This window comes from Ranitomeya imitator, chromosome 2, assembly GCF_032444005.1.
Source record: "Ranitomeya imitator isolate aRanImi1 chromosome 2, aRanImi1.pri, whole genome shotgun sequence".
Lineage (NCBI taxonomy): Eukaryota > Metazoa > Chordata > Amphibia > Anura > Dendrobatidae > Ranitomeya > Ranitomeya imitator.
In genome coordinates, this window is record NC_091283.1 from 513240574 (window position 1) to 513384752 (window position 144179).

General features: G+C 44.4%; 3 protein-coding genes across 3 annotated transcripts in view; 2 read left to right on the top strand and 1 right to left on the bottom strand.

Moving 5' to 3' along the window:
• Nucleotides 1-32675: 32675 nt before the first annotated feature.
• GPR179 (G protein-coupled receptor 179) lies at nt 32676-57634 on the top strand. Its single transcript, XM_069751707.1, has 11 exons — nt 32676-34223; nt 41975-42083; nt 43757-43841; nt 45610-45803; nt 48877-48945; nt 49033-49142; nt 49227-49465; nt 54007-54145; nt 54414-54519; nt 54602-54745; nt 54952-57634. The coding sequence occupies exons 1-11, from the start codon at nt 33253-33255 to the stop codon at nt 57337-57339; spliced, it is 4554 nt and encodes a 1517-aa protein (XP_069607808.1). The 5' UTR covers nt 32676-33252; the 3' UTR covers nt 57340-57634.
• Nucleotides 57635-71684: 14050 nt separating this feature from the next.
• Nucleotides 71685-112881, bottom strand: MRPL45 (mitochondrial ribosomal protein L45). Its single transcript, XM_069751708.1, has 8 exons — nt 112777-112881; nt 111721-111919; nt 109580-109697; nt 96278-96376; nt 75394-75442; nt 75162-75311; nt 72070-72240; nt 71685-71983 (listed from the first exon to the last, which is right to left on the bottom strand). The coding sequence occupies exons 1-8, from the start codon at nt 112816-112818 to the stop codon at nt 71885-71887; spliced, it is 927 nt and encodes a 308-aa protein (XP_069607809.1). The 5' UTR covers nt 112819-112881; the 3' UTR covers nt 71685-71884.
• Nucleotides 112882-131725: 18844 nt separating this feature from the next.
• The window catches only part of LOC138667884 (G-protein coupled receptor 39-like), a 12681-nt gene continuing 227 nt past the window's right edge, over nt 131726-144179 (top strand). The window contains exons 1-4 of the mRNA XM_069755966.1: nt 131726-131923; nt 132016-132237; nt 141769-142654; nt 144078-144179. The exon at nt 144078-144179 is cut by the window's right edge and continues 227 nt beyond it. Coding sequence (XP_069612067.1) covers nt 131726-131923; nt 132016-132237; nt 141769-142654; nt 144078-144179 — 1408 coding nt within the window. The remainder of the gene's footprint in view (nt 131924-132015; nt 132238-141768; nt 142655-144077) is intronic.

The window sequence follows — 144179 nt, forward strand, 5'->3', positions numbered from 1 at the left end:
AGACATTGGCTCACGGTTAATTGTGCCCCAACAGACCTTTTTGCAAACACAAAAGAAAGGTACCTTCCCTTGCTTACAATATGCACAGTGTGCGAATGTACTAAAAGGCCCCAAAATTTCGCATCCCCAAACAGGGGCTGATATTCCGATACGGGGTTTTTTCACATGTAATTCCAAACAAGTAATATATGCGATAAAATGCCCTTGCGGTAAAATTTATGTTGGCGAAACTACTCAGGCCATAAAAGACCGCATTTCTCATCATAAGTCGGATATACGTTGTGGAAAATACCATCTACCCATTCCGTACCACTTTCATGAAGCAGGACATTCGGTTACACAATTGAGGTTTTTGGTTCTTGAGCAAGTTTTTCTGAGTAGGAGAAGAGGTGATATAAATAAACAGCTTTTACTTAGGGAGGCTTATTGGATACTTTTTTTTGCAGAGTCTAGAACCCAAAGGGTTAAATAGGGATTATAACCTTACAGGTCTCTTCCATTAAGTACATAGATATACTTTGGTGAGAAAATGTTATAGACGGATTGTTCTCTCTATACTGAGTCCTGTAGTTTAGGATTATTATTATATGATGCATAATTAAAATGGTATATAAACATCATGTATAACTATCATTATTAGGATTATTATCATATGTATAAACATTACATGTCAATTATGATTTTGTGGGTAGCCTTTTACCTGAGGGTATCCCTTATATTTCTTCTATGGGAGATAGATTAGTTAATGCGGTTGGTTCTCTATAGAATATTGTAATGAAATATGACTCCATTTTTTTTCATTTTTTATCAGCGAACTGATTGCTCCACTTCTCCTTTTACACCATACTTCACCTGATCCGCACGCTCCAGCACTGAATATCTTCACTGCATAGATTCGGACGGACATCGCATTTCCGCGTTCCACCGCTGCGTTCCACCGAGGTGCATTTACCTCGGTCACATTGGGGTGACGTACTTCCGGTTGCACCGGCTTCTCTTGCGTCTCACTGAAGCGTTTCAGGCACTCTTTTTTTTCCTTTTTTTTTTTTTAGGTCACTTCCGGGCAGGCAACCATAAATGGGAGCGTGGTTTTTCCAGTAAATATGCAGGTGATTTCCCAGTGCTCTGCATGCGCCTAGCTGTGTCACATACCACCGGACTTCATAGCGGTAAGCTCACTTTATGTACAGCGGATATTTTTCTCAGTAGCGCCACCCGCTTGTCAGCGCTTATCTTATTTTTGTTCTTATTTCTGTCCTTGTTTCAGCACTCCCATAGGAGTCATTTACCTGATAGATGGGTCTACTCCAGCCACAGCTGAGTTACTTATTACCAAATTTTTAGCGGTAAGCTCACTTCATGTGTAGCGGGGAGTTTTCTTGGTAATGCTATTTGTTTGTCAGTGTTATATCTTTATTTTGGTCCTTTGTTACAGTACTCCTATGGAGTCATTCACCTGATAGGCGGGTCTACCCCAGCCACAGCATTGTTCACAGTTCTCATATTTATCTGGTAAGCGAGTTTATTTTCATCTTCCTTCACAATTTACTTATAGCATTTCTAGATATGTTTCTTTTTTATATATAGTAATGGACGATCTCTCAGGTTTTTGGTTCTAGGTCCATTATTTTTTCTGTTATTTTTTCCGTGTTTTACGGATGGACGTTTAGACGTACATATGATAAACTAGGTGAATGTGATGTTTTCCCCCCAAAAAAAAATCAGATTTTTTTTTTCTGACTTTTTCTATTTTTTTCTGATTTTTTTTTCTATGAAGGTGAATAGTCATGGAAAACCTCTTATGTGATATATAAATGAATATAAATACACAGATTTAATTATAATAGATAATAGAAATGTCTTTGATCCGGAGAGATAGATGTAATAAATTTTCTTTGTTTATGTTGAGACAAAGAGTATGTATACGTATATTAACATGTGTATAATGGATTGTATATGGCTGTTACGATACTGTTTTTTCTTTGTTTGTACCCTAGTCGTTTGTACGCCGATTACAATCATGAATATGCGACTCCGCCTCCCAAAGGGGCGGAGCCGCATATTCAGTACTGTAAATGAGCGGCCCCACGTGACCACATACAGGAGAAGCAGCGGCCAGAAGAGGACGCTGCGGTGAGGGATCCGGAAGCTAGGTGAGTATTTTAATCACAGCGGGGGGGGGGTTTGGGGGGGTACGCAGGGTGTGGGAGGGGGGGGACCTGGATCTACATTTTAAACACTAATATTCATATCTTCCCTGCAGCAAACGCTGCTGCAGGGAAGATATGAATCGCGGCTTCAGCACGATGCCGGGGACAGCGCTAAACTTTAGCGCTGTCTCCGACACGGTGCGTGTGGTACCCAGTGGGCACATGGGCGGCACACGTGTGCCGCACGTGTGCCACACTGATGTACCACAGAAACGCGCCGGCACACGGACACGGATAATTCCGGTACCGTTTTTGTACGGTACTGGAATTATCTGGACGTGTGAAACCGGCCTAAGTGGGTAGCACCTAGAAGAGTTACTAGAGTAACATGGAAGTGTGATCTAAAGGCCATGAGTCAGGAGATGCTCTGCTATTCTGTAATGTCTGTATTTCTATGATCTTATTAAATTTATGTGTGGGCTGCTGTCATTTAAGCATAACCTAAAAGCCTCCTATTATAATCTCTATCTCTAAACCAGACGTGAGCAATCAAATTTCCAAAGAGGCCTCATGATAGACCATGATTGTTGTGGAGGGTTGAACCAACATGCCAAGCTTAATTCTGCTCAATATTATTATTACTATTATTATTATTATTATTATTAATATTTTTTATATAATATTTAGCAGAATTAAAGGGAACCTGTCTCCAGAAAAAAAAACACTTTTAACCTGCAGATATCGGGTTAATCTGCAGGGTTTAATAGCGTTGTGAACCTGCCCGACGCCCGCACTTACCTGAACGCTGCAGGGGAAAAGTGAACTTTATTCCAACTGGCAGCGTTCCGATTTCAGTCACGGGAGCAAACACGGGTTCAGTCATCACTCTGAGTATACAGAGTAGTGGCAGTAACCATTCCCCCGGGCCTGACTGACACTGGCTCCTCATTGGGGCTGGCTGTCAGTCAGAGCCAAGGGAGTGGTGACTGCGCCGACTCTGTGACTGAAGCCGAAACGCTACCAGAGGGAATAAAGTTCTCCCTGCAACAGGCAGATTCACAACGCTATTAACCTGCAGATTATCCCCATATCTGGAGGTTAATAACATTTTTCCTGGTGACGGGTTCCCTTTGAGCATGTTGACTAACCAATAATACATGTTATAATAGGGCCTATTGTAACCTATATTCTTACCTGAAACATCTAGTCAAAACCATATAATTTACTTCTTTTTATAAAGTTAATAAATCAAACTGCTCCTGTTATTCAGCCTCGGTTATATATAATAATGATGTACCTTGATCAAAAGCTCCTCCCACAAACAATATGATGACCCCAGTCACCCACACACAGTATGATACCCCCCAGCCTCCACTCCACAAACACTGTATGATGGCTCGCAACACAGAATGATGGTGTCACGGCGACACCACAACAGAGAGGAGCCAGGAGACCGCAGTGTCTGGTTTCACAAATTCCTGCACTGGTTAGAAGTAATTTGCCATCATATTAAACAGTGCAGGTTTTTTTCTTGCTAGCCATGCAAAGGTTAGTCTGATCAGTTGAAGCTCTTAGAGCTTTCCTACCTGGTTTGTTTCTGCTGATAAGTGTTGGCCACTCCCCTTTGCTATATATGCTCGCTTCTGGCACTTAGGGATTCCCAGTAAGGCCGGCGTCACACTAGCGTATTGCATCCGATGCGAGAACATCGGATGCGATATGCTAATGACACTTGGCTCCTGCTCGCAGCAGAGCAGGAGCCGAGTGTCATGCGTCTGTGCTCCGATTCTCTCGCACAAGGAGGATCGGAGCACAGCTGCGGAGGAGGTGGAGAAATGAATTTCTCCATCTCCTCCATTGCTGGGGTCCGCTTATAACGCACAGCACTCGGTTGATATCTGAGTGGTGTGTGTTGTCTCACTCGCACCCATAGGCTTATATGGGTGCGAGTGAGCCGAGAGTTTTCCTCGGTCCGAGACAATCGCAGCATGCTGCGATTGTCTCAGACCGAGAAAAACGGTTGACAAAAAGTCGGCTGCTGGGAGCTGCCCCATATGGTAACATTGGTCCGAGTGCAATGCGATTTTTTTATCGCATTGTACTCGGTCGTTTTAAACGCCAGTGTGACGCCGGCCTAATAGTTCTTACTGCTTCATTCTGGAGTTGGATGTGCAGTTTGTGGTTGAATTTGGCGATTGGAGTTTTGTCTATGTGCACCTGTGTGATAGGCAGACAAATGAAATCACTTGTATTAAGCTAGACAGGCTGGAGCCAGAATAGCAGAACCCAAAAATCCAGAGAAAATGTGTGTCTCCTGTGGCTCGGTGGAAAGAGAAGCCAATCACAGAACACAATTTCAAGGGATCGAATAAAGGAGCATGACAGCAAATCACTCTACCCTGTACAATGGAATAAGGGTCAGGGTCTGGTCACATTAGAGTCATGTTTTCTTTTCACAACACAGTTGTAACAACTGGGAAAAATAATCCTGATGGATCCCAGTTACTCAGGGTTCAGTTACCTTTGATTTCAAGGTTGTCCCCAAGACTGAAAGGTTTTTTCAAACATGATATTCTGAACAACTGGATAGCTAAGGCTACTTTCACACTTCTGTTGTTTTGGAGAAAAAACGCATCCTGCAAAGTTGCCCGCAGGATGCGTTTTTTCTCCATAGACTTGCATTAGCGACGCATTGCGACGTATGGCCACACGTCGCATCCATCGTGCGACGGATGCGTCGTGTTTTGGCAGACCGTTGGCACAAAAAATGTTCCATGTAACATTTTTTTGTGCGTCGCGTCCACCATTTTCGACCGCGCATGCGCGGCTGAAACTCCGCCCCCCTCCTCCCCGGACTGCAGAATGGGGAGCGGATGCATTGAAAAACTGCATCCGCTGCCAACGTCGTGCAGTTATTTGCACAACGTCCATCAGTACGTCGGCCCGACGCATTGCGACGGGCCCGTACCGACGGAAGTGTGAAAGTAGCCTTATTTGTTGCTTGTGAGCCACATATGGCCCTTGATTGCTTTTATGTTGTTGTTTTTTGGCAGTTCTACAAACTTTAGTGAACTAATGGCATTGTGGATATCATACTTTTATCAGAACTTGGTACCAAAGTCAAAATCATATCAAGGTTGGTTATCACAGAATAAAATTCACTGGTCTGTACATTTGAGAGGATTGTTTACTTTCACTATGCAGTGAACACAACTCCATCTGTCATATCTGAAAGTGTCTCACTACCTACGAATAGTTGATGCCGATTGCAGTTGAGGCATGTCTAGTCCTGATCACCACATGCCACGCTCCCAGGTTTCAACCTCTTAATTAAAGAATAAGTATTAAATAAAGAATTCATTAAATAAAGAATAATATTAATTTAGAGACTATCACTAATATCAGCAATATGAGAACTGAATATGATGATAACTATCTATTGCTCCTGCCACTCATTTTCCAATGCTGTCTGGTCCACCGCTAGTCCCTTTACTCCCTGGTTGGTCTGGTTGGGCATGAGACTGCTGTGACCAATCAATGACTGCAGCGCTGACCAACGCAACAGTGATTGGTTGCAGTGGTCAAATGTCTGTATGGACCATGCAGGTAGACTTTGTGCAGCCAGTTCCGAATGGACCTGTGACTGCTACACCCAATTACATGACAGTGCTTTTTACCACTGTGGTCAGTCTTTGACTGTGGTGGGGACATGCCCTTCTAGACTAAACACAAAGCACAGAGAACAATAGTGGCCAAAGTTGCATTGAAAAAGTAGCAGCGGGTCTAGTATTAGTGTTGATCGAAAATATATGCAGGACCATAGTCTAGTATCCACTCCAATCCTCCTATTACCTGCGCCAATCCTGGTACCTCTTCTGATTGCTAGGATAAAGAAATGTCATTATGTTGCAGCATGACGCATACATGACGTTATGGAAGCCTTTCAACCAAAAGATGTTATGTGGCAAGTTATAGGGGGTTTGCAGTGCTTTGTCAAGACTCTGTTGTTTGATTCTCTGGGCTCCTTCCCTATCCCTAACACTGGGGCCACTTTAGCTATCCCTGCCCTCTAAATTACTTCTGATGGTGAAGACGCTGGGACCACGTACCTTGCTAAACTCCTGAAGCAGCCCTATATCTGTCTCCCTCCCCCACCTAGTGAAGTAGGTAGTAATGGTGTATGAATATGCACAAACCAGACAAAAAAGGAAAGAGGTACAGGGATAAAGGAACAATACTCCCACAACTCTACCAACAACCAACTCCTCCACTCCACACCAAAGCAGTACAAGACTTAACACTGGCAATCCAGATTGCACTGCTGACAGAAACCTGCACCATTTAATATTAAGGAGACATGCTTCTAATCAGTGCACAAGTACTGAAATCAGACTTTTCGGTCTTCTGGCCCCTCTGTGTCATGGTAAACCCGTAAAAGCTTTAAATGCTTTTTCATAGTTTTGTGAATAAAAAAATGCCATTAGTGAGCAAACCCTTCAATAAAGTGTAACTTTGGGGAACAAATGGATATCCATTTCTTGGTTACCATGGAGTTCTCCTTTTCCTCAAAGTTTCTCTTAGATGAACAGCCCTATCCCAAATAACTTCTGTTTTCCTCTATGTCACGGATCCCTTCTCCGTGGTGTCACTTATTCGTCACGTGCCTGCTCTCACACGTGACTTGGGGTTGTGCCTGCAAGGGTTAATCTATCTCCCCACTCTCAGTCCAGCATTCAACCTCTGTCCTATGCTGTAATGGGAGCGAAAATCACACACCGACCCAGGCCACACACCCGCTCATACACGCTGCCACCACTCATCGAATACACGGGCGATGAGTCCCAGAAATAACTAATAAAAATATGTTTATCACTCATAAGGCTCGCATACCTCTAGGCTATGGATTCTTTAGAACATTCAAGATTCAACTTATTAAAGTTTTATACTTTAGTAGCAAAAGGTTCAATGCTTACAATAAGAAAAAGGTATAAAAATATGATAAAAAGACATACAACTTATGCAAACAATGTCAAAATAAACAGGATAAACTTACAGAAATCATCTAACTGGTAGTCTGCTTCTGCTCCCTGAGGAGGGGGTGAATATAGATTGGATCACACCAGCTTCTCAGGCTGCCCTCACATGTGAACACAATTCTCTGTCTGCAGCCTAAATTTATAACTTTGGTGTGAGGTCAGGTTTCTAGACCGGCCCCTCAGGCCAATATCATAACTGCTGCCTGTTTGATTGGGCCACGGCCGCGCTACTAATGAATATATATTATTTTCCTCTGGATACACTTGTGAGATGGTTCCCAGGAATAGCTAACCCTCAAGCAATTAACATCTCCCCTCCAAGCACTAGGAGGTGTCAAGTGTTCCTTTGTTCTTGGCTCTAGCTAGGCCTCTGTTGTGAATTCTGTTGTCAGGCTCCCTCCTGTGGTCATGAATGGTACTTCGGCTGGTTCTGTCCATGGACTTTCTCTGGTGCCTGTGGGTGTTTCTGAGTTTCCTTCCACAGGTGACGAGGCTAATTCGTTAGTGGGCTGCTCTATTTAACTCCACTTAGATCTTTGCCCCATTCCAGCTTGCTTTTGTCAATATTGCCTTGCTTGCTGGAAGCTCTGGGACGCAGAGGGGCGCCTCCCGCACCGTGAGTCGGTGCGGAACGTATTTTTCCCTGCACTCTCTGCGTGGTCTTTTGTAGGTTTTTGTGCTGACCGCAAAGTAACCTTTTCTATCCCCGGTCTGTTCAGTAAGTCGGGCCTCACTTTGCTTAATCTATTTCATCTCTGTGTTTGTATTTTCATCTTTACTCACAGTCATTATATGTGGGGGCTGCCTTTTCCTTTGGGGAATTTCACTGAGGCAAGGTAGGCTTTGTTTTTCTATATTCAGGGCTAGCTAGTTTCTTAGGCTGTGCCGAGTTGCATAGGGAGCGTTAGGCGCAATCCACGGCTATTTCTAGTGTGTTTTGATAGGTTTAGGGATTGCGGTCAGCAGAGTTCCCACGTCCCAGAGCTCGTCCTTATTATCTGTAACTATCTGGTCCATTATTTGTCCAAACCACCGGATCATAACAGGCCTCCTGGTGAGATCTGGAGACAGAGGTCTTACTTGTCCCAAGGAAGTACCTATTAACACCTAGGTGCGACTTGCCTTCAGAACAGATGCTACATTATCACTAGTCACACATATAACCCTAGACAGATGTCCCCACACACACACACATATATATATATACACATATTTCACCACACTCTACATAGCCTATTCTGAAATCTTTGCTTGCCACAGCTTCAAATATTTAAATTAGAAATATATGGGTCCCAATGCTTTAAGGATAATGCTAGAATTGTGGAGTAAACCAAATATGGGTGTTGTAAGGGCGGAGCATGGGGGGGCAGGTGCATCTGCCTATTAAAGTCATGAAAAGTTACACCTCTTTAGTGGTGTAACACACTCCCGAAATTTCCTATCTATGTGTTGCAGTTTGCAGCTTGCACGTGTTCACATTGGGAGTGCTGATTTGTTTTTTTTTCCTCTACACACACATATATATATATATATTTATATATATAAATATATACACACATATTTCACCACACCTCCCTCCTTATGAACGTGCATGGGGGTTGACTTACAGGTCAGCTCCCGAGCACGTATCTGGTTCTGTCGTTTTAAGGTTTTGCAATACCTGCGAAAGATGTACAAGGTGTTCCTCCCAAGAATCACTGAAGATGGCTATATCCTCAAGATAAGCGATGGCAAAACCATCACACCCTTCCAATAAGTGATTAACCAACCTCTGGAAGGTGGCAGGGCATTCTTCATACCAAAGGGCATCACCAGAAACGCAAACAGCCCGAATGGCGTTATAAAGGCAGACCTCTCCTGAGCTCCTCTGGTCAGGGGTATCTGCCAGTATCCCCTACTCAGGTCCATGATGGTAAGGTACAATGCTTTAGCTAGCTGCTCTAACAGCTCATCTATCCTCGGCATGGGGTAGACCTCACATGTAGTCAGTACATTTAATTTCCCGTAGTCTACACAGAACCGGGTAGTACGGTCCTTTTTGGGACAAGAACCACAGGCGAGACCCAGGCACTCTGGGATTTTTGTATCACCTTGAGTTTCAGCATCTCCTCTACCTGTTCCCTCATGTGTGCCTTCACCTCTGCTGACACACGGTATGCAGACTGCCGTACTGGGGGATTAGTACCTGTGTCCACATGGTGAACTGCTAAGTGTGTCCTCCCAGGCTCCCCTGTGAAGACTTCAGTGAACTCGCTGAGCGCCCCCATCAGCTCAGACCTCTGACTGTGGGATAGCTCAGGGTTAAACTCTGCTGACTCCAGGGACTCCATGTACTGAGTCCTGGCCCCCACATCTAGTAACAGATCAGCCTCCCCCTCTTCAGGCAGGCTACAGACAGGTAAGACACAGGCCTCCCTGGCATGATGTGCCTTCAACACATTTACATGAAACACTTTCTGACGCTTTGCATGCTCATCTAGTGTCACCACATAATTAACATCATTCAGCCGCTTATATACAGTATATGGTCCCTCCCATGCGGCCTGCAATTTATTCTGTAACATAGGGATCAACACCCAAACCTTCTGCCCTTCCTCATAGGCCCTTAGTCTGGCATTACGGTCGTACCAGACCTTCTGGTTGAGTTGGGCCTGGGCCACGTTCTCATGGGCCAGGTTGCTCAGTTTCTGCATTCTCTCTCTGAGCCGCAGTACATATTCGACCACTGAGACTCCAGTAGTTCTGGGGTCGTCCTCCCAACAGTCCTTAAACAAATCAAGTGGCCCCCTGACCCTCCTCCCATAAACCAGTTCAAAGGGGGAGAATCCAGTGGACGCCTGGGGTAACTCTCTGTAGGCAAACAGCAGATGGGGGAGGTACCGCTCCCAGTCTCTCCCTTCAGTCTCCACCAACATTTTGAGCATTTGCTTTAATGTTCCATTTAAAGGCTCGCAGAGTCCGTTGGTTTGGGGATGATACGTGCTGGCCACAAAATGCTGTACTTGTATTCTTTCACAGAGGCTTTCCATCAGATCAGACATGAACTGGGTTCCCTGATCGGTCAACATTTCCCTGGGGAAACCCACATGAGAGAACAGAGTCAGTAAAGCATCCACCACTTTGTCTGCTCAGATGGAGGATAGTGCCACAGCTTCCGGGTATCGTGTAGCATAGTCCACCACTGTGAGGATGTACTTTTTGCCAGAGCTGCTAGGGATTGCAAGTGGCCCTATGATATCCACAGCCACTCGCTGGAAAGGTTCATCGATCACAGGCAGTGGTATCAATGGAGCTTTCTGTATATTCCCAGACTTCCCAACTCTCTGACAAACTACACATGATCGGCAGTAATTGGCAATATCTGTCCCCATCTTGGGCCAATAGAAGTTGTGTCAGGCGAGCTTTAGTCTTTTGTATTCCAAGGTGTCCGGCCAAAGGAATTTCATGGGCAATTCTCAATAATTGTTCCCTAAATGGATAAGGGACGATCAGCCGCCGTTCATAGTCCCAAGATTCTGTAGTATCCGTGGGGATAGTCTCTGTATACAGTCTGCCTTGGCCCAGTATACTTTCTCTTTGCCAGAAGCAGCAGGGGGTTGGTCTGCAAGATATCTCAGCTCCTCTAGACTGACATCTGTCTGCAGGGCCTCCTAGAAGCTCTGACGGTCAGCCTGCAGGCCCCGGCCTAGTGTGACTGCCAGGCCTTGGTCTGAAGCTGAGTTTTCAGTGTCTGTTATCAGGGAACTTGGTGGGTCTGCCATGTATGGAGGCCCCGGGGGTCACAGTATGGGCCTCCTGTCCTGGCAGTTCTGTCTGAGACTCATCCTCTAATCTCTGTGCCTGAGTCTGAGCCGCAGCCTGACTCCGGGTCACAGCTGCCACATAATTGCAGTCCTGTGCATTGGGACATTTTTCCTCCTCGCACGGGATCTCAGGTGGGTCTCTTTCTTCCACCTTCTCTGCATCATTTACTTGCAAGGGAGGAACATAGTGGGACACCATCCTCCCCAGGTCCGTGCCTAGCAACACATTGGTGGGAATAGCCTCTGATACTCCCACTTCTCTCAGTCCTTTCCCTGCTCCCCAGTCCAGGTACAGACGGGCCATAGGCACGGCAGGGCTGACCCCTCCAATCCCGGTTATACACATAGTCTTTCCTGGTATGATATCGGCAGGGGTTATCATGGCTGGACGCACCAGGGTCACCTCTGCCCCAGTGTCTCTGAGACCAATGGTGACTTTATTGCCAACAGTGACAGATTGACAGTTCTCATTTGCCCTCGCATCAGAGCCGGCTACAAAGAGGACAGACGGTGGGGGCACAGTCGGCTTTGTGGTGGTAGTTGGGCGTTTCTCCCTATCAGGGCAGACAGCGCTAACATGTCACACTTTGTTGCAGGAGAAGCACTGGCGTGCACCGCCTAGAGAATGTCTATTTCCCGGGGACCAATAGAAGGTGGGCTTGGACAGCACTGGTGATCGGCCGGCAGAGGGAGAAGGGTCCCCGTTTGGCTTACCTCCCCTCCAGCTGAATCCTGATGGCTTTCGCACCTCAGGCATCCTGATAGCCACATAGCAGTCCGCAATCCTTGCAGCCTGATCCGTAGTTTGTGGCTCCCGATCACACACAAATTGTCGTACATTCGTGGGGCACATGTGAAGAAATTGACCCTTGACCATAAGATCCATTAAGTTGTCAAAACTGTTGACAGAAAGTCCCCTAATCCATTGGTGGAACGTGGTCCTCAAGGTGCTCACAACATCCGCATAGCTGTCCGTTGATCCACGTTGTAGGTTCCGGAACTTTCTACGATACACTTCTGGTGTCAGGTTGTATTTCCTGATCAGGGCCTCTTTTATGGCCTCATAGTTCGCATCTAGCTCGGGTGAGAGGCCATCAAAAACTTCCTAGGCTTTTGCCTCTCAACCCTGGAGTTAGATACTGGGCCTGTTGTGAATTCTGCTCTTGGGTTCCCTCCGGTAGTTGAAGGTGGGAGTGCAGTTGTCTCTGAGTCACAGTCCTGGCCAGGTGTATTTCATAATTACAATTCGGACTGGGATATTTAGGTGTGCAGGATCCTTTAGCCCTTTCCAGTTGTCAATGTTACTTGTGAAGTGATGGATCACTTTCTGGCTTCTCCTGCCTGCTGCCAAATTCAGCAAAGATAAGTGTTTGGTTCTTTCTATTTGTTGCACACTGCTGTGTGCTTGTTTCAGTTTTTATTCCCGCTCTGATTGTAGGATTCACTGGAGTTGCAGATTTATGCTCCTACATCTATTAGTTAGATGTAGGAAGTTTTTGTAATTTCTGCCGTGGATGTTTTTGAAGGGTTTAATACTGACCGCACAGAACTCTGTCCTATCCTGTTCTATTTAGCTAGAGTGGCCACCTGTGCTAAAATCTGTTTTCTGCCTGTGTATGTTTTTTCCTCTCCGACTCACCGCCAATATTTGTGGGGGGCTGTCTATCCTTTTGGGATTTTTTCTGAAGCAAGATAGTATTCCTATTTCCATCTTTAGGGGTAATTAGTACTCCGGCTGTGACGAGGTGTCTAGGTGTGTTAGGTACACTCCACGGCTACTTCTAGTTGCGATGTTAAGTTCAGGATTGCGGTCAGTACAGTGGCCACCATCTCCAGTGAGAGTTCTCATGCAGCTCCAAAGTCACCGGATCATAACAGTACAACTGGCCCACAATGAGTTAAATGCATCTCAGAAGAAGGGAAGGAAGCTCTTGAGCCATTTTTTTTTTCTCCAGTTTGTTTTGTGTTCTTCTCCCTCTTAATATCTGGGTGGCTGAGGAGCCTGGTGCAAGCATGAATGTTCAGGATTTAGCTTCTCGTGTAGACCAGATTGCTGCTAGGGTGCAAGGTATTTCTGATTATATTTTTCAGACTCCTGCTTTAGAACCAAAGATTCCTACTCCTGATTTATTTTCTGGTGACAGGTTTAAATTTTTGAGTTTCAAAAACAACTGTAAACTTTTTTTTTCCCTGAGACCTCGATCCTCTGGTGATTCCATTCAGCAGTTAAAGATCGTTATCTCACTGCTGCGTGGCGACCCGCAGGATTGGGCATTTTCCCTGGAATCTGGGAATCAGGCTTTGTTTAATATTGATTCCTTTTTTCAGGCTTTAGGATTATTGTATGATGAACCTAATTCTGTGGATCAAGCTGAGAAGACCTTGTTGGCCCTGTCTCAGGGTCAAGAGGCGGCAGAATTGTATTGTCAGAAATTCAGAAAATGGTCGGTGTTGACTAAATGGAATAATGACGCTTTAGCGGCAATTTTCAGAAGGGGGCTTTCTGAATCTGTTAAAGATGTTATGGTGGGGTTTCCCACGCCCTCCGGTCTGAGTGAATCTATGTCTCTGGCCATTCAGATTGACCGACGCCTGCGGGAGCGCAGAACTGTGCACGCTGTGGCGTTATCTGCAAAGCAAATTCCTGAGCCTATGCAGTGTGATAGGATTCTGTCTAGAACGGAACGACAAGTTTTCAGACGTCAAAATAGGTTGTATTATTGTGGCGACGCTTCTCATGTCATTTCTGTCTGCCCTAAGCAGACAAAGAGGATCGCCAGTTCAATTACCATCAGTACTGTACAACCTAAATTTTTGTTATCTGTGTCCTTGATCTGCTCATTGTCATCATTCTCTGTCATGGCGTTTGTGGATTCAGGCGCCGCCTTGAATTTAATGGATTTTGAATTTGCCAGGCGTTGTGTTTTTTCCTTGCAGCCTTTGCAGAACCCTATTCCTTTAAGGGGCATTGATGCTACACCCTTGGCTAAAAATAAGCCCCAGTTTTGGACACAGGTGACCATGCGCATGGCGCCAGTCCATCAGGAAGATTGTCGATTTCTGGTGTTGCATAACTTGCATGATGTTGTCGTGCTGGGTTTTCCGTGGTTGCAGGTACATAATCCTGTGTTGGACTGGAAGTCCATGTCTGTGACTAGTTGGGGTTGTCAGGGGGTTCATAATGATGTTCCTTTGATGTCAATCTCCTCTTCTTCACCTTCTGAGATTCCAGAGTTTTTGTCTGATTTTCAGGATGTATTCGATGAGCCCAAGTCCAGTTTCCTTCCACCGCACAGGGACTGTGATTGTGCTATTGACTTGATTCCAGGCTGTAAGTTTCCTAAGGGTCAACTTTTCAACCTATCTGTGCCTGAACATACCGCCATGCGGAGCTATATTAAGGAGTCTTTGGAGAAAGGGCATATTCGACCATCTTCTTCACTGTTGGGAGCGGGGTTCTTTTTTGTTGCTAAAAAAGATGGTTCCTTGAGACCCTGTATAGATTATCGCCTCTTTGCTTTCCGATTTGTTTGCTAGGATTAACGGAGCTAGTTGGTTTACGAAGATTGACCTTCGAGGGGCATATAATCTTGTTCGTATTAAGCAGGGTGATGAATGGAAAACTGCGTTTAATATGCCCGAAGGCCATTTTGAATACCTTGTGATGCCATTCGGACTCTCTAATGCTCCATCTGTTTTTCAGTCCTTTATGCATGATATTTTCCGGACTTATCTTGATAAATTCTTGATTGTATATTTGGACGATATTTTGATTTTTTCCAATGATTGGGAGTCTCATGTGCAACAGGTCAGGATGGTTTTTCAGATCCTTCATGACAATGCCCTGTTTGTGAAAGGGTCTAAGTGTCTCTTTGGGGTGCAGAAAGTCTCTTTTTTGGGCTTCATTTTTTCTCCCTCGTCTATAGAGATGGATCCGGTTAAGGTTCAGGCCATTCATGATTGGATTCAGCCCACATCCGTGAAGAGCCTTCAGAAATTTTGGGGTTTTGCAAATTTTTATCGCCGTTTCATTGCTAATTTTTCTAGCGTGGTTAAACCCTTGACCGATTTGACGAAGAAGGGCGCTGATGTGGCGAATTGGTCCTCTGCGGCTGTCTCTGCCTTTCAGGAGCTTAAACTTCGATTTACTTCTGCTCCAGTGTTGCGCCAACCGGATGTTTCTCTTCCGTTTCAGGTTGAGGTTGACGCTTCTAAGATTGGGGCAGGGGCCGTTTTGTCTCAGAGGGATCCTGTTGGTTCCTTAATGAAACCGTGTGCCTTCTTTTCCCGTAAATTTTCGCCTGCTTAACGCAATTATGATGTCGGCAATCGGGAGTTGTTGGCTATGAAGTGGGCGTTTGAGGAGTGGCGACATTGGCTGGAGGGAGCTAAGCACCGTATTGTGGTCTTGACCGATCATAAGAATTTGATTTACCTCGAGTCTCCTAGACGGCTGAATCCTAGACAGGCTCGATGGTCCTTGTTTTTTTCCCGTTTTGATTTCGTGGTCTCGTACCTTCCGGGTTCTAAGAATATTAAGGCTGATGCCCTCTCTAGGAGTTTTTTGCCTGATTCTCCTGAGGTCTTGGAGCCGGTCGGTATTCTGAAAGAAGGGGTGGTCCTTTCTGCCATTTCCCCTGATTTACGACGGGCTCTTCAGGAATTTCAGGCTGACATACCTGACCGTTGTCCTGTGGGGAAATTGTTTGTTCCTGACAGATGGACTAGTAGAGTGATTTCTGAGGTTCACTGTTCCGTGTTGGCTGGTCATCCTGGCATTTTTGGTACCAGAGATTTGGTTTGTAGGTCCTTTTGGTGGCCTTCATTGTCACGTGATGTGCGTTCTTTTGTGCAGTCCTGTGGGACTTGTGCGCGGGCTAAGCCTTGTTGTTCCCGTGCTAGTGGGTTGCTTTTGCCATTGCCAATCCCTGAGAGGCCCTGGACGCATATTTCGATGGATTTTATTTCTGATGTTCCGGTCTCCCAGAAGATGTCTGTTATCTGGGTTGTTTGTGACCGTTTCTCTAAGATGGTTCATTTGGTGCCTTTGCCTAAATTGCCTTCCTCTTCAGACTTGGTTCCGTAGTTTTTTCAGCATGTGGTTCGTTTGCATGGTATTCCAGAGAATATTGTGTCCGACAGAGGTTCCCAGTTTGTTTCTAGGTTTTGGCGGACCTTTTGTGCTAGGCTGGGCATTGATTTGTCTTTTTCTTCTGCATTTCATCCTCAGACAAATGGCCAGACCGAGCACACTAATCAGACCTTGGAGACTTATTTGAGATGCTTGGTGTCTGCTGATCGGGATGATTGGGTGGCTTTTTTACCATTGGCCGAGTTTGCCCTTAATAATCGGGCTAGTTCTGCTACCTTGGTTTCGCCTTTCTTTTGTAATTTTGGTTTTCATACTCGTTTTTCTTCTGGGCAGGTTGAGCCTTCTGACTGTCCTGGTGTGGATTCTGTGGTGGACAGGTTGCAGCAGATTTGGGCTCATGTGGTGGACAAGTTGGTGTTGTCTCAAGAGGAGGCTCAACGTTTTGCTAATCGTCGTCGATGTGTTGGCTCCCGGCTTCGGGTTGGGGATCTGGTTTGGTTGTCCTCCCGTCATGTTCCTATGAAGGTTTCGTCTCCTAAGTTTAAGCCTCGGTTTATTGGTCCTTACAGGATTTCTGAGATTATTAATCTGGTGTCATTTCGACTGGAGCTTCCGGCCTCTTTTGCTATCCATAATGTCTTCCATAGATCTTTGCTGCGGAAATATGTGGAGCCTGTTGTTCTCTCTGTTGATCCTCTGGCCCCTGTGTTGGTTGATGGGGAGTTGGAATATGTTGTTGAGAAGATTTTGGATTCCTGTTTTTCGAGGCGGAAGCTTCAGTATCTGGTCAAATGGAAGGGTTATGGCCAGGAGGATAATTATTGGGTTTCTGCCTCTGATGTCCATGCTGCTGATTTGGTCCGTGCCTTTCATCTGGCTCGTCCTGATCGTCCTGGGGGCCCTGGTGAGGGTTCGGTGACCCCTCCTCAAGGGGGGGGGTACTGTTGTGAATTCTGCTCTTGAGTTCCCTCCGGTGGTTGAAGGTGGGAATGCAGTTGTCTCTGAGTCACAGTCCTGGCCACGTGTATTTGATAATTACAATTCGGACTGGGATATTTAGGTGTGCAGGATCCTTTAGCCCTTGCCAGTTGTCAATGTTACTTGTGAAGTGATGGCTCACTTTCTGGCTTCTCCAGCCTGCTGCCAAATTCAGCAAAGATAAGTGTTTGGTTCTTTTTATTTGTTGCACACTGCTGTGTGCTTGTTTCAGTTTTTATTCCTGCTCTGATTGTAGGATTCACTGGAGTTGCAGATTTACGCTCCTACATCTATTAGTTAGATGTAGGAAGTTTTTGTAATTTCTGCCGTGGATGTTTTTGAAGGGTTTAATACTGACCGCACAGAACTCTGTCCTATCCTGTTCTATTTAGCTAGAGTGGCCACCTGTGCTAAAATCTGTTTTCTGCCTGTGTATGTTTTTTCCTCTCCGACTCACCGCCAATATTTGTGGGGGGCTGTCTATCCTTTGGGGATTTTCTCTGAGACAAGATAGTATTCCTATTTCCATCTTTAGGGGTAATTAGTCATCCGGCTGTGACGAGGTGTCTAGGTGTGTTAGGTACACTCCACGGCTACTTCTAGTTGCGGTGTTAAGTTCAGGATTGCGGTCAGTACAGTGGCCACCATCTCCAGTGAAAGTTCTCATGCAGCTCCAAAGTCACCGGATCATAATATGGGCCCACTGCTCACGGGGTAGATGGTATTGCCTGCTGGTTTTTTCAAATCCCCGCAGGAAAGTATCTAAGTCCATATCCTTCTCCATCACAGGGAAGTTTTCTAGACGTGGTCTCCTTGGATTTATGTCCTGGGAGGGGGTTATCTGAGGACTGATACCCCGCTCTAGTTGAGCCATCTGAAGCTGGAAAGCTCTCTCCTCACGGCGTTCTGCAGCAACAGCCTGTCGGTACTGTAGAATCAGCTGCATGCGCAGATTGGGATCACTTGTTCCCAGCCGTTTTAAGTCCATTTGCAAAGTACAGTCCATAGGCTCCTCAGCACTGGCATTGCTGACATTTCCATTAGGCATCTCCTGTGCAATAACTGGCATTGCTGGGTCTCTCTGAGGTGGGCTCTCTCCTTGCTCAGATGTTCCAGCACTTTGCTTTATGTCCTGCTCAACCAAGGCGCATATCAGCAGCTCCTTGGATCTGTCGGCTGTCTCTATTCCTCTCTGCTGACAGAGGTCAGTCAGAGCTTCCTTGCTCTGCTTCTTGTACTGGGCTGCCATATCCATGAACAGCCTTTGCCAAATAAAAGATAGAAAAGAAAAACGGGGAGGGGAAACTGTTTGCAAGTATGTCTAAGTAAGCACTGAGTTGAATCTTGAAGAACTGGTGCACTCCTCGCAAGGATACCAATTCTTTAGTACAGGGAATAATTGCTTAAACCATGCACTAATGCTCTAATAGAAATAATTCTATCCCACCGCTCGCCACCAATTGTCACGGATCCCTTCTCCGTGGTGTCACTTATTTGTCACGTGCCTGCTCTCACACGTGACTTGGGGTTGTGCCTGCAAGGGTCAATCTATCTCCCCACTCTCAGTCCAGCATTCAACCTCTGTACTATACTGTAATGGGAGCATAAATCACACATCGACCCAGGCCACACACCCGCTCATACACGCTGCCACCACTCATCGAATACACGGGCGATGAGTCCCAGAAATAACTAATAAAAATATGTTTATCACTCATAAGGCTCGCACACCTCTATGCTATGGGTTCTTTAGAACATTCAAGGTTCAACTTATTAAAGTTTTATACTTTAATAGCAAAAGGTTAAATGCTTATAATAAAAAAAAGGTATAAAAATATGATAATAAAAAGACATACAACTTATGCAAACAATGTCAAAATAAACAGGATAAACTTAAAGAAATCATCTAACTGGTAGTCTGCTTCTGCTCCCTGAGGAGGGGGTGAATATAGATTGGATCACACCAGCTTCTCAGGCTGCCCTCACATGTGAACACAATTCTCTGTCTGCAGCCTAAATTTATAACTTTGGTGTGAGGTCAGGTTTCTAGACCGGCCCCTCAGGCCAATATCATAACTGCTGCCTGTTTGATTGGGCCACGGCCGCGCTACTAATGAATATATATTATTTTCCTCTGGATACACTTGTGAGATGGTTCCCAGGAATAGCTAACCCTCAAGCAATTAACATCTCCCCTCCAAGCACTAGGAGGTGTCAAGTGTTCCTTTGTTCTTGGCTCTAGCTAGGCCTCCTGGTGAGATCTGGAGACAGAGGTCTTACTTGTCCCAAGGAAGTACCTATTAACACCTAGGTGCGACTTGCCTTCAGGACAGATGCTACATTATCACTAGTCACACATATAACCCTATACAGATGTCCCTACACACATATATATATATATATATATATATACACATATTTCACCACACTCTACATAGCCTACTCTGAAATCTTTGCTTGCCACAGCTTCAAATATTTAAATTAGAAATATATGGGTCCCAATGCTTTAAGGATAATGCTAGAATTGTGGAGTAAACCAAATATGGGTGTTGTAAGGGCGGAGCATGGGGGGGGGCAGGTGCATCTGCCTATTAAAGTCATGAAAAGTTACACCTCTTTAGTGGTGTAACACACTCCTGAAATTTCCAGAAAGTACATTTCGGGTTGCAGTGTATGAGTCGCTCGCCTGGGACATGTGTACGTGGTACCGGGTCCGGTACTTAAGGGGATGCGTCACGGTGGCGGCGACCCAGTCCGTGGCCCTGGGCACCCATGTAAAAGGTGTTACAACCGGTCCGGTTCCTGTACCTTCGCAGGGTCCCTGTCGGGACTCCCACTCTCTGCCGGCTCCACGCTGTCCTGACTCAGCCTCCGCTTCCCTTTCCTCCTCTGCTTCCTGGCACACAGCCAGCAGGTTCTCGGGCTGTGTGCTTAGGTCGCGTGTGCGCTCGCTCCCGGTCTCTTAAATAGTCAAGCTGTCCTGCCAGTTTCTGCTGTGCCTCCTAGAGTCCGACACAACCTCGGTCTTCTGGCTACCAGAATCTGCGCTCTGCCAGGGAAGTAGCCCAGTCGCAGCTGTCCTCCCCTGTTGTCACTCTCCTGCACGTTCACTATACACTGTTCTTCCTTCTCTGTTTCTCTGCATGGCCCCTTCAGTCCTTCAAACTGCTCTCTTCTTTCCTCCCTCTTTCCACCAGGAGCTGCAGACCCCCACATCTGCTCAGCTATTCTACTTTCGTACCAGCTCCGCCTCAGCTGATGTTCTGTGACAAGCTCTTCTCTTGCTTTCCTCCAACTCTCCTCTCAGCCTCAGACTGCTCCAGTCTGCTGTCTGGCCTTCTCTATCTGCTCTGTCCTTCTGACAGACTGACTACTTTCCCTTCAAGCCAGAATATATATATATAGGGGAGCAACCCACAAGCTGGATCAGGGCTCCCCCTTCTGGCCTGGAGTGTGAACATGTTGTGTGCTTTGTGGTTACCTGATAGAAGAGATCTTCCCTTGCTTCCAAGCATGACATCAGTCCCCCGTGAGGAAAGCAATGCCATTGTGACAATCAGGTCCCTGGGGTGTCACATGTATGTCAGTTAAGAGAAGCTCTCACTCCAATTTCTAAGTGACCGTCATATACCAACTTAATTGACCAGCAACTGCCTTTATTGACCAATTTTCTACCTGCCTTCATCACTTTCTCTTCGCTGACATTCCCATCATCATCATGAGAGACTTCAAAATCCCTACTAACACCCTCCAGTCAGCAGCCTCCAAACTCCTCTTGATTACTTCATCTTTTGGACTTACTCAGTCGTCCTCCTTAGCAACCCACACAGTCGGACATACATTAGACCTTATCTTCACCTGTATCTGCTCATTATCTAACCTCACAACCTCACCTCACCTCTGTCTGACCACCATCTACTCACTTTCTGTCTCCTCACCTGTCACAGTCAGATCTAGCTCTCCGGCCTAGACCTCTCTGCTATCCAGAATCCCAGAGTGTCTATCAACCATATCCTACTTCTTCTGTTCTTGCTTCCTCAAGTTCAAGGTAGACAAATCTGAATTCATTATCTTTCATCTCACGCATCTTCCCTACCTGATTTTTCTATCACTATAAATGACACCTTGCTTTTAGTGATGAGCGAGTGTGACCTCTGAGGATTTATGACTGCTCGGAGATTTAGTTTTCATCCCGGCAGCTGAATGATTTACAGCTATTAGCCTGCTTGATTACATGTGGGGATTTCCTAGCAACCAGGCAACCCCCAGATGTACTTAGGCTGGCTCCTAGCTGTAAATCATTCAGCTGCCACGATGAACACTAAATCTCTGAGCAGTGACAGAAAAGAGACTGGCACATCCAAACTAGTGTGATTAGGTGCATACCAGGAGCAGCTACCTCCATATATAATATACAAAAAATGATGGTTGATGGGCTCACACTATTTGGCCAAATTCTGTGCTAAGCGTCTCAAAAAATTTTTTTCCTAATGTTCAAAAAGCAATTTTGCTATTCATATTTCATGTATTTCATATTTGACGTGTTTTGGCACGATAGAGTGTAACCTTTTTTTGTATATTATATATGGAGGTAGCTGCTCCTGGTATGCACCTATTCACACTAGTTTGGATGTGCCAGTCTTTTTTCTGTCATTTCTATGTTAGCTTATTGACTGAGCACTCCTCCCTTCACCATCTGGTTTTTAACTACATCTATTCACACTTGGTTCCGGCCAACCCATATGTAGGCTTTGCTGAGAGAGATGTCCATATTCACCCAAGCATGCAGACATTAGCCTTCGGTAAGTGTTCACATTAAGGACAGGGAGGTCAGGTACCCATCAGTGTTTTAATGAGACCACCTTGATGATGGTTGATGGGCTCACACTATTTGGCCAAATTCTGTGCTAAGCGTCTCAAAAAAATTTTTTCCTAATGTTTAAAAAGCAATTTTGCTATCCATATTTCATGTATTTCATATTTGACGTGTTTTGGCACGATAGAGTGCAACCTTTTTTTGTATAAAATAAATCTCTGAGCAGTCATAAATACTCGGAGGTCACCCGAGCATGCTAGGGCAAACCCGAGCAACGAGTACACTCGCTCATCTCTACTTGCTTTCCCTTTTACCAGAAATCCACTGCCTCAGAGTAACCCATGACTCTGCCATATCATTCAAACCGCATATCCAAGCTCTCGCCACCTCCTGTCACCTTCAACTGAAAAATATTTGTAGAATCCGTCCTTTCCTCGATCCACAATCTACTAAAATTCTTGTGCATACCCTCATCATCTCCCACCTTGACTACGGCAACATCCTTCTCTGTGGCCTACCTGCTAACACTCTCACACCTCTCCAGTCCGTCCCTAACATTGATGCCCGACTAATTCATCTCTCTCCTCAATACTTCTACGCTTCTCCCCTCTGCAAATTCCTTAATTGGCTGCCAATTGCCTAGCGTATCCAGTTCAAACTAACACTGACCTACAAAGTCTTCCATAACCTGTCTCCCTGTATATTTCCAACTAATTTCCCAATATCTTCCCTCACGTAATCTCCGGTCCTCCCAAGATCTCCTTCTTTCCTCCACACTTATTCCTTCCTCATGCAATCGCCCCCAAGACTTTTCCCGCATATCCTCCATCCTTTGAAATTCTGTGCCCCAACACGTCCGATTATCCACCACATTCGGATCTTTCAGACACAACTTGACAACCCATCTCTTCAAGAAAGCTTACAACCAGCTGAGATCACGCTGCCAACTCAACACCATCAGAGCTACTGCAACCCCCAACATAGCCAGTTACAAGGGGAATAGTAACACTAAGGCTGGGTTCAGAGATGCATATGCAAAGTTGTCCATTTCTCACCCGGAAAAAAAAGATTTTTTACAATCCGTATGCCCGTTTTGTACATTCGCTTTTTCCATTAATTTAATAAATGTTGGAAGGTGAAATAAAGTTTCTAATGTTAAGAATTTTTAATGGATCCTTGAAAGACCAATAATAAGTTACTTCTATTGGGTTAGGCAGTTCCAAAATATTAATCAAAGTAGAGCATGCTGCGTTCATGTGAGCGAACACATTAACTTGCATTGATCAGTGTGCTGTTTGAATGCTACCAATTTTGCGTAAGGACATACGTATTATACGCTCATCTGAATGAACCCTTACTTTTGAAAACCCCACCATTTTGGACTACAATTCATCATCGTAAAATATCCTTGTAAGGTTGTGATGTCATCAACCAATGTATATAATCTGCTCATTATACATTATATTATGAGATGAACCGAGTACAGGGAAAGGTTAGTGCACTTGACACTTTCTCAACACATCTGTGACACATCCGCAACTCCCCCAGCTCACTACAGCCATCTGTCCTTTTGCTCTCTTCATTCATACAACACTAATTGGAAGCGACACAGTCTGAGAATACATTATACATAGAGCCTGTGGGAGGGGGGGGGGTGAGACAATTATCGCTAGGTGTCACCCTGTCAACTATATATGCTGCATGCCAGAGGAGAACCGAGGTAGGCTGTTACTATTGTTTCATTCTTGTCCTTAGCGTCATGTGCCACGCTTCATCACTCTGTAACTACACTATTCTTCTTATACTTTCTGCCATGAATGATGACTTTGGAGATTGTATGCCCCTGGAGATAAATTAATGTTGACATTGTGCCTAATTGTCTGTATATGTACATATGACTGTGTAGCTCTTTGAGTATACAACAGCTGCAGACTTATTCTTGAGGGACTGTGTTGAGCATGCAGCAGATGGCGCCATGTTAATTGTTAGCATTAACACTATAGTGTGTGACCTCTTTGCTTTGTTTGCCTCAGTGTTCTCCTCAGGGGCAGGCATAGGTGCAACATGTGCATTCTTAGAGAATGCGATTTATTTATCCTCACTGCAAATGTGGCCATACACATTAGCCTAAAGTAGATCAAAAAGCCGATTTCAATCAAATTGATTGTTTGTCTGATAGACTTTAGGAAAAAATGGAAAATAGTTCCTCCTTTGCTCTAAACCATTAAACATGTATGTTATTAAATAACTGTAAAAGTCAAAATGGAGTAAAATGTACAGTATATGGCTGCATCAGTGTAATTCAAGAATGTGATTCAAGGATTGCCCAAGCGTAAACCTACTTTTTTTGTAATGTATATGGCCACTTTTTTTTTACACAATTGTAAAATAAAAAGCAGATTAAAATAAAAAAACACTCATTTTGCAATGTTAGAATAGTCTCCTGATAGTATATATATATATATATATAGAGAGAGAGAGAGAGAGAGAGAGAGAGTTAGGTCCATATATATTTGGACAGAGACAACATTTTTCTAATTTTGGTTATAGACATTACCACAATGTATTTTAAACAAAACAATTCAGATGCAGTTGAAGTTCAGACTTTCAGCTTTTATTTGAGGGTATCCACATTAAAATTGGATGAAGGGTTTAGGAGTTTCAGCTCCTTAACATGTGCCACCCTGTTTTTAAAGGGACCAAAAGTAATTGGACAGATTCAATAATTTTAAATTAACCCCTTTACCCCCAAGGGTGGTTTGCACGTTAATGACCAGGCCAATTTTTACAATTCTGACCACTGTCCCTTTATGAGGTTATAACTCCGAAACGCTTCAACGGATCCTGGTGATTCTGACATTGTTTTCTCGTGACATATTGTACTTCATGATAGTGGTAAAATTTCTTTGATAGTACCTGCGTTTATTTGTGAAAAAAAACGGAAATTTGGCGAAAATTTTGAAAATTTCGCAATTTTCAAACTTTGAATTTTTATGCAATTAAATCACAGAGATATGTCACACAAAATACTTAATAAGTAACATTTCCCACATGTCTCCTTTACATCAGCATAATTTTGGAACCAATTTTTTTTTTTGTTAGGGAGTTATAAGGGTTAAAAGTTGACCAGCAATTTCTCATTTTTACAACACCATTTTTTTTTAGGGACCACGTCTCATTTGAAGTCATTTTGAGGGGTCTATATGATAGAAAATGCCCAAGTGTGACACCATTCTAAAAACTGCACCCCTCAAGGTGCTCAAAACCACATTCAAGAAGTTTATTAACCCTTCAGGTGTTTAATAGGAATTTTTGGAATGTTTAAATAAAAATGAACATTTAACTTTTTTACACAAAAAATTTACTTCAGCTCCAATTTGTTTTATTTTACCAAGGGTAAGAGAAGAAATTGGACCTCAAAAGTTGTTGTCCAATTTGTCCTGAGTACGCTGATACCCCATATGTGGCAGTAAACCACTGTTTGGGCGCATGGGAGAGCTCGGAAGGGAAGGAGCGCAGTTTGACTTTTCAATGCAAAATTTAAAGAAATTGAGATGGGACGCCATGTTGCGTTTGGAGAGCCACTGATGTGCCTAAACATTGAAACCCCCCACAAGTGACACCATTTTGGAAAGTAGACCCCCTAAGGAACTTATCTAGAGGTGTGGTGAGCACTTTGACCCACCAAGTGCTTCACAGAAGTTTATAATGCAGAACCGTAAAAATAAAAAATCATATTTTTTCACAAAAATTATATTTTTGCCCCCAATTTTTTATTTTTCCAAGGGTAAGAGAAGAAATTGGACCTCAAAAGTTGTTGTCCAATTTGTCCCGAGTACGCTGATACCCCATATGTGGCAGTAAACCACTGTTTGGGCGCATGGGAGAGCTCGGAAGGGAAGGAGCGCCGTTTGACTTTTCAATGCAAAATTGACAGGAATTGAGATGGGATGCCATGTTGCGTTTGGAGAGCCACTGATGTGCCTAAACATTGAAACCCCCCACAAGTGACACCATTTTGGAAAGTAGACCCCCTAAGGAACTTATCTGGATGTGTGGTGAGCACTTTGACCCACCAAGGGCTTCACAGAAGTTTATAATGCAGAGCCATAAAAATAAAACAAAATTTTTTTCCCACAAAAATTATTTTTTAGCCCCCAGTTTTGTATTTTCCCTAGGGTAACAGGAGAAATTGGACCCCAAAAGTTGTTGTCCAGTTTGTCCTGAGTACGCTGATACCCCATATGTGGGGGGGAACCACCGTTTGGGCGCATGGGAGGGTTCGGAAGGGAAGGAGCGCCATTTGGAATGCAGACTTAGATGGAATGGTCTGCAGGCGTCACATTGCGTTTGCAGAGCCCCTAATGTACCTAAACAGTAGAAACCCCCCACAAGTGACACCATTTTGGAAAGTAGACCCCCTAAGGAACTCATCTTGATGTGTTGTGAGAGCTTTGAACCCCCAAGTATTTCACTACAGTTTATAACGCAGAGCCATGCAAATAAGAAATATTTTTTTTTCCACAAAAATTATATTTTAGCCCCCAGTTTTGTATTTTTCCAAGGTTAGCAGGAGAAATTGGACCCTAAATGTTGTTGTCCAATTTGTCCTGAGTACGCTGATACCCGATATGTGGGGGGGAACCACCGTTTGGGCGCATGGGAGGGCTCGGAAGGGAAGGAGCATCATTTGGAATGCAGACTTAGATGGATTGGTCTGCAGGCGTCACATTGCGTTTGCAGAGCCCCTAATGTACCTAAACAGTAGAAACCCCCCACAAGTGACCCCATATTGGAAACTAGACCCCTCAATGAACTTATCTAGATGTGTTGTGAGAACTTTGAACCCCCAAGTGTTTCACTACAGTTTATAACGCAGAGCCGTGAAAATAAAAAATCTTTTTGTTTTCCCACAAAAATTATTTTTTAGCCCCCAGTTTTGTATTTTCCCAAGGGTAACAGGAGAAATTGGTCCACAAAAGTTGTTGTCCAATTTGTCCTGAGTACGCTGATACCCCATATGTTGGGGTAAACCCCTGTTTGGGCACACAGGAGAGTTCGGAAGGGAAGGAGCACTGTTTTACTTTTTCAACGCAGAATTGGCTGGAATTGAGATCGGACGCCATGTCGTGTTTGGAGAGCCCCTGATGTGCCGAAACAGTGGAAACCCCCCAATTATAACTGAAACCCTAATCTAAACACACCCCTAACCCTAATTCCAACGGTAACCCTAACCACACCTCTAACCCTGACACACCCCTAACCCTAATCCCAACCCTATTCCCAACTGTAAATGTAATCTAAACCCTAACCCTAACTTTAGCCCCAACCCTAACTGTAGCCCCAACCCTAACCCTAGCCCTAACCCTAGCCCTAACCCTAGCCCTAACCCTAACCCTAACCCTAGCCCTAACCCTAGCCCTAACCCTAGCCCTAACCCTAACCCTAACCCTAGCCCTAACCCTAACCCTAGCCCTAGCCCTAACCCTAGCCCTAACCCTAGCCCTAACCCTAGCCCTAACCCTAGCCCTAACCCTAGCCCTAACCCTAGCCCTAACCCTAACCCTAACCCTAATCCTAGCCCTAACCCTAGCCCTAATAGGAAAATGGAAATAAATACATTTTTTTTTATTTTTCCCTAACTAAGGGGGTGATGAAGGGGGGTTTGATTTACTTTTATAGCGAGTTTTTTAGCGGATTTTTATGATTGGCAGCCGTCACACACTGAAAGACCCTTTTTATTGCAAAAAATATTTTTTGCAATACCACATTTTGAGAGCTATAATTTTTCCATATTTTGGTCCACAGAGTCATGTGAGGTCTTGTTTTTTGCGGGACGAGTTGACGTTTTTATTGAAAACATTTTTGGGCACGTGACATTTTTTTATCGCTTTTTATTCCGATTTTTGTGAGGAAGAATGACCAAAAGCCAGCTATTCATGAATTTCTATTGGGGGAGGCGTTTATACCGTTCCGCGTTTGGTAAAATTGATAAATCAGTTTTATTCTTCGGGTCAGTACGATTACAGCGATACCTCATTTATATCATTTTTTTATGGTTTGGTGCTTTTATACGATAAAAACTATTTTACAGAAAAAATAATTATTTTTGCATCGCTTTATTCTCAGGACTATAACTTTTTTATTTTTTTGCTGATGATGCTGTATGGCGGCTCTTTTTTTGCGGGACAATATGACGCTTTCAGCGGTACCATGGTTATTTATATCTGTCCTTTTGATCGCGTGTTATTCCACTTTTTGTTCGGCGGTATGATAATAAAGCGTTGTTTTTTGCCTCGTTTTTTTTTTTTTTTCTTACGGTGTTTACTGAAGGGGTTAACTAGTGGGACAGTTTTATAGGTCGGGTCGTTACGGACGCGGCGATACTAAATATGTGTACTTTTATTGGTTTTTTTTTTATTTAGATGAAGAAATGTATTTATGGGAATAATATATTTTTTTTTTTTTCATTATTTTGGAATATTTTTTTTTATTTTTTTTACACATTTGGAAAATTTTTTTTTAACTTTTTTACTTTGTCCCAGGGGGGGACATCACAGATCAGTGATCTGACAGTTTGCACAGCACTCTGTCAGATCACTGATCTGACATGCAGCGCTGCAGCCTTCACAGTGCCTGCTCTAAGCAGGCTCTGTGAAGCCACCTCCCTCCCTGCAGGACCCGGATCCGCGGCCATCTTGGATCCGGGGCTCGAGCAGGGAGGGAGGTGAGGAGACCCTCGCAGCAACGCGATCACATCGCGTTGCTGCGGGGGGCTCAGGGAAGCCCGCAGGGAGCCCCCTCCCTGCGCGGTGCTTCCCTGCACCGCCGGCACATCGCGATCATCTTTGATCGCGGTGTGCCGGGGGTTAATGTGCCGGGGGCGGTCCGTGACCGCTCCTGGCACATAGTGCCGGATGTCAGCTGCGATAAGCAGCTGACACCCGGCCGCGATCGGCCGCGCTCCCCCCGTGAGCGCGGCCGATCGGCTATGACGTACTATCCCGTCCAGGGTCAGATAAGCCCAGGGCACCTCGACGGGATAGTACGTCTAAGGTCACAGAGGGGTTAAATGTTCATTTTTAGTACTTGGGTTAAAAACCCTTTGTTGGCAATGACTGCCTGAAGTCTTAAACTCATGGACATCACCAGGCGCTGTGTTTCCTCCTTTATGATGCTCTGCCAGGCCTTCACTGCGGTGGTTTTCAGTTGCTGTTTGTTCGTGGGCCTTTCTGTCTGAAGTTTAGTTTTTAACAAGTGAAATGCATGCTCAATTGGGTTGAGATCAGGTGACTGACTTGGCCATTCAAGAATATTCCACTTCTTTGCTTTAATAAACTCCTGGGTTGCTTTGGCTTTGTTTTGGGTCATTGTCCATCTGTAGTATGAAATGACGACCAATCAGTTTTGCTTCATTTGGCTGGATCTGAGCACACAGTAGGGCTCTGAATACCTTAGAATTCATTTGGCTGCTTCTGTCCTGTGTCACATCATCAATAAACACAAGTGACCCAGTGCCACTGGCAGCCATGCATGCCCAAGCCATCACACTGCCTCCGCCGTGTTTTACAGATGATGTGCTATGCTTTGGATCATGAGCTGTACCATGCCTTCGCCATACTTTTCTCTTTCCATCATTCTGGTAGAGGTTGATCTTGGTTTCATCTGTCCAAAGAATGTTCTTCCAGAACTGTGCTGGCTTTTTTAGATGTTTTTTAGCAAAGTCCAGTCTAGCCTTTTTATTCTTGATGCTTATGAGTGGCTTGCACCGTGCAGTGAACCCTCTGTATTTACTTTCATGCAGTTTTCTCTTTATGGTAGATTTGGATATTGATACGCTGACCTCCTGGAGAGTGTTGTTCACTTGGTTGGCTGTTGTGAAGGGGTTTCTTTTCACCATGGAGATTATTCTGCGATCATCCACCACTGTTGTCTTCCGTGGGCACCCAGGTCTTTTTGCATTGATGAGTTCACCAGAGCTTTCTTTCTTTCTCAGGATGTACCAAACTGTAGATTTTGCCACTCCTAATATTGCAGCAATTTCTCGGATGGGTTTTTTCTGTTTTTGCAGCTTAAGGATGGCTTGTTTCACCTGCATGGAGAGCTCCTTTGACCACATGTTTACTTCACAGCAAAACCTTCCAAATGCAAGCACCACACCTCAAATCAACTCCAGGCCTTTTATCTGCTTAATTGATAATTACATAATGAAGGGATTGCCCACACCTGTCCATGAAATAGCCTTGGAGTCAATTGTCCAATTACTTTTGGTCCCTTTAAAAACAGGGTGACACATGTTAAGGAGCTGAAACTCCTAAACCCTTCATCCAATTTTAATGTGGATACCCTCAAATGAAAGCTGAAAGTCTGAACTTCAACTTCAACTGCATCTGAATTGTTTTGTTTAAAATTCATTGTGGTAATGTCTATAACCAAAATTAGAAAAATGTTGTCTCTGTCCAAATATATATGGACCTAACTGTGTATATATATATATATATATATATATATATATATAAAATTCATGGACGTCTCATGTAGGCACATGTCGGATGCAGCCAATCACAGGCTGTGGTGGCCACAAGCGACCACGTCATCACTGGAGTCCGGGATAGAGAGACCGGCGGGGGACCAGGCTACCGTTACAACTAAAGGTGAGTACTTTTTCATCATGATTTATTTATCAGCTCAGCACTGTGAATCTAATGTGGAGAATCTGCAACTCAGAACAGTTTGGAGTGGAATTCAGATTCTGAGCTCTACTGGATCCAGGTATATTCCATTTAATTATTTGGACACTATTATACACTACAGGGCTACGTTCTCACAATGATTATTTGGTGAGTTTTTCCACTCTTTTAACTCTTGTGCATAAACGTCAGCATCATTCAGCTCCAGCAAAGTGTATGAGATTTATATAAATCTCATTCACATTGAGATTTTTTTAATGCCACAAAAGCTGACTTGTAGTGTGATTTTAGAATTCACAACCTGTCAAATTCTCTTGTGATAAGTGTGTGTCGAATTTGCAGATTTTCCCCATAGACTAGAATGAGTTGAGGAAAATCTGCAGGTGACAAATGCATGCATGTTTTCAGCATGAAATTTTATCCCAATCTAAGTGATAAAAAGTTTCCAAAACTAAGTAGTTTTATTTAAAAACATGACATACCAAAACAAGACTAAAATTGCAGCTGAAAAAAACAACGATAAAAACGCATAAAAAAAAAACACATTAAAAATGCAATGAAAAAAACGGAAGTAACCTAATTTAGCTAATTGGTGCAGAAATTCTGCATAAAATCTGTAACGTCACAAACTCATCATGGAAACATTGACTTAGGGCTAGGGCAGTATTGGAGGCTTCTGTGCAGGACATTATCAAGCCTAATGCATATTGGATTGCTGTCACTATGGCTCTATCACTGTTATTATTATGCATTGCTTATAAAACACCATCATATTCCGCAGCGCTTTACAGACATTGTAATCACTTTCCCCATTGGGGTTCACAGTCTAAATTCCCTATCAGTATGTCTTTGGGAGGAAAACAAAGTACCCAGAGGAAACCCACATAAACAGGGGGAGAACATACAAACTTCTTGCAGATGTCGTCATTGGTGAGATTTGGACCCAGGACCCCAACCCTGCAAAGCAACAGTGCTAACACTGAGCCGCCATGCTGACACTGAGCTGCTGTGCTGAGACTGAGCTGCCGTGCTGACACTGAGCCGCCGTGCTGACACTGAGCTGCCATGCTGACACTGAGCCGCTGTGCTAACACTGAGCTACCATGCTGCCCCTCAATGCCATAAATGCCTGATTCACAATTCTGTGACTTATTTTGCTCTTGTTAAAATACCCTTGAGTGATGTCACCCATGACACCTGGTGCCAGCTATCTTTGCCACCCCAAGTGAGTTTTCAGCCCTCGCCATATCGCTTATGTCATTTATCCTTATGGATGTAAGGATTGTACTACCACAAGATGCAGAAAAAGAAATGGAAATGATAGACGCTTGAAACCACACTCATGTGACAGCTGTTTACCATCAAAGAATTACATGGAGCTGCCTGCCTATTAATCTATCTCCCCATCAATCTGTTCAGTAATATCATTATCCCGTCACTTTGTATGTATCATATAAATATGTGTCTCTCCATGTTATCTGCTCGTCTCTTCTGTTCACCTGTCTCAATTACATCTCTTACTCAATCTCTCTCCTATCAGAAGGAAGCACCATGTTCCTGTACCAGCTCCTTTTTCACAGCAGACTGTCTGATGGAGGGGGCAGAACTCAGCCTCAGTTGCCATGGAGTTTTAGCCAGGGTGTGACGACACATCTAGCGTCTCCTAGCATATCGAAAAAAATCCTGAACAACCCCCCTTTTCCCACAAGACTGTCACCACATAACTTTCCGCATCTTACACTACCCCTTCTACCATCTCAGTTGTCTAGTCGTGCCATCTCTGTATTTGACCTTTTAGTGGTAACGCCTTACCTCATACTCACCACTGGGCAACTGCAGTTGGCATTGCCTAGTACACTTCTGATCTAAACATCAGTCCTTACCAGCAAGTCTGCTTCCTAAATATAATGTCATGAACTAATTAGCAATGCTGATAGCTTCCCAAGGATCATTGCCTGAAATGTGTCTCTTCAATAAGTACCGGTGCCCCCCTGCGCTACGTATTCAGCATCTTGCCTAGAGGAGGCACAGTAGCCATCATAATCTGCCAGCTTTTCCCTAACATCTGCATCCTGCAGACACTCCTCCCTCACATTTGAGCCTTTTGATCATTGCCCAGCAGTCCTTGCTCTCACACCTCGATCTATTAGCAAGCACAAGGATTAGGTAGCCCTGTCATGGGAAGCGGGCACAGGGTAGGGGGGCAGTGCCATGCAGAGATTGGGGAATGAAGTGACGTACATATAAACGGAGCAAGTCAGAGAGGGAGGGGGTTCCATGAGAGAGGGATAGAGGAATACAGAGAAGAAGAGAGATTCACAGGGAATAGATAATATAACAAGGAAGACAGATAAATGAGAGAGAAAAAGGAGTCTGAGAGAAAGTGATGAGGAGATGTAACTGGAAAGAGCTACAGAGGGAGGAGTGATACAAGAAGGAGTGGGAAGGAAGCATGGGAATCTTATAGAGAAGACTAGCTACGTCCACATTGCACGTGAGACCGTAGCAGATATCTGTTGCTTAGAGGTTCCTCTATAGATGGCATCAGACTACCAGCATTTCATGGCCTGACTGGCATTTGGTCCTTCTGTGCGATGGGGTGTCCGTGTTCAGAAGAGAACTGGCCAAGACTCATCCAACGATTAGCAGGGATGAGATCCCTGGCATGATTTTTTCTTCACGGAGAGATGGCGGTGCTATGGTGGGCGCTGTTATGGTGCCATCATGCCCAGCATTTTCTCCATGCCAACGAGGATTTTCAGAGCCCTTCTTGGAAATATGCCATTGACGAGTGGACACCAACTCCATCCCCCACTCCATCACCAACATCTTTGTCTCCTCTACCAACTCCCTCAGTTCCTGTGCCTGTTCTTATTTTTCCAGACTCTTCTCCCACTACGCCGGTTTCATATTCCTTTCCATATTCACCCTCTCCTACAACATCAACCCAAACAACCCCATTTGAGCCCTCCACACCTAACCCAGACCAGCCTGATGAAGAGGGCAGAAAAGCAGCTATACAGTTCTTACACTCAGGTGACCTTCTTTCTCTATCAGAAGCCAATTGTTCAAGAAGATTTGAGCTAAAGGACCTGCAGGGGTCTCCACCTGACACACTTCTTCATCATGTCAGAAGGCCACTGGACTACTTGTTGCATGCTACCAACTTCCTTAACATGATATTCCAGGCTAGTGACATGCGAGAATCCAGCATAAGAGAAGATATGGAATGGTATCATGCTTTGGTTCGAAGTCTGGCTGGTGGGGAACCACATATACACAGGGCCATGCTCTCCTTCACTGCACATCCCATGTCCTCTAATCCCCAGCTGCTTCTTCAGGCCACCAAGGTGGGTCATGAAATTTTGCTTCAAGACCTGTCTTTGTCACTTCATCGTGTGAGACACAAGATAGACCTTGGTAATTGGACCACCTTTCAAGCCAACCCATCTCTTACCAAAGCAATTCTACTAAATGACCTCCAGAGTCTAGAAACTCCCAAATGGAGCAGAGGTGACAGTTACATTTTGGACCCAAGCCATGTTCAGTGGTCTAAACCCTTTCTGGAGTGCGAAGGAGGTCGATTTGTACAAGGGTGGATGGTCTCATTGTCCACTGCATTTTATGGGCTGAAGCCTGATCTGAGTCCAGAATTTAAGTAAGTGAACCTCCATATTATTATGTGGGCAGAGGACAGATGGGATCTTTGAAGAGCTTGGAACATGGAGGAGGGAGAGAAACAGGATGGGAGGGGGATAAGAGTCTGACTGAAAATGTATCGGTAATGTTTTCGTTGATGATACTGTATGATTAATACTCTCATGGAAATGATACTAACTGGGTCATACTATAATATGCTGGTTATTATGCACAGTTAATATCATTATGACATTTTTTTTACTTTGCTTGCTATTTGTCCATTCTGTCTCTCACCTGTCCTTCTATTTTCCCTCCCCCCACAGATTAGACTCTCACACACGCTGATTTCTGTATCACTCACATCCGCCCTCAAACTGAGCAGCTGTTAAGCTGCAAATCTCCCATCCGCCAGCTCTCAGAGAGCAGATGGCGCTAGTATTCCAGGTCCTAACTGTCTGTGTACCCCCCTGCCTCTCCATCTCGGTGTTCCCTTATTTATTAGTAAATCCATAGAGAACTGCCATATAATAGATGCTTTACCCATAGAATGATGGATCTAAGGGCTTAATACCAATATTCCACCCTCACAGCCATGCTAAAGACATTTTTTTACATAGTTGCATAGTTACGGTAATACATTTGAAAAAAGATAAATGTTCATCATGTTCAACCGATGGATAGAGAAGGACAAGGGCAGGGGTACGTGTACAACCACAATGTATGATACAGTCTATCTTTCCCATATTTATTATTTATTTTAATTTTTTTTTCTTTTGTTTTGCTGATGCTGTACCTTCATATTACTTATATGACTTATGTAATTTTTCACTCCAGTTATTAATATTAAACGAGGCATTGGAAATGTCTCTCCAAGCTGTGGCATCTCTGCTGATGAAAATATGTTAAACTGTGGTGCCCCAAATGTGTCTAGTTCAATCTACCATCCTAAAGGGGTCTTCTTTTTGGTTTCAGCCAAACACATTATTGAAAAGTTATAAAATATTCCAACATACTTTTTATATTGATTTCTTGTGTTTTTGAGATTCCTTCATTGTTAAATTCCAGTGGATAAAATTTGGCCCTGGCCATGTGATGGAAACTGAGGTCCATGGGTTTTTGGAATATGTATTTCTGATACCCTCTTCTATAACTAATTAACTACTTGTATGACATCACGTGACTATGACAGATTTACTTCTACTGAAGATGAGACTTATAGTTCCAATTCTTTGGAGGCAAGCAGAGATCAGGAAAATCGAGTGGAATTAATGGAGAATTGTAGAACTTTCCAAGTTTTATTAACTGAATCTGAAATTCCAAATCACACATTTTGATGGCATGTACAAGAGAAAATCAATAATTTGCACTGGAAATATAGTATTTACTTAAACTGGCTAGAAAGGTAAAATCATGGTCATCTGGACATATGTACAGACTCCCCTGTATGGACTTCCCAATAAACATGCATGTTCAGCACAGCCTAGTGTGCATGTTTACATGGGAGTTGGGCGAGATAGAGGACAGAGGAATAAGCTGCTGTGAGTCCTCTCTGGGGGGCTTATCTCCTGCTGGAATAAAGGATCAGATATGTTAAAATCCAACACACTGATCATTCTTGCCCCAATAGTCTGCCAACAGGCCTCATGCACATACCATTGGTCCATACTGGCAGATGTACAGTGGGGAAAGTTATCCCAATTGTGCAAGTTATCCCACTTAAAAAGACGAGGGAGGCCTGTAATTGACATCATAGGTAGACCACAACTATGAGAGTCAAAATGAGAAAACAAATCCAGAAAATCACCTTGACTGATTTGGCAAGATTTATTTTGCAAACTATGTTGGAAAATAAGTATTTGGTAATTAACAAAACAATAGGAATCAGTGTCATGAAATCCAAGGAACACACCATTCAGGTCAGGGATAAAGTTGTGGAGAAGATTAAAAAGGGTTAGGTTATAAAAAAAATACCATAAGCTCTGAACGTCTCACAGAGCACTGTTCAATCCATCACACAGAAATGGAAGCAGTATGGCACAACTGCAAACATACCAAGACATGGCTGTCCAACTAAACTGACATTACAAGCAACAAAGGGAACCTATCACCTCTTTTTGCTGCTATAAGCTGATGCTACTGCCTTTTGGGGCTTATCTACTGCACTATATAATGCTGTAGATAAGCCCCTGGTCCGATCCGCCAGTAAAGAAAAATAAGTTATATTACAGTGCCTACAAGTAGTATTCAACCCCCTGCAGATTTAGCAGGTTTAATAAGATGGAAATAAGTTAGAGCCTTCAAACTTCAAACAAGAGCAGGATTTATTAACAGATGCATAAATCTTACAAACCAAAAAGTTTTGTTGCTCAGTTAAATTTTTATAAATTTTAAACATAAAAGTGTGCGTCAATTATTATTCAACCCCTAGGTTTAATATTTTGTGGAATAACCTTTGTTTGCAATTACAGCTAATAATCGTCTTTTATAAGACCTGATCAGGCCGGCACAGGTCTCTGGAGTTATCTTGGCCCACTCCTCCATGCAGATCTTCTCCAAGTTATCTAGGTTCTTTGGGTGTCTCATGTGGACTTTAATCTTGAGCTCCTTCCACAAGTTTTCAATTGGGTTAAGGTCAGGAGACTGACTAGGCCACTGCAACACCTTGATTTTTTGCCTCTTGAACCAGGCCTTGGTTTTCTTGGCTGTGTGCTTTGGGTCGTTGTCTTGTTGGAAGATGAAATGACGACCCATCTTAAGATCCTTGATGGAGGAGCAGAGGTTTTTGGACAAAATCTCCAGGTAGGCCGTGCCATCCATCTTCCCATGGATGCGGACCAGATGGCCAGGCCCCTTGGCTGAGAAACAGCCCCACAGCATGATGCTGCCACCACCATGCTTGACTGTAGGGATGGTATTCTTGGGGTCGTATGCAGTGCCATCCAGTCTCCAAACGTCACGTGTGTGGTTGGCACCAAAGATCTCGATCTTGGTCTCATCAGACCAGAGAACCTTGAACCAGTCAGTCTCAGAGTCCTCCAAGTGATCATGAGCAAACTGTAGACGAGCCTTGACATGACGCTTTGAAAGTAAAGGTACCTTACGGGCTCGTCTGGAACGGAGACCATTGCGGTGGAGTACGTTACTTATGGTATTGACTGAAACCAATGTCCCTACTGCCATGAGATCTTCCCGGAGCTCCTTCCTTGTTGTCCTTGGGTTAGCCTTGACTCTTCGGACAAGCCTGGCCTCGGCACGGGAGGAAACTTTCAAAGGCTGTCCAGGCCGTGGAAGGCTAACAGTAGTTCCATAAGCCTTCCACTTCCGGATGATGCTCCCAACAGTGGAGACAGGTAGGCCCAACTCCTTGGAAAGGGTTTTGTACCCCTTGCCAGCCTTGTGACCCTCCACAATCTTCTCTGATGGCCTTGGAATGCTCCTTTGTCTTTCCCATGTTGACCATGTATGAGTGCTGTTCACAAGTTTGGGGAGGGTCTTAAATAGTCAGAAAAGGTTGGAAAAGAGATAATTAATCCAAACATGTGAAGCTCATTGTTCTTTGTGCCTGAACTACTTCTTAATACTTTAGGGGAACCAAACAGAATTCTGGTGGGTTGAGGGGTTGAATAATAAATGACCCTCTGAAAAGACTTTTCACAATTTAAAAAAAAAAATAAACAAAGAAATAACATTCTTTTTTGCTGCAGTGCATTTCACACTTCCAGGCTGATCTACAGTTCAAATGTCACAATGCCAAGTTAATTCCAAATGTGTAAACCTGCTAAATCTGCAGGGGGTTGAATACTACTTGTAGGCACTATATACTCACCCGAGGGGTGGTCCGATCCGATGGGTGTCGCAGGTCCGGGTCCAGTGCTTCCCATCTTCATTTGATGTCGTCATCCTTCTTGCTTCGTGTCGCGCTCCTGTGCAGGCATACTGATCTGCCCTGTTAAGGGCAGAGCAAAGTACTGCAGTGCGCAGGATCTCTCTGACCTTTCCCGGCGTCTGCGCACTGCAGTATTTTGCTCTGCTCTCAGTAGGGCAGATCAGTATGCCTTTGCAGGAGCGCGACACGAAGCAAGGAGGATCACAACATCGCATGAAGATGGGAGGTGCCGGACCCAGACCTGCGACACCCTCCGGACCGGACCACCCCTCGGGTGAGTATAATAAAACTTGTTTTTCTTGTCTTTCAGGTTAGATCGGGGGCTTATCTACAGCATTATAGAATGCTGTAGATAAGCCCCAAAAGGCAGTGACCGCAGATTATAGATGAAAAACGAGATGACAGGTTCCCATTAAAACACTAATTAGAGAAGCAGCCAAGAGGTCCATTGTAACTCTTGAGGAGCATCAGAGATACCAGTACATATTTCAGGTGGGAGAATCTGTCCACAGGACAACTATTAGTCCTTTGCTTCACAAATCTGGCCTTTATTGAATAGTTTCAAGAAAAAAACACTTTTTGAAAGCAAGTCATAAGAAATCCCATTTGAAGTTTGCAAAAATTTGTTGACACAGCTAGCATGTGGAAGAAGGTGCTCTGTTCAGATAAGACCAAAGTAAAACTTTTTAGGCTAAATGCAAAATGCTATGTGTGGCTGAAAAATAACACTGCAGATCACCCTGAAAACACAATCACCACTGTCAAACATGGTGGGCGCAGCATCATGCTATAGGGATGCTTTTTTTCCAGCAGGCACAGGTATGCTGGACAGAGCTGATGGGAAGATGTATGCAGCTAAATACATGGCAATCCTGCAGGAAAACCTGTTAGAGGCTGCAAAAACTTGAGACTAGGGGGTGGCGAAGGTTCACCTTCCGGCAGGACAACAAACCTAAACATACTGCCAGAGCTACAATGAAATGGTTTAGATCAAAGCATATTCATGTGTGTTTTTAACCAAGACACAGAGTGAACAATGGACGGCACTAGAGAAGCACAAATCAGTATAGACCTTGACTCATTGAAGGACATCCGAAAAACACAGGTGGCACGACCGCTCTGGGTATGCGGTGCTCTGCACTGATAAGCGATCCACAGAAAATTCAATAAAACAAGAAAAGAACACAGTGCGGCACTCACCCTTTTGAAGCTGTGAAATCGTGCTCTTTATTGGAGAAAAATATTTAAAACATCCGTTAGGACATCAGGTCTGCAGGAGGGTGCGGAGGTGGAGTGTGGACGACAGCCGTTTCGCACGGTTATTTTCTCCAATAAAGAATCTGTGGTAAGATTTGATACAGGAAAGATATATATCTTGGTACCGCATTAGCCAGTAGATAGAAAAATATTTAGAATTGAGAGTCCACAGTGGTTGATACCTTTTAATGGCTAACTGAAAAGATGGTAACAAATTGCAAGCTTTCGAGACTACTCAGGCCTCTTCATCAGGCATAGACTAATACAAAATCTGGAGAATCACATATTTATACACAACACAGCACAGAACTGTCATTATGGGAGAGTGATAAGTGATAAACAGTTGTGTCCATAAATATTGGAACAGTTCCTAGATTAGGAGTGAATATTTTGTTGTCCTCTGATTGGGGTCTGGTTCTGTTATGATGACCCCACATGGTCTGAAGTGCAAATTCTTTAATTGATGTAAAAAGACATAAATCCATGCGACACATTCATTCCTGCACTAAGTGTGTCAAAGGTTATCATGAATTTATACTCCCAGATTCTCCTGTCTCTCTGAGATTTGAAGTTACCTTTCAATACAAGTAATTTCAGGTCCATGGTGCTATGATCAGGCATACAAAAATGTTTGGCCACAGGTAGATCCATTCTTTTTTCTCTTATTGTATGGCGGTGATTATTCATCCTTGTTCTCAGTTTCTGCCCTGTCTCCCCCACATACAGACCCCCAGTTGGACATTTAGTACAAAAAATTAGGTACACCACATTAGATGTGATACAGCAGACCGTACCTGGTATCTTGTAGTCCTGATGTGAATTGGGGATCGTTATCTTGTGTGTGGTCATTATAAATGGATAGGTTTTACATTTTTTCTGGTTGCAAGGAAAGGTACCTGCAGCTGTTGGAGAGGACAGGGAGCTTCTGACAATGATGCTTCTTAGGCTGCCTAAAACATAATAGTGGGGGTCTGGAAAAATGGATCGCAAGCGGGCATCTTTTTGTAGTAAAGGTCGTAGTTTCCGTGCATCTCCCCTTAGCACCTCCAGATTTGGATTGTAGGTGACTACTAGAGGCACCTGGTTATTTTCTTCTTTAGCTTTGTAATGTAGCAGGTGACTCCTTGATATTCTGGTGGCTCTTATAATTTTGGTTTTGAATTGTTCTTGGATGGTAGCCCTGATTCAAAAAGGTCTTTCTGAGGCGACCAAGGTGTTCATCCCTATCCATGGGGTGGGAACATATACGATTGTATCTGATGGCTTGGCGGTCAAGGGAGCGACAACAGTCACAGTTTACAACACTGCTCACTATACTTTGAATAGCTGTTGTAAGCACGTTCCAGCACTTTGATTGACAGCAAGATGTGTAGCGCATCTGTGCAGAGTGAGCTGTCAAAAAAGTGTGCCAGTGCATGCTAACAGCTGCCACTTACAATATAGTGAGTGGTGTTGTGAGCGGTGACTGTAGCCGTTCTGTGCACTACCAATATGACTGAAAGATGGCAGTTTCCCAGAGGAATAAAGATCGTTTTCACATGGTAGCCACACTTTCATTATGGCGACCAAGTATCTTTGTAATGCTATATACCTACATATTAACCCTATATGCAGGTAAATAGCATACCCCAAGGTGACAAATTCCCTTTAGCATAAAGCAATAGAACAAGAGAAACTTTTAAATATATTTTATTACTGAAATCTGTATCATTCTCACATAGGAGCCACTTGATCAAAACAAGACTGAATGTTAGCACTAACACTGACCATTTTAGTCTATATAGTGAGTGGGGGGATTCGGAGCACTCAGCACAGTGAAAGACCAGGCAGATAAAGGCAGATCAAGCTGTAGCTTTCAGCAAATGTATTTCACTCCAGTGCTGGATTCACAGCCACAAAGCTCAGTGCTGTTGTATAATATATTCCCGGCTAGTGCTGCTTTTGTTTGTGTGATATACAGAAAGAGAATCAAGGGCTCTCTCTCTGTGTTCTGTGTATAGGAGACATTATAGCAGCTGGTGTCTACTCACTAGTTCAGAGACGACTGAAATTTGAGATAGAGCCTATATAGGTGAAAATTGGTGAAAAATGCAGAATGCAATTGAACTAATGTTCAGAGATAGTGCTATCCCTCACGTACACACATTGCAGTTTATTCTGAAAACATACCTTAAATAACAGGTGTGCTTTAAAGGGGTTGTCCAGGCAAAAGGTGCTCATTAGCTGGGGGATGGATTCTGAAAAAGTAACAAAATAAATCCAACTCTCTGCTGCCACCCCCCTGAATCCATTGCAGGCCGCTCCATAATTTGCGCCAACACCAGACTGTGTGGTTCAACCAGTCACGAGACCACCGTGGCTTGTAGTAGGATTCAGCGGTCAGGTTACTTGAGTCATTGGATCTTTTCTCCTGAGCTATTCATGTTTAGTAACCGCTGCAGCCCATTACAAGTCACAGTGGTCCTGTGACTGGAAGAACGCTGACATAAATATCTCCAGGTCCCGCACAGCTGAATATTTCAAGTACTCCATTTTTTATTTAAAATGTAGCTACGGTATATATAATCAGTAACTTTGTGACTAAAACGATTCATGTACATAAACATTTCTCCCTTTGTTCCTTTCAGGGGAACATTACATGTAGATGTGCGATTGCTAAGTCTGGGGATAGACCAGTGCTCCCAAGGCTCAGGCTGGTTTGCCAACACTCACAGTTGTGATGAGAACAGTACACAGGTAATAATGTCTACTGCCATGGAGATATAAATTACTTGGCGACAGGTGGAAATGTTGAGTCAGAGTTTTACAGGATAAAAATCCTCTTTTTCCCACATTTGTCCAAAGGCTGAATGTAGCATTTCAGATTTGTTTTTTTTGTTTTCTTTCCAGAAAGCAGCCTTGGGTTTGTATTTCTGTACAATGACTTCAATAAATGTGCCCCTTACACTTTGTGTTATATCAAAATTTGTAGAGAAAGTTCACTAGGCCTTTTCTTGATATTTTAGTACAGCATTTAAGTTAACATTTCTTTAATTAGTTTGGGAAATCTATGTTATCGACTTTGCTATTGCATTGTTATCGGGATTGAACAGGATTAGACATTATTACTGCTTTGTTATATAATGTGTGAGTCCTGTCAGAGGTGTACATAGAAATCATGAGGCCCCATAGTAGAAGTTCTACTTTGGACCCTCTACAAAAAAAAAATCATAATAATAATATTTGTCCGGTTTGCAGACGAGCATAGCATATCTCTTAACTTTGCAGCCCTTACAAAGTAATTTTCCTCCTATTGGAGCCCTTAGATTCCCCTTTCAATTACCCCATAATGTATAATTTCAACAAAAGTGGCCTCCAAACACAGTATGATACCCCCACAGTGATTTACTCCACAGTACCTTCCATAGTACCTTCCATTGACCTTACTGTAGCCCTCACTCCCTCCCTGGCAAAATATGGTGACACCAACACAATATGATGCCCCAACTACTGTGAGCCAAGCACAGTCCTCCACACAATATGATGGCCCCCTCACAATGCTCCAAACACAGTATAGTGGCCCCCACAAAGCCCTCCAAACAGCATAAAGGCCAAACTGCCCACAAAGTATGATGGACACCACATGAACCTTCACACTGTATAATCGCTCGCATATAGTGCAATGGCCCCCCACATAACCCTCCAAACAGTATAATGTCTCTGTATGTAGCACTCCACACAGTATAATAGCCCCCACAATGCCCTCCAAACAGCATAATGGCCAAACTCTCCACAAAGTATGATGGACACCACACAAACCTCCACATTGTATAATTGCTCACATATAGTATAATGCCCCCCACATAACCCTCCAAACAGTATAATGTCCCCCTATGTAGCACTCCACACAGTATAATGGCCCCCACAAAGCTCTCCAAACAGCATAATGACCCAACTCTCCACAAAGTATGATGAACACCACTCAAACCTCCACACTGTACAATTGCTCACATATAGTACAATGGCCCCCCATATAACCCTCCAAACAGTATAATGGCCACCCATGTTGCACTCCAAACAGTATAATGGCTCCCACATAGCCCTCCAAGCAGTATAATCGCCACCATATAGCCCTTCAAAAAATATAATGGCTCACACATAGCCCTCCAAACAATATCATGGCCCCCCACATAGCCCTCCAAACAGTATAATAACCGCGCATACAGCCAACCATACAGTATAAGGATCCCCATATAATGCTCCAAACAGTATAGCGGCCCCCACATAGACTTGTATATAGTATAATAGGTCCCACATAGCAAGATATGATTTCTTCATGGCTGTTAATGAATTGATTACTAATATTGCTAGTATGGGATGAATAATCTTATATAGCTTGCTTGTTCTGAGATGTGTATCTCCTCCCTTAGTGCGTTTCGGACGAAAGAGACGGCTCCATCTTGGGCAGGTATCGATGCGTGTGTCAGCCTGGCTATTACAGGAGGCAGCCTGAGGGTAACGTAAAACTGTGTGCAAATATCTATGGATGTGCAGTCGTCAGTATAGAATTATAGCTATCTCCTAATATAGTGTTTGTGTTTTTTGTGATATATATACAGGTCCTTCTCAAAAAATTAGCATATAGTGTTAAATTTCATTATTTACCATAATGTAATGATTACAATTAAACTTTCATATATTATAGATTCATTATCCACCAACTGAAATTTGTCAGGTCTTTTATTGTTTTAATACTGATGATTTTGGCATACAACTCCTGATAACCCAAAAAACCTGTCTCAATAAATTAGCATATCAAGAAAAGGTTCTCTAAATGACCTATTACCCTAATCTTCTGAATCAACTAATTAACTCTAAACACATGCAAAAGATACCTGAGGCTTTTATAAACTCCCTGCCTGGTTCATTACTCAAAACCCCCATCATGGGTAAGACTAGCGACCTGACAGATGTCAAGAAGGCCATCATTGACACCCTCAAGCAAGAGGGTAAGACCCAGAAAGAAATTTCTCAACAAATAGGCTGTTCCCAGAGTGCTGTATCAAGGCACCTCAATGGTAAGTCTGTTGGAAGGAAACAATGTGGCAGAAAACGCTGTACAACGAGAAGAGGAGACCGGACCCTGAGGAAGATTGTGGAGAAGGACCGATTCCAGACCTTGGGGAACCTGAGGAAGCAGTGGACTGAGTCTGGTGTGGAAACATCCAGAGCCACCGTGCACAGGCGTGTGCAGGAAATGGGCTACAGGTGCCGCATTCCCCAGGTAAAGCCACTTTTGAACCATAAACAGCAGCAGAGGCGCCTGACCTGGGCTACAGAGAAGCAGCACTGGACTGTTGCTAAGTGGTCCCAAGTACTTTTTTCTGATGAAAGCAAATTTTGCATGTCATTCGGAAATCAAGGTGCCAGAGTCTGGAGGAAGACTGGGGAGAAGGAAATGCCAAAATGCCTGAAGTCCAGTGTCAAGTACCCACAGTCAGTGATGGTGTGGGGTGCCATGTCAGCTGCTGGTGTTGGTCCACTGTGTTTCATCAAGGGCAGGGTCAATGCAGCTAGCTATCAGGAGATTTTGGAGCACTTCATGCTTCCATCGGCTGAAATGCTTTATGGAGATGAAGATTTCATTTTTCAGCACGACCTGGCACCTGCTCACAGTGCCAAAACCACTGGTAAATGGTTTACTGACCATGGTATTACTGTGCTCAATTGGCCTGCCAACTCTCCTGACCTGAACCCCATAGAGAATCTGTGGGATATTGTGAAGAGAAAGTTGAGAGACGCAAGACCCAACACTCTGGATGAGCTTAAGGCTGCTATTGAAGCATCCTGGGCCTCCATAACATCTCAGCAGTGTCACAGGCTGATTGCCTCCATGCCACGCCGCATTGAAGCAGTCATTTCTGCCAAAGGATTCCCGACCAAGTATTGAGTGCATAACTGAACATTATTATTTGTTGGTTTTTTTGTTTGTTATTAAAAAACACTTTTATTTGATTGGATGGGTGAAATATGCTAATTTATTGAGACAGGTTTTTTGGGTTATCAGGAGTTGTATGCCAAAATCATCAGTATTAAAACAATAAAAGACCTGACAAATTTCAGTTGGTGGATAATGAATCTATAATATATGAAAGTTTAATTGTAATCATTACATTATGGTAAATAATGAAATTTAACACTATATGCTAATTTTTTGAGAAGGACCTGTATATATAATATTTAATTATTTATGTATTTAAAAAAACATGTATCTACCCTGCAGGTCCAGACAACTCTTACTTCGGGGCCACATCCTGCCTACCGTGTAGTAAAGGCTGCGCCACTTGTGTAGATAGCACACCTTGCAGAGTGAAAGAAGATTGGGCTTTGCGTGTTACCGTGTTGTCATTGCAAGGTGCTGGGATGTTGGGGGTCTTCTTTAGTATGCTGGTGTCCTACAATTTCCGAGAGAGCAAAGTGAGTCTAAGCACTAAGTTTTGCTATTTTAAAGGGAAACTGATAGCTGATTGATCCTACCCGAACCACAGGCTGCATGAACCAGAGACTAGCTTGCTGCGTTGTTTCAGAGTTGAAACTGTGGCTTCACACATAGGGAGAGATCTGTCAGTCGAGTCTAGGGACCTAGACAGCCCTCGGGACACAGTATATCTCTTCATACGTCATTGATGAAGGTCCCGGATTGGGACCGAAACGTCTGTCATACATTGGGATAAATAAATCCTCTCATTTTTTTCACCGCTAAGTTGAGTGCCGGGTTATGCTTTACTTGTCACATTTTGTTTTACACTCACGTCCGTGGCTCCGTCGGATTTACGTCTGGCACCCTGGAACACAGCATTGTTTCATATGCACTGATGAAGCTATTGTCTGTAACGGTGCAGACGGAGTCACTGTGTGCTCTGTTGGACATTATTTTTGGCCGTATCCGCCTATATGAGGCAGGCTCCAAGACGTAGTTGACTGAGTCTTGGAGCCGCCTCAAATAGGCAGTGATGGACGGAAATGATGGTGACAGAGAACACAGTGATTCTGTCAGCATCAATAAAGTCAGTGGCTCCATCAACGCATTCACCAGAATCCCATTTTCCAGGGTGCCAGACATAAGTCAAATGGAGCGACGGATGGGAGGGTAAAACACAATGTGAACATAGCCTTAAAGGGAGTGTGCCAGGACCCCTCATGATCTCCTACTGCTACTATAGTGGGATCGGTGCAGATTGCTTTATCCCAATAAGATATTTCAGAGAGCATACTAGCGCTGCAATATTGGTGGAATTTTTATTCTCCAGCTTTGAATATGCAGATGAGTCAGGACTAGTGTGGCAGGGCAGCAACTCTTCCCACTGACTAGTCCTGCCATGGAGTTCTAATCACACTTCCCTGGGCATGACTTAAAGCCTGTATTCAATATTTGTTATGGTTGGACCATTATTCAGGCCCTGCCTTATTTGCATATGTAAAACAGCATTAAAAGTCAATTGGATAATTGTTCAAAGATTGCAGCGCCTTATTGGAGTAAAGAACTTCCCCAGTACTGCTATAGTAGTGGTTGGGAACAGTCAGGGAACCTGGTTAATTTTGCAGCCCAGTTTAATACTTAATGACACAGACATTTTTTCCTTTAATGTAGCAGTCTGAAAACTTAGATGTCATGGTCAGAATTGAGCACATTATGTAAAGGGTTAAAAAGCTAGAATTGGAGCTATCCGCGATCCCTACCATTTGAGTAGGCTGTAAGTTGTATAATACAGCTGGCACCCACAAGTAAAGCACAGGTGCAATTACTCTGCCCACTGTCACTGCAATAGTATGGAGGCCTGTGCTAACTGCAATATACTGTTATGTCACAGGGCAAGAACGGGTTGAAGCAGGTCTTGTCTGAAGCCTCAGAAACCAGCCCCAATCCAATTCGGAACGTGAATCTAGCTTCCTAATAGTGTCCCCAATACCTGACCTGAGACAATAGCTATTGGAAGAATAAACTTTTAATACAATCCTCAGAATTTACAAAGAAACCTTTTCAGTCTGGCTATACACATTGTAATCACACCCTGGGTGTGATTGGCCTCCTCCTGACGCATCGGGCCCTGTTTTATCAAACCTGCCATGCCAGAAATCTGGAGAAAAATCTTTGAAAAGTTATAAAATTTAGGGGCAACTCAGAGTTTCTCTTAGCTCTGACAAAAGGGGCCGATCTGGGTCAGGACAGGGGCTTGTCTAATTCATGATGAGCTGTGGCGTTCCTTACACGAAAAATCTCACTCCAGTACCTGACTAGAGTAAGATTTCTGGTGCATGCCACTTGCCAGATGCTCCAGATTCTTAAAGAGGTGTGCACATCTTCATGAATTCGGAGCGTCTGGCTCCACCATTTCCCATTATCAAGACTAGCATGAAAAACGTCAGTCTCTTCTATCTTCTCTTTTGAGCTGGTACATGCTCAATGGGCCTAAGTCATCAATACTGGCGTTATTCACAAAAATCTTGATGACAAGACGTGCTGTAGTTAGATGCTACTGATTCATGAAGAAATGCATGCCTCTTCATTAATCTAGAGAGTCTGACAAGTGGTGTGCACCTCCGTGCACCATTTAATTACTTCCACTCGAGTCACGGACTGGAGTGAGATTTCTGGTGTACAGAAAACCACCAATTGTCATAAATTAGATGAGCTATGGCATCCTGTGCCAGCTCTGCACATTTTGGTAGAGCTGGGAAAAACTGGCGTGAAAACTCAGAAAGTCACAAAATGTAGGTTCAACTCTGATGAATCGGGCTCAATGTCTCCGCTTCCTAAGTATAGAAGAGAAGAAGTAGCGAGTCAGGAACATGTCTTATCTTCCTGCTCTATGCAAGAGAATCCAAGGAAAGAGCTGCCCACAGGCCACACCAGAGCGCAAGCAGGTTCCTCACCATAGAGACAGACTGTGCTTCAGGGTGGCCTAAGGGCAGGTCTTTCTGGCTTAGAGCAGGAAGATAAGACTTTGCCAACAGTCCTGCACCAGAGCGCGGGCATATCATTAACTGAAAACGTCTAACACTGATTACACAAGAACCACAAGACAGATTTCTTCACCACAGGTATCATTTTAATCATAACAGCGGCAACATGACAATGTCTGTAGTTTACAGGGCAAAATCCTGCTGAGATGTTTAAGGTAAAAATTGCTGTTTTTTGTGTGGCTTTTCCTGTGTTACATTAAATACAAACATTAGACTGCTGACTGGTCCTCCATGATCTCTAGTGGTTGCTTAGCATGCTTAGTCCTTATCATGTTGATAGATATTACAATGCTGTTTAAGTATTAAACATGGATGAAAGATTTTCATTGCATACCCTTCCCATAGGCAGTGTGGACATCCACATTTTGATTATAATTAATACTGAAAATGTTTTGATTTTGGTGTATGGACCATCATATGTAGAATACTGTTAGGAACATCTGGATTGCCAAAAGGTTGATCATGCATGTCCTAAGACATCATCTTCCTGAGTTATAACACCTGCACCTTGTCTCTTCCCATATAGAGAATTCGAGCCTCAGGTCTTCTCCTCTTAGAGACGATACTTTTTGGGTCACTGCTGCTCTACTTTCCAGTGAGTTACAAAATGTATTCAACCCAAATAATAAGACGAGGCAGTGCTCTTGTTTTTTTTTTTACTAAAACCACTTTTGGATTGCAGGTATTTATTGTGTATTTTAAACCTGGTGTGTTCCGTTGCATGGCTCTTCGCTGGGTACGTCTGCTTGGTTTCTGTATTGTCTATGGGACGATTGTTCTTAAATTGTACAGGTAAGACTGTAGATGTTATTGGTCTAGTTAGACATGCACGGTTTCATGAGCTAATATTTTGTAATGTATAATACCTTACACTAGGGTTATGAAAGTTTTCTTATCGAGGACTGCCCAGCGTGTGCCGTACATGACTAGTGTGCGATTATTACGTATGTTATGTATCATCTTGGCGGTTTGTGTCTGGTTCCTCGTGGGATGGACTGTAGGGACGCTGGAGAATTTACAAAGAGGAGTTCCAGTGGTCATCCGAACACAAACACAAGAAGGGCTAATCTTTTACACATGTGATTACGATCGCTGGGACTACATGATGTCTTTGGGTAAGTCCTCTATGTTGTATCAGATTTTAATTTTACATTGCAATAAGAGAGACATCAACTTTTAACAGATTACACAATGTGGCCAAGAGATACAGTGGCATGTAAAAGTTTGGGTACCCCTGGTCATGATTACTGTTATGTGAACAGTTAAGTAAGTTGAAGATGAAATGATCTCTAAAAGGGCTAAAGTTAAAGATAACACATTTCCTTTGTATTGTAGGCAAAAAAAGTTATATTTTCATCTTTTACATTTTAAATTTACAAAAAGGAAAATGGGCCTATGGAAATGTTTGGGCACCCCACATGGATAGTACCTAGTAAAACTCCTTTTGAAAGTATCACAGCTTGTAAACGCTTTTTGTAGCCAGCCAAGAGTCTTACAATTCTTGATTGAGGGATTTCATCCATTCTTCCTTGGAAAAATTCTTTCAGTTCTGTGAGATTGCTGAGTTGTTTTACATGCACTGCTATTTTGGGGTCTACTCACAGATTTTCAATGATGTTACTATCAGGCAACTGTCAGGGCCATTGTAAGGCTATGTTCACACGTTGCATTTTTGCTACGTTTCTTTCTGCAGTCAAAACCTGCTCTCTTGGCAGTAACAAAACTGCTTACAAAAAAGCAGGTTTTGCTGCGTTTTTCAGGATCCTAGAGGTCAGCTTTTCTTCTATCACAGAAGCATGAACACAGGTCACCAATGCAAGACATATGTGAAACCATAAAACACTGTTTAGTTCCCACTTTGGCCGGCCACATGCATTGTTCAATTTTACACTTTTGTCGGCCAATGTTTAAATTGCACACATCACTAATTAATTAAACTGTACTAATCCCAACTGCCATGCTAACGTGAGGAGACCAAGACATTATGGTTTAACCCATTCAAGACGCAGCCCTTTTTCGTTTTTGCGTCTTAGCGTTTCGCTCCCCTCCTTCCCAGAGCCATAACTTTTTTATTTTTCCATCACTATGGCCATGGCTTGTTTTTTGTGGGACGAATTGTACTTTTGTACGACACCATTAGTTTTACCATGTCTTGTACTAGAAAACGGGAAAAAAATTCCAAGTCCGGTGAAATTGCAAAAAAAGTGCCATCCCACACTTGTTTTTTGTTTGGCTTTTTTGCTAGGTTCACTAAATGCTAAATCTGACCTGCCATTGTGATTCTCCATGTCATTACGAGTTCATAAACACCAAACATGTCTAGGTTATTTTTTATCTAAGTGGTGAAAAAAAATTCCAAACTTTGCTTAAAAAAAAAAAATAGTGCAATTTTCTGATACCCGTAACGTCTCCATTTTTCATGATCTCAGGTCGGGTGAGGGGTTATTTTTTGCATGCCGAGCTGACGTTTTTAATGATATCACTTTTGTGCAGATACTTTCTTTTGATTGCCCGTTATTGCATTTTAATGCAATGCCGCAACTAACAAAAAAATGTAATTCTGGTGTTTTGAATTTTTTTCTCGCTACAACATTTAGCGATCAGGTTAATCCTTTTTTTTTAATTGATAGATCGAGCGATTCTGAACACGGCGATACCAAATATGTCTATGTTTGATTTTTTTTAAATTATTTTATTTTGAATAGGGTGAAAGGGGGGTGATTTAAACTTTTATATATATTTTTTTTTAATATTTTTTAAAACATGGCCGGAAGCGCTAGTTTAATGCCGCTGTCAGCGTTTGATGTGGGCTCACCACCGGAGCCTACATCAAGAGGGGAGACACGACATGCATGTCGTGAAGAGGTTAAACTTGGGAAAATGACAAAAATAAGTGGGTTTCACATACTGCTGTACATGCTTTTTTCACTAAAAACACAGCAAAATCCGATTCCTGTGATTGTACTGCATTTTGCCGTTACTCATTGCTTTCTATGCATGAAAATACAGCAAAAACACTTAAAGTGATGCTGCAGTTTTCAAAAATGCAGTTTTCAAAATTAGTCAGGAAAAAAACAATGTGTGCATGAGATGTCTGAAATCTCAAACTTTGCTGGTACTGTAAAATGCAGCTTAAAATTTGCATAAACAATGCAGCAAAAGTGCAACTTGTCAACACATAGCCTAAAAACCTTCAGCTCGCTCTTTTTGAGATAGCTTATTCTGGATTTTGACCTGTGTCTAGGATCATTATCAATTTGTAGAAGCCATGGTCTGTTCAACTTCAGATTTTTTTTTCCAGAAGAGTTATGTTTGCATCAAGAGTTTGTTGAAATTTCATTCAATCCATTCCTTACTCAACTCACGAAATGTTCCCCATGCCCTTGGCTGCAACACAACCCCAAAGCATGATTGACAGACAGAAATGAAAACTGGAAGTTTTTAGGCACCAGTCTTTCCAACGCTTCAATTTTTATCCCTGTCACCAATATTAAACAACATCTGCAGGATTTGTTGTGGTTGTGCATATGCCAAGACTTAAGTTAATAGTGCAGTAGTAGAAAAGAACGAAAGGCAGCACTCACCAAATTCTTGAAATGAAAGCTCTTTAATGCATGCTCCAGGACATTTTCTACGGCATACAGGTAAATGGTGGATGTGTGCGGGGGGAAAGGAGAGTGGACGACAGCTGTTTCGCAACTGGGTTGTGATTCTACGGGTCAATGCTAAAAGTCACTTGGTTGGCAAGATGTTCTTTTCCTGAAATTGTGCCTTTTTTTCTTCACACATACCTTTGATAATTGTGGCCAAATAGTTCTATTTTAACCTCATCAGTCCACATGACTTGTTTCCAAAATGCATCAAGGTTGCTTAGATGTTATTTTTGTATACTTATAATGCACAATTTTATGGTGAGGATACAGGAGAGGTTTTCTTCTGATGACTCTTCCTTGAAAGTCATATTTGTGCAGGTGTTCCGGAACAGTAGAACAATGTACCTCAACTCCAGAGTCTACTAAATCATTCTGAAGTTATTTTGCACTCAAGCAGGGGTTCCGATTTGCTCTATAGCAATCCTATGAGCAGATCTCACAGAAATTTTGCTTGGTCTTCCAGACCTTATCTTGACCACAACTGTTCCTTTTAACTGCCAATTCTTAATTGCATTTCGAACAGAGTAAAGGGCAAGTTGAAAATGTTTTGCTATCTTATAGCCTTCTGCTTTGTGGGCCTCCACCGTTTATATTTTCAGAGTGATAAGGTAGCTGCTTAGAATAACCCAAAATAACCCAAGGCTGCTGTTTTTTGGCACAAGGTTAGAGGAGGCTGGGTTTTACTAAAGCTGGGAAATTTGCATCGCCTGGCCTTTCTTAAAGATGATAGTGAACAAGCCATAATTCTAGGCTAAATAAGGTCTTAAATCTTGGTCAAAGTTATCTGAGCACACAAATCTCCAAAGGTAGCCAAACTTTTGCATGGGACCATTTTCCTTTTTGTAATTTTTACAGTGTAAAAGATGAAAATATTTTTTTATTTTGCCTAAAATACAAAGGAAATGTGTCATCTTTAACTTTAGCCCTATTAGAGATCATTTAATCTTCAATTTGCTTAACTGTTCACAATAACAGTAATTCTGACCAGGGGTGTTCAGTAGTGATGAGTGAGGATGCTAGTGTGCTAACCGAGTGTCTTCGGCATGCTCGAAAAATATGTTCGAGTCCCCGCGCCTGCATGTTTCGTGGCTATTCGACAACCACAACACATGCAGAGATTGCCTAACCAACAGGCAATCCCTGCATGTGTTGCGGCCATCGAACAGCTGCGAGACATGCAGCTGCGGGGACTCGAACATATTTTTTGAGCACGCCGAAGTCACTCGGTTAGCACACAAGCATGCTCGTATAACACCTTATCCAAGCACATTCGTTCATCACTAATGCCCAAACTTTTACATGCTACTGCTACTGGATTTAGACGCCTAACAATCATACCCTTTAATGAAAATGAAAGGCACAGACCAAACTATCAAAATCGCCCCATACTATAATATCTCCACCACCAAACTTTACAGTAGGCAGTAAGCATTATGGTAGGAAACCTTCTGTTGGCATCCACCAAACCCCTATTCATACTCTAGAGTGCCACGTATTAACGTGATTTACCACTACAGACAACACATTTCTAATGCTTTAAAGACTGATTGAGTCAATGGCCAAGGTGATCTTAGGTTTACTTGCAGCTGCTTCACAATGGACACTCGTTCCATGAAGATCTTGAGACACAGATCTTGTGCCGATAGCACTTGCAGGTTGAATTACTCAGTGACATCTCATGACTGAGATGTTTTACTCCTAGAGTCTTCCATTTCACAATAGCAGCATTTACTTCCACCCAGGCAGATGTAGCACATCAGAAGTCCCAATTGTGACATGTTGAAAGTCGCTCAGTTTCTCTATATGACTGAAATGATACCAATGTCCATGGAAATTACATATATGTGTGCTTGATTTTGTGCACCTCTTTGCAATTGATGTGACTGACCACCTTTATACAATAATTAGGGGGATGTTACTTTTGTCCATATAGTGTATGATTGACAAAAAAAAAGTGTGAAGTGATATAAAGTGCTCCGTATAACACTGATCTCTCTCCACAGCTGAGTTGCTCTTCCTCTTTTGGGGCAGTTACTTGTGTTACGGAGCTCGTACAGTGCCCTCTGCTTTTCATGAACCACGTTATATGGGATTGGCGATACACAATGAGATGCTTATATCAACTGCATTCCATATTCTCAGGTAAGGTAAAAAGTACCAAGGTATGATGAAATGCACCATGTTGTTTTCCAACTTTCACTTCTTGGTTCGCACATCAGTTTTGGAACATTACTCTAGGCCTCAGTTAGTTTTGAGTGTAGATCCAGGAAGCATGGTTTCTTGGCAAAACAAACTGATATTATCATGCACTCAGTGATTAACGCCATCCAACTCAAATTATTTCTTGTTGCATGATATGCAATGCAAACTTCACAGTCACTTGACAGTCTGCTACACTTCTTTACTCTAGGTTTGTTATGGTCCCATCACTTCATCCGGATTGGACACTACTTCTCTTCTTCATTCACACACATGGAACAGTCACAATGACACTCACCTTGATGTTTGTACCCAAGGTAATTTATAATATTTGTGTTCATCCATTTATATAAAAGATAGATATTCTTTCACCAGATCCCAATGTAAGCGGCTTGTTAGTTCTTACATGCAGGAGGGCCTCCAAGAGAAGAGATTGCTGAGGTGTATGAAGATGAATTGGACTTGAGACGATCTAGATCCAACCTGAATAGTAGCATCACATCAGCATGGAGTGAGCACAGCCTGGACCCTGATGACATCAGAGTGAGTCTTGAATATCTGTGAATGTCAGGAGCTAGAATACAAATTTGGATCTATAGGTATGTGCATAATATTCTAATATGGGACTCGGGATTATGCAATGATATCTCATAAAGCACACCTGAAATGCACAAAAAAATAAAACAAGTGTATTTCTCAAGAACAGCTCCATGCTAATAGTTTGTTACCTTTTATATTCCTGTCTGCAGGATGAACTGAAAAAACTTTATGCTCAGTTGGAAGTCCATAAAACAAAAAAAATGACTCTAAACAATCCGCACCTGCAAAAGAAACGCAGCTCTCGAAGGGGTCTTGGTCGATCCATTATTCGTCGCATCACTGAAATCCCAGATTCTGTTTCAAAGCAAAGTGGACGTGACGAACGTGAAGGATCTCCAGGTTCGACTAGTGGACAAAGGCGGAGGCAACAGGACAGTAGTAGTGTTAAACTGCGTGAGGAGTCTTTGAGGCAGAGAGTTCTTTCCTTAAGAAAGTCACATAGCACATACGACCACATGCAAGAATCCAAGGATACAGGAGCTACTTCTCCACGACTGGAGAGCTCATCTAGAGATGCCTCCTTACGAGACTCTGTCATGAGACGAAATCTTGCTCGAAATGTATCGTTACGTTCACGTGGTGATTCTCTTCGTCAAGCACCATTGGTTTGTAAATCTCTTAGCGCCCACAATCTACTAGCTGATAAAAAGCCATTGAGTGTACAACCTGGGACTCTACAGAAATCCCATAGCATGATGGGTAGTGCTAGAGGAAAGGGACCACTAACAGATATCCCCTCAGAGAGAGCAATGGAAGGAAGCCGAAACCCGTTATTGGGTGGCAGCTTTGACAAAGCAGAAGTATGTCCATGGGAAGTTCAAGAGCTCCCAATGCAGTCTGAAAATCGGTCGCAGAAGCATGTCACTTATGCACCAGGAAAATGCAGCAGTTTGGACAGCTCTCCTTTATCAGGAAACCAACATGTTTCACTTGTAAATAAGGGTGAGGTGGGGGGGAAGCACCATAGTTTGGGTAGTAATGAAGAATCAAAAAGCCTAGAAGAGAGTAATCGATGTTGGAAGCAAAATGAGAATGGATGCTCGTCTGTAACCATTAGACCTGGAACAGTTCAACATGAAGGGAAGGGGTTAGAGACAACAGGTACGGTGGTGAAGAAGCCTGAATTAGTTGATAACACAAAACCACAGTACAAAAGTACCCTAAAAAGTTTGGTTCTGGCTGTCAGAGCATTTAAAGGAACAGCTGTGGTAAAAGAAAACAAGGAAAGGATGAAGCAACCTGTGGAGGGAGCTGTAGAAACAAATAAACAGGTGCTTGAAGAGGTTTGTCCTTGGGAAACAGAATCCAGTTATACAGTAGACAAGAAACCAAACCCACCAGTATTCAACATGGCAGAAAATAAAAAGCCGGTATTATCCTCTTCACAGCCAGATAAAAATAGTCATGATAAGATGGAACAAGATGGAAAATACTCTACCACAAAAGCCTCCAAACATACCCTAACAGCAAGCAGGTTAGAAAGAATGAGCCAGTTGAGAGAGGCAGTTTGCCCATGGGAAAGTATGGAGGGTCCTAGAGATGCGCCACGAAAATCCAATAGTGTGGAAAGTAGAAGAAGTGAAATATGTCCTTGGGAGAGCACAGACAGTGAAGGTGCAGGAGGTCCACTTAGTCAGTCAGGTAGCAACCTATCTTTCCACAGCCCTTCAACAGAAGGAAAAACGAGTCATAATGAAAATATATGGGAAAATGAAGAGAAAACCAAGAGAATGAGAAACAGTCCTTGTGAAGGTAAGCAGTCAAGTCAAGAAAGAAAAGACATATGTCCATGGGAAGCAAATGATGATGTACTGGAAATGGGAGGGTTGAGTAGTAGCAGACTGGCTATGAAGCTTGAGGTACTTGGCAAGCAAAGAGATGCAGTCTGTCCTTGGGAGAGTGAAGAATCAGGAGGTTCTCCTGGTGTACTTAGTCAATCACAGAGCAAGACATTTGATGGGTGCCCTGTTCCATCAAAAACCTCAGATAGTTTAGACCTGGAAGCTAGAAGAGGTGAGATATGTCCTTGGGAAAGCCTAGATTCTGAGGAAACTCCTGCAACTATGAGTCAATCCCAAAGTCACAGTTGGGAACCCTCTTCAAAGGGAATGGATGAAATATCTACATGGGAGTCAGCCCAGACTAGCAGACCTTCTAAAAGTCAGCTAGTGAAAGCACAAAGTAAACAGGATTCCTTGAGCAGCTTGTCCAGTGAAGATCCTCGACCACTGACCAAAATCATAAGCAAAAGTGAAAGCCGTATTGGTGATCTGTATGCCTCTGAAAGTAGTGTAAAGCATGATAGGCACTATCATTACTCTCTGATGGAAAAAAGTATCAGGTGTTCTGATGAGAATAAGAGCCGTGGAAACAATACATTAGATACAAATATACCAAATGCCAAGGCTGGAGACATTGAAAAGTCAAACAAGCTGGTAAACATCTGTCCCTGGGAGGTGCAAGAGGAACCCAATGAAGTCAATGAAACAGATATCCCAGACAGGAAAGCTGATGTATGTCCATGGGACTTTCAGTAAAAATTAAGAGAAGGTGCACTATTCCTGCTCTGATATACACCTGCAAAGCTACAATAGGAACAAATTGTGTGAGTGGTAGATTTTACAGACAAGAGAGATTAAGCAGAATTCAGTATGTCAGATTTCCTCAGAAGTGTATGTGTGAGTATCGAAACAATGGAGAATTTTAATATAAACTTTTCATTTCAAGATACATTAAAAAATAATTCAGCAAATTTGAAATTGACAAAGTTATGGTGTAATTGGATCCTTTGTCTGTGCCCAAATATACAAATAAAAATGATTTCTTTTCTTCTCTGGCCTCCTAGATTGTACGTATAGTATTTGAAGGACAAAAATTAGTAAAAAAAAGTCACACGTTAATTGTAGTTATTACTGCTACGCATATGCCCCAGTCCATTTGATTTTCAGGTGCTCCGCGTTGGGCTTTGAAAGTAGCCCAGCGTGATCAATGCATTTTATATTTCCAAAGCCTATTTAAAGGCTCCCTAGAGACACACCTGTGTCTTGGTATTGTTTTAAGACTTGTAGTAACTCTCTTAGTTTTCAGTGTACAAGTCAAGTCCACAGTCATCAGGACGTCTCCTGCTTGGCTGAGGTTTCCAGTACCTGAGTTACTTGTCTGCTGTCTCCAGTAACCTTGCTACCCACCTGCCTGCGGTTTCCAGTATCGCTACCTATTTGTCTGTCATTTCCAGTTCCCTTCTTACCTGTCTTCTTTGAAGCAACTTTCCCAGTGAACCCCTTATACTTCTCTTAACAATTATTTTGTCTACAGAACACTTCATTAGGGAGAATATCAGTTTTACTTTGAGCAAAGCCTCATAGATCTGGTCATAATAGAAAGCAGTCATAAACCCCCCAATATACTGTAGGTTAGATTTAAGTAAGTGAAACTCACGAGTAATAGCCAAACCCCTAATATTTATTGGGCTTCCCAACTCTATCCATATATGTCACAGAAGGAAAGGATCAGGCAGATAGAATACAAAATCCCGATCCTTATTTTCTTTGTGAAATAGGGTGTCTGGAAGCAGATTTCTCCTCCCTCTCATAACATAGTAATACTAGGAAGAGGAAAACGTTCACATTTATGGGGGAGTCAAGATGAATAGTTTAGCTAACAGCTATATAAGATGTATGGTGGTCAGCTTTATCTTCAATCAATGTTTATTAGTTTTTAATATCTTTGTTATGCAAATTAGCTCTCACAGTACAAAAGAAACTACATTATATCCCAAGTACCATCGAGGAGAGATATCTACCCTATAAGTCAATGTCTGACCCTTTATCGATCCTTTCAACTGGCCAGTGATAAACGCTAACACAAAAATTTCTGTGCAGAAAGCCTGCTTCAGGGTGTGTTCCCTTCATCAGTGCAGAGCAGTGCCTGTCTGGCTGAGTGTGATATCCATGACACAATGTTGGGGAGGGATTGATTACTGCATCATTTTGTCCCTTAGACTCCATACCCAGCTGGCTCTTTAAAGAAAACCAGTACATTCCACATGTTGCCTCAAGGGCGTCACACTCAGCTAAACAGACTGTTGTACACTGATGAGGGGCAATAGCTATTGTGACTGAAAAACAGAGCTATGACCCAAATATCTGGATGGAAAGAGAGATGTGGCCAAGCACAGCAATAGAAAGATTATGTCAATACATAAGGTGGAGGGGTGTCAGAGTATACCTACTGGCACGTATTACGACAAAGCCAAGGAGTGCTGTAAAAGGTCATGGGGGAGTGCAGGAAGGATCCCACACGTATCGCTGAGACACGCACTTCATCAAGGGAATGTGGTCTAATGATTACACATCAAACCTATATATGCATAATTTAATGAGCAAAGTACATACCTGTGGTTGTTCCAGGTGGCCCGGAAGGAATCATGACGTGTAACTCTTATCAGAGCAGCATTCACGTTTCAACAATGGATGGCCTGCATGAGCACTACATGGTAGGCACGGAGAAGCAGGCCGCCAAAGGCAGAAGTTACCTGTAGTGTAGGGCAAAGCGAAATTGCCTTGCCCAAACTTAACAGTGCGCATACGCAGCACAGAAAGAGGACAGAGCCTCCCAGTGTAATCATTGCTTAACTGTGCATCCGTGCTCGGCATTGGTGATACCACACTGACATTTAGTAAGAGGGCATTATAATTAGCGTAATAAATTGTTGCAGTATAGAGTGTCTAGAGACGTTATTGTAGACACTACAAAGGGGGTCATATCGAAGAAATTTTATCACTATCATGAAGTACAATATGTTGCGAAAAAATAATCTCAGAAACCATGGGATTCGTTGAAGTGTTCCAGAGTTATTGCCACATAAAGTGACACTGGTCAGATTTGTAAAATTTGGCTAGGTGAAAACAGGTTTGGGGGAAAGGAGTTCACAACCCCATGCAATAATATCCCTATTATATGCACCGCAGTACACACAAACAGATGTTAGGAAATAATTCCTCTGATAAGATAAACAACAATAGTATCTAGAGAAACCAATAATAATACATAATCATACCTATAATACATATAAATGAACATAAACCCATGTGTTATATGTGTTATTCAAAACTCGTGGTGTACACAAGGGGAAGTAGCGAGATAAATTATTCCCAAAATGAAATCACCAATTGGTATATCGATATATGGTGCCCAAAATAAAGTTGCAGATATCATGTATATGCACCTATTGCATTAGATACTGAGGAGATATACAGTGGGTACGGAAAGTATTCAGACCCCTTTAAATTTTTCACTCTTTGGTTCATTGCAACCATTTGGTAAACTGAGCCCCCCGTTTGAGGGGTAAGTCCCTGGATATCCTTGGGACTTACCTGCTGGAGAGGAGCAGCACTACGACAGCATCAAACGGGCCCTGATCCAGCAGTTCAACCTCACCCCAGAGTCTTACCGCAGGAAGTTCTGGAGCCTGCTGAGTGGCCCAAAGGACACCTGGGCCGACCACATGCGGGCCCTTATGAGAGCTGCCGAGCACTGGACCAAGGGTCTGGAGCTCACCACCCACCAGGAGATTCAGGAGCTGTTTGTCACAGAACAATTCCTGCCCTGAGGACCGCCAGCAGTTCCTCAGTGACCGAAAAACAAAGGGGGCCTCTGCTACAGCCACCCTGGCGGATGAATACTACTACTAATAATAATCTTTATTTTTATATAGCGCTTACATTTTCCGCAGAGTTTTACAGATTGCACACATTATCATCACTGTCCCTGATGGGGCTCACAATCTAAGTTCCCTATCAATATGTCTTTGGAATGTGGGAGGAAACTGGAGTACCTGGAGGAAACCCACGCAAACACGGGGAGAACATACAAACTCCATGCAGATGTTGTCCTTGGTGGGATTTGAACCCAGGACTCCAGCGCTGCAAAGCAAGTGCTAACCACTGAGCCACCGTGTTGCCCTACGCCAGTAATAGGGCAACTGAAGCCAAGAGGGCTGCCAGCAGCACCTGGAGAGGGTGTAAGACCAATCCTGCCCGATTTCCCCTGCCCTGAGAATGCAGGGGGCGCACCCCTCTGCTCCCCTCTCCAGGTCAGGGGTGGAACCCTGCCGATGTCAATGCAACCAACCAGGGCACTTCAAGGCCATGTGTCCCCAGCGCCATAAGGCCCTTTGCCCGTTCCAGTGTTTTGTGTGTGGGACTGGGTGGCGGTAGGTCCCTTGACAATTACCAACCCATCACCATCGGCCACGCAGCGGTCATGGGACTGCGGGACACCAGCGCTGAGTTGACCCTTATACTGCCTGAGGTGGTGTCACCCTGGGATTTCGTACCCAGAAAACCCCTTCTCTGGGATTGGAGGCGTTGAACTGGCACTGCCCATTTCCAAGGTGTATTTGGACTGGGGCGCCAGGAAGGGAATGTGGGAGGTGTGGGTATCAGCAAATATTCCCGCCAATGTTTTGCTTGGGAACGATTTGGGGTGGCTAGTGTCCCAGTATGTGGGCACTGAACCCCCAAGTTTGGCTTCCATAGACTCTCTGTCCACTGCTAATGCCGTTGATATATTGAATGTGCCTCCTACTGTGGAGGGGAATGCGAAATCTGAAACTTTCCCATACACTGACACTATATGCACAGGGAAGGCAGCTGTGACAGGGATAGGTGTGAAGATGCCCTCAGGTGTGATCAGCCAGTGTGCTGGGATCTATTGTACTCCAGTGGGAAGAGACAGGGGGCATGGAGCTGCTGGAGGCGGCTCAGAGTTGCAGGGGGGCTGCCACGGGTACTGCAGGGCCCCTAGGGATCGCTAAAACCAAGGCCAAGCTAGCCCAGCATTTCTTCTGGTCTAAAATGGGGGCCGATGTGGCTGCCTACTGCCGTTCGTGTGACACCTGTCAGAGGCTGGGGAATGCGGGGCCGCACCCCAAAGCCCCAATGGTACTCTGCCCATCATTGAAGAGCCTTTCAAGAGGGTAGCTGTGGATTTCGTTGGACTGCTGTCCATTTCCAGCTGCTCTGGAAAATACTTCATACTGACGGTAGTAGATTATGCAACTCGGTACCCGGAAGTGGTAGCTTTGTCTTCCATTCAGGCCAACAAGGTAGCTACAGCCTTACTGGAGATTTTCTTCCTGGTGGGGTTACCCCAGGAAATGCTTACTGACCGAGGGACCTAGTTATTGTCGCAGCTGATGGAGTCCCTCTGTAAGCAAATACATGTGCAACATCTGGAGACCAGCCTGTACCACGCACAGAGTAATGGCCTGTGCGAGTGGTTCAATGGCACCTTAAAGCAGATATTTAAGATGTTGGTCGACTGCCATGGGATAATTGGGAGCGATACCTCCCACACCTGTTATTTGCCTACCAGGAGGTTCCACAGGCCTCAACGGGATTCTCCCCCTTTGAGCTCCTGTATGGGCGATGTGTTCGGGGGCCCCTGGCTCTAGTGAAAGAGGCATGGGAAAGGGACTTGGCCACCTCTGGAGTGTCGGTCATAGAGTATGTTGTGCGCTTCTGGGACAAGATGATTGGCTTGATGCGGATGGTGCATGACAATATATCCCAAGCCCAGACTGATCAGAATGATTGCGAGAGGACCTACCAGAAACTGTGGGTACTGGTCACCCTGGACCACGCCTGTGGAAGGAGGAAGGCCTTCCACGTGAACACGATGAAGGCCCATCATGAAAGTGAGGCCTGCGGCCTCCCCGTGTGCAACCTTCCTGAGGAAGGAGAGGCAGAAACCCTCCTGGATCTGCTCACCAAGGCGGGTGGCTCCATTGAGGATGTGAAGGTTGGCAACCAGCTCTCGGAGGACCAATGGTCCCAGCTGGGAGTCACCCTACACCCCTTCCGGGGGCTGTTCAGCAGCCTGCCCGGAAGGACTGAGACAGCCGTCCATGATGTGAACACCGGGAATCACCCCCCTAACTGGCGTTCAGCATATCGGGTCTCACTCGAGGTGCAGCAGCACATGCGCTAAGAGATTGATGAAATGCTGTAGCTGGGGATGATCCAAGCTTCCAGCAGCGCGTGGGCTTTGCCCATTGTCCTCGTCCCCAAAAAAGGGCCGAACAACCTGGTTCTGCGTGGACTACAGGGGGCTCAACGCTGTGATGGTCACTGATGCGTTCCTCATGCCACGCATCGATGACGTGCTCGACCAGTTGGGCAGGGCCAAGTACCTGACCATCATGGATCTGAGCCGGGGATATTGGCAGATTCCCCTGATCCGTGAGGCATGGGAACGCTCTGCCTTTATTACCCCTTTTGGACTGTACGAGTCCACTGTAATGCCCTTCGGCATGAAGAATGCCCCTGCCACTTTTCAGCAGATTGTCAACACACTGCTCAAGGGACTTAAAGGGTACGCGGCTGGCAACCTAGATGATATTGCGATCTTCAGTCCCAACTGGGAGGATCACCTGGAGCATCTGGCGCAGGTGCTTGGGCGGAACCAATGGGCAGGTTTGGCCATCAAGCCGAAAAAATGCTAGCTAGGCATGAGCGAGTTCCTCTACCTGTGTCGCCGGGTAGGTGGGGAAGGGTTCTGAAGCCAGAGCCTGGGAAAGTGGATGCTATTGCATCCTGGCCCACCCCCAGGACCAAGAAGCAGGTGATGTCCTTCTTGGGGACCGCCGGGTACTACGGAAGATAAGTCCCACACTATAGTACCCTGGCAAAGCCCCTGATGGATCTCACCAAGAAGCAGCTGCTCGTTGCAGTTGACTGGACAGTCCCCTGTGAGACAGCTTTCCAGGCGCTCAAAAACGCTCTCTCTAGCTTTCCAGTACTACAAGCTGCTGACTTTGAACGGCCGTTTGTAGTATAGACTGACGCCAGTGACTTTGGCCTCGGTGCTGTGCTCAGTCAGGTTAACTCAGCGGGCCAGGAACATCCCGTCTTGTACCTGAGCAGGCAGCCATTGCCGAGGGAGGTGACCTACTCCACAATGGAAAAGGAATGCCTGGCAATTGTATGGGCCCTGCAGCGTCTGCAGCCCTACTTATACGGGCGCCACTTCACCGTGGAGACGGACCACAACCCCCTCAGCTGGTTACACACGGTCTCCGGGACGAATGGGAGGTTGCTACACTAAGCCTCGCACTCCAGCAGTACCTCTTCACCATTCTCCACAAAAGGGGGCGTGACCATGGGAATGCTGATGGGCTGACCCAGCAAGGGGAGGTTGCGGAAAGTTGCACGGGGGAACATAGGAATGCGATACCCCCTAGCGCCCTCTAAAGCGGGGAAGTATGAGGGACGAGGGAGACTCCATTTTGGATTTATTAATTCAGGCTCAATATATTGTCCAGAGATCTTCCTCCACTCCTGAAGTGGCCCCCCATCAAATTGTTTTCCCACCTTTATCAAAAGGGTTGGAATAGGGCAGTGAGAGACAGCCCACGTTGAGTGGGGGTGCCAAAATCATTTCTAGGGTGCCAACCTCCACAGCTAGGCAAGTGTAAACTAGGCCTAGTGTAGGTACCTACAGGTAAGTATATCCTAGGTCACGTAATTTTTGGTATATACCTTTTTTTCCTACCGGGCTGGTGTTTTTTTATTAGGTTATTAAAAGTTAAATTTTAATGGAAATATATGTACATATACTTTATTAGATTTCCTTCTAGATTTTAAATTTTTTTGACTAAATGAAGGGGCCCTCCACCCTTGGGATAAGTGTTGTGAATTCCGCTCTTGGGCTCCCTCCGGTGGTTGTAAGTGGCACTTTTGTGAGTTCTGCTCTTGGGCTCCCTCTTGTGGTTTCAAGTGGTATGGCTGCTCCTTGGACTTAGCTGTCTTCAGCTGCTTCCACTGATCGTCTTTTCTGCTCGGCTATTTATGCCTGGTTCTGTCCTTCAGCCAGTGCCACTTGTAAATGTTCCTGGTTGGATTCACATCTCTTTGGAGTTCCCTGTTATCCTGACCAGTTCTGCAAAGCTAAGTTTTTGCTTGCTCTTTTCTGTTCACAGTTTGTGGACTTATCCGTTCTGTGCTTCTATGTTTGTCCAGCGTTATCAGTATGAATTCTGTCTTGCTGGAAGCTCTGGGAAGCAGATTTACCCTCCACACCTTTAGTCAGGTGTGGAGATTTTTAGTAAACTCTGCGTGGATTTTTGTAGTGTTTTATACTGACCGCACAGTATTCCATCCTGTCCTATCTATCAAGCTAGACTGGCCTCCTGTGCTCATCCTGGTTTCATTCTGTGTATGTCTTTTCCCTCTCCACTCACAGTCATTATTTGTGGGGGCTAATCTATCCTTTGGGAATTTTCTCTGAGGCAAGATAGCTTTCCTGCTTCTATCTTTAGGGGTAGTTAGCTCTTAGGAGCATGCCACGGCTACTTCTAGTGTTGTGTTGAGCTTAGGGACTGGGGTCAGTACAGTTACCACTTCCTTCAGAGCTCGTTCCATGTTGCTCCTAAACCACCGTATCATAACAGATAAGTACACAATTCCCAAAAGGACAGAACTTTACCATATGGGCAGAGAATTAAGGTACCTTCACACTGAACAACATTACAACGATAACGATAGCGATCCGTGACGTTGCAGCATCCTGGATAGCAATATCGTTGTGTTTGACACGCAGCAGCGATCTGGATCCTGCTGTGACATCGCTGATCGGAGCTGAAAGTCTGGAACTTTATTTCGTCGCTGGATCACCCGCTGACATCGCTGAATCGGCGTGTGTGACGCCGATCCAGCGATGTGTTCACTGGTAACCAGGGTAAATATCGGGTTACTAAGCGCAGGGCCGCGCTTAGCAACCCGATGTTTACCATGGTTACCATTGTAAATGTAAAAAAAAAAACAAACACATACTCACATTCCGGTGCCTGTCACGTCCCCGGCGTCCGCTTCCCTGCACTCCTCCTGAATCCTGTGTCAGCGCCGGCCGGCCGTAAAGCAGAGCACAGCGGTGACGTCACCGCTCTGCTTTATGGTCAGCGCTTACACAGGATGCAGGAGGAGTGCAGGGAAGCGGACGCCGGGGACGTGACAGGCACCGGAATGTAAGTATGTGTTTTTTTTTTCTTCACATTTACAATGGTAACCAGAGTAAACATCGGGTTACTAAGCGCGGCCCAATGTTTACCCTGGTTACCCAATGTTTACCCTGGTTACCCGGTGACTTCGGCATCGTTGGTCGCTGGAGAGCTGTCTGTGTGACAGCTCTCCAGCGACCACACAAGGACTTTCCAACGATCACGGCCAGGTCGTATCGCTGGTCGTGATCGTTGGAAAGTTGCTGAGTGTGACGGTACCCTTAGAGGCCACATGTTAATGAAGGCAAGGAGGAGCAGAGCTGGGACCCCCTGCTGTCTTTTGTGCAAGGTGGCCCACATCAAGGGAAAGCTCTAGACAGAGCATCACCGACATCTAGAGATGAATTATGAGTACCATGCATCTCAGGGTGAGGTCCAACATACCATCAGAACCCTGGGAGCCCTCCGAACACACCCCTGCATCTCATATTTCTCTAGCTGTCAGAGATACCGAGCTATTGAGACTGGCTCTCCAGAACCATTTAGCTGACCAAAGCTTGTACTCTCCATATCTATCCAGCCCCAAAGAACCCGTTGAGACGTCAGTCGTCCCGTTTGGACCACCTCCTAGGAAGTTATTATTATTATTTATTGTTATGAAAGTTATGACCCATCCTAGTTATTGGGAAGTATTTCAGCTAGGAGATCATGAGAGGAGAATTTAGTCCAACCCAGAGGGGTGGTGGCGAGTATGGGAGGGGGCGAGCTAGGAGATAAAAAGCTAGCGACACAACTTTAGCCGTTGTCTTTGTTCTGCCATGGAAGCCACGTCATGTCACGTGTGGAGATGGACCAGAAACTAAGAAGGTGCCTGTGGATACGAGAGCTTCCCTTCATCCACAAGTGATAAGAAATGGTAACGTGACACATACAGCTAACTGCTATCCCCAACCTGTACCCTACTTTTATCTGTACTTAAGGCTGTAATATCTGTATATTACTCTGTATATATTTGTAGTATCTAGTTTGGCAATTAAAATATCAATTAATTTTGGGTTGCTCTTTTAACTTGAAACCTGATTTCCCACGTCCGTGAGTTCGGCTAGTACTTATATGCTACCTGGAGTTGGTTTCTGACCGAATATAAGCTTGTTTAAGGATCGGGCTTATATCTAACGAGCATACCGTTTTGGTGTTAATTGGGGGATCCTGGCAGTGATGGATCGAAGGTTTATATATATATTCTCGGCCTGGCACTGGTGATATATATACTGCCCTCACTGCAGAGTGCCCCAGTTCGTGACAGGGCAGCCTCTCCGGCGACTACTTATTCTAGGTGCAGTTCCCTGACTGACCTGAGGGTAAAGGGGCGCAATAGAGCTGTCTTTATAAGCTCTTCACAGATTGGTGACGGCGGAGGAATATCCGTATACCCCGGCTCTCCTCTCTTATGTGTTTTCCTAACATTTATCATTGGGCCTTCTGTCTGAATACTCTAGCACCACAATGCACACTGATGTTTATTAAGAAAAAAAATGGACATTTTAAACGTTTAATTTTTATGCACTTCAAATTCTAAAGATGTTCTTGAGGTGAAGGTGACATGAGCGAACAAGTGATGAGATGTAGGGACTGAAAGAAAGACTTAAGTCAAATATGACCCCAAGGCAGCGGGTGTGCTGCTGAGGAGTAATGGTAGAACCAACACGGATATGGCAATACTTGGTTTGGGAAGGTTAGTAGAGAGAGGAAACACAAGGAGTTCAGTTTTTGACACATTCAGTTTTAGAGAGGGAGGACATGATGTTAACGACAGCAGAAAGACAATCATAAGTATTATGTAGTAATGCAGGGGTGAAGTCAGGAGACGGTGTGTATAATTGGGTGTCATCAGCCTCAAGATTTTACTGCAAACCGAATCTAATGATGGTTTGTCCAGTAGTGGCAGTATATTGGGAGAAGAGGAGACCTAGGACTGAATCCTGAGGAACCCCAACTGTAAGGGGAAGAGAAGAGGAAAAGGAGCCAGCAAAAGATACAGTGATTAGACAGGAATGGACCAAGCGTTCCAGTTTAGAGATGAAGGGGAGATTAGAGACTGGTCTATAGTTAGCAGCACATTTCTGGTTGAGGGATTTTTTTTAAAGTAATGGGTGTATACTTGCATGTTTAAAAGAGGAAAGAAAGATACCATATAAGAGAGAGAAATTAAATATTTTAGTTAGGTGAGTGGTGACAGCCAGGAAAGGGACTGAAGTAGATGTGAGGGAATAGGGTAACTGGTGCAGGTATTATGTCGAGAAGATTCGAAGAGCCTAATAGCTTCTCTTCCGTGACCAGTTCAAAGACAGAAGTGAGCTAGATGAAGTGCAGGAGGGAAGAGAATAAATGATATTTAGGGATTGGGAGAAAATTTCCTGTCAGACATGGTCAATTTTTTTCTTTCAAATTATTGGCCATATCGTCAGCACTGAGGTTGGTGGTCTAGGCCTGCACTCTTGAAATGAGGAGGAAATGAAAAGAGTCTTTTAGGATTGTTGAATAGGGAGGTGATGAAGGTGTTGAAGTAGGCTTGTTTGGAGAGGGGAAGGGCAGTTGTATGTTTTAAGCATAAACTTATAATGGATTAAATATTCGGCCAGATAGGATTTTCTCCACAGACGTTCAGCGCACCTAGAGCACCGATGGAGAAAATGTGTTTTCAGCGTGTGCTGGGAATGCCGCCGTCTGTGCCAAGTTGTTCTATGTGTAGGAGGTAAAGATTCAAACAGGGCACTTTGCAGTGTTTCGTTATATAGATGGGCACATAGCTAGCACCTGACAGCTATCTGTTGTGCATCGTTAAAATAAACTCCAGACATGTTTTTGAGCCTAAAGTAAGTCCTTGGTATTTCTTAAATGGGTTATTCCACAACAAACGTTGCTTACCTATCAAAAGGATAGAAGATAAATGTGTGATTGGCACTAATTATTAGTAAAGGGGTCCTATGGTTCCAATTAAACTCCTCTGAAATAGTGTTGTGGACTTTGTGATTATATATAATTGTTGTGAAATAACACCTTTAACCCCTTAACGGCAAATGACGGACAGAGCACGACATGAGCAGGTGTCAGTTCCCACACCATGACATGCTATGTTCGTTATGCATTTATCTGCCACTGCGTGTAAACACTGAGGATATGTGCACACATTGCGGATTTTGCTGCGGATTTTGCTGCGGATCTGCAGCTGCGGGTCCGCAGCAGCTTTCCATGCGTTTACAGTACCATGTAAACCTATGAAAACTGCAATTCGCAGTGCACATGCTGCGGAAAAAAAAGCGCGGAAACGCTGCGGGTTACATTCCGCAGCATGTCAATTCTTTGTGCGGATTCCGCTGTGGCTTACACCTGCTCCACAATAGGAATCCGCAGGTGTAAAACCGCAGGTTGAATCCGCACAAAATCCGCATAAAAAACGCGGTAAATCCGCAGGTAAAACGCAGTGCCTTTCACCTGCGAATTTGTGAAATCCGCTGCGGAAAAATCCGCAGCCCTCAAAAATACGTGTGCACATACCCTGACAGTTCCATGCCGACAGTTGAACGGCACAGGAAGAGGTGCAAGGTGTGAGGCAGTGACAGGTGTTATATGCGAGGGTCGCTATGTGTCCTCTAGGATGGGCCCATGATCAAAGAGTCATTTTAAAAAACCCTGCAGCAAAGGGTTGGGTGTGTCAGTCTTGGTTTGTAAACTTGCAGAGCCGGTGGCTCTGCAAAGCTCAGCCTGTGTGAACTAACACTGAGTCAAGCAAAGCCAAAAGGCCTGGCACTCCTCAGCGTAGCACAGTTAAAAACCAATTCCCGACTTGCTGGTTTTTGTTCATTCTACCTCCCAAAAATTGGAATAGAAAGTGATCAAAAAATGTCATCTGCCTGAAAATGGTACCAATAAAAATGTCAACCCAACCAACAAAAAACAAACCCTCTCATGACTGTCAGCAGAAATATGGAAGCTACAGCTCACAAAATATATGGTATCGGTGTTTCAGCACAAATTGCACAACAAGTTGTATGGTGCATTTTATCCTGTTACCCTTGTAAAAATAAAAAAAATTGGGAGCTAAAAACATTTTTGTGGGAAAAATGTGATTTTTTTTTTGATTTTCACGACTGCGTTATAAATTTTTTTGAATCACCTAAGGGCTCAAGGTGCTCACCATACATCTAGGTACATTCCTTGAGGGGTCTATTTTCCAAAATAGTGTAACTTCTGAAGGGTTTCCATTGTTTATGTTCATCAAGAGCTCTCCAAACCCAACATGGTGTCCGCTCTCGATTCCAGCCATTTTTGTTTTTAAACAGTCAAATGATGCCCCCTTAACAGCCCTGCCGTGCACCTAAACAGTGATTTTCCCCCCACATATGGGGTATCTGCCTACTCAGGAGAAATTGCACATCAACATTTAGGGTCCATTTGCTTCTGTTACCCTTGTGAGGTCACCTCAGTTCAGCCCGGCTGGGAATGCAGCCTCAGTGACTGGAGGTAATCTCGATGACGTCACCACTTGTCACTGAGGCTGCGCTCGCAGCAGCTCGTTCACCAGTGGTTCTCAGCCTGGACGGTCTCATCTTGGCACAGTCCACGTTGAAAACTGTTTATCCCCCAGACATGGATTACGGCGTGGGACAGAACGATGGATAGGTGATGGATATTGTTGTTTCTTTATTTTTGGCTTATTACAGAAGACGAGGGATTCGGTGAATTTAGGCATTAGGTGAGAATAATTGTTGGTTATTTTTAACTAAAAAAGTAAAAGTGTGTTTGATTTTATTTCTAATAAAGGACTTTATTCTGGCTGTGTCGATATTTACCATGTAACTATAGAATTAGTAATAGACGAGTGTCTTATAGACGCCTCTCCATTAGTAATCCGTGGGCTTGATGTCACTGGACAATACAAAGGTGACATCAACCCCACAAATATGAATCCCACTTGCCACCGCTACAGGGCAAGTGGAAAGAGCCAGGCAAAGCGCCAGAATTGGCGCATCTAATAGCGCCTTTTCTGAGTGGCTGCGGGCTGCTGTTTTTAGGCTGAGGGGGGGCCAACATCCAACACTCCCTAACAGCCTGAGAATACCAGACCCCAGCTGTCTGCTTTGGCAAGGCTGGTTGTCAAAAATGGGAAGACCCCCATGCCATTTTGTTAAATTGTTTATTTAAATAATTAAAAAATACTGCGTAGGGACCCCTCTAATCTTGATAACCAGCCTTGGTGAAGCTGGCAGCTGAGGGTTGCAGCCCCCAGATGTGAGTTTTGCCTGGCTGGTTATCAAAAATATGGGGGATTCCACGCTGCCTTTTTTAAAAAATATTTTTTATTATTTATTGACAGCGCAAGAGCCGGCTGATGAATACTCCCATCAGCCGATCCTGCTCTCACTTTTATTAGCGGCAGCAGGCGTTGACTGATGGGAGCTGTAGTCCCATCAGCTGACACCAATGACCAGAGGTAAACTTTGAATCTCTGATCACAGCTGCTGGCTCATGCTGTATTTTGACAGCGTGGGAACCGCAGCTCTCTGACTGGCAGGGATGATTTCACCGCCGATCAGAAGCGGTGTTTGCAGTGCTGTCATTCACATGGATGTTCAAATGAATGGGGTCGGGGTTAGGGTCAGGGTACTGTTCTGATACCTTAACTTTTTGTAAATGTTCGGCGTAACTCTGACATCCAGGTGTCCGCCCATCTTTAGTTGTAGTAGCTGTATACAATAATATATCATTCAAATTAACTGCTCTCATTAAATCATTTTCTGCAATACATCTTGATCTATTATAACCCAGTGACTTTCAGATTTTATATAAGACACATATATGCCAAGAATCTGGACAACAATCTCAAAATAGCTCAAAACGTTACTTTATTACAAATGTTGCAGATACCAGGGCTTATATAATTATTGTACATAGTATGGGTGTTACAAACAGAATATTTTATACAAGCTAAGGTGCTGCTGTATTATTGTCCTTTGTAGATGTCAAAAGTGCTTACATCTATGTGACGGCTTCAATGCTTAAATTAGGAAGGTACAGTTGTCTTATTTATACCACTGTTTTGGTACGAGTTCCTGTTTTTCCACAGCTACATCTTCCAGCTCCTGCCAGGGTTGTAAAACCGGACCTGGTAACATTACCGTCTATGAAGACAGAAATGGGCAAAAGTTTAAATGTGATATAAACAATGGTTTGAAGAACATGAGCTTAATGGCCGGACTCTACTGACCTTTACAATGGGTTCTTTAGATGGTGCCCAGGAAGGAACTATCTTGCCATGCAACCTCCATGACCCATATGGATTCACCAAGTGACGCTCAAATACCAAATACTCAAGAACATCCCGAGGCTCTTCACTGCCACATTCCACCCGACCAAAGCGATCATAGATGACCAAGGTCTGTAGATAATTCAGACACACAGTAATTGCAAGGAACAAAAAGAATGACCTAATGTATCTCTTTAATGGAGTATTCACACGTTAGTTTTCTTGGCTGAGATTGGAGTAACCATCTACATGGAGGATTAAAGAAAGAACCAAGCAGACAGCGGAATACTATTCCATAGAAGTGAAAAGAAGCTAATAAATCTGTAGAGCACAGCTAGCTGGGATGTTTTCATAATCCTGACCACGTACAGCTATTCTCATTTCAGTCATGAATAACTGATTTAGGAGTACCCCTGTAATAAAGTAATGGTGACAACATAATTTTCTACGCGCAGAACACCATATTATTGTTTACAAGAAACAACACAATTCTCTTGCCCATGGGCCGGGTGTGATATAGCAGTTTGTCTCTATTGTAGTTCTGTACACCATGTACACATGATGAGAGCATTATACTGCCTCTGTACAAATCCCTAGTTAGACCGCACATGGAGTACTGTGTCCAGTTTTGGGCACCGGTGCTCAGGAAGGATATAATGGAACTAGAGAGAGTACAAAGGAGGGCAACAAAATTAATAAAGGGGATGGGAGAACTACAATACCTAGATAGATTAGCTAAATTAGGATTATTTAGTCTAGAAAAAAGACGACTGAGGGGCGATCTAATAACCATGTATAAGTATATAAGGGGACAATACAAATATCTCGCTGAGGATTTGTTTACAGTGGGGCAAAAAAGTATTTAGTCAGTCAGCAATAGTGCAAGTTCCACCACTTAAAAAGATGAGAGGCGTCTGTAATTTACATCATAGGTAGACCTCAACTATGGGAGACAAACTGAGAAAAAAAAATCCAGAAAATCACATTGTCTGTTTTTTTAACATTTTATTTGCATATTATGGTGGAAAATAAGTATTTGGTCAGAAACAAACAATCAAGATTTCTGGCTCTCACAGACCTGTAACTTCTTCTTTAAGAGTCTCCTCTTTCCTCCACTCATTACCTGTAGTAATGGCACCTGTTTAAACTTGTTATCAGTATAAAAAGACACCTGTGCACACCCTCAAACAGTCTGACTCCAAACTCCACTATGGTGAAGACCAAAGAGCTGTCAAAGGACACCAGAAACAAAATTGTAGCCCTGCACCAGGCTGGGAAGACTGAATCTGCAATAGCCAACCAGCTTGGAGTGAAGAAATCAACAGTGGGAGCAATAATTAGAAAATGGAAGACATACAAGACCACTGATAATCTCCCTCGATCTGGGGCTCCACGCAAAATCCCACCCCGTGGGGTCAGAATGATCACAAGAACGGTGAGCAAAAATCCCAGAACCACGCGGGGGGACCTAGTGAATGAACTTCAGAGAGCTGGGACCAATGTAACAAGGCCTACCATAAGTAACACACTACGCCACCATGGACTCAGATCCTGCAGTGCCAGACGTGTCCCACTGCTTAAGCCAGTACATGTCCGGGCCCGTCTGAAGTTTGCTAGAGAGCATTTGGATGATCCAGAGGAGTTTTGGGAGAATGTCCAATGGTCTGATGAAACCAAACTGGAACTGTTTGGTAGAAATACAACTTGTTGTGTTTGGAGGAAAAAGAATACTGAGTTGCATCCATCAAACACCATACCTACTGTAAAGCATGGTGGTGGAAACATCATGCTTTGGGGCTGTTTCTCTGCAAAGGGGCCAGGACGACTGATCCGGGTACATGAAAGAATGAATGGGGCCATGTATCGTGAGATTTTGAGTGCAAACCTCTTTCCATCAGCAAGGGCATTGAAGATGAAACGTGGCTGGGTCTTTCAACATGACAATGATCCAAAGCACACCGCCAGGGCAACGAAGGAGTGGCTTCGTAAGAAGCATTTCAAGGTCCTGGAGTGGCCTAGCCAGTCTCCAGATCTCAACCCTATAGAAAACCTTTGGAGGGAGTTGAAAGTCCGTGTTGCCAAGCGAAAAGCCAAAAACATCACTGCTCTAGAGGAGATCTGCATGGAGGAATGGGCCAACATACCAACAACAGTGTGTGGCAACCTTGTGAAGACTTACAGAAAACGTTTGACCTCTGTCATTGCCAACAAAGGATATATTACAAAGTATTGAGATGAAATTTTGTTTCTGACCAAATACTTATTTTCCACCATAATATGCAAATAAAATGTTAAAAAAACAGACAATGTGATTTTCTGGATTTTTTTTCTCAGTTTGTCTCCCATAGTTGAGGTCTACCTATGATGTAAATTACAGACGCCTCTCATCTTTTTAAGTGGTGGAACTTGCACTATTGCTGACTGACTAAATACTTTTTTGCCCCACTGTATACCAAGGAAGGTGACGGGCACAAGGGGGCATTCTTTGCGTCTGGAGGAGAAAAGGTTTTTCCACCAACATAGAAGAGGATTCTTTACTGTTAGGGCAGTGAGAATCTGGAATTGCTTGCCTGAGGAGGTGGTGATGGCGAACTCAGTATCATTGTATCATACAATTATTAGGTTCTGTAGAAGGACGTAAATCTGGGGATTTATTATGATGGAATATAGGCTGAACTGGATGGACATATGTCTTTTTTCGGCCTTACTAACTATGTTACTATGTTACATTCAGTCTTAGCAGAAGTTGCAAACAGTTGATCGATGGGAATGCCAGACCCTCACCAATCTGATATTAATGATCTATCCTAAGGATTGATCATCAATAAGTATGTCCTAAACAGCCCCTTTAATCAACAATAGATCGAGCCACCTCTTACTCGGAAAGTTGAGGACATCCGATCATTTTGTGCAAGTCCAGCTGTAATCTAGAGATCTCTATAATAAACGTATGGCAGTTATCAAGAAGGAGGAAAGTTTGTGATAATGTGACTATGTACTCTGGATTAACAGGAGTAACAGTTCATCTATGGATGGCTATTTTCTGTCCTCACCTGTTTGCTGTGCATACGGACGGTTACTTGGCCATACAGGTTCCCTTTTGTAACCATTTCTGGACACCGAACCTGCACAACTCTGGGTGGCTCTAAGGACTCCACAAAAGACCAGCGTATTGTACGGTACCTGTTACCACGCACCATCTCCTAGAATACAAAAATGAGAAAATAAGAAAACCCTGGCAAAAATGTCATACATAAAAGCCACACACAAGAATTAATTACTTACCGGATAGCAGCGTTCGGTCACCAGTAAGTGTAACTTATGGCGATTAAACCTGAAAGAGACGAAAGATTTCATGAGGAGGTGATTTTACAAACTGAATAGGATTCTTGTGTGGTTCTCAGGAGCTTCAAAAGGTGAAGATTATTTTGTAAAAATTGGGAGACACTATCTTCTGGAGCGCCCTTGGGAAGCCTAGTCTTATAATCCCTTAACGGCATCCGCCATACATGTATGGCGTAAGTCAGGAGCAGGTGTATGGAACAGGCTCATGGGTTGAGCCCGCCTGATACTCGGCAGATAATGGCTGTGACACACAGCCAGGACCTTAGAAATAATAGGAACAGCATCCAGTCCAGGTGATGAAAAATTTCAATAGTTTTATTCTGCCATAATGCAACGTTTCGACCCAAGAAGGTCTTTGTCCAGCATACATAGTACACATAATGGCAGCCTTATATAGTGTGGTGGCACATGCACACCAATCACTATCAAGGTACCGCCCATTATGAAATACATATAAAATACATAAAAAAAAAAACAAATAACACCAATGATATATGCATCTTAAATCACCGATTTCAAATCAACAAAAGAAACAAACACATACAGTTTATACAACAAACACTTGTTTATATTAACCCTCTGTGTATAAACCTGGCCAATCACAGCCAGGCATTGCAGTTGTCACAGAATCCTAAAGCCTATCGGGCTCAGCTATCTAATATAAACAAAGCCAGAACCTATCATAGTCAAAACATTTCTGGCGCTCAAATCACCTAATGCTAGACCAATCATGAATACTCATTCAATCCAGTGTCACATAAGAGCAACTCCTATTCGTCGCTCTAACCTCCATATCACGAACGCGCAAAGTGTGTGCGGCCGCCGGCGCCAGCACGTCACGTGACCAAGTCACATGACCACACTACCATTCACGGCCGAATAGCTGACAAATCAAAGGAGCGTCATGTTGTCTCCCCAGCAACCCGGGTTCTGCATCTCAGTAGTTTAACACCTTCGTGACTTATTGCATTGTAGAAATAGAAAAGCACCAAGGTAAATTATATCCTCTGGCAGTTATATATTCTAGATAGCCGAGAACTAACCCCATAAATCCTATCCATTATTTATTAGTTTGTCTATATCAACCAGAGACGGGGTTCTTCAGGCACAATAAACCAAAACTAAAATAAATATCAACTCGAGCATCAAATGTCAAAACATGGGACAGAGAGAAGGCATGGGGAAAATTACTTATACAAAAAAACTTCTTTATGCAAAAAACTTCTTTATCGTATCACTGTCATCTTCTGAAGCTCATTCCCCATGTCCTCAATCCACTCCCCTTTGACATCAGCGCCATCTACAAAAGAAACCATATTAATTATCACACACTAAAAATGCATAAAAACATCAAATAACTTAACAAAAATGCCGTCTAAGAGGAAAAGAAGAGGGAATTAGGATATACAAACTTGTAAATTATAATCTACATGAGTCCCCTAGGTTGTAAAGTCCCCAGGGTTGAAATCCATTTCATCTCCTTCAATAATTTGAATCTATCCCCTCCCCTCCTCTATACAGGGACACCATCCATCACCCTGAACCTAAGCTGGTTCACCGAATGTCTGAAATCACTAAAATGTTTGGATACCGGTAAATCCAACAATCTGGTCCTGATCGTGCTTTTGTGCTTGCTTATCCTTGATTTAATCTCCATGATAGTTTCACCAACGTACATAAGCCCACAAGGGCATATCAATAAATATATAACAAAACTCGAAGTGCACGTATATCTATCTCTTATAAAGAATTTCTTACCAGTATGTGGGTGATTGAAACAGTCACCCTTCAACATATTTCCACAGCATGCACACCCTAAACACGGAAAATTACCCCGTTTAGTTGGGCACAAAGTCCTTTGCACAGAACCCTTAAAGGATCCCACATCAGATTTAACAAGTTTATCCTTAAAGGGACACTGTCACCTGAATTTGGAGGGAACAATCTTCAGCCATGGAGGCGGGGTTTTGGGGTTTTTGATTCACCCTTTCCTTACCCGCTGGCTGCATGCTGGCTGCAATATTGGATTGAAGTTCATTCTCTGTCCTCCATAGTACATGCCTGCACAAGGGAAGATTCCCTTCTACGAGGGACCTCCGGAACCTCAGGACCAGGTTTCTCAGGATGAGCTGAATAAAATGCCCGGACTAACCTAACCGCATGGACATCGGCTGCAGGTACCCACATCCTCTCCTCAGGACCGTACCCTTTCCAATGTATTAGATACCGTAGAGACCGGCGAACAAATCAAGAACCCATGACGCTGGCTATCTGGAACTCGAGATTTCCATCAACAAGGACCGGAGAGGGAGGTAAAGGTGATGGATTAGGTGACGCCACAAACCTCTTGAGTAAGGAGCGATGAAAAACATTATGGATCCTAAACGACTGAGGTAAAGCCAGCCGAAATGCAACAGGATTGACGACGGCCACAATCCTATAAGGGCCAATAAACCTAGAGCTCCAATTTCCACGAAGGAACTCTCAGAAACTAAAAGAGCCACCTTGTGCAGCAGTAATACTGCATTCTGACAAGGTGGCTCTTTTAGCTATTGGTGCAGTCAAAGCAGAAATAAAGCGTTTTATAATTTCACAAAAATACCTGTCTTTAGCCCTGGAGGCAGGTCTTAACCCCCCTGCTTCTTTGAGGACAACCAAACCCAATCACCCACACATAGGTCCGGACCTTTCATACTTGTCCGATCAGCCACATTCTTATATCTGTAACTCATCCTCTTTAACTTATCAAGAACCCCTTGCCATACAGACGTGATGGACGAAGATAACCTCTCCTCTTCAGGCACCCCCGAGGAATCATTCCTATTAAAGGAACTGAATTGAGGATGAAAACCATATGCCCCGAAAAACGGGGACTTACCAATGGACTCATGAGTATGGTTGTTTATTGCAAACTCTGCCAACGGTAAGTACTTAACCAAGTCCTCCTGATTTTCTGAAATGAAACACCTGAGATAAGTTTCAAGATTTTGATTTACACGTTCTGTTTGACCATTGGATTGAGGGTGAAAAGCTGAAGAAAACGACAAATCAATCCCCAGCCGGCTGCAAAAAGCCCTCCAAAACTTAGAAATAAACTGCACCCCACGGTCTGACACAATATCTGAAGGAACACCATGTAATCTCACAACCTCCTTGATAAAGATCTGTGCCAGAGTCTTGGCATTAGGTAACGCGGGAAGGGCAATAAAATGTGACATCTTGCTAAATCTGTCAACTACGACTAAAATAACTGTATTACCCTCAGAAACTGGTAAGTCGGTGATGAAGTCTATTGACAAATGGGTCCAAGGTCTATTGGGAATCTCCAGAGGTTGGAGAGACCCAGACGGGCGAGTACGAGGGGTCTTGGAACGCGCACACACACAGCAGCGACATATTCCTGTACATCATGATTTACACCAGACCACGAAAAATGCCGAGTGAGAAGGTCCGTGGTAACTTTACTTCCAAGGTGTCCGGCCAGAACCGAATAATGATGTTCATTAATTACCCTAAGATGAAGATTAGCAGGAACATGAAGTTTACTTAAAGGACAGGCTGCTGGGGCGTCCCCCTGCGCCTCTAGCAACTCTCTCTCAAGATCCGAATTAATTGCGGCGACAATTACACCCTTCTGAAGTATAGGACCTGGCTCACAATTATCCCCACCCCCTGGAAAACAATGGGATAACGCATCAGCCTTGACATTCTTGCTTCCTGGCCTATACGTAATGTAGAAATTGAACCTGGCGAAAAACAGAGACCACCTAGCTTGCCTAGGTGTGAGACGCTTCGCAGATTCTAAATACAACAGATTTTTGTGATCTGTGATCACCATGACTGGGTGAAGTGCTCCCTCCAAAAAATGGCACCATTCTTCAAATGCCCATTTAATTGCCAACAGCTCCCTGTTACCAATATCATAATTCCTCTCAGTAGGAGATTTTTTCGAGAAAAAAGCACATGGACGCCACTTATTCGGAGAAATCCCCTGTGACAATACAGCTCCCACCCCCACCTCAGAGGCATCCACCTCTACCACAAATGGCTGCGTGATGTCAGGCTGTATTAGTATGGGTGCAGTGAAAAAACACTTCTTCAAAGTCTCGAAAGCCTGGCAGGCCGTACTGGACCAGACAGAGAAGTCCCTGCCTCTCTAGGTCATGTCTGTTAAAGGTTTGGCTACTACTAAAAAGTCTTTAATAAATTTGCGATAGTAGTTTGCAAAACCTAAAAACCTCTGTAAGGCCTTAAGGTCCTTAGGACGCTCCCACTCCAAGACCGCCTTGACCTTAGCCGGATCCATACGAAATCCTGTGGAGGATAAGAAATAACCCAAAAACGGAATCTCTTTGACCGCGAACATTCATTTCTCAAGTTTGGCAAATAGTTTATTGTCCCTGAGTACCTGAAGGACCTGCCGTACATGAACATGATGGGACTCGAGGTCTGGGGAATAAATTACGATGTCATCGAGATATAACACCACAAACCTACCTATTAGGTGACTAAGCATATCATTGACAAAGTGTTGAAACAGAGCAGGAGCATTACATAACCCAAAAGGCATGACCAGGTTCTCGTAATGTCCCTCTGGAGTATTAAACGCCGTCTTCCATTCATCCCCCTCCTTCATCCGAATGAGATTATATGCCCCCCCCCCCCCCCCCCCGAGGTCTAATTTAAAGAACCACTTAGCCCCCACAATTTGATTAAAGAGGTCCGGAATAAGAGGGAGCGGGAAAGAATCCCGGACCGTAATTTGGTTTACTTCACGGAAGTCTAAGCATGGGAGTAAACCCAGGTCCTTCTTTACAAAGAAGAACCCAGCAGCAATGGGTGATGACGAGGGTCTGATATGACCCTTGGCCAGACTCTCCGTGATATAGTCCTTCATGGCCTGTCTCTCTGGGGCAGAGATGTTGTATAGCCTACTCTTAGGCAGTTTAGCACCAGGAATGAAACGTATGGTGCAATCATAAGGACGGTGTGGAGGTAGCTCTTGACTCCCCTCCTCAGAGAATACATCCTCAAAATCTGAGATGAACTCTGGCAGAACCTGAGAACTCAACCCGGCCAGCCGAGTGCCCAGGCAATGTTCCTGACAAAACTCACTCCATCTAGTAACCTCCCGAGTCTGCCAGTCTAACACCGGGTTGTGTAACGTGAGCCATGGTAAACCAAGAACTACAGGCGACGGCAAACGCCCCAACACATAACAATCTATTGACTCGGAGTGCAACGCCCCTATTTGTAGGCTCACCCCACGGACGATCTGAGTGAAAGTCCCCTGGCTCAAAGGTGCAGAATCAATAGCTATTATAGGTATGGGTCTAGACAACTCTTGAGTTTTAAACCCCTGTACCTGAACAAATCCAGCATCAATTAAATTAAGCCCTGCCCCAGAGTCCAGGAAGGGAGAGATATTGAGACTACTTTCACCAAGACGAATCTCGGCTGGTAAGAAAAATTGTGGTTTACCTATGGAGGAAACTAGTATACCCGAGTTGCCAACCTCCCCGCAACCCGGGCTCAATAATTTTCCGGCGGTTGTCTTCTAGAAGGACACACATTCACAAAACTACCCCTTCTGCCACAAAAAAAACATGCACCTCCCTTACGCCGTACTACTGCAGCCCCCTTAGAACAAGAAGCGCCACCCAACTGCATAGGTTCTCCTAGAGACTCAGGTTCTGGTGAGTCCAAATCTGAGTTACCCTTGAATAGCGGCGATTCATGAAGTCTCTGGCGCAGGCGGTGGTCCACACAGATCGCAAGAGACATAGCTGCCTCCAGTGTGGTTGGTGTCTCCTGTAGGGCGAAGGCATCTTTTATCTTATCAGATAGTCTCTGATAAAATTGACTGTGGAGTGCAGGGTCATTCCACATTGTGTCAATAGCCCATCTACGAAACTCAGAGCAGTACTCCTCTACTGGCCGGTCTCCCTGTATAAGGTGGCGTATTGTGGACTCAGCGAGGGAGACGCGGTCAGGATCATCATACACTTGACCTAAGGCTCGAAAAAACTCTTCCACAGTCCGTAACGGCAAAGCGTCAGCGGGAAGTGAAAAAGCCCAGGCCTGGGGATCACCTTGTAGGAGCGCTACTACAATTCCAACCCTCTGCTCCTCTGAACCTGAAGTGTGAGGACGCAACCTTAAGTATAATTTACAGGCCTCCCTGAATGTAACAAATTTGTCACGCCCCCCAGAGAATCTGTCAGGTAATGCAATTTTAGGCTCCAGCAAAGCTTGTGGAGGTGTAGCAATTCCTGCAGTGGCCACTGGAGTGCGCTGTACAACCGCCGAGTGGAGGTCAGCCATCTCTAGACTGAGTTGCTGCAATTGTCCAGCTAAAGCAGCAATGGGGTCCATATTGGACCAAGAAAATTTTTATGGTTAGTGATACTGTCACGCCGTTAACGGCGATAAGGGGGCAGGATGGCGTACTGGGACCCACACCTGTCCCTGCCACTATAATGGGGCCCTGACTTTCCCTTATCTCAGAAGTACCTATAATGGTTAGGAGGCCTGAGCCGCCAGCGTATCCCTGTCTCCTGTGCAGGCCCTATCAGTGGCCCCTTCTCCCCCCCCCCCCAAGGGAGGTAGACTGTACCAGTGTATAAATACGACAATTAAACAGGGTATGCAGACAAAGTAACTAAAATCTCAAACTCACCAAGTGCTCACACAACCAGAGGAAACACAGAGAAGGGAAGAGAAGGCAAAAACTAGGAAGGAAAACAGGTTTAACATGCAACCAAAACAGCAGACACCAATCTCTGTAAATAAACCTCCAAGCTCCTAATACCACGCTCCTTCCCACTTCAAGCCAGGCAGCTGAACTGATCACTGACAACAGTTGTAGTCAAAGCTGAGTCTATATAAGAGCAGAGATTACAAAAACCAAATCAGCTGAGAGACCAAGCTCTCAGTAACTTCAGTAACAAGGTTTAACTCCTGCCCTGCTGGCACAAGACAGCCAGGTCAGAATTCAGGAGAAGAGCTTCTGTTCATCGTGTGTGAAAGAGGCCCAGAGCGCTGCGGTTCTCTGGGACCTCTCTGTCGTGGCAGCCCCGTGACAAAAATAATTTCTTCTGAGAATGAACTCCAACAGTGTGAGGACCAACCGTGCACACTCCTGGGCCACGTCCGAGCCCGACAGCACCACATCAACGGCCTGTAGTCCTTTCTCATGTTCAATATAGGTGTATAACGAAACAACATCAAAGGATGCTAGTATAGTATTCTCACTAACTTCAACTTCATTTACGGTATCTTTTCCAAAAAATCACTTGTGTCTCTAATATAGGATATAGCTAATGTAGAAAAATCCCGTAATACTCTATCCAGAAAAATAGCCACCTTATTGAATAGGGAGCCCATCCGTGACACTATTGGGCATCCTGGCAGATTTAATAAATCCTTATGAATTTTGGGCAGTGTATATAGTAAAGGAGTGACAGGTGCCTCAACAAATAGATATTCAGACAGCATCTGATCAATGAGTCCATCCAAAAGAGCTTCATTGATCAGAAGCCGTAATTCCCTCTGAAATCTGGAAGTAGGATCCGCCGACAATCTCTCATAAACTAGCTGATCTGAAAGTTGATTAACCCCTTAGTGACAGAGCCAATTTGGTACTTAATGACCGAGCCAATTTTTGCAATTCTGACCACTGTCACTTTATGAGGTTATAACTCTGGAACGCTTCAACGGATCCCGCTGATTCTGAGATTGTTTTTTCGTGACATATTGTACTTCATGTTAGTGGTAACATTTCTTCGATATTACTTGCGATTATTTATGAAAAAAATGGAAATATGGCGAAAATTTGTACAATTTTGCAATTTTCAAACTTTGTATTTTTATGCCCTTAAATCAGAGAGATATGTCACGAAAAATAGTTAATAAATAACATTTCCCACATGTCTACTTAACATCAGCACAATTTTGGAAACAAAATTTTTTTTTGTTAGGGAGTTATAAGGGTTAAAATTTGACCAGCAATTTCTCATTTTTACAACACCATTTTTTTTTAGGGACCACATCACTTTCGAAGTCATTTTGAGGGGTCTATATGATAGAAAATAATGAAGTGTAACACCATTCTAAAAACTACACCCCTCAAGGTTCTCAAAACCACATTCAAGAAGTTTATTAACCCTTTACGTGCTTCACAGGAACTGAAACAATGTGGAAGGAAAAAATGAACATTTAACTTTTTTTTGCAAACATCTTAATTCAGAACCATTTTTTTTATTTTCACAAGTGTAAAAACAGAAATGTAACCATAAATTTTGTTATGCAATTTCTCCTGAATACACCAATACCCCATATGTGAGGGTAAACCACTGTTTGGGCGCACCGCAGAGCTTGGAAGTGAAGGAGCGCCGTTTTACTTTTTCAATGTAGAATTGGCTGGAATTGAGATTGGACGCCATGTCGCGTTTGGAGAGCCTCTGATGTGCCTAAACAGTGGAAACCCCCCACAAGTGACCCCATTTTGGAAACTAGACCCCTTAAGGAACATATCTAGATGTGTGGTGAGCACTTTGAACCCCCATATGCTTCACAGAAGTTTATAATGTAGAGCCGTGAAAAAAAAAAAAATCGCATTTTTTCTACAAAAATGATCTTTTTGCCCACAAATTTTTATTTTCACAAGGGTAACAGGAGAAATTAGACCACAAAAGTTGTTGTGCAATTTCTCCTGAGTACACTGATACCCAATATGTGGGGGTAAACCACTGTTAGGGCACACCGCAGAGCTTGGAAGAGAAGGAGTGCCGTTTTACTTTTTCAATGTAGAATTGGCTGGAATTGAGATTGGACGCCATGTCGCGTTTGAAGAGCCCCTGATGTGCCTAAACAGTGGAAACCCCCCACAAGTGACACCATTTTGGAAACTAGACCCCCTGTGGAACTTATCTAGATGTGTGATGAGAACCTTGAATGCCCAAGTGCTTCACAGACGTTTATAATGCAGAGCCGTGAAAATAAAAAATATTTTTTTTTTCCACAAAAAAGATTTTTTAGCCCCCAAGTTTTTATTTTCACAAGGGTAACAAGAGAAATTGGACCCCAAAAGTTGTTGTCCAATTTGTCCTGAGTATGCTGGTACCCCATATGTGGGGGTAAACCACTGTTTGGGCGCACGGCAGAGCTCGGAAGGAAGGAGCGCCGTTTTGGAATGCAGACTTTGATAGAATGCTCTGCGGGTATTATGTTGCGTTTGCAGAGCCCTTGATGTGCCTAACCAGTAGAAACCCCCCACAAGTGACCCCATTTTGGAAACTAGACCCCCCAAGGAACTTATCTAGATGTGTGGTGAGAACTTTGAATGCCCAAGTGCTTCACAGAAGTTTAGAATGCAGAGTCGTGAAAATAAAAAAAAATTTTTTTTCCACAAAAAAGATATTGTAGCCCCCAAGTTTTTATTTTCACAAGGGTAACAGGAGAAATTGGACTGCAATAGTTGTTGTCCAATTTATCCCGAGTACGCTGATGCGCCATATGTGGGGGTAAACCACTGTTTGGGCGCACGGCAGAGCTCGGAAGGGAAGGAGCGCCTTTTTGGAATGCAGACTTTGATAGAATGGTCTGTGGGCATTATGTTGCGATTGCAGAGCCCCTGATGTACCTAAACTGTAGTAACCCCCCACAAGTGACCCCATTTTGGAAACTAGACCCCCCAAGGAACTTATCTAGATGTGTGGTTGAGAACTTTGAATGCCCAAGTGCTTCACAGAAGTTTAGAATGCAGAGTCGTGAAAATAAAACATTTTTGTTTTTTTCACAAAAAAGATATTGTAGCCCCCAAGTTTTTATTTTCACAAGGGTAACAAGAGAAATTGGACCCCAGAAGTTGTTGTCGAATTTATCCCGAGTACGCTGATGCCCCATATGTGGGGGTAACCCACTGTTTGGGCGCACGGCAGAGCTTAGAAGGGAGGGAGCACCATTTGACTTTTTGAGCACAAAATTGGCTGTCGTGTTTGGAGACCCCCTGATGTACCTAAACAGTGGAAACCCCCCAATTCTAGCTCCAACCCTAACCCCAACACACCCCTAACTCTAATCCCAACCTGATCCATAATCCTAATCACTAACCCTAACCATAATCACAACCCTTACCCCAAAACAACCCTAATGTCAACCCTAACCATAACCCTAATCAAAACCCTAAATCCAACACACCCCTAATCCTAATCTCAACCCTAACCTCAAACCTAACCCTAATCCCAATACATCCCTAATCACAACCCTAACCTTAACCCTAATCCCAAACCTAACCCTAATCCCAAGCGTAACCCTAATGCCAACCCTAATCCAAACCCTAACCCTAATCCTAGCTCTAACCCTAACTTTAGCCCCAACCCTAGCCCTAACTTTAGCCCCAACCCTAACCCTAGCCCTAAGGCTACTTTCCCACTTGCGTCGTTTGGCATTCCGTCGCAATCCGTCGTTTTGAACAAGAAACGGATCCTGCAAATGTGCCCGCAGGGTGCGTTTTTTGCCCATAGACTTGTATTGCCGACGGATCGTGACGGATGGCCACACGTCGCGTCCGTCGTGCACTGGATCAGTTGTGTTTTGGTGGACCGTCGGCACAAAAAAACGTTCAATGAAACTTTTTTTGTACGTCGCATCCGCCATTTCTGACCGCGCATGCGTGGCCGTAACTCCGCCCCCTCCTCCCCAGGACATAGATTGGGCAGCGGATGCGTTGAAAAACTACAGCTGCTGCCCACGTTGTGCACAATTTTCACAACGTGCGTCGGTATGTCGGGCTGACGCATTGCGACGGCCCCGTACCGACGTAATTGTGAAAGAAGCCTAACCCTAAATTTAGCCCCAACCATAACCCTAAATTTAGCCCCAACCCTAACCCTAAATTTAGCCCCAACCCTACCCCTAACCCTACCCCTAATTTTAGCCCCAACTGCTGTTCTTCTGCCGGCCGGCAGATGGAGACAGATGGCGGGCGCACTGCGCATGCGCCCGCCGTTTTCTTCTGCCGGCGGCCAGGAGGAGCAGCAAGAGGATCCAGGGACACAGGTGAGTATTGTAGGGTCCCCGAATCCCCCTATTTCTCTGTCCTCTGATGTGCGATCACATCAGAAGACAGAGAATTACACTTTACTTTTTTTTTTTTTTTTTTTGCGGTCACCGGTAAACAGTTAATTACCGGCGATCGCAAAACAGGCTCTTTGGGGTCTCGGCTACCCCCGGCAGCCGAGACCCCAAAGATTCTCCCGGTGCCGGCCGGCGGGCGCACTGCGCCCGCCATTTTGAAGATGGCGGCGCCCACCGGGAGACACGAGGAGCATCGGGGGAGATAGGTGAGTATTGGGGGGCCACCTGGGACCCCTTTTCTCTGTCCTCCGATGTGCGATCACATCGGAGGACAGAGAAATTAAAAAGAGATTGCGTTTTTTTTTTTTTTTGCGATCGCCGGTAAACGGTTAATTACCGGCGATCGCAAATGCGGGGTGGGTTAAAAACCCCCCGAATCATGTTCTCTAGGGTCTCGGCTACCCCCGGCAGCCGAGACCCCGGAGGAAATCGGCCTCTGGGGGGCGCTATTCACTTTTTCCACAGCGCCGTTAATTAACGGCACTGTGGTTTAAGTACCCTTAGCGGCTGCCGTTAAAAGGCGTATCGGCGGTCGCTAAGGGGTTAAAGATGTCTGTTACATAGTTCTTTGTATCCATAACAACCACCGCTCCACCTTTATCCGCAGATCTAATTGTTATGGCAAGGACCTGTCTCCACAGCAGTGGGTGGAGCGAACTTAAGCCTGCAACAGTTAACCTGTTAAATGCCACCATTGATCTCTTGCAGAAGCCTTTACAGCACACAGAAATGGGAGGGTTCAACATTCTATGCGCCATCGCCTGCATGAAATATGAAAACAATTTAAAAAAAGAACACAAAAAGTTCAAAACATCTACCCCACACTTTTCCCCCATTAACCCCTTCATGACCCAGCCTATTTTGACCTTAAAGACCTTGCCGTTTTTTGCAATTCTGACCAGTGTCCCTTTATGAGGTAATAACTCAGGAACGCTTCAACGGATCCTAGCGGTTCTGAGATTGTTTTTTCGTGACATATTGGGCTTCATGTTAGTGGTAAATTTAGGTCAATAAATTCTGCGTTTATTTGTGATAAAAACGGAAATTTGGCGAAAATTTTGAAAATTTCGCAATTTTCACATTTTGAGTTTTTATTCTGTTAAACCAGAGAGATATGTGACACAAAATAGTTAATAAATAACATTTCCCACATGTTTACTTTACATCAGCACAATTTTGGAAACAAAAATTTTTTTTGTTAGGAAGTTATAAGGGTTAAAATTTGACCAGCGATTTGTCATTTTTACAACGAAATTTACAAAACCATTTTTTTTAGGGACCACCTCACATTTGAAGTCAGTTTGAGGGGTCTATATGGCTGAAAATACCCAAAAGTGACACCATTCTAAAAACTGCACCCCTCAAGGTACTCAAAACCACATTCAAGAAGTTTATTAACCCTTCAGGTGCTTCACAGCAGCAGAAGCAACATGGAAGGAAAAAATGAACATTTAACTTTTTAGTCACAAAAATTATCTTTTAGCAACAATTTTTTTATTTTCCCAATGGTAAAAGGAGAAACTGAACCACGAAAGTTGTTGTCCAATTTGTCCTGAGTACGCTGATACCTCATATGTGGGGGTAAACCACTGTTTGGGCGCACGGCAGGGCTTGGAAGGGAAGGAGCGCCATTTGACTTTTTGAATCAAAAATTGGCTCCACTCTTTAGCGGACACCATGTCACGTTTGGAGAGCCCCCGTGTGCCTAAAAATTGGAGCTCCCCCACAAGTGACCCCATTTTGGAAACTAGACGCCCCAAGGAACTTATCTAGATGCATATTGAGCACTTTAAACCCCCAGGTGCTTCACAGAAGTTTATAACGCAGAGCCATGAAAATAAAAAATAATTTTTCTTTCCTCAAAAATGATTTTTTAGCCTGGAATTTCCTATTTTGCCAAGGATAATAGGAGAAATTGGACCCCAAATATTGTTGTCCTGTTTGTCCTGAGTACGCAGATACCCAATATGTGGGGGTAAACCACTGTTTGGGCGCACGGCAGGGCTCGGAAGGGATGGCACGCCATTTGGCTTTTTAAATGGAAAATTAGCTCCAATCATTAGCGGACACCATGTCACGTTTGGAGAGCCCCTGTGTGCCTAAACATTGGAGATCCCCCAGAAATGACACCAATTTGGAAACTAGACCCCCAAAGGAACTAATCTAGATGTGTGGTGAGGACTTTGAACCCCCAAGTGCTTCACAGAAGTTTATAACGCAGAGCCATGAAAAAAAAAAAAAAATTATTTTCTCAAAAATGATATTTTAGCCTGCAATTTTTTATTTTCCCAAGGGTAACAGGAGAAATTTGACCCCAAAAGTTGTTGTCCAGTTTCTCCTGAGTACGATGATACCCCATATGTGGGGGTAAATCACTGTTTGGGCACATGCCGGGGCTCGGAAGTGAAGTAGTGACGTTTTGAAATGCAGACTTTGATGGAATGCTCTGTGGGCGTCACGTTGCGTTTGCAGAGCCCCTGATGTGGCTTAACAGTAGAAACCCCCCACAAGTGACCCCATTTTGGAAACTAGACCCCCAAAGGAACTTATCTAGATGTGTGGTGAGCACTTTGAACCCCCAAGTGCTTCATAGAAGTTTATAATGCAGAGCCGTGAAAATAATAAATACGTTTTCTTTCCTCAAAAATAATTATTTAGCCCAGAATTTTTTATTTTCCCAAGGGTTACAGGAGAAATTGGACCCCAAAAGTTGTTGTCCAGTTTCTCCTGAGTACGCTGATACCCCATGAGTGGGGGTAAACCACTGTTTGGGCACACGTCGGGGCTCAGAAGGGAAGTAGTGACTTTTGAAATGCAGACTTTGATGGAATGGTCTGCGGGTGTCACGTTGCGTTTGCAGAGCCCCTGGTGTGCCTAAACAGTAGAAACCCCCACAAGTGACCCCATTTTAGAAATTAGACCCCCCAAGGAACTTATCTAGATATGTGGTGAGCACTTTGAACCCCCAAGTGCTTCACAGACGTTTACAACGCAGAGCCGTGAAAATAAAAAATCATTTTTCTTTCCTCAAAAATTATGTTTTAGCAAGCATTTTTTTTGATTCACAAGGGTAACAGGAGAAATTGGACCCCAGTAATTGTTGCGCAGTTTGCCCTGAGTATGCTGGTACCCCATATGTGGGGGTAAACCACTGTTTGGGCACACGTCAGGGCTCGGAAGTGAGGGAGCACCATTTGACTTTTTGAATACGAGATTGGCTGGAATCAATGGTGGCGCCATGTTGCGTTTGGAGACCCCTGATGTGCCTAAACAGTGGTAACCCCCTCAATTCTACCTCCAACACTAACCCCAACACACCCCTAACCCTAATCCCAACTGTAGCCATAACCCTAAACACAACCCTAACCGCAACACACCCCTAACCACAACCCTAACCCCAACACACCCCTAACCATAACCACAACCCTAATTCCAACCCTAACCCTAAGGCTATGTGCCCACGCTGCGGATTCGTGTGAGATATTTTCGCACCATTTTTGAAAAATCCGCGGGTAAAAGGCACTGCGTTTTACCTGCGGATTTTCCGCGGATTTCCAGTGTTTTTTGTGCGGATTTCACCTGCGGATTCCTATTGAGGAACAGGTGTAAAACGCTGCGGAATCCGCACAAAGAATTGACATGCTGCGGAAAATACAACGCAGCGTTTCCGCGCGGTATTTTCCGCACCATGGGCACAGCGGATTTGGTTTTTCATATGTTTACATGGTACTGTAAACCTGATTGAACACTGCTGCGGATCCGCAGCCAAATCCGCACCGTGTGCACATAGCCTAATTCTAAAGGTATGTGCACACGCTGCGGAAAACGCTGCGGATCCGCAGCAGTTTCCCATGAGTTTACAGTTCAATGTAAACCTACGGGAAACAAAAATCGCTGTGCCCATGCTGCGGAAAAACTGCACGGAAACGCAGCGGTTTACATTCCGCAGCATGTCACTTCTTTGTGCGGATTCCGCAGCGGTTTTACAACTGCTCAAATAGAAAATCGCAGTTGTAAAACCGCAGTGAAATGCGCAGAAAAACCGCGGTAAATCCGCCATAAATCCGCAGCGGTTTAGCACTGCGGATTTATCAAATCCGCAGCGGAAAAATCCGCAGAGGACCAGAATACGTGTGCACATACCGAAACCCTAACCCTAGCCCTAACCCTACCCCTAGCCCTAACCCTAACCCTACCCCTAACCCTAACCCTAACCCTACCCCTACCGATATTCTAACATTAGTGGAAAAAAGAAAAATTTCTTTATTTTTTTATTGTCCCTACCTATGGGGGTGACAAAGGGGGGGGGGTCATTTATTATTTTTTTTATTTTGATCACTGAGATATAATCTATCTCAGTGATCAAAATGCACTTTGGAACGAATCTGCCGGCCGGCAGATTCGGCGGGCGCACTGCGCATGCGCCCGCCATTTTGGAAGATGGCGGCGCCCAGGGAGAAGACGGACGGGACCCCGGCTGGATCGGTAAGTATGACGGGGTGGGGGGGGACCACGGGGGGGGGGGATCGGAGCACGGGGGGGGGAATCGGAGTGCGGGAGGGGTGGAACGGAGCACGGGGGGCGTGGAACGGAGCACGGGGGGGCTGGAATGGAGCACGGGGGGGTGGAACGGAGCACCGGGGGGGGTGGATCGGAGTGCAGGGGTGGGTGATTGGAGCACGGGGGGGGGTGATTGGAGCACGGGGGGAGCGGACAAGAGCACGGGGGGGAGCGGAGCACTGGACGGAGGGGAGCCGGAGCAGTGTACCGGCCAGATCGGAGGGCTGGGGGGGCGATCGGTGGGGTGGGGTGGGGGCACACTAGTATTTCCAGCCATGGCCGATGATATTTCAGCATCGGCCATGGCTGGATTGTAATATTTCACCCGTTATAATAGGTGAAATATTACAAATCGCTCTGATTGGCAGTTTCACTTTCAACAGCCAATCAGAGCGATCGTAGCCACGAGGGGGTGAAGCCACCCCCCCTGGGCTAAACTACCACTCCCCCTGTCCCTGCAGATCGGGTGAAATGGGAGTTAACCCTTTCACCCGATCTGCAGGGACGCGATCTTTCCATGACGCCGCATAGGCGTCATGGGTCGGAATGGCACCGACTTTCATGACGCCTACGTGGCGTCATGGGTCGGGAAGGGGTTAAAAATAAAGATATAAAAAAATGGTTTGTATGTGCGTATGTGATATTGCTATGTCCATAAAAGTATGATCTATCAAAAACTAAAATATATTAAGATTACATAAACAGAAAAAATAAAGTCAAAATTTGTGTTTTTTTAGTTTGCTGCAAAAGCACAAAAAAAAGCTGCAAGTCGCGATCAAAATGTTATGTCTATTCCACTATGGTATCAATCAAAACGACATCGCCACCCACAAAAAAAATCAGCCCTCACACTGCTCCATTGACAGAAAAAATTAAAACATTATGAGTCTCTGAATATGGTGACAATCAAAAAACGTATTTATTTTAAAAAATATATATTTTTTTTACAATTTTTTATTGTTTTAGCACCAAAATAATTAAAAAATGGCATAGCCATAATTGTACCAACGAGGAGAATTATAATGTCAGGTCTTTCTTACCACGCAATGTACACCATAAAAACTATTTAAAGGAAAACTGTCAGAATTTCGAGAACACTCACCGCTCTTAGAACTTTTTTAGTTTTCCCGTACACTATGTGGTTATATTAAAGATGTAATTCAAAAGTACAGCTTGTTCCGCAAAAAATCAAGCCCTCATATGTCTATGTGACCAGAAAAATAAAAAAGTTATGGATCTTGGAAGAGGGGAAAGAAAAAAGAAAAAAGTAATAATGAAATTGGCCATGTTGGAGAGAGGTTAAGCATTAAAACTATGGGCTACAATATTACAGTCTTATGAAGACCAATAAAAAAGAATTGAATTGGAGGCACTCCTCTACTTTCATCGAACATAATAATAATAATTTTATTTATATAGCGCCAACATATTCCGCAGCGCTTTACAAGTTATAGAGGGGACTTGTACAGACAATAGACATTACAGGATAACAATCACAGTTCAAAACAGATACCAAGAGGAGTGAGGGCCCTGCTCGCAAGCTTACAAACTGGGGAAAAGGGGAGACACGAGAGGTGGATGGTAACAATTGCTTTCGTTGCCATGGTGTAAGGCTCAGGTGTTCATGTAAAGCTGCATGAACCAGTTACCTGCCTAAGTATGTAACAGTACAGACACAGAGGCTATTAACTGCATGAAGTGTATGAGAACATGTTGCGAGGAACCTGATTATGTATTTGTTTTCTTTCTTTTGAATGGGTCACACAGGGATCGTTAGGTTAATGCATTGAGGCGGTAGGCCAGTCTGAACAAATGAGTTTTTAGGGCACGCTTAAAACTGTGGGGATGGGGGATTAATCGTATTAACCTAGGTAGTGCATTCCAAAGAATCGGCGCAGCATTGCATCTACCAAGTAAGGGCAGTTATTTATTGCCACCATAAAACTTTATTGCAGTTATAATTTTTATTTGTTCTACTGGCGTTAAGAAAGAGTTTTAACATTGATTTTTTAGTGCTCTGTAGACTTGTTTCTTTAACCCTTTCACGCTGCAGCCCTTTTTCATTTTTGCATTTCTGTGTTTCGCTCCCCTTCTTCCCAGAGCCATAACTTTTTTATTTTTTCCATCAATATGGCCATGTGAGGGCTTGTTTTTTGCAGGACGAGATGTACTTGTCAACGACACCATTGGTTTTACAATGTTGTGCACTTCAAAATGGGAAAAAAACTCCAAATGGTGTGAAACTTAAAAAAAAAGTGCTAAAACTGACCTGCCATTATGAATCTCTCCTGGTCATTGCGAGTTCAAAGACACCAAACATATATACCGTATATGCTCGAGTATAAGCCGAGATTTTCAGCCCACTTTTTTGGGCTGAAAGTAACCCTCTCGGCTTACACTCGAGTCATACCCAGGGGTCCGCAGGGGAGGGGGAGCGGAGCTGTGTAATAATACTCACCTGCTCCTGGCGCTGTCCCTGCACATCCCTGGTTCCCTGAACAGTCAGTGCAGAGGACGGGGAGGACACAGCGGCGGTCAGCAGTGGAACGGGAAAGGTGAGTATAGCAAGTGGCGGGGGCCTGAGAGGTGAGTATGTGATTTTTTAATCGCAGCAACAGCATATGGGCCAAATATCTGTATGGAGCATCTTATGGGGCCATGTGCAGCGTTATATGGGGCAAATATCTGTATGGAGCAACTTATGGGGCCATGTGCAGCGTTATATGGGGGCAATTATCTGTATGGAGCAACTTATGGGGCCATGTGCAGCATTATATGGGGCAATTATCTGTTTGGAGCATCTTATGGGGCCATGTGCAGCGTTATATGGGGAAAATATCTCTATGGAGCATCCTATGGGGCTATGTGCAGCATTATATGGGGCAAATATCTGTATGGGGCCATGTGCAGCATTATATGGGGCAAATATCTCTATGGAGCATCTTATGGGGCCATGTGCAGCATTATATGGGGCAAATATCTGTATGAAGCATCTTATGGGTCATAATCAACATTTGTGCAGCATTATATGGGGCATATTTTAATATGGAGCATCTTATGGAGCTCATCATAAACTGTATGGAGCATTATATGGGGCTCCTGATTCAACATGGATATTCAAAAACACTTAACATACTGATGTCTCAATTAATTTTACTTTTATTGGTATCTATTTTTATTTTTGAATTTTACCGGTAACATAGTAACATAGTAAGGCCGAAAAAAGACATTTGTCGATCCAGTTCAGCCTATATCATAATAAATCCCCAGATCTACGTCCTTCTACAGAACCTAATAATTGTATGATACAATATTGTTCTGCTCCAGGAAGACATCCAGGCCTCTCTTGAACTGAGTTCGCCATCACCACCTCCTCAGGCAAGCAATTCCAGATTCTCACTGCCCTAACAGTAAAGAATCCTCTTCTATGTTGGTGGAAAAACCTTCTCTCCTCCAGACGCAAAGAATGCCCCCTTGTGCCCGTCACCTTCCTTGGTATAAACAGATCCTCAGCGAGATATTTGTATTGTCCCCTTATATACTTATACATGGTTATTAGATCGCCCCTCAGTCGTCTTTTTTCTAGACTAAATAATCCTAATTTCGCTAATCTATCTGGGTATTGTAGTAGCTGCTGAATTTTCCACCCTAGGCTTATACTCGATTCGGCTTATACGCGAATATATACGGTAGGTTGTTTTTTATTTAAATGGTGAAAAAGTATAGTTTCTCCTTGCAGAGATCGACATGCTAAGCATGCCGAGATGAGGAGACTTAAAGATGCAATGCTCCTCTGGGTAATATGCTAATTATGCAAATTGTCTCTTCAGAGAGGAAGAGAGCTAGAACTCTAGTGCCACTTATTGGAAGGTAGCAATCCTACAAGTCAATGTTGACCCTTTAACGAGCCTTGTCACATGACTTAGGATAATAGACAAACCAGAATCTCAATTTGCAAACACTGTGTTTTGGGGTACTGCCCCTCGTCAGTGCAAAGTGGAGATCTGGTTTGGCTGTGTGAGAGGCGTCAGACCGTTATCCAAGAAGTATCGTTTCTCCTTGCGGATATCGACATGCTAAGCTCTCTTCCTCTCTGAAGAGGTAATTTGCATAATTAGCATATTACCCAGAGGAGCATTGCGGCTTTAAGTCTCCTCATCTCGGCATGCTTAGCATGTCGATCTCCGCAAGGAGAAACGATACTTCTTGAATAACGGTCACCGATGGGCGGGATTTCTGGCACACTTACCGGAAGCGCGAATTAAATGCCACTGTCAGAGATTGACAGCAGCATTTAACAGGTCAACAGCCACGGGTGGATCGCAATTCCACACACGGCTGTTAGGGGCGCATGTCAGCTGTTCAAAACAGCTGACGTGCCGGGAAAGATGTGGGCTCAGCACTGGAACCCCCATCAAAGGTAGGGACATGACATGCGGCGAACTAGTACAGTGCATGTCGTGAAGCAGTTAAAAAGAGTGGTTGACAGAATTACAAGAGCTCAAGAGTGTAGTAATACACATTTATTGGATTTTAGCATTTTTATTTGTATTTTGTTCACATTTGTCTTTCAGCTGTGTGAACTGCTGGTCATGTTACTAATCTAAAGCAGAACTTATCACCGGATAGATGATAAAACACTAATTTGGTCTACCCTTTCCTAGTGTATCCTCACCCATCCCCTGTAGACTGTGAGCCCTCGCAGGCATGGTCCTCCCTCACTCTGTACTTGTGTGTGCCTTGTTTTGCTCATGTTTATTGTACTTGTCTATATTTGCCCCTTTCACATGTAAAGCGCCATGGAATAAATGGAGCTATAAAAATGTATCATAATAATAATAATTGGGTCTGACCACTGGGACCCTCACTCAGACACACTCTAATCAGACAATTCAGAATCCCATTTTTGGGATTGTTTGTGGTCCCAAAAATTGGTCCCGATCAGAAAGTTATCATTTATCCGTTGAAAAAGCGATAACTTCTAAAGATAGGAATAACATCAAGCAGAAAATCCAGTAATCTATTATGTAAAAAACATAAACACAGTAGATCCAGTAGAATCCGCAGCATTTCACACTCTCTGCAGCAGACATTATAAGTCATATACAAAGGCAAGGCTACTTACTGTGTCAGACAGTTGTGCGCTTCAATGAAGATTTCCTGAGCTTTCTCTGGAAACACCTTGGTGCTAAAATCCTCGTCATAGTTTTTGATCTTTCGAATCCTATAGAAAAGAAATACAAAAATTATAATCAGGTATGTTAAGAATTCAGTTAGTGGCAAGCTGTTATCCCCTTCCCGACATGGTGATTTTATATTTCTTTATCGCTTTATTGGGGATCACAAATAACCGTGGGTGTATGCTGCTGCCGCTAGGAGGCTGACACTATGCAAAAAAAGAAAAGAACAATAGACCTTCCCCGGCAGTAAACACCCACCGACAGGCACTGAGCACCTCAGTTTGTGCTTAGTGTCTGTAGGAAGCGGACCTGGAATTCCCAGATCCGCAGCTAATCATTTTTTGCTTTCGCAGGTTTGTTGTGTTTTACTAATTATTTATTTTGTTTTTCAGATTCAACTTCTAGGGAATCAGGGTGTTAATTCACACTGCCTTCCCAGCATTAGTGGCTGAGCGAGCAGTGTGGTGTCACCCACATCGCAACACTCAGGCCTGCTGGCAGGACATTTCTCCCCTGTGCCTTTATTGGTGCCTCAGGGTGAGTTTGGTGGCCGGTCCTTGACGAATTTCCTCCTCACTCCTCTCCTCGGAGGGGGCTGAGAGGGAGACGGTAGTCACCAGCGGTGACCTCCCCCCTTTTTCCCTAATGGGGTTGATGCCGTCTCCTGGAAGAGGGTTCTTCTCTCCAGCGTCCCTGACTTCCCTTGGGCCCCTGGACGACCCTCATACAGAGCTGAAGATCAAAATAATGAAGATATATCGGGGGGAAGGGGATTGTTGTTTGTATTACACGCTGGCTCCCTTCCCTCCCCTGGACCTGTCAGCGCTGCCCTGCCGTCTATTCCATGCGTTTTCCATTCAGCGCCGCAGCTCCCCTTTTTTACTTTCACTTTACCTCAGTTCGGGCCGATCGGCCACACCTCCTAATCGCCCGAGCTTTCTTGGCACCCAGTGATATTTTAATACAGCTCACACGCCCCCTTCTGCCGCTGGACCTATCAGGGGTTTTTCTCTTCCCGGTCATTTGCTGTGCGCTTAACCACTCCCCCCTACCCCACGAGGCCTCTATTCCTCCTCCATCTTGGATTCTGCTTCCTATCCGGATGCTACTCCACTCGGGGGGCACAGATACCGGCTCAGCTGCAGCTCTTTCCTTCCTGTATGGTACGCTTTTATCCGTACCCTAGCAACCCTCCCCTGCAGTATATCATACTCTGGAAGAAGCGCTGCAGTAGTTTAGACTTACACAAGCAGAGCTTTCCAACCCTTTTTTTCTTACTATAAGCACACAGCCTACATAAGTCTAACTCTATTGGGGCTTCTGTTTCCAAACCCACCATCATTCATTACGCTTGCTCACGCTGCAAGAAAAAGTGGTCAGCAGGTCAGTCGTCACCCTTCTGCCAATCCTGCAGTCCGCCTACCATGTCTGCTCTGAAGGAAGCTTCCGAATCTTGGGATGAGTGCACACCCCCTCCCCCAGAGTGGGCAGTTGCTAGGTCTCAGTCAGTCTCTGACTTGACTAAAGTATCCCAATCTCTGGTCCAGTCGCTTGAACGACTTCCGCATATAGCTACAGCCACCAGTGCTCCGACCGTCTCTCATGGCGAGTCGCACGCACCTGTTATCGACCCTCAGAAGAACGCTCCTGCCGGCCGTTCTAGAAAGAGGTCCCTATCTGGCTCCTCTTCCAACTCTCCGGGTCCCTCAGCAGTTCCCAAGCTGCTCACCTCTTCCCAATTCCCCTCTTCGGAGGAGGACCTTGGGTCAGACATAGATTCCCAGTCCGGGTCTGACTCAGACCAGACACCTGGCATACAGGCTATTTGGCTCTCTCCCAAACTCTTAAGCTTAAACAGGACGAGGTTCCCTCACAGGATCCTTCTGTCTCCTTCAAACGGGTCAAGCGTCCATCTCGCTCCTTTCTCAATCACGAGGAATTGGAGTCTACCCTGTCTAAGCACTGGGAACATCCTGAGAAGCGCTTCTCAGGTAGAAAACACCCAGACGTATTATACCCGTTTAGTGCTGACCTTCTTGCCAGATGGGCAGAATCTCCGAAGGTGGACCCGCCGGTTTCCCGTCTTTCATCCAAGACGGTCCTGTCCTTACCTGACGGTACGTCGCTTAAAGATGCTACGGACAGACAGATTGAGATTCTAGCCAAATCAGCTTTCGAGGCATCAGGAGCTTCCCTCTGCCCCAGTTTCGCCTCCACCTGGGTGGCAAAGGCCATTTCCGCCTGGGCCAAGATTCTTCGACGAGGCATTTTGGCTTCGGCTTCCCCACAGGAACTGGCTGATTTGGCAGACCAGATTGGCCACGCGGGCAAATACGTTTTGGCTGCCTCCTTGGATGCAGCGGCCTGTTCCGCAAGGGCAAGTAGCAACATCATTGCTATACGCCGCATTCTTTGGCTCAATGCATGGAGCGCAGATACAACTTCTAAGAAGTCTCTCACCAACATAGCCTTTCAGGGTTCCAAACTCTTTGGCTCTCGCTTAAATCAGATCATTTCTGATGCCACAGGAGGAAAAAGTACTTCCCTCCCTCAGTCTAGACCAAAACGTTTCTTCAATAAAAAGGGCCCTGGGCCTTTTAGGCACTTTCGTCAATTTCGGACCTATGACTCCTCTTCCCAACAAGAGCAACCGTCCGCTTCTGGAGAGCGGAGGAGACCCTCTTACAAGCCTGCCCCCAGATGGAGAACTAAGAGACAACCTTTCAGGTCCTCTGGCTCCCGTTCCGGTAGATTTCGTTCCAAGTGACGAGTCGCTCCCACCTGGAATGACTTCCAGGGTGGGAGGCAGACTTAATTCCTTCCGGTACGCCTGGCTGTCTGTAGTCAGCGACGCCTGGGTCAGAGAGGTAGTTACCTCCGGTTACAAGATCGAATTTTCTTCCCTTCCGGAAAATCGTTTCTTCCTCTCTCGTCCACCAAGGCAACCATCTCAACTGCCCAGGTTTGTTCAGGCCGTCTCTTCCCTGGTCACAGCTGGCGTAGTCGTTCCTGTCCCTTCAAACGAGCGTTTTTCGGGGTTCTACTCGAACCTCTTTGTAGTCCCCAAGAAGGACGGTTCCTGTTGTGAATTCTGTGGCTGAGTTCACTTCTGTGGTCACAAGTGGTATTGCAGTCTCTGGGCTTCCTCCCTCAGGTGTTTTGGTGAGCTCGTTGGCTGCCTTGCTATTTAGCTCCACCTGAGTCTGTCTTCCTTGCTCCTTGTCAATGTTCCAGTGTTGGATCTGAGCTACTGCATCTTTCCTTGGGCCTGCTGCTCTGCTAGATAAGTGCTTCTAGTTTGTTTTCTGTTTTTTCTGTCCAGCTTGCTATTATCTTTTGCTGGAAGCTCTGAGAAGCAAAGGGGTGCACCGCCGTGCTGTTAGTTCGGCACGGTGGGTCTTTTTGCCCCTTTGCGTGGTTTTCGTTTTAGGGTTTTTTGTAGACTGCATAGTTCTCTTTGCTATCCTCGCTCTGTCTAGAATATCGGGCCTCACTTTGCTGAATCTATTTCATTCCTACGTTTGTCTTTTCATCTTGCTAACAGTCATTATATGTGGGGGGCTGCCTATTCCTTTGGGGTATTTCTCTGAGGTAAGTCAGGCTTGTATTTCTATCTGCAGGCTAGTCAGCTCCTCAGGCAGTGTCGAGTTGCATAGGTAGTGATAGGCGCAATCCACTGCTGCTTATAGTTGTGTGAGGATAGATCAGGTACTGCAGTCTACAGAGATTCCACGTCTCAGAGCTCGTCCTATTGTTTTTGGTTATTGCCAGATCTCTGTATGTGCGCTGATTACTGCACGCTGTGTTGCCTGATTGCCAGCCATAACAGTACAAGGAGCCAGACCAATGATTCCCAATAGAGGGAAAAAAGAAATCCTGACATTTTTTTTTCTTAGCTCTGTCTTCAGTCTTTTTTTTCCCCTAGACATTAGAGTGCTTCAGGACACAGCTGTGGACATGGATATTCAGGCTCTGTGCTCCTCAATGGATAATCTCGTTGTAAATATACAAAAGATTCAAGATACTATTGATCAGAAATCGATGCTAGAACCAAGAATTCCGATTCCTGATTTGTTTTTTGGTGACAGAACTAAGTTCCTGAGCTTCAGAAATAATTGTAAGCTATTTTTGGCCTTGAAACCTCATTCTTCTGGTAATCCTATTCAACAGGTTTTGATTATTATTTCTTTTTTGCGTGGCGACCCACAGGACTGGGCGTTTTCTCTTGCACCAGGAGATTCTGCATTGAGTAATGTTGATGCATTTTTCCAGGCGCTGGGATTGCTTTACGATGAGCCTAATTCAGTGGATCAAGCTGAGAAAAATCTGCTGGCTTTATGCCAGGGTCAGGATGATGTAGAAGTATATTGTCAGAAATTTAGGAAATGGTCAGTACTCACTCTGTGGAATGAATCTGCACTAGCGGCTTTGTTCAGAAAGGGTCTCTCTGAAGCTCTTAAGGATGTAATGGTGGGATTTCCTATGCCTGCTGGTTTGAATGAGTCTATGTCCTTGGCCATTCAGATCGGTCGTCGCTTGCGCGAGCGTAAATCTGTGCACCATCTGGCGGTATTGTCTGAGAGTAAGCCTGAGCCTATGCAGTGCGACAGGACTATGACTAAAGTAGAACGGCACGAACACAGACGTCTGAACAGACTGTGTTTCTATTGTGGTGATTCTACTCATGCTATTTCTAATTGTTCTAAACGCACTAGGCGGTTCGATAGCTCTGCCGTTATTGGTACTGTACAGTCCAAATTCCTTTTGTCCATTACCTTAATGTGCTCTTTGTCATCATATTCTGTCATGGCGTTTGTGGATTCAGGCGCTGCCCTGAATCTGATGGATTTGGATTATGCTAAACGTTGTGGATTTTTCTTGGAGCCTTTGCGGTGTCCTATTCCGTTGAGAGGAATTGATGCTACACCTTTGGCCAAGAATAAGCCTCAGTACTGGGCCCAGCTGACCATGTGCATGGCTCCTGCACATCAGGAAGTTATTCGCTTTCTGGTACTGCATAATTTGCATGATGTGGTCGTGTTGGGGTTGCCATGGCTACAAACCCATAATCCAGTATTGGATTGGAACTCTATGTCGGTAACCAGCTGGGGTTGTCAGGGAGTACATGGTGATGTTCCATTTTTGTCTATTTCGTCATCCATTCCTTCTGACATCCCAGAGTTCTTGTCGGACTTTCAGGATGTATTTGAAGAGTCCAGGTCTGATGCCCTACCTCCGCATAGGAATTGTGATTGTGCTATCGATTTGATTCCTGGTAGTAAATTCCCTAAGGGTCGTTTATTTAATTTGTCCGTACCTGAACACACCGCTATGCGCAGTTATGTGAAGGAGTCCCTGGAGAAGGGACATATTCGCCCATCGTCGTCACCATTGGGAGCAGGGTTCTTTTTTGTAGCCAAGAAGGATGGTTCGCTAAGACCGTGTATTGATTACCGCCTTCTTAATAAGATCACTGTTAAGTTTCAGTATCCCTTACCATTGATATCTGACTTGTTTGCTCGGATTAAGGGGGCTAGTTGGTTTACTAAGATTGATCTTCGTGGTGCGTATAATCTGGTGAGAATCAGGCAGGGAGATGAATGGAAAACGGCATTTAATACGCCCGAGGGTCATTTTGAGTATCTGGTGATGCCGTTCGGACTTGCCAATGCTCCATCTGTTTTTCAGTCTTTTATGCATGACATTTTCCGTGAGTATCTGGATAAATTCTTGATTGTTTACTTGGATGACATTTTGATCTTCTCAGATGATTGGGAGTCTCATGTGAAGCAAGTCAGAATGGTTTTCCAGGTACTGCGTGCTAATTCCTTGTTCGTGAAGGGATCAAAGTGTCTCTTCGGTGTGCAGAAAGTTTCATTTTTGGGGTTCATCTTTTCCCCTTCTACTATCGAGATGGATCCGGTTAAGGTTCAGGCCATCCAGGATTGGACTCAGCCGACATCTCTAAAAAGTCTGCAGAAATTCCTGGGCTTTGCTAATTTTTATCGTCGCTTCATCTGTAATTTTTCTAGCATTGCCAGACCATTGACCGATTTGACCAAGAAGGGTGCTGATTTGGTTAATTGGTCTTCTGCTGCCGTGGAAGCTTTTCAGGAGTTGAAGCGTCATTTTTGCTGTGCCCCTGTGTTGTGTCAACCTGATGTTTCTCTTCCGTTCCAGGTCGAGGTTGATGCTTCTGAGATTGGTGCAGGGGCGGTTTTGTCACAGAGAGGTTCTGGTTGCTCAGTGTTCAAACCATGTGCTTTCTTTTCCAGGAAATTTTCTGCTGCTGAGCGTAATTATGATGTGGGCAACCGAGAGTTGCTGGCCATGAAGTGGGCATTCGAGGAGTGGCGTCATTGGCTTGAGGGTGCTAAGCATCGCGTGGTGGTTTTGACTGATCATAAGAACCTTACTTATCTTGAGTCTGCCAAGCGCTTGAATCCTAGACAGGCCCGTTGGTCGTTATTTTTTGCTCGTTTTGATTTTGTGATTTCATACCTTCCGGGCTCTAAAAATGTGAAGGCGGATGCTCTGTCTAGGAGTTTTGTGCCCGACTCTCCGGGGTTATCTGAGCCGGCGAGTATCCTCAAGGAAGGAGTCATTGTGTCTGCCATCTCCCCTGATTTGCGGAGAGTGTTGCAGAAATTTCAGGCTAATAAACCTGATCGTTGTCCGGCCGAGAAACTGTTCGTCCCTGATAGGTGGACTAGTAAAGTTATCTCTGAACTTCATTGTTCGGTGCTGGCCGGTCATCCAGGAATCTTTGGTACCAGGGAGTTGGTTGCTAGATCCTTCTGGTGGCCATCTCTGTCACGGGATGTGCGTGCTTTTGTGCAGTCCTGTGGAATTTGTGCTAGGGCTAAGCCCTGCTGTTCACGTGCCAGTGGGTTGCTTTTGCCCTTGCCGGTCCCGAAGAGGCCTTGGACACATATTTCGATGGATTTCATTTCTGACCTTCCCGTTTCTCAAAAAATGTCGGTCATTTGGGTGGTCTGTGATCGCTTTTCTAAAATGGTCCATCTGGTGCCCTTGGTTAAATTGCCTTCCTCCTCTGATTTGGTGCCTTTGTTCTTCCAGCATGTGGTTCGTTTACATGGCATTCCTGAGAATATTGTTTCTGACAGAGGTTCCCAGTTTGTCTCGAGGTTCTGGCGAGCCTTTTGTGGTAGGATGGGCATTGACCTATCTTTTTCCTCGGCCTTCCATCCTCAGACTAATGGCCAGACCGAACGAACCAATCAGACCTTGGAAACATATCTGAGATGTTTTGTTTCCGCTGACCAGGATGATTGGGTGTCATTTTTGCCGTTGGCTGAGTTCGCCCTTAATAATCGGGCCAGCTCGGCTACCTTGGTCTCTCCATTTTTCTGCAATTCTGGGTTCCATCCTCGTTTCTCTTCAGGACAGGTTGAGTCTTCGGACTGTCCTGGTGTGGATTCTGTGGTGGACAGGTTGCAGCAGATCTGGACTCAGGTAGTGGACAATTTGACCTTGTCCCAGGAGAAGGCTCAGCTTTTCGCTAATCGCAGACGCCGTGTGGGACCCCGACTTCGTGTTGGGGATCTGGTTTGGTTATCTTCTCGTCATATTCCTATGAAGGTTTCCTCTCCTAAATTTAAACCTCGTTTTATTGGTCCGTATAGGATTTCTGAGATTCTCAATCCGGTGTCTTTTCGTCTGACCCTCCCAGACTCCTTTTCCATACATAATGTATTCCATAGGTCGTTGTTGAGGAGATACGTGGCACCTATGGTTCCATCTGTGGAGCCTCCTGCCCCTGTTTTGGTGGAGGGGGAATTGGAGTATATTGTGGAGAAGATTTTGGATTCTCGTGTCTCTAGACGGAAACTCCAGTATCTGGTCAAATGGAAGGGTTATGCTCAGGAAGATAATTCCTGGGTTTTTGCCTCTGATGTCCATGCCCCAGATCTTGTTCGTGCCTTTCATGTGGCTCATCCTGGTCGGCCTGGGGGTTCTGGTGAGGGTTCGGTGACCCCTCCTCAAGGGGGGGGTACTGTTGTGAATTCTGTGGCTGAGTTCACTTCTGTGGTCACAAGTGGTATTGCAGTCTCTGGGCTTCCTCCCTCAGGTGTTTTGGTGAGCTCGTTGGCTGCCTTGCTATTTAGCTCCACCTGAGTCTGTCTTCCTTGCTCCTTGTCAATGTTCCAGTGTTGGATCTGAGCTACTGCATCTTTCCTTGGGCCTGCTGCTCTGCTAGATAAGTGCTTCTAGTTTGTTTTCTGTTTTTTCTGTCCAGCTTGCTATTATCTTTTGCTGGAAGCTCTGAGAAGCAAAGGGGTGCACCGCCGTGCTGTTAGTTCGGCACGGTGGGTCTTTTTGCCCCTTTGCGTGGTTTTCGTTTTAGGGTTTTTTGTAGACTGCATAGTTCTCTTTGCTATCCTCGCTCTGTCTAGAATATCGGGCCTCACTTTGCTGAATCTATTTCATTCCTACGTTTGTCTTTTCATCTTGCTAACAGTCATTATATGTGGGGGGCTGCCTATTCCTTTGGGGTATTTCTCTGAGGTAAGTCAGGCTTGTATTTCTATCTGCAGGCTAGTCAGCTCCTCAGGCAGTGTCGAGTTGCATAGGTAGTGATAGGCGCAATCCACTGCTGCTTATAGTTGTGTGAGGATAGATCAGGTACTGCAGTCTACAGAGATTTCACGTCTCAGAGCTCGTCCTATTGTTTTTGGTTATTGCCAGATCTCTGTATGTGCGCTGATTACTGCACGCTGTGTTGCCTGATTGCCAGCCATAACAGGTTCCCTTCGCCCAATTCTGTATCTCAAGTTTTTGAACCGCCATGTTCAACTCTGCCATTTCAGGATGGAGTCCTTGCGGTCTGTGATTGCCGCCATGCAGCCCGGGGAGTTCCTGTGTTCGGTGGACATTCAGGATGCGTACCTTCATGTTCCTATCTGCGTACGGCACCAGAGGTACCTTCGGTTTGCTATCCAGGAAGAGCACTACCAATTCATGGCCCTCCGGTTCGGCCTGGCGTCGGCCCCTAGGGCCTTCACCAAGATCATGGCGGCGGTCATGGCCATCCTTCGTTCCAGGGGGATACTCATCATCCCCTACCTAGAAAATCTTTTGATTATGGGTTCTTCTCATCGAGACTATGGGCGAAGCCTCCAGATCTCTCTGGACACTCTAACTCGCCTCGGGTGGATCATCAACCGGGACAAGTCCTCTCTGATTCCCTGCCAGCGTCTGTCCTTCCTCGGCATGGAATTGGACACGAACTTGGCTCGGGTCTTCCTCCCAATGGACAAGTTCTCCGGTCTCCGCAAGGCAGCCCAATCTCTCAAACACCCAGCTCCTCGCTCGCTTCGGTTCTGCATGGCAGTCCTGGGAAAGATGGTTGCCTCCATGGAGGCCGTTCCCTTTGCCCAATTCCACACACGTCCCCTCCAACTGTTTCTTCTCTCCACTTGGAACAGATCCACGACCTCACTGGACCGCCCCGTTCGTCTGCCTCGACAGGTTCGGCAGTCATTGACCTGGTGGACCCTGTCTTCATCGCTCCTCAGAGGGAGGTCTTTCCTTCCGCTTCAGTGGCAGGTCATCACCACAGATGCCAGCCTGCTCGGTTGGGGAGCGGTCTTCCGACATCTCACAGCGCAGGGTTGCTGGACCCACCAGGAGGCTCTTCTTCCTATCAACTTACTGGAGATCAGAGCAATCTTCCTTGCCCTACTCCACTAGCAATCACTCCTGGCCGGTCGTCTCGTCCGCATCCAGTCGGACAACGCCACGGCCGTTGCGTACTTAAACCACTAGGGAGGGACGCACAGCAGTCAGGTAATGGCAGAGGCAGCAAGGATACTTCATTGAGCGGAACATCACGCTCCGGTCATTTCAGCTGTCCACATTCCGGGCATCGAAAATTGGGCAGCCGACTTCCTCAGCCGCCAGGGCCTGGCGGCGGGCGAGTTGTCTCTCCCTCCCTCAGTATTCGACCAGATTTGTCTTCGTTGGGGCACCCCATACTTCGACCTCATGGCGTCTCTGATGAACCACAAGGTTCCTCAGTTTGTCGCCAGATCCCGGGACCCTCTGGCCATCAGCCACGATGCCCTGGTAATCCCATGGTCGCAGTTTCAGTTTCCTTACCTATTTCCCCCCACTTCCCTTGATCCCAAGGGTAGTAAAAAAGATAAAGTTAGAGGGGATTCCTGTCATACTCATAGCTCCAGACTGGCCAAGGTGCCCCTGGTATGCGGAAATGGTCAACGTGCTCGCGGATACCCCTTGGAGACTCCCAGACGCTCAGATCTTCTCTCACAGGGCCCACTCTTCCACCAGAGTTCTCAGTCCCTGCATTTAACGGCATGGCTGTTGAGGCCGCGGTTCTGAGGGAGTCTGGTTTTTCTCATCAGGTCATACAGACCATGATCAGAGCCAGGAAGCCCGCTTCTTCTCGCATTTACCACAGGTACTGGAAGGCTTTCTTCCGGTGGTGTGAGACACATGACGTCTTTCCGATGACTTTTTCCCTTCCGGACTTTCTGGGCTTCCTGCAGTCGGGTCTCAACTCGGGTTTGTCCCTCAGTACCCTAAAGGGTAAAGTTTCCGCCTTGTCCATTCTTTTCCAAAGGGACTTGGCTTCCGTCTCTCAAGTGTAGACTTTTCTGCAAGGAGTAGCTCATCTTGCTCCTCCTTTTCGTCCTCCGCTGGAACCATGGGACCTCAATTTGGTTCTTAGTGCCCTTCAGGCCGTTTCTTTTGAACCGCTTCAGAACGTCTCTTTTTCCTTTCTTTCCTGGAAGGTGGCCTTCCTCATTGCCATCACTTCAATTAGAAGAGTTTCCGAGTTGGCAGCATTATCCTGCCGCTCCCCCGTCCTGATTCTTCATCAAGACAAGGTCGTTCTAAGACCTGTCCCCGAATTTCTTCCCAAGGTGGTTTCCACTTTCCACATCAATGAGGATATCATTCTTCCTTTTTGCCCTTCTCCTGTTCACCCCTTGGAGAAGTCTCTTCACAAGCTTGACGATGTCAGGGCCGTTCGGATTTATCTTTCTAGAACTGCCCATTTTCGCAAATCCGACTCTCTGTTAGCCATTGCTGAAGGTCGCCGGAAAGGCCTTCAAGCGTCCAAATCCACTATTTTTCGCTGGATTCGTTCTGCTATAACGGAATCCTACCGTGCTCGAGAGACACAGCCCCCTCCTGGCGTACGGGCTCACTCCACTAGAGCTGTCGGTGCTTCCTGGGCTGTTCGTCACCAGGCCTCCGCTTTGCAGGTTTGCAAGGCTGCCACCTGGTCGTCTTTACATACGTTCACGAGGTTCTACAGGGTTCATACCCAGACCTCGTCAGATGCAGGTTTTGGTAGGAAGGTACTGCAGGCGGCGGTTGCACACCGGCCGACCTGAGCCCTTTTCTCGCTTCCTTTCTACCCACCCTTTTCCGGGACTGCTTTTGGACGTCCCACGGTTATCTGTGTCCCCCAATGAAGCGATAAAGAAAGAGGGATTTTTTGTACTCACCGTAAAATCTCTTTCTTGGAGCCTTCATTGGGGGACACAGCACCCTCCCTGGTTATTTGTTCTTGGTACCGTGTTTGGGCCTACAAGTCCTGATTGAGTTGGTACTCATGTGTTCTCAGTTATGGTTGTTTCTCCTACTGCTTTTTTCACCAACTGAGGTGCTCAGTGCCTGTCAGTGGGTGTATACTGCCGGGGAGGGGCTATTGTTCTTTTCCTTTTTTGCATAGTGTCAGCCTCCTAGCAGCAGCAGCATACACCCACGGTTATCTGTGTCCCCCAATGAAGGCTCCAAGAAAGAGATTTTACGGTGAGTACCAAAAATCCCTCTTTTTTGCCCTTTCATTTTTTTCCTCCCTCTCTTGCAAGAGCCAAAATTATATTTTTCTGTTGATATAGCCGTATGAGGACTGGCTTGTTTGTTTTTTTACAGAACAAGTTGTAGTTTTAAGTAGCACTATTTATTTTACCATGCAATGTACAAGAAAGCAAGGAAGAAAAATTCCAAATATGCAATTGTTTTTTGAGAATTTTGTAGTTACAGTATTCAGTGTTTGGGAAAAATTACATGTAGAAATGATTACCCAGGTCAGTGATACAAAAACTTGTCTAGTTTGAGGATTTAAATGGCGAAAAAGAATTTTGAAATTCAACGCCGATTTCCGCAACATGTAACAATTTCATTTTTTGGTCAATCAAGCATTGTGAGAACTTTGTATTTTTTATCGTGATGACCTGACATTTTTAGTCATATCAATTTTGGGTAGATAAAATGCTTTGACCTCTTTTTATTGCATTTTTTGCACAGATGAAGCAATGAAAAAAAAAACTACCAAAAAACACAACTTTGTGGAGTTTAATTTTTTTTTTTACTGTATTTCACTCCAAAACAGTTACATGTTTCCCCTTAAACTACTTGAGCGTTGCTTTTTCAGTATGCTTTGGGTCATTGTCTTGTTGGAAGGTGAACCTCTGTCCCAGTCTGAAATCACTGACAGACAAACAGGTTTTACTCAAGACTATCCCTGTATTTCGCACCATCCATCTTCCCCTCAACTGAAACCATTTTCCCTGTCTCTGCTGCTAAAAAACATCCCCACAGCATGATGTTGCCACCACTATGTTTCACTGTGGGCATGGTGTTCTTGGGATGATGAGCTGTATTGGTTTGATGCCAGACATAGCGTTTACCTTGGTGGGCAAAAAGTTAAATTTTGGCACATCTGACCACAGCACCTTCCTCCATACATTTGGTAAGTTGCCCACATGCCTTTTGGCAAACTCAAAATGAGCCTTACAAATTTGTGTGTGTAAGTAAAGTTTTTTTCAGCCCACCAGTGTATTGCATCCATTATCTGCTGACAATGTGCAGGCTCAATTCCAGAGCTTGTATCAAAGATAATGACCTGACATAATGTAAGAGCAAGTCATATGTCAGAAAGGGGATATTATGTTTGATAGCTACATATAATTGTGACCAATTTGTGGCAACGATGAATAGAACATGTAAGGAAAACCCAGCATCTCTTCTAAAAGCTAGGTTTTCTAGAACAATACAGCACATGAGGTATGAACTGGGCTCTGCATTTCACATACAATTAGTTGTAATCTCAAAACATAAAATGATGCAACCGAATTACAAGAGAAAGGACAGAAGAGAGGCAAGTATTGTAAAATGGTGAATTTTCATTCTAGTGATTGGCAGAAAATAAAAAAAAACTACGCCATAATTATATGGTCAAAACATACGCCAACTGAGAGGCTGCTGTCTGTTTCAGTTGCTCTGTTCTCTGCTTCAAGCCATCCTTGGAAAGAGTGGACAGGCGGGCATCACCTTCTGGGGGTACATATGCATCAAGTATTCCAGCTAGGAACAAAAGAAGAGCACAATGAAAGAAAGCTATTTTTCTAAAGAGGGTGTTCTCATATTTCCAAGACACAGATTTGACTTCCAATATTTCTTAAAATCAAGGTCCCACAGGATTAACCTACAACTGTGATCCTTCATAAATGCTCCTGCACTCCTGGGTGGCTTGGAGCACCAACAAAACTGAGTAAAAGCTGGCGCACTGAATTAATGGAGTCACTTGCACCAATTTATTTTATTCTAAACCGTGCCATCCGCTGTGGGGGGAACTGCAGTGTGGTCCATTCAAATCCCCTGAAGTGGAAATGAGCAGGTAAAACTGAGAAGCTGGATGAACACTGAATAAATGCAGCAGTTTCATCCTTGTCAAAATAGATAGAGGTCCGTGAGGTCGGGTACTCATCAATCATGAAGTGATGGCATATCCTGCAGATGTAATAAGCTAATGTCAATAATCTTCCTAATGCTGTGACCACCAAGTCTGGAGCTTTGGTTCACTCATGTGACTTGTATTTTAACCTTTTCACGTTGGAGCCCATTTTCGCTTTTGCATTTATGCTTTTTGCTCCCTTTCTTCCCACAGCCATAACTTTTTTATTTTTCCGGAAATTCGGCCATCTGAGGGCTTATTTTTGAGGGACAAGTTGTACTTTTGAACAACAACACACCACCATTGGTTTTACCATATCGTGTACTCGTGTAACAAAATTGCAAGTGCGGTGAAATTGCAAATAAAATGCAATTCCACAACGGTTTTTTGGAATTTTTTTTACCATATTCACTAAATGCTAAAACTGGCCTGCCATTATGATTCTTCAGGTCATTACGAGTTCATAGACACTAAACATGTCTAGGTTCTTTTTATCTAAGTGGTGAAAAAAATCCAAAGTTTGTTAAATAGAAAAAAAGTTGCGCCATTTTCCGATACCCGTAGCATCTCCATTTTTTGTGATCTGGGGTCGGTTGAGGGCTTATTTTTTTGCGCTCCAAGCTGACGTTTTTAATGATACCATATTGGTCCAAATACGATCTTTTGAAAGCCCGTTATTGCATTTTAATGCAATGTCGTGGTGACCAAAAACACTTAATTCTGGCGTTTTTACCTTTTTTTCTCGCTACGCCGTTTAGCGATCAGGTTAATCCTTTTTTTATTTATTGATAGATCGGGCGATTCTGAACGCAGCGATACCAAATATGTGTATGTTTGATTTTTCTTATTGTTTTATTTTGAATGGGGCAAAAGGGGGTGATTAAGGCTATGTGCACACGTAGGAAATGTGGTGCAGAATTTTCTGCACTAAATCTGCATCTCCTGGCAGAATCCGCAGCTGTGGATTTGCTGCGGTTTTAGTGCGTTTTTTGTGCGGAATTGATGCGGATTTTGTGCAGTTTTTGTGCAGATTTTACCATTGCGGATTTCTATTAATGGAGGGGTGCAGAAACGCTGCAGAACTGCACAAAAGAAGTGACATGCACTTCATTGAAATCTGCAGCGTTTCTGCGCGGATTTTTCCGCACCATCTGCAGTTGTTTTTTTTTCACATTGATTTACATTGTACTGTAAATCACAGTGCAGTTCTGCGTTTCTGCTGCAGAAAAAAACGCTGCAGAACTGCACTAAATCTGCATCGTGTGTACATACCCTTAAACTTTTATATATTTTTTATTTTTTTTAATTTTTGGCATGCTTCAATAGTCTCCATGGGAGACTAGAAGCTGCCATAACCCGATCGCCTCTGATACATAGGAGCGATGCTCAGATCACCTGTATGTGGCAGAATTACTCATTTGCTACGAGAGCCGTCCACCTGCGGATTTTGCAAAAACGGTGCAGAAAAATCCGCACACGAATCCGCAACGTGTGCACATAGCCAGAGACCGCAGAAGCAACAGTAAGTCGGAAATGGAGTGGGGGAGGGCGAATACTATCCATCCTTGTTATTTTACATCACAGGAATTGTTTGAGGTTGACTTTTCTAAAAGTGGAAAATCTTTTTAAGTAAAATACACTGAGGGTCTTTACCTGTGCAGGAGACATTAATTGGTCGTTCCAAATCTTCTTGAGGCGTTATAATTCCTGCAGCCCTAGCTTTCTTCATCATCTCATCTACAGAAAGCTTATTTGCCAAATATGGGGGCTTATACATTCTCTTCTTGGTCCTTATAGGTATAATGGTAAGAGGTGAAATCAACCGGGAAGGACTGAGCATGGCCGCAAATCCCTACAAGATAAAAAGGATGACACTGGAGTCAAGTTAGCAAATTGTCCAATCTATATGCTCTATAAACTAGAATAAAACTCGAATTATGAAGTGATCCCTTCCTTAGGTTGGGATCACACACAGCGAGATACGGCCGAGTCTCGCAGGTTAAAGCCCTCCTCTGGCACCGGCACTCCAGAGCGGAGCGTGCGGCTGCATAGCAATACATGGAGCTGCACGCTCCGCTCTGGAGTGCCGGTGCCAGAGCTTGTTTTTAACCTGCGAGAATCGGCCGTATCTCGCTGTAGTGTGACTCCGGCCTAATGCTGAAATCAGGGTCTGAGGATTGCTGTAGGATCAGCTTCTTCAGGCCACACATTGTGCATCATGAAGGGGAACTGTGTTATCATATGAAGGTCATTTGAATGTGATTGTCCACCTCCGGCGCGGGTCTGACAGAACCAGGGTCTTTGAGTCCCATATAGGGGGCTCCCCTGAGTGAGACCCGACCTGACAGTGAAGAGATGATAGCCAGTCTGCAGTGTTACATGCCCTGGGCACACTGCAGAGGATTGCTGCACTATAGAGGCGTCTCCAGCCTCCGCTCGGCACCTACTACTCCCAGCCTGTCAGGGCATACTAGGGGTTGTAGCTGCCTAACCGATGGGCAGCCATACTGCTCTGATAGAACTACAAGATCCAGCAGTACGTTCTCGATGTCCAGGTGTTCCGAGTCCTAAAGTTCCATGACAGAGGCTAAGCCTGGGATTCTCATGGGACAATGGCCAGGACACGGTCCCCTCCCGCAGCTGCCATGATCCTGTAACAACTCTCCGGACGGAACACATTGTAAATGTGACCTCTCAGACGGAACTTACAGCTTCTCCCAGCGCCCTAACCACCCTCATGGAGGCCGCCATGTTGTGCTCGCACGGAACGCTGGGGGAAGCTGCACGGTCACATGACCAGAGCTGTCGCTGAGAGCCGCAGTGTGGGCGGGGCTTAAAGCCGACCAATAGCAACACAGCTGGAGAGTGAATGTCGGCATCTGTGCAACAAGAATGATGAGCTATAGATATGGCGGATAGATAATAGAAAGATAGATATGGGATAGATAGATAGATAGATAGATAGATAGATAGATAGATAGATAGATAGATAGATAGATATGGGATAGATAGATAGATAGATAGATAGAGGATAGATAGATAGATAGATAGAGGATAGATAGATAGAGGATAGATAGATATATAGATAGGGGATAGATAGATAGATAGATAGGGGATAGATAGATAGATAGATAGATAGATATGGGATAGATGATAGATATGGGATAGATGATAGATAGATATGGGATAGATATGGGATAGATAGATAGATAGATAGATAGATAGAAGATATGAGAGATAGATAGAAGATATGAGAGATAGATAGATAGATAGATATGAGAGATAGATAGATATGAGATAGATAGATAGATACATATTAGATAGAGAGATAGATAGATATGAGATAGATAGATATGAGATAGATAGATAGATAGATAGATAGATATGGGATAGATAGATAGATAGATAGATAGATAGATAGATAGATAGATAGATAGATATGGGATAGATAGATAGATAGATAGATAGATAGATATGGGATAGATAGATAGATAGATAGATAGATAGATAGATAGATATGGGATAGATGATAGATATGGGATAGATGATAGATAGATATGGGATAGATATGGGATAGATAGATAGATAGATAGATAGATAGATATGGGATAGATAGATAGATACATATGGGATATATAGATAGATATGAGATAGATATAGGATAGATAGATACATATGGGATAGATGATAGATAGATATAGGATCAGGGCCATAACTACAACCGGGGCACTGCCCGGGCCCCAACCACCCAAGGGGCCCCAAACTGATGGTAAAAAATTGTATTTTAATACTTTAATTTCTCATAAAATACCCAGCTCCTATATTCCTGTCAGACAATGTCACCCGGAGGACAGGAGAGACTATCATGCGTAGCAGGCTTCACCACGTTCCACACAACCTCTAGTGATTGAAATGTTGAGGGGCCCCACTATGAAGTTTTGCCCCAGGGCCCCGAAGTTTATAGTTATGGCACTGTATAGGATGGATAGATAGATATGAGATACATATAGATAATAGTAAAGGGATAGGTATTAGATAGATATACAGTGTGTCCCTAAAGTCATGGTGCACTTTTGACCAGTCACTGGAATGCAACAAAAAATGATAGAAATTTGAAATCTGCTCCAAATAAAAGACAACCTCTCCCAGTTTCATACCTATTCAGTGCAGTTCGATGTGGGCTCCATTTGTTGCCCGACACACAGCCAAACGATAGTGAATTTCTTGCCACACACGGGTAAGGACGTCTGGTGTAACAGAGTGAATAACGTTTGTGATTCTCTGTTTTAAGTGATTAATATTGTTGATACGTTCAATGTACACATGTTGCTTCACATAACCCCAGAAGTAAAAGGCATCAGATCGGGGATCGTGGTGGACATGGCTTGACAGAACCCCTGCCTATCCACCGCCGGGGGAATGTCCAATCCAGAAACTCACGAACAATGGTGGTGTAGTGTGGAGAAGCACCGTGCTGTTGAAAGATGACACCTTCTGGAAATTGTGGCACTGCATACAATTCAAACATATTTACCGTCACAGGCCGATCAGCGAAAAAAAATGGGCTTATCACCTTATCATGCCTCGGGCCACACCTCACGTTCACTAAACACAATCTTCTGCAAAAATCTTGCATCATTGTTGAGCTCATGAAACATATCTATATCAAATGCGCATCCAAACAGCCGCAATTTGTACCCCATAAAACAGACGTTTCTTTAACACCTTATGAACTGTAGTCTTGCTTAAATGTAATTGTTGAGCACACACACGCACAGATTTTTTAGGGCTCTTTAGGTAGCTATCCCGTATAGCCTCTACAGACTCGTCACTGACTGATGGCATACCAGAACGGGGATTCTCCACCAAACTGCCGGTTTCCTTCAACTGCTTATCTCACCGAGTAATGTTATTCCTATGTGGTGGCGCTTCGTTATAAACGCGCCGATATTCACTTAGCACTTTGGTCATGGATTTTAATTTAGCGAGCCACAGAATACACTGAACTTTCCTCTGTACCGTCCACATCTCGACTGACATGGAAATCCACACAGCTGGCATAAGCTTGTGGTTGCAAGATGTCACAGACCTGGCAGTGTATTAATCAGAGTTCAGTTTATCAGGCTTTAATCTGACTGGAGGCTCAGCTACAGCTTAAGTGAGTTTGTGTTTTTGACTGGTTCTTGTTATCTCTCATCATGAACAGGTCTGATATGATTGGGCCAGAGAAAGGGCACCAAAATGTAAACTTAAAATAGATCCTGTCAAAAGTGCACCATCAATTTACAGACATACTGTAGATAATCGATAGTGTAGTACAGCAGTGTCCACACTGTGCAGTGATGAGGCAGTGACCCAGGAAAGTTCAAAAATAAACATAGTTTAATGTTCTGCATACTCACAAACAAAACAACAAACGGTATCTTCCGTATCGCAGCCGGGAAACAAGACAGTCCGTAAGAGTCCGCTTGCCGAGGGCGACTGCACCACTGTAACACGGCTGCAGGGTGCCAGGAGTTCACTCTGCGGGCGCTGTGTTAACTCACACAGGCTGAGCTTTTGCAGAGACATCTGCTCTGCAGTTTGCAAACTTCAAAGCTGACACACCCCACCCTTTGCTGCACGGCTTTTACAAACAACCTGTGGCCATAGGCCCCTTGTAAGACCTGGAGGAAACGGACCGCCCCACTCTCTTCCTGTAGTCTGTTTAAAAAATAAAAGCTAACGGTGGGTTTTCTCAAATTTGCCTTGGGAAAATAGCTTGCCCAAGATCAACTCTTACTTTTGCACTTCAAACACAACTATGCCTGTGACTGCAATGCACACCCGTGGCCTCAATATGCTTCTGTGCGCACCCTGGGAGACACATAGTGACCCTCACATATGACACTGGTCACTTCCTCACATACCATCCCCCCTCTGTTCAAACTTGTAGGGTTGAACATCTGTCACCATACAGGGGCTCGTGGCAGGGCATCTGCATTTCCCTGTGACTTCCCCGCCCGATGTTCATTGGTGAAATTTAAGTTCTGGAGAGAGAGAAATTATCTGGTGACCTGAACATTCCTCTCCTTCCCATTTCTCATCCATACCAAGGGTGAATGGTCTGTCACCAAGCAAAACAGTCAATGGAGTAAATAATAGCATATGGACTCCAAGTCCCACTTAATGGCGAGGCACTCCTTTTCCACTACGCTATAATTTTTCTCTTGGCCGGGGTGAGTTTCGTAATTAGGTAGGTGACCGGATGTTCCTCTCCGTTCATCTCCTGCAACAGAACCGCTCCTAGGCTGACATTAGAGGCATCCGTCTGCACGATGAAGCATTTCTGGAAGTTGGGGCTAATGAAGAAGGGCTGTCCGCACAGAGCCACCTTCATAGATTGGTACGCTTCCTCCACCTGTGGGTTCTACTGAATCATGACCAACTTCTTTCCCTTGAGAAGATCAGTTAGGGGGTGTTGTTCTTCTCGGAAAATTAGGTATAAACCTCTGGTAATACCCGTTGATTCTGAGAAACTCTCTCACCTGTTTGGTGGTAACAGATTGGGGCCAGTTCTGCAAGACCTAGATTTTATTTATTTGGGGTTTGATGACCCCAAGGTTGATCATGTACCCCAAGTACCGGGCTTCCATGAGCCCTATCGCACATTTCTTGGGATTCACCGTCAAGCCTGCAGCTCTGAGCAAATGTACTACCACCTGTACCCGGGACAAGTGGGTATGCCAGTAAGTACTAAAGATAATGTCATTCAAGTACGCTGACGCATACTTCCGATGGGGTTCCAGCACATTAGCCTCAGGAACGTGGCTGGTGTCCCATGTAGTCCAAAGGGCAAGATGACATCGTGGTATAGACCCTCCATTGTTATGAAGGTGGTCGTTTCCTTTGTCGACTCCGTAAGAGGCACCTGACAATAACCCTTGGTCAGATCGAGCGTGGTAAAGTACTGGGCCTGAACGAGCCATTCGATCAGGTCGTTCATCCAGGGCATTGGATAAAAGTCGAACTTCGAGACCTCATTTAATTTGCGGAAGTCTTTACAGAACCGTAATGATCCATCTGGCTTCGGTATTAGCAGAGTTGGGCTAGCCCAGTCACTCCGGGATTCCTCAATTATTCCCAGCAGGAGCATTTGTCTTACCTCACTCACAATGGCTTGTCTCCGGGCCTCGATCACATGGTATGGTTTAATTCATACCCTTACGTGAGGCTCAGTGACAATGTCATGCTAGATAAATGAGGTATGACCAAGTAGTTCCGAAAATACATCTGCGTTCTCTTGCACCAATTTCCGGACCTCTGGACGCTGCTGCTTCGAGAGAGTGCCTCCTATTTTTACCTCTCTCTCTGCCTCGGCCTTGGCCGGTGACAGAGGCTTCACTGTTGGTATGACCAGAGTCCCCTCCGTGACCAAACATTCCCGGTCCTTTCAAGGTTTTAGTAGGTTCACATGATGTAACAGTTCGGATTTCCTCTTCCCGGGCTGGTAAAGTCGGTAGTTCACTTCCCCCACTTTTTCCCCAACCTCATCTGGACCTTGCCATCTGGCCATAAATTTACTCTCCATGGTGGGCACCAGCACCCGATCCCCTTCTTTAAAGGATCTGACCATGGCCCTTTTATTATATATGCGGCTCTGTGCAGCCTGGGCATCCATCAAATGCTCTTTCACTATGGGCCTGACTGCCCCAATCCGGTCCTGCATACTTGCCACATGCCCCACTACATTCCTATGTAGTGTTGGCTCCTGTTCCCATGTCTCCTTGGCTACGTCTAGCAGTCCTCTCGGATGCCTGCCATACAATAGTTCAAACGGTGAGAAACCTGTGGGTGACTGGGGTCCTCGCGGATAGCGAGCATCACATAGGGCAATAACATGTCCCAGTCTCTCCCATCCTTAGAGTCCACCTTTTTGAGCATGGCTTTGAGGGTCTTGTTAAACCTCTCCAACAACCCGTCGGTTTGTGGGTGGTACACCGACGTGCGTAGCTGTTTGATGCGGAGCAGCTTACATAGCTTCCTGGTCACCTTGGACATAAAAGGAGTCCCATGCAGCATGCTTTGCGGAATGCCTCAGTTCACACTGTCCGTATTCTCCAACCAAATGTAGTGCAGCAGTGTCTACATTGTGCAGTGATGAGGCAGTGACCAAGGAAAGTTCAAAAGTAAACGTAGTTTAATATTGTGCGTACTCACAAACAAAACAACAAACGGTATCCTCCGGATCGCAGCTGGGAAGCAAGAGAGTCTGTATGAGTCTGGTTGCCGAGGGAGACTGCACCATCATATCATGCTGCAGGGTGCTAGGCGTTCGCTCTGCCGGCTCGGTGTTAACTCACACAGGCTGAGCTTTTGCAGAGCCATCTGCTCTGCATGTTGCAAACTCCAAAACTGATACACCCCACCCTTTGCTGCAGGGCTTTTACAAAGAACCTGTGGCCATAGGCCACTTGTAAGACCTGGAAGCGGACCGCCCCACTACCTAACTGTAGTCCATTTAAAAAATAAAAGCCAATGGCGAGTTTTCTTAAATCTACGTACCTTGGGAAAATAGCTTACCAAAGACCAACTCTTACTTTTATTTTGCACTGCAATCGCAGCTATGCCTGTGACTGAAATGAACTCCCGCTGCCTCAATACACTTCTGTGCGCATCCTGGGGGACACATACAGACCCTCTCATATAACACCGGTCACTGCCTCACAATAGATAGATAGATGAAAAAATGGAACAGCACCGTATAAATGAATTCAGGGTTCTGGGCCCTCCAAACAAATATCCATTTGTATAAATAATATAGAAGAAAAAAAGGAGTCAGCGTTCCAATAAATAATGAAAAAAAGTGGACTTTATTAGCCCATATGGTGTGGCAACGTTTCGGCTGTGACCAGCCTTTCATTTAGTCCATTAGGTCATGTGCATAAAGTGCATAGTGCTATATTGGTTTATGATTTGATGTGTTTAAAATTGAGATATTGACTCACCAACTTGTATTTAATTAATCATAAACCAATATAGCACTATGCACTTTATGCACATGTCCTAATGGACTAAATGAATTGTAGTAAGGATCATGGTGTAATAATATGCACATATACTGATATGAGTCATGTATTTTATATGTAAAATTTCACTAATGAATTTATATGGGCTAATAAAGTCCACTTTTTTGTCATCATTTATTGGAGTGCTGCCTCCTTTTTTTCTCATAGATAGATAGATATGAGATTGATAGATAGATAGATAGATAGATTGATAGATAAAGAGAAAAAAAAAAGAGAAAAAAAAACAACCAGCACTCCCAATGTTAACACATGCAAGCTGCAAGCTGTATCATATAGATATAAAGAAACACAGCAGCACATGTAAATGAATCTAGGCCATGTGAAAACACAGACAAATATTCGATATGAATATCCACTTTTTTGTCATCATTTATTGGAGTACTGCCTCCTTTTTTTCTTATAGATAGATAGATATGAGATAGATAGATAGATGATGATGATGTTCGTCCTTCGTTTTCGAAGATGACCATGACTTCAGGGTTAGAAGAGAATTAATAGTTATGGGTCCGGAGGTGGCTGATGAGTCCAATCCGGGCCCTGAAGGTTCGCCCACATACTTGGCATGCGAAATCAGATGTGGTCAGTACACCAGATTCTGCTTGTGCCTTGCGTACAGCACGCTTTCTTTTTGCGTCACAGATTTTCCTATCTTCAGCTGCACGTGCTCCTGAGGTGATCCTGCCCCGCCAACCTGGACGATCCAGGGCAAGCTCTTCCCATTCATTGGTGTTGACTTCCAGGTTTTTGAGAGACACCTTAAGGCAGTCTTTATAGCACTTCTTCTGCCCCCCAACTGCTCGCTTTCCTTGGCACAGTTCTCCGAACAGCAGTTGTTTCGGTAGTCGGATGTCCGGCATTCGGACCACATGTCCAGCCCACCTGGCTTGGACTTTCAGCAGGAGAGTGTAAACGCTGCAGAGCCCAGTTTGTTCCAGAATTGCCGTGTCTGGGACATTGTCTTGCCACCTGATGTGGAGGAGTCTGCGGAGGCAACTCATGTGGAAATGATTAAGCTGTTTAGCATGCCGGCTGTACACTGTCCAGGTCTCGCTATCATAGAGAAGTGTGGTCAGGACCACCGCGCAGTAGACCTTCAGCTTGGTGGTAAGGCTGAGTCCCCTTCGTTCCCAGACGTTCTTACGCAGTCTCCCGAAGGCGGCACTGGCTTTGGAGATTCTGTTGTTAACCTCAGCGTCTATGGTTACTTCATGGGAAAGTGTGCTGCCTAAGTAGGTGAAGTTATCGACTGCTTTGAGGTTTTGCTCCTTCACCGTGATACGTGGCTCCTTGTACAGTTTTCCTGGAGCCGGTTGATACATAACTTCGGTTTTTCTAATGTTGATCTCGAGACCAAAACTGTCGCAGGCTTGCGAAAAACTGTCCATTTCATGCTGCATCTGCTGTTCCATGCTAGCGTTAAGTGCACAGTCATCAGCAAATAGTAATTCACGGATAACAGTCTCATGCACTTTCGTAACCGCCTTCAGGCGTTTTGGGTTGAATAGCTTGCCATCAGTCCTGTACCTAACCTGGATTCCATCTTCACAGTTGTTAAAGGCATCACTTAACATTGCAGAGAACAGCATACTGAACAGGGTTGGAGCCAGCACACAGCCTTGTTTTACGCCATTTGTTACTGGCAAAGCCTCAGATACGTCTCCATCGTTCAGAACCTTCACCATCATGCCATCATGGAACTGCCGGATGACTGAGATGAACTTGCTCGGGCAGCCAAATTTTGCCATGATCTTCCACAGGCCATCTCTACTGACTGTGTCAAAAGCCTTGGTCAAATCAACAAAAGTTACATAAAGGTCACGGTGTTGCTCCTGGCACTTTTCCTGAAGTTGACGTGCTGAAAAGACCATATCTACTGTTCCACGTTTAGCACGGAAACCACACTGGCTTTCGGGTAATAGTCCTTGCTCAAGGTGATGTAAAAGGCGGTTGAGCAAGACACAAGCCAATATCTTGCCTGCAGTGGACAGAATGGAGATGCCTCGATGGTTGTCACAAGATTGGCGATTACCTTTCCTCTTGTATATGTGCATTATGCTGGCATCTTTCATCTGTTGTGGAACCTGTTCCTTTGTCCACATATATTGGAATAGTTTGGTCACCGTTAGCATCAGAACAGGGCCGCCAGATTTATATACCTCAGCAGGTATAGCATCATTTCCGGGTGCTTTTCCACAAGAAAGTTGTTTTACTGCTTTCCTGACTTCATCTCCACTTGGAAGAACATCAAGCTCCTTGTTGATTGCTACCTGGGGCAGGCGAGCAATAGCCTCATCATTGATATTGGCAGGGCGATTAAGAATATTATTAAAGTGTTCAGCCCACCGTTCCAGAATTTGTTTCCTTTCTGTCAGCAGCTTTGTTCCATCTGCGTTAAGCAGAGATGAAGAGCTTGATGACTGGGGTCCATATACAGCTTTGAGCGCATCGTAGAAGCGTTTCTGGTCATGGGTATCTGCATAGCCCTGAATTTCATCGGCCTTCTTGCTAAACCAGATATCCTGCATCTCGCGTAGCTTGATTTGTACCTTTCTTTTTATGTTGGTAAAGGCACCTTTCTTAGCTAACGACGTGGGGTCATTTTGGTACACCTTATACCGCTGATGTTTCTCTTCTAGGAGTGTCTTTATTTCCTCGTCGTTTTCATCGAACCAGTCTTGATTATTTCTGTTTGCTGATCCAAGATGCTCCAGAGCAGTATTATAAGGCCACTTGTAAGACCTGGAAGCGGACCGCCCCACTACCTAACTGTAGTCCATTTAAAAAATAAAAGCCAATGGCGAGTTTTCTTAAATCTACCTTGGGAAAATAGCTTACCAAAGACCAACTCTTACTTTTATTTTGCACTGCAATCGCAGCTATGCCTGTGACTGAAATGCACTCCCGCTGCCTCAATACACTTCTGTGCGCATCCTGGGGGACACATAGAGACCCTCGCATATAACACCGGTCATTGCCTCACAATAGATAGATAGATGAAAAATGGAACAGCACCGTATAAATGAATTCAGGGTTCTGGGCCCTCCAAACAAATATCCATTTGTATAAATAATATAGAAGAAAAAAAGGAGTCAGTGTTCCAATAAATTATGAAAAAAAGTGGACTTTATTAGCCCATATGGTGTGGCAACGTTTCAGCTGTGACCAGCCTTTCATTTAGTCCATTAGGACATGTGCATAAAGTGCATAGTGCTATATTGGTTTATGATTTGATGTGCTTAAAATTGAGATATTGACTCACCAACTTGTATTTAATTAATCATAAACCAATATAGCACTATGCACTTTATGCACATGTCCTAATGGACTAAATGAATTGTAGTAAGGATCATGGTGTAATAATATGCACATATACTGATATGAGTCATGTATTTTATATGTAAAATGTCACTAATGAATTTATATGGGCTAATAAAGTCCACTTTTTTGTCATCATTTATTGGAGTGCTGCCTCCTTTTTTTCTCATTGATAGATAGATATGAGATAGATAGATAGATAGATAGATAGATAGATAGATAGATATGAGATAGATAGATGGATAGATAGATAGATAGATAGATAGATAGATAGATATGAGATAGATACACTATACAAAACTAACATAGCAGAAAGGTGCCAGCCTCATGGTATTGATCCAGTATCCTCCATGTACACACAGTAAAACATGGCAGCTCTCCAGATGTGAAAGAGTGAAAAAAACTGTTGTCTTTATTCACCCATGTATATGCAACATTTCCAGTCTTCGAACTGTTTGAGCCTTCCTCATGCCAACGTGTGCCAACTGATTTAATTTACAATCTTTACGCGCTCGTTATGGGCAGATTATCTGCCTGAATATATAGCTTTATCTGTGATTAAAAATATATTACTGTCCTTTAGCAGAAACAGCACCACCCCTGACTACAGTTGTGTGTGATACTGCAGGTTGTCTCCAATCACATCAATGGGACAAAGCATCAATACCAGACACAACCCATGGTCAGGGGTGGCCCTATTTCTTAACAAAATCAGACATGTTTTTCAACCTTGGAAGACCCTGTAAATGTCTGCTTCCATGTATTTTGATACAGGAAAGAAATATATCTTGGTACCGTGTTAGCCAGTAGATAGAAAAATATTTAGAATTGAGAGTCCTCAGTGGTTGTATTTTCTCATTCGTTTTTTCTGGTATGTGCACTTCTTATGGATCCCAAGCGCTGTTATCTCATTATTTAGTTAAGTGCATATTTTGATAAAGGTCCACATAGACTAGATGATAACCAGAGAAAACACAGGGTTCATGATCCCACATTCCACAAATGTGACTTCAAATGTTTAAAGAGACTTCTAGTTAGATGTAACCCAGAGTCGCCCCTGTGTTAACCCTCCCAGCCGTAGCCACAAAGGGCAATCACCCTGTGTCATAGTCAAATGTGTGACTATAAAAAATGTATCAAGCAGCCGTGTAGTAACATTTCCTAATCTTAGGCCATGTTCACACGTTCCTGATTTCCCTGCTGTTTTTTCTGCACTAAAAACCGCAGCTCTTGGCAGAAAACGCAGGTGCGTTTTTTGATGCGTTTTTTGATGCGGTTTTTAGTGCGGTTTTTTATGCAGTTTTCTAGGAAGTTTTTTTAGGGTTAAAATGGCTGAAAATACCCTAACCCTACCCCTAACCCTACCCCTAACCCTAACCCTACCCCTAACCCTATCCCTAACCCTAACCCTACCCCAAACCCTAACCCTACCCCTAGTTCTAACAGTAGTGGGGGGAAAAAAAAATTCTTTATTTTATTATTGTTACTACCTATAGGGGTGATAAAGGGGGGGGGTCATTTACTTTTTTTTTATTTTGATCACTGTGAGGTTATCGCAGTGATCAAAACGTGCCTGGAACGAATCTGCCAGCCGGCAGATTCGGCGGGCGCACTGCGCATGCGCCCGCCATTTTGGAAGATGGCGGCGCCCAGGGAGAAGACGGACGGACGGACACCGGGAGGCCCGGTAAGTATAAGGGGGGGAGATGAGGGCACGGTGGGGGGGCGTCGGAGCACGGGGGGGTGGCATCGGAGCATGGGGGGGTGGGATTGGGGCACGGGGGGACAGCCACACTCCGCCCACGCACTTCCTGCTGCAGCGGTTCTGCACCACAAACCGCATAAAACCCGCAGATATTTTTTTCGTCTGCGGGTTTTACTGCGGGTTTGACCCTCACAATGGAGGTCAACGGGTGCAGAACCGCTGCAGTTCCGCACAAAGAAGTGACATGGTCCTTCTTTTTTACCGCAGCTATTCAGCGCGGCTTTTTTAGTGAATTTCCGCATCATGTGCACAACGGTTCCTGTTTTCCATAGGGTACATTGTACTGTACCCTGCATGGAAAACAGCTGCGGACCCGCAGCGGCAAAATCGCGGCGGTTCCGCAGTAAAAAAAGCATTGTGTGAACATGGCCTTACAGGGGGTGTCCACGTGATGTCAAATATTTACTTATGTATGGGAAATTTACTAATAATCGGTCTTTTGAAGTTTGCTAGTGTTTTGTCAGTTTAGCAAACCATGTCCTCTTGTAACAAAATCTTGTAACAGCAGCACTGCTCCCATCCGGAAAATGGCCATTGATGGGGGGTCATGTGGCAAGACATGTCTAACAGCATTGTCCATTGTACCAGAAGTTCAGTCAATAAGTCATAAGGTGATATCTGAAGGCAAACATGCCACAGAGCTGGTAAGGGACTACAGTATATGGACAAAAGTATTGGGGCATTTCCCTTAATCACATTGAATTCAGGTTTTCCATTCAGTCCCAGCGCTACAATTGTATATAAGGTGTATAACATCTGTCCCTTGGCTATGTAGTCTGCCTTTACTATCAGACAGAATGGCTGAAGCCAGCATCGTCCTGTAATATGAATCATCATTGTAACAAGTCAGATTGTGATATTTCTTACCTCCTAAATATTCCACTGTCATGCTGGTGGATTAAGGACCCACCGCGCCTCAAGCCAGGTTTACCCTGGAGGGGCGTAACTAAATGGCTACCTGGATTTCAATAGAGCCTCTGATTGTTATGGATTTACTTCGACAGAGAGGGGCCAGAACACCGCTGTGTCTGATTTCATGTACTCATGCACTGATTAGAAGAACTTCACCATTATATTAAACAGTGCAGGATTCTGCTAGCAGGGCACCGGTTAATCTGTTCAGTTGAGAGCTCCTGGAGCTTTCTTGCTTTGATGGTCTCAGTTGTTCATTGTTGGCCATTCCCCTCTACTATATATGTTCTTGCCTCTGGTTGCCTCTGGCAATCAGGGATTTGCAGTGTTAGTTTCCTACTGCCTGGTTCTGGAGTTGTAGGTGTAGGTTGTTTGAGGAGGCATTTGGAGTGTTCTTCAGAAGACTGTAGCTTGGTGATTTGTCTGTGTGCATATCCTCATACTCTCCTATTTGGTTTATCCTTCCTTTACTTCCCATTGTTCCACTATGTTGCTTGTGAGTGCTTTTTTGCATGATTGGTATTTTCATTTATCCCTGTATGTATTCTGTTATGATCTGGTGATTAAGGAGCGACATGCGTCTAGCTCTGAGCAGGTGGCAACAATACTGACCGCAGTCCCTAAGCTCAACACAACACTACAAGCAGCCGTGGAATGCTCCTAACACTGCCTAGGCATCTCGTCACAGCCTAAGAGCTAACTACCCCTAAAGATAGAAGCAGGAAAACTATCTTGCCTCAGAGAAAATCCCCAAAGGATAGATTAGCCCCAACAAATAATGACTGTGAGAGGAGAAGGAAATGACATACGTAGTATGAAACAAGATTTAGCACAGGAGGCCACTTCTAGCTAGATAGAAAATAGTACAGGACAGAACGCTGTGCGGTCAGTAATAAAAACTAGAAAAAGTCCACCGCAGAGAAATGCAAAAATCTCCACACCTGACTAAAGGTGTGGAGGGCAAACTCTGCTGCCCAGAGCTTCCAGCTTAGCTGAATAGATCCATACTGAAAAGCTGGACAAATTAACAAAAACAAAGAAAGTGCTGAACAACAAGTCCACAACAAGAGAAACGGAAAGGAAAAGGACAAGCAAGGACTTAGCTTTGATGAACTGATCAGAGAGTCAGGAAAGTCCTAAGAGCAATGACTCCAGGCAGGAACAATTGACAACTGGCATTGAATGAGGGATAAGGCCAGACTAATATAGCCGAGCCAAAAAGACGATCAGTGAAAACAGCTGCTGAAGCTAAATCCAAGAAGCAGCCATACCACTCAAAACCACAGGAGGGAGCCAAAGAGCAGAACTCACAAAAATGCCACTAACAACCACCGGAGGGAGCCCAAGAGCGGAATTCACAACAGTACCCCCCCCTTAAGGAGGGGTCACCGAACCCACACCAGAGCCCCCAGGCTAATCAGGATGAGCCAAATGAAAAGCACGAACCAAATCGGCGGCATGAACATCGGAGGCAGCAACCCAAGAATTATCCTCCTGGCCATAACCCTTCCACTAGACAAGATACTGAAGCTTCCGCCTCGAAAAACGAGAATCCAAAATTTTCACAACCACATATTCCAACTCCCCCTCAACCAACACCGGGGCAGGAGGATCAACAGATGGAACAACGGGCACCACATATCTCCGCAACAAAGATCTATGGAAAACATTGTGGATGGCAAAAGAGGCTGGAAGGGCCAAACGAAAAGACACAGGATTGATAATCTCAGAAATCTTATAAGGACCAATAAACCGAGGCTTGAACTTAGGGGAAGAAACCTTCATAGGAACATGACGAGAGGACAACCAAACCAAATCCCCCACACGATGCCGAGGACCAACACACCGACGGCGGTTAGCAAAACGCTGAGCCTTTTCCTGGGACAACGTCAAATTGTCTACCACATGAGTCCAAATCTGCTGTAACCTGTCCATCACAGAATCAACACCAGGACAATCAGAAGGCTCAACCTGCCCTGAAGAAAAACGAGGATGGAAACCAAAATTACAAAAGAAAGGCGAAACCAAAGTAGCCGAACTGGCCCGATTATTAAGGGCAAACTCGGCCAACGGCAAGAAAGTCACCCAATCATCCTGATCAGCAGACACAAAGCATCTCAAATAGGTTTCCAAGGTCTGATTAGTTCGCTCAGTTTGGCCATTGGTCTGAGGATGGAACGCCGAAGAAAAAGACAAATCAATACCCATCCTAGCACAAAAGGCCCGCCAAAACCTGGAAACAAACTGGGAACCTCGGTCAGACACAATATTCTCCGGAATGCCATGCAAACGAACCACATGCTGAAAAAACAATGGAACCAAATCAGAGGAGGAAGGCAATTTAGGCAAAGGTACCAAATAGACCATTTTAGAGAACCGGTCACAAACCACCCAGATAACAGACATCCTCTGGGACACAGGAAGATCCAAAATAAAATCCATGGAAATATGCGTCCAAGGCCTCTCCGGGACGGGCAAAGGCAAAAGGAACCCACTAGCGCGGGAACAGCAAGGCTTGGCTCGGGCGCAAGTCCCACAGGACTGCACAAAAGCACGGACATCGCGCGACAAGGAAGGCCACCAAAAGGACCTAGCAACCAAATCTCTGGTACCAAAAATCCCAGGATGACCAGCCAACACTGAACAATGGACCTCAGAAATCACCTTACTCATCCATCTATCAGGAACAAACAGCTTCCCCACAGGACAGCGGTCAGGCCTATCAGCCTGAAATTCCTGAAGCACCCGCCGCAAATCAGGGGAGATGGCAGAAAGAATCACCCCTTCCTTAAGAATGCCAACCGGCTCAAGGACTCCAGGAGAATCCGGCAAAAAACTCCTAGAGAGGGCATCCGCCTTAACATTCTTAGATCCTGGAAGATACGAGACCACAAAATCAAAACGGGAGAAAAACAGGGACCACCGAGCCTGTCTAGGGTTCAGCCGCTTGGCCGACTCAAGGTAAATCAAATTCTTATGATCGGTCAAGACCACAATGCGGTGCTTGGCTCCCTCAAGCCAATGTCGCCACTCCTCAAATGCCCACTTCATAGCCAACAACTTCCGATTGCCGACATCATAATTGCGTTCCGCAGGCGAAAACTTTCGGGAAAAGAAGGCACATGGCTTCATCAAGGAACCATCAGAATTCCTCTGTGACAAAACGGCCCCTGCCCCAATCTCAGAAGCGTCAACCTCAACCTGAAAAGGAAGAGAAACATCTGGTTGACGCAACACAGGGGCAGAAGTAAATCGGCGTTTAAGCTCCTGAAAGGCCTCAACAGCCTCAGAGGACCAATTAGTCACATCAGCGCCTTTCTTCGTCAAATCGGTCAGGGGTTTAACCACACTAGAGAAGTTGGCAATGAAACGGCGATAAAAATTAGCAAAGTCCAAAAATTTCTGAAGGCTCTTCACAGATGTGGGTTGAATCTAGTCATGAATGGCTTGGACCTTAACAGGATCCATTTCTATAGACGAAGGAGAAAAAAATAAACCCCCAAAAAGAGACCTTCTGAACTCCAAATAGGCACTTAGACCCCTACACAAATAGAGCATTATCACAAAGGATCTGGAATACCATCCTGACCTGCTTCACATGAGACTCCCAATCATCGGAAAAAATCAAAATATCATCCAAATGCACAATCAAGAATTTGTCAAGATAATTGCGGAAAATATCATGCATGAAAGACTGGAACACAGATGGAGCATTAGAGAGCCCAAATGGCATCACAAGGTATTCAAAATGGCCTTCGGGCGTATTAAATGCAGTCTTCCATTCGTCACCCTGTTTAATACGAACAAGATTATATGCCCCTCAAAGGTCAATCTTGGTAAACCAACTAGCCCCCTTAATCCTAGCAAACAAATCAGAGAGCAAAGGTAAAGGATATTGGAATTTGACCGTGATCTTATTAAGAAGGCGATAATCAATACAGGGTCTTAAGGAGCCATCCTTCTTGGCAACAAAAAAGAATCCCGCTCCCAATGGTGACGAAGACGGCCGAATATGCCCCTTCTCTAAAGACTCCTTAACATAGCTCCGCATGGCGGCATGCTCTGGCACAGACAGGTTGAAAAGTCGGCCCTTAGGGAACTTACAGCCAGGAATCAATTCAATAGCACAATCACAGTCCCTATGTGGAGGAAGGGAAATGGACTTGGGCTCATCGAATACATCCTGGAAATCTAACAAAAATTCAGGAACATCAGAAGAGGGGGAAGAGGAAATTGACATCAAAGGAACGTAACTATGTACCCCTTGACAACCCCAACTAGTCACAGACATTGATTTCCAATCCAGCACTGGATTGTGTACTTGTAACCATGGAAAACCTAGTACAACAACATCATGTAAATTATGCAACACCAGAAAACGGCAATCTTCCTGATGTGCAGGAGCCGTGTACATAGTCATCTGCGTCCAGTACTGAGGTTTATTCTTGGCAAATGGTGTAGCATCAATACCCCTCAAGGGTATGGGACTCTGCAAAGGCTGCAAAGAAAAACCACAGCGCCTAGCGAATTCTAAGTCCATTAAGTTCAGAGCAGCGCCTGAATCCACAAATGCCATGACAGAAAAAGATGACAATGAGCAAATCAGGGTCACAGACAGGAGAAACTTAGGCTGCACAGTACTAATGGTAACAGATCTAGCGACCCTCTTAATACGCTTAGGGCAATCAGAAATAGTATGAGCAGAATCACCACAGTAAAAACACAGCCCATTCTGACGTCTGTATCCCCTCTGTTCCGCTCTAGTCAAAATCCTATCACATTGCATAGGATCAGGACTTTGCTCAGAGGACACTGCCATATGGTGCACCACTTTGCGTTTGCGCAGGCGCCGATCAATCTGAATGGCCAGAGACATAGATTCACTCAAACCAACAGGCGTGGGAAACCCCATCATAACATCTTTAAGGGCTTCAGAAAGACCCTTTCTGAAAATTGCTGCCAGAGCCTCCTCATTCCATTTAGTGAGCACAGACCATTTTCTAAATTTCTGGCAGTATAATTCTGCCGCTTCCTGACCCTGACACGGGGCCAACAGTGTTTTCTCAGCATGCTCTACAGAGTTAGGTTCATCATACAATAATCCGAGCGATTGAAAAAATGCATCTACATTAAGCAATGCCGGATTCCCTGGCTCAAGTGAGAATGCCCAGTCCTGAGGGTCGCCACGCAGAAGAGAAATAACTATCTTTACTTGCAGAATGGGGTCACCAGAGGAACGGGGTTTCAGAGCAAAAAACAATTTGCAATTATTTTTAAAGTTCAAAAACTTAGATCTATCCCCGTAAAACAAATCCGGAGTAGGAATTCTAGGCTCCAAGGCCGGAGTCTGAACCACATAATCTTGAATACTCTGTACTCTTGCAGCAAGCCGATCCACACGAGAAAACAAACCCTGAACATCCATGCCTGCATCCAAATCCCGAATCACCCAGAGATCAAGAGGAAGGAAAAAGACAAAACAAACTAAAGAAAAAAAAATGGCTCAGAACTCTTTTTCTCTTCCTTCTTTTGAGAGGCATTCAGCTCATTTTTGGCCAGTTGTACTGTTATGATCTGGTGATTAAGGAGCAACATGCGTCTAGCTCTGAGCAGGTGGCAACTATACTGACCGCAGTCCCTAAGCTCAACACAACACTAGAAGCAGCCGTGGAATGCTCCTAACACTGCCTAGGCATCTCGTCACAGCCTAAGAGCTAACTACCCCTAAAGATAGAAGCAGGAAAACTATCTTGCCTCAGAGAAAATCCCCAAAGGATAGATAAGCCCCCCATAAATAATGACTGTGAGAGGAGAAGGAAATGACATACGTAGTATGAAACAAGATTTAGCACAGGAGGCCACTTCTAGCTAGATAGAAAATAGTACAGGACAGAACGCTGTGCTGTCAGTAATAAAAACTAGAAAAAGTCCACTGCAGAGAAATGCAAAAATCTCCACACCTGACTAAAGGTGTGGAGGGCAAACTCTGCTGCCCAGAGCTTCCAGCTTAGCTGAATAGATCCATACTGAAAAGCTGGACAAATGAACAAAAACAAAGAAAGTGCTGAACAACAAGTCCACAACAAGAGAAACGCAAAAGGACAAGCAAGGACTTAGCTTTGATGAACTGGTCAGAGAGTCAGGAAAGTCCTAAGAGCAATGACTCCAGGCAGGAACAATTGACAACTGGCATTGAATGAGGGATAAGGCCAGACTAATATAGCTGAGCCAAAAAGACGATCAGTGAAAACAGCTGCTGAAGCTAAATCCAAGAAGCAGCCATACCACTCAAAACCACAGGAGGGAGCCAAAGAGCAGAACTCACAAAAATGCCACTAACAACCACCGGAGGGAGCCCAAGAGCGGAATTCACAACAGTATTTCCTTGTTAGATTGGTTAGTGTATTCCTATACCCTACAACTCCCCACTTCCCTGGGTGTGTGAAGGGACATGGACCCGACGTCTACACCATCAGAAGTAATCCGGGGAGCAGGGATAGCTGCATCGCCCCTAGTTTTAGGTTTAGGGAAGGAGCCCGGGATATCCAGCAACAGTGCCGTGACATTAACACTTGCCAAAACCATTTTTTTATCCATCATGGATCCAGTTACTGCTCTGACAGGGCAACTGCATCAACTCAGCCTGAAGGTGGCCAACCTGTACACGTTTGTTTTGCCACACCCAAACACGTTTGGTTTAAGGACTGCGACTCCCAGGCAACCCCTGGTGGAGCACAAGATCACTTTCCCTGACAGGTTCTCTGGGGAACGAGACAAGTTTGTTGTTTTCAGGGAGGTCTGTAAACTTTACTTTAAATTATATTCTCACTCCACGGGAACTGATGAGCAAAGGATGGGGATCGTAATTTTTCGATTTCTCTCTTGTAGGGTGACCCCCAAGCCTGGGCATTTTCTCTCACGGCAGACACACAGTCGCTTTGGATGGTTGAGGAATTTTTTCAGGCACCGGGTCATATATACAACATTTCTGATTGTGTCTTCCTGGCCAAATCTATGTTACGTCAGCTTCAGCAGGGATACCAGCCAGCGGAGGAGTTTCAGAGGTGGTCCACAGATACTAAGTGGAATGACCTTGTGCTCTGTAGCCAGGTAAGGGCTATCTCTAAGGGAAAAGGATGCCTTTGCTCTGTATGAGACTCTGGTTTCCCTTGAGGTGGCCATGTCTCTGGCTATCCATGTGGACTGCCATCTTTGCCAGAGACAGAGAGACACTCCAATTTGTGGGGGGCCCAGGGTCAAGGGAAAATAGGTCTGAGTCAACTGAGGAACCCATGCAGTTGGGTGGGGTGACTCGTTGCTTTGGTCCAACTGTAGTTCAGCATAAGGGGGTGTTCTGTATTGGAAAGTGTCATTTGGGGGTGCTTGCCACAAATGACAAAGGAGGGCAACAAAATTAATAAAGGTGATGGGGGAACTACAATACCCAAAGAGATTAGCAAAATTAAGATTATTCAGTCTAGAAAAAAGACGACTGAGGGGTGATCTAATACATAAGTATATAAGGGGACAATACAAATATCTCTCCGAGGATCTCTTTATACCAAGGAATGTGACGGTCACAAGGGGGCATTCTCTGCGTCTGGAGGAGAGAAGGTTTTTCTACCAACATAGAAGAGGATTCTTTACTGTTAAGGGCAGTGAGAATCTGGAATTCCTTGCCTGAGGAGGTGGTGATGGCGAACTCAGTTGAGGGGTTCAAGAGAGGCCTGGATGTCTTCCTGGAGCGTAACAATATTGTATCTTAGGCTTCTTTCACACTTCCGTCTTCCAAATCTGCACAGGATCCGTCAAGACGTTGAAATGACGGATCCTGTGCAGATGCTATGTCGAGGCTATGTGCACCTGTTGAGTATGCGTCTTCGCAGCGGTTTTCCGCTGCGAAAATGCATACACAACACAAACCAGGTTAAAAAAAATTAGAAATCGCAGTATTCTCACCTACCGGCGTCCCGCACAGCGATACTCATGGCAGCTAGCGCTCCTAGTAATACAATGCAAAATCTCGCGAGAAGTCGCGGTCTCGCGAGACTTCTCGCGAGATTTCGCAATGTATTACTAGGAACGCTAGCTGCTGGGAGCATCGGTGACGCTGCTCGGGACATCGGTAGGTGAGAATATTGCTATTTTTATTTTTTTTATTATTTTTAACATTATATCTTGTTACCATTGATGCTGCATAGACAGCATCAATAGTAAAAAGAGAAAGAGAGTGAGCGAGAATTTCCCTGACGGGAAATTCTTCCACGCATGCTCAGTTTGAAAAGACGGGACCCGTCGCTGGATTCCTGCTTTTCACAGTCAGCGACTCTGAACGTTTTGTCTGCCCGACGGACCGTTTTTTTTACGCAGGATCCAGTGCACGACGGATGAAATGGATGGCCATCCGTCACAATCCGTCAGCTAATACAAGTCTATGAGAAAATGCAGGATCCTGCAAATTTTTTTGCAGGATCCTGCATTCTCAAAAATCGACAGATTGTGACGGAACCTGAAAGACAGAAGTGTGAAAGAGGCCTTACAATTATTAGGTTCTTTAAAAGGAAGTAGATCTGGGGATTTATTCTGATGGAATATAGGCTGAATTGGATGGACAAATGTCTTTTTTCGGGCTTGCTATGTTACACCGTAAACACCTGCTGGAACAATGAGGAGCCCGGGTTGCAGAGAGGTTAACAACATGGGTGTACATATTTCCTTATAGGTGTGTCCCAATTTTTTTTACCGGCTGAAATCCATCTGGGCAAAAATAAGGTGGTTATTTCAGCTTTTCTCGACAGTGGAGCGGGGTTTAATTTGATCGATGCTAGGTTCATCCCGGTACACAGGGTCTCAACTTCCATAAACTGTCTAGACCAATAACCATAATCGCCATTGACGCTGCACCCTTGAACCAGAGGTATATTACCCAGGTCATTCGAGAATTAAAGGTAGGAGCCATATGCTCAGAATTCATTGACTGTTATATGTTAAAAGGCTTGCCCTCTCTTGTGGTTCTTGGACTACATTGGCTTACGCTGCATAATTCTGTGATAGACTGGCTGACTCGGGAGGTGGTAAAGTGGAGTGAGTATTGCCAAGGACACTGCTTGAGCACCCAACTAGCCAGGGTGAGTACCCAATCTCTGCCTGAATATCTGCCTAACTTCGGGAATGCGTTTTCAGAACAGGAGTGTCAAGAACTTCCTCCCCAATGTCCTTATGATTCTGCCGTTAATTTTATACCTGGGGCCAACTGACTAAGAGCAGGCTATATAATATCTCTGGTTCATAGAGGCAGGACTATATCGCGGAAAGGCTGGCAAAGGGCCATATCAGATCTTCTTCATCTCCCGTGACAGCAGGGTTTTTCTTTGTCAAGAAAAAAGAAGGGAGGTTACAAGCTTGCCTAGATTTTCACAAGCTTAATTAGATCACAGTCTGGGATCCATATCCTCTCCCTCTCATCCCGCACCTCTTTAATCAGATTGTAGGAGCAAAGGGGTTTTCAAAACTGGATCTCAGGGGCGTATAATCTCATTCCAATTAATGAGGGCGATGAGTGGAAGACAGCCTTCAATACACCTGAGGGACACTATGAAAACCTTGTGATGCCAGTTGGGTTGACTAAAGGTACCGTCACACTAGACGATATCGCTAGTGATCCGTGACATTGCAGCGTCCTCGCTAGCGATATCGTCCAGTGTGACAGGCAGCAGCGATCAGGCCCCTGCTGTGCTGTCGCTGGTCGGGGAAGAAAGTCCAGAACTTTATTTGGTCGCTGGACTCCCCGCAGACATCGCTGAATCGGCGTGTGTGACACCGATTCAGCGATGTCTTCACTGGTAACCAGGGTAAACATCGGGTAACTAAGCGCAGGGCCGCGCTTAGTAACCCAATGTTTACCCTGGTTACCAGCGTAAAAGTAAAAAAAAAAAAACACTACATACTTACCTACCGCTGTCTGTCCCCGGCGCTCTGCTTCTCTGCACTCCTCCTGTACTGGCTGTGAGCACAGCGGCCGGAAAGCAGAGCGGTGACGTCACCGCTCTGCTTTCCGGCTGACCGACGCTCACAGCCAGTACAGGAGGAGTGCAGAGCACAGCGCTGGAGGACAGACAGCGGTAGGTAAGTATGTAGTGTTTGTTTTTTTACTTTTAGGATGGTAACCAGGGTAAACATCGGGTTACTAAGCGCGGCCCTGCGCTTAGTTACCCGATGTTTACCCTGGTTACCGGCATCGTTGGTCGCTGGAGAGCGGTCTGTGTGACAGGTCTCCAGCGACCAAACAGCGACGCTGCAGCGATCCGGATCGTTGTCGGTATCGCTGCAGCGTCGCTAAAGGCCCCTTCACATTTAGCGACGCTGCAGCGATACCGACAACGATCCGAATCGCTGCAGCGTCGCTGTTTGGTCGCTGGAGAGCTGTCACACAGACCGCTCTCCAGCGACCAACGATGCCGGTAACCAGGGTAAACATCGGGTAACTAAGCGCAGGGCCGCGCTTAGTAACCCGATGTTTACCCTGGTTACCATGCTAAAAGTAAAAAAAAAACAAACAGTACATACTTACCTACCGCTGTCTGTCCTCCAGCGCTGCGCTCTGCTTCTCTGCTCTCCTCCTGTACTGTCTGGGAGCCGGAAAGCAGAGCGGTGACGTCACCGCTCTGCTTTCCGGCTCACAGCCAGCACAGGAGGAGTGCAGAGCACAGCGCTGGAGGACAGACGGCTGTAGGTAAGTATGTACTGTTTGTTTTTTTTTACTTTTAGCATGGTAACCAGGGTAAACATCGGGTTACTAAGCGCGGCCCTGCGCTTAGTTACCCGATGTTTACCCTGGTTACCAGTGAAGACATCGCTGGATCGGTGTCACACACGCCGATCCAGCGATGTCTCCAGGGAGTCCAGCGACGAAATAAAGTTCTGGACTTTCCCCAGCGACCAACGATCTCCCAGCAGGGGCCTGATCGTTGGTCGCTGTCACACATAACGATTTCATTAACGATATCGTTGCTACGTCACAAATAGCAACGATATCGTTAACAATATCGTTATGTGTGAAGGTACCTTAAGTGTGACGGTACCTTAATGCTCCAGCCCTCTTTCAACACTTGGAAAGGTAGATTTGTTCTGATTACATTTTATTTGTTTGTCTGACCTTGAGTCACACCAGGTACATCAAGCAAGTCTTTTTAGGGTATGTGCACACGTCAGGATTTCTTGCAGAAATTTTCCTGGCAAAAACCGGACATTTCTGCCAGAAATCCGCATGCGTTTTTACCATGATTTTACCGCTATTTTCACACGTTTTTGATGCGTTTTTGGTGTGTTTTTTGTGCTTTTTTTCCCAAATGCATAGAATTGCGGGAAAAACGCAGAAAATCCGCAAAAATAATGAACATGCTCATTTTTTTACCGCGATGCGATTTTTTCGCGGAAAAAAACGCATCCATGTGCACAAAACATGCAGAATGCATTCTAAATGATAGAATGCATAATGTATGCGTTTTTAATGAGTTTTTATAGCATTTTTAGCGCGAAAAAAACGCGAAAAAACCTGAACGTGTGCACATGGCCTCACAGATACTCAGAGACAATAAATTATTTGTCAAATCAGAGAAATGTATGTTCTCAGTTCAAGAGATCCCTTTTCTGGGTTATTACTTATCATCCACCATTTTTCGTGTGGATCCGGCAAAAAGTCTGGGCGATATTGGATTGGGATCCTCCTGAAGACTTAAAGGTGTTACAAAAGTTTTTGAGTTTCACCAACTACTACCGTAAGTTCATCAAAAACTTTTTGGTAGTGGCCAAACCTCTGATGGATATGATCAGGAAAAGGACGGAATTTTCTAAATGGTCCAATTTGGCCAGGGAGGCATTTCATGCCTTGAAAAAATGTTTTGCATCTGTGACAATTCTTATACAGGTTGATGTCAGTCAGCCATTTATTGTAGAAGTAGACGCGTCTGAGGTAGGGGTGGGGCTGTATTGTTGCAGGGTACATCTGCTGGTAAATGGTGTCCATGTGCATTTTGTGTTGTCATCTGCCAAGTAAAACTATTACATTGTTAATAGGGAACTCTTGGCAATTAAGCAGGCTTTTGAAGGTGGCAACATTTTCTAGAGGGGGCAGTTCATCTGGTCACGATAATCACTGATCATAAACATCTTTTATAGTACGAATCTGCTTAGCGTCTGACAGCTAGACAGGCAAGATGCTCATTGTTCTTCACCAGATTCAACTTTTTTTGTGACACGTAGACCGGGAAATAAGAACATTAAGGCAGATGTTTTATCTCGTTGTTTTCCTGGGGGTGAAGATAATTGTGAACCGGTTCCTATACTGCAGAAAGAGGTAGTTATTGCATCAATATGTTCTGAACTTGAGAAAGAGGTCGCAGAGGCTCAGAGGGATGCCCCTGCTGCCTGTCCATCAGATAAACTGTTCGTACCAGTGTATCTCTGTCTTAAAGTTCTAAGTGAAAATCGTGATTCGGTCTTGGCTAGATATCCTTGTAGTAAAGCGACCACAGATCTCCTTACTCTGTGTTTTTGGTGATCTGGGGTACACCAGGATGTTTGGGAGTGTGTAGCCGCCTGCAGTGTTTGTGCGCGTTCTAATACCCCTCATACTCATCCGTCTAGGTCTCTCCAACCATTGGCGATTCCCAGTAGACATTGGACTCATTTATAGGCAGATTTCATCACTGATATGCCCATATCTACATGTAATATAGTTATTTTGGTGGTGGTGCACAGATTCAGCAAAATGTCTCATTTCATTGTACAACCTGCTTTACCAAATGCCAAAACCTTGGCGCAAATTTTTATCATAGAGATCATAAAATTACATAGGATTCCTACCGATATTGTTTCTGACTGGGGAGGTGCAATTTGTTTCCAAATTTTGGAAAGCATTTTGTGCTCATTTGGGGATCCATCTGTTGTTTTTTTTTAAGCTTTACGTACACAGTCTAATGGGCAAACTGAACATGTTAACCAGAATGTTGAGACTTATCGTAGGTGTTTTGTTTCTAAAATTAGGAGGATTGGGTAACTTTCTTACCTCTAGCAGAATTTATGGTGAATAACCATTTTCATGAGTCTACTGGTAATCTCCGTTCTTCGGAGCATACGGGTTTCATCCTCAGTTCTACTCTTTTAATAGGAATACCTGAAGAGAAACAATTTTCATATCTATTACATCTGTGTGGCAACAGGTTCTGATTAAAATATGTTGTGTTCTCTGAACCATCACCACCACCTCCATGCCCAGTCATTGTTGATGGGAATTTGGAATTTCAGATAGCTAAGATTATTGATTCTCGCTTGGTTCGTTAGTCTCTTCAGTGTCTGGCATACTGGAAAGGTTACGGTCCTGGAGAATGTGGTTACCAGCGTCTGACGTCCATGTGGTCACATTGATCCAGTCTTTTCACAAGGCACACCCTGATAGACCCGGCTCTGAGATTCCAGAGGTCCCTCTTAGAAGGGGAGGTACTGTCATGGGTTTACTGTGACAGATTGGAGCCATAAGACAGCAGTGTCTGATTTCACATACTCATGTACTGATTTGAAGCACTTTACCATCATATTAAACAGAGCCGGTTTCTGCTACAAGTGCAGGGGTAAATCTGTTCAGTTGAGAGCTCCTGGAGCTTCCCTGCTTTGATGGTCTGAGACATTCAGTGTTGGCCTCTCCCCTGTGCTATGCATACTCCCCTCTGGCAATTGGGGATTGACAGTGTTAGTTTGCATATTGCCTAGTTCTGGAGTTGGAGGTGTTGGTTGTTTCAGGAGGTATTTGGAGTGTTGTTCACAAGAATGTAGCATGGAGATTTGTCTGTGTGCATATCCTCATCCACCCCATAGAACTAGAACTGAGATTGTCACCTAGGCCCTATTTTCCAACATCAGTGTTTGAACTCGTCTTGATGAATGGGAAAGAATTCCCACACATGCACTCTAAAATCTTGTAGAAAGCCTTCTTAGGAGAATGCAAGCTCTTATAGCTGCAAGGAGCGGGGACGGGGGAGCAACTTCATATTAGTACTTATGGATTTAGAAAGGGATATCATAAAAGCTCTGTAGATGTAATGTGTACACATCCCAATCCTTTTGTCCATATAGGTAGAAGGATAAGGTAATTTATGATGGCATTCAGTGGTATAACTTGGTAACTTGAAGCTTGAAGGCCCGAAACTACCATAAGTCTTTAAAGGGAAACTGTCACCAGTTTTCTCATATAACAACTTAAACTATCACCTTATTCAGCGCCTGTGCTTCATTCCATAAATGCTTATATAAACCTGACTCCCCTTGTATACCACCCCAAAAACCTTTTTAAGTTTTCCTGCTCTGTACTGTAATATGGTCAGTCCGATAGGCATGGTTTCGGGCATCTCCATCCCTCCATCCAGCTGCTGCTCGTTGTCCTCCTTCTTTAATCGACATGGACGACGCCTCGCCATCCATATTGCTGGGCGAAATCTTGTGCCTGCGCACAGAAATCACGCCTGGCAGATTTCGCCCGGCAATTTGGATGATGCAAGGTGTCATCCACGTCAATTAAAGAAGGAGGACAATGAGCAGAAGCCAGGGAGAAGGATGGAGATGCCTGAAACCATGCCACAACCGACTTGATTACCATACAGAAAGGGAGAGAAGTTTTTTGGGGGAGTCAGTGGGTTATATAAGCATTTATGTGTATGCAGTACAAGTGCTGAATAAGGTGGTAGTTTTAGTTGATATATGACAAAACTGGTGACAGGTTCCCTTTAATAGTAATTGTCATTTCATATGGGTCATAGGAAACTTTTGGGATCCCCTAGGCTGCAGGGCCTGGGTGTGATTGCAACCCCTGCATATTATAGTTCCGCTCCTGGTGGTCGTATACCTGTTTCATATAGGCATTTTAAGCCTGATCAGTGCTCTACCCTACATGGCCATCTCATTATCAGTAAACAAGATATGTGGAATTAGACTTAGCGTTTGCAAAGGATTCTGCACATTATGGAAAAATATGCAATACAGGAAAAGGTGGGAATTTTAATTTTCTCAATGGGTTGTTCTCTTTATATGTAATACCTGTACCTAATGTAAAATTGATGCAATAGTGACAATGGTGGAGTAATGAATTGTCAAAAAGCTATGCACGTGGTAGCTTGGCAGCTTTTAATTGGACCTCCATGGACTGGCGTTCCATTAACCACTGGCCTTCACCATTTTTATCCCTGTTCAGTTGGGTTCATAAAGTGACTGCTGGCTGGTGGAGTGGGTTGGCAGAAGATGGTCAGGAAGCCAAGTTCAGTACTAGAAGGTAAGGAATAAGAACAGAGTCATCAGGCAGCAAAACAGTTAGAAACAGAAATCAAGCTATCAAGACTGGAAAACATAAATGGGAGTGAACCAGAGTAAGGTAAATTTATAACTGGTACTCAAGGTAGGGAGCTAGGGGATTACCGTACATAGTGTGAGGCCCCATCCAAAGCTTAGAGAAGGGTGTAATTAGAAACCCAAAACCCATATTCAGGAATTAACCCCCAAAATTCCCTGTCAAGTCCCCCAGAATATTAAGCCGAACTGCAGCACTGTCCCCAGAACTGAGCATTGCCTTTAATGACAGTGTGGCACCACCTCATGTCACAAGCAGAGAGAGTGATCACGTGGATGTAACATGCAGATATCAACATTTATTCTTTATTTATTTTACTCACTTATATTGCACTATTAGTTCCACAACGCTTTACAAATATCTGCATGTCATAACATTTGATTCTAATTCACTAAATATTCACAAATATGAGATTTTTTTTATTATAGAACAGAATAACAGAATTCAAAACACAAATGTAGACTACTTAATAACTGTACAGTTGAGATGCCGCAACTCTCATCTTTGACCTCTTACCATTTCTTCCTCTGTTATGCAGAACATTGCACATATAAGCAAGTTCTTGATTATAGAACACATATTGTTGGAGTGAAGTTTTCACCAAATACTTCATTGAATCCAAGGGCAACATCGGCAACACCAGCAGACCGCTCTCTCAAATTCATGACCTATCGAGCATCTTCATAATTTGACACTCCTAAAACTAACATCCTGTCATTTCCTCTCTGAAGTTATAAGATAGAGGGGTGTAGGGTGCCAGAATGGAAAAAAAAGAAAGACATATCTGACATTACAGTAAGTAAATAACAAAAAGCAAAAATATAGGAAAACTAAAGAGCAGCAGCTGAACGAGAGGAAACGTCAAGCAGCACTGAACAGAAAAGATTGGACAGGAGGACACTGAAGAAACAAGCTATATTATAGGCTCTGATGAAATCTGATTCTTCATTATAAGACACTATTGACAGATACTGGAGATTTCAGAAAGAGCGTCTTCAACCCAACGATCATCGAGGAAGCTTTCAAGATCAAGACTTCAAGAAAAATCTCAAATCAAGAGGAACCTTGGAGAACAAGAACAACATATAGAAAAGATAATCTGTCATTTTCTACAGCTTTCTACACACACCAAGGATGAAATATGTAAAATTCCTGGAAAAGAGTGAAAGGAGTTGGAAAAGGGTTAGTACAAGGAAATGTGAAGAGAATACGAGGATCTGCACATATTGACTTTCACATATGTATAGACCAAACCCAATCACGATCTAAGGGACATACCATTTTTGGAATCCTATATGCGCTCCCATTATAAAGAACTGCCTGCATTTAATTTATCTTTTGAAAGACCTGACCTTGGTTTATCAATGTCTTCCCCAACTGCCACCCCTGAGGCCCCAATCAAGCTTGGGGTTTGTGCCAAATCCTTAGTGTCTTTGGCCTACGTCCTACTTTTGGCTGGAATTTTGGGGAACACTTTGGTCATAAGGGTACTGAGGAGCATCCGTGATGGACGAAGTGTTCAAGCCTCACTTAGTCACCACATATGTAGCCTTGCGTGCTGTGACATTTTGCAGCTAGTATTAGGCATCCCAGTTGAGTTGTATGGCAGTATCTGGAGTCCTTTTCCTTGGCCGCTGGGATCCGTTGGATGCTCTGGCTTCTATTACTTATGGGAAGTGCTTTGCTATGCGGCTATATTTAATGTATTGTCTTTGAGTTATGATAGGCACCGTGCAACCCGTCAACCTTTAAGCCTTCACATACGTCAGTCATCGAGGGTACGCTTACGCATTTGCTTTCTATGGATAGTTTCTTTGATTGCTGGTCTGCCTATACTTTTTTCAATAGGAGTGGAAAACATCAATGTTAAAGCAGTTGAAGAAAAGCAAGTATCAGTGTGTACCCCATTGAGCCCATGGGTAGAGCTATTTAAGGCAAGTGTCTGGGCGTCCTTCCTCACATACCTAGGTGTATTATTAGTGGTGGCCATAACCTGCTGGGACATCAGGAGAACTCTACAAGGGAACAGGAACAACAGTTTGGCAATTAGAGGACCTAATGGATCTATACAGCAATTGGGCAGGTTCAGCGGTGGAAATGTTGCTGTCCGCAGACAAAATGCCAGACTGCTAGGTAAGTTCTGACCTAGTAAAATGTGGGTTCCTATGGCCATCTGCTGCACTTTTTTCTTGTGCTAGTTTACTAAAAATTTCCTTCCTAGGCAGGCACAGCTATATAATGAGGGCTCATGGGAGAACAGGAGAAATATCAAGTTTCGTGTTCTCTATGCAAAGTTTTATTTCCCTCACTAAATGTATTAATAGACCTATTTCATCAGCAAATTTGCAGTCAGTTCTGAGGACCAAAGACTTACTATTGAGCTCATTGTCAGTCTTGGATCGTGGCACTTAGCTGAGGACTTCTGACCTTCATTTTAGTGATTTGTGGAGGTCTCGGGATGCTGCTACTTAGGAAATGTCAGTGTGTTTCACTCTTTGCTATAAGTTAAACCTTCCGTAACCTTACCCTTTATATGATTTTTTATTGGACCTATACATAATTTATGCAAATAATTTATTATTAAAAAAGCTAATTTGTGGTAGGCAGTAAATTTGTTCTGGTGTGAAACTTTTGATACTCTATTGAGCTGTTATTTTGTGGAGTATTACGATCTCACTGTAATCTTCTTTGAAAGTTGGGAGGTATGCTTAAATGAGTATTCCTATCTGGTACATATATGGCATATCCACAGACAATGCCGTAATTGTATAGCAATTGCGGGCTGTACTAGTTGGCACCTACATAAATGGGCTCTTAGCCTGTGCCGCACCAGTGGAGTGATGGTCAGAATTCCCATTATTTTGTATAAGAATGTCAACCCCTCCCTACTCTTTATGAGATATATACAGTTCCCATTAATAGGACTCACATCTATTGTCTATTTATGGCATATCTTTTGGATGTGCCATAAATGTATAAGATGATAATACCCCTTTAAGTTATTGTGACAACCAATAACTGCATCCCACAAAATAGCCATAGAGGTTGTCAGCCACCTTTCCACAGGACCTAAATTTTACATAACTCTGTAATGGTACTGTAATATTTTTCGAATTACCTAGGTATTACAATTTTATCCATGAGTAAGGAAGATTAATGAGCAGTGAGATACGTCACCACCAGATACATTTGAAATACTCCTTATTCTCTATTCTCACATTTTTTTTCACAATCTAGGTCACCCACTCATTTTTTTCTTTGCATCTTATTCTGCTTTCTGGTAAAGCCAATAGGTGCAGTATGTGCTCACAGCATGAAGCTACCATATATCCTTATAACTACAGACTACTCACTTCCCATGACAAAGAGGACCACGCTGCCATCCTATAGATGTGGACATTTGTTTCTTTTGTGAAAAATTGTCTCAAAAAGCCAGATTTTTATATTTTTATGCTGCATTTTGTTATTTTTTTATGTGTATGTTTTCATATATAGGTACCAAATATAATGAATATTTCTGGACACATCTATTGTAATACACTCTCTCTAATTTCAGGCTGTATTGTAGGTGTGCTGGCTGTGTGTTGGCTACCATTCCAATCACGGAGACTAATGACGGTACTGAGGAATAAAGATCAATGGACAGAGACTTATTACC

Coding starts and splice junctions, on each gene's coding strand:
- GPR179 (XM_069751707.1), top strand. CDS start 33,253: ATGGCGGTGCTATGGTGGGCGCTGTTATGGTGCCATCATGCCCAGCAT. Junction 45,804..48,876: donor ACAATTTCCGAGAGAGCAAA/GTGAGTCTAAGC, acceptor CTTCCCATATAG/AGAATTCGAGCCTCAGGTCT. Junction 49,143..49,226: donor ATTGTTCTTAAATTGTACAG/GTAAGACTGTAG, acceptor ACCTTACACTAG/GGTTATGAAAGTTTTCTTAT.
- MRPL45 (XM_069751708.1), bottom strand. CDS start 112,818: ATGGCGGCCTCCATGAGGGTGGTTAGGGCGCTGGGAGAAGCT. Junction 111,920..112,776: donor TTAGGGCGCTGGGAGAAGCT/GTAAGTTCCGTC, acceptor TTTATCTTGTAG/GGATTTGCGGCCATGCTCAG. Junction 75,312..75,393: donor TGACCGAACGCTGCTATCCG/GTAAGTAATTAA, acceptor TTTGTATTCTAG/GAGATGGTGCGTGGTAACAG.